Here is a 144,179-nt window from a genome sequence, read left to right as displayed (position 1 = left end):
GCCGCAGAAAGAGGTAGGTTACAATGGTGAGCCCAACTTCAGTACTGGACATAGGAATAAAAAAGTAAAGTCGAATGGCGTGGTTGGCTGGGAGACTCTGCAAGCCAGGTGAGCCGCCTAATTGGAGAGAGTTTCCTTTTCTTCTTGTACACCGGCACCTTTCCTTCACGAAGTGTGAAAGAGACGTGTGTTAAGTGTACCTGATACTTGTAAATGACTGTTATCTGTGTCTGTGTGTGTGTGGGGGGGGAGGGCGGGGGGGGGGGAGGGGGTACGTGGTGTGGTGTCATGTTTGCGTTGTATGATGACGATAGAACGGAGAGGTTGAAACCCGGTGCCGACAGTTAGCCTACTCCTCTCGAATAGCGACAACGGGTGCCCCAAGCGTAATTGCCCCCATGCGACGGACAAATCATCATCAACAGTGTCACATGCTCTCACTCCACGAGATAATATGGAGAGGTTTGGCATTTAATCCAGAACACTGGTGCATAGTCTGGTGTCCAGTATCTTCACACCACCGCCCGTCCTCCAGTTTGCAGTTTGCCGGAGAGGCAAACGGAAAAAAGGCAACAGCGTGGGGGGTTTCTGTCCGGCTGCTAATCCAAGTACCTATGACATCTGATGTTGCTTCACGGCTGTGATATGGGGAAACGTGGTGGATTCACCAGGGCAAGCTTACTGGCGACCCAGGAGTGAGACCACATCCCTTTTCCAATTGAGTCTCGGGTCTACGTACAATATCGTGATGGACGTATCCGTGTGTGGAAGCTCTGAGGAAGACGAGTTTGCCAGGTTGTACTCGTTATCGTCATGTGGACACAACATAAGCATCTCTGATTCGTATAGCTACTAATTTCTACGGAAGATGTTACATTTCTGACGAATTAAGCACGGTGCTGCGTGTTATCTTCGAGGTCTCCGCGTGTTATCTTTCAACAAGGTAACGCAAGACCACATGTTATCCATACTGTCCTAATCTGCCGCGATACAGAATGTGCTCGACTGTTGCTCTGGACGACACGTACCCCTGAGTTCTCACTCATTGAAAACATGTGGTCATGGGCTGACGAAAAACTTATAAACCACCACTCGCCATCCAATACGATTCATGAAGTCCGGCATTGAATGAAATATCTGTATATGTCACCGAAGCGCATTTCATCTTGATGCCCTGCTGCGTAGAAGCCATTGGTGCTGCCAGATGTGGCAGCTGCGTACAAAATTTTGCACCCACTATATCGCCAAATAACATATAAATTTAATTCTACACTACTGGCCATTAAAATTGCTACACCAAGAAGAACTACAGATGATAAACAGGTTTTCATTGGACAAATATATAATACTAGAAATGAATGTGATTACATTTTCACGCAATTTGGGTGCATACATCCTGAGAAATCAGTTCCCAGAACAACCACCTCTGGCCGTAATAACGGCCTTGATACGCCTGGGCATTGAGTCAAACAGAGCTTGGATCGCGTGTGCAGGTACAGCAACACATGCAGCTTCAACACGATACCACAGTTCATCAAGAGTACTGACTGGCGTATTGTGACGAGCCCGTTGCTCGGCCACCATTGACCAGACCGTTTCAATTGGTGAGGGATATGGAGAATGTTCTGGCCAGGGCAGCAGTCGAACATTTTCTGTATCCAGAAAGGCCCACACAGCACCTGCAACATGCGGTCGTGCATTATCCTGCTGAAATGTAGGGTTTCGCAGGAATAGAATGAAGGGTAGAGCCACGGGCCGTAACACATCTCAAATGTAACGTCCACTGTTCAAAGTGGCGTCAATGCGAACAAGAGGTGACCGAGACGTGTAACCAATGGCACCCCATACCATCAAACCGGGTGATACGCCAGTATGGCGATGACGAATATACGCTTCCAATGTACGTTCACCGCGATTTTGCCAAACACGGATGCGACCATCATGATGCTGTAAACAGAACCTGGTTTCATCCGAAAAAATGACGTTTTGGCATTCGTGCACCCACGTTCGTCGTTTAGTACACCATCGCAGGCGCTCCTGTCTGTGATGCAGCGTCAAGGGTAACCGTAGCCATGGTCTTCGAGCTGATAGTCCACGCTGCTGCAAACGTCGTCGAACTGTTCGTGCAGATGATTGTTGTCTGGCAAACGTCCCAATCTGTTGACTCAGGGATCGATACGTGGCTACACGATCCGTTACTGCCATGCGGTAAAGATGCCTGTCATCTCGACTGCTAGTGATACGAGGCCGTTGGGATCCAGCACGGCGTTCCGTATTACCCTCCTGAACCCCCTGATTCTATATTCTGCTAATAGTCATTGGATCTCGACCAACGCGAACAGCAATGTGGCGATAAGGTAAATCGCAATCGCGATAGGCTACAATCCGACCTTTATCAAAGTCAGAAACGTGATGGTACGCATTTCTCCTCCTTACACGAGGCATTACAACACCGTTTCACCAGGCAACGCCGGTCATCTGCTGCTTGTGTATGAGAAATCGGTTAGAAACTTTCCTCATGTCAGCACTTTGTAAGTGTCGCCACCGGCGCCAATCTTGTGTGAATGCTCTGAAAAGCTAATCATTTGCATATCACAGCATCTTCTTCCTGTCGGTTAAATTTCGCGTCTGTAGCACGTCATCTTCGTGGTGTAGGAATTTTAATGACCAGTAGTGTATATATAATATATAAACGTTCAATAAGTAAAATTTTGTATTTTCTATCCTTCCTGGCTTTGGAATTACGATGCTTTGGAATTGCTTGTAAGGGACGCCCCTCCATTCGAGCAGGAATTTGTATTTAAAATCTTATACCCAGACTATCTCACATTTTAACTATGTCTGAGACGGGATATGATCGTGTTACTCTTGGTTTACAAACAACAGCGCTTGCAGTCTTGGAGGAGAGGGGGTTTAACACCCCAGTCAATGAATTACCTCACCGAGTAGTTCAAGCGTTTAGTTTTTAATGTTAGGAACGTTTTAAATATTGTGGTATTCAAGTTAAGAAGGCATTTTGCAACGGAATACGTTTTAGGACATGTTGATGACACTTTTGCAATGATTTTGGTGGATTTACTTATTCAGAAACATGAATATAGATTTGACAGCTCAACTGGAGTTATATTCGATAGGATAGTGGATGAAGAAAACGACTGCATAGACGGTAACGTGATTAATAGTTCAAATGGCTTTAAGCACTATGGGACTTAACTTCTGAGATCATCAGTCCCCTAGACTGAGAACTACTTAAATCTGACTAACCTAAGGACATCACACGCATCCATGCCCGAGGCAGGATTCGAACCTGCGACCGTAGCAGCAGCACGGTTCCGGAATGAAGCGCCTAGCTCGGCCACAGCGGCCTGCTGATTAATAGTGTTCAAGATTGTAGCGTTAGTAACAGTGGCGCAAACAGTACTCCTCAAAGAGGAACTAAGAGTTCTGGTGGTAACCACGTACCTCCACCAAAACAGAAATCTAATACTGCTAGTATTTTTACAAAACTTTCAGAAGAACGTCTTGAACGTATTTATGATGAATATCGTGCACGTCCACGTAAAGTTATGATCTGCAGCTCGTCGTTGAAGAGGCATCCACCTATAAATACCACATCGAACATCAAAGTACTACTTGTCTATATGGAGAAAAAAAGATTAAATGAAAATCCATATCGAGGAAACAAGGAAATCAAGGAACTAGAAATAGAACAACACATTCTATACCAATTTGACATAGCAAGAAATGAAGGAAAATTTGTCCGTTACTGGCACCTGAAAGTTTGGGCAATGCAAAAAGCAAGACAAATGGGGGCACACAAAGTTTAAATGCTCTGCAGCTATCATAGCACATCTCTAGAAAGAATACAGAATATACCATAGAAACATCACTGATTTCATGACAGCCACGTACAGGAAGACCAAGATATTCACCAGTCTGGGACCCGTTTCGTCGAAGAAGTAAATCAGAAAACCGCAAGTTTCCAGATACAGCCAAACAGCACTTGGAACACTAATCAAAGAGAATTTAATTATGGACTAACTTCTGGTGCTACACTATCTACAAAAGGGAGAAGAATCAACAGTTCCTTTGGTCCAATCCGTACAGAATACAACTCATATTTATATAATTCATGTTGGACTTCCAATGAGTGAACACTTAACAAAGAAACTGTTTATTTGCCTACACACGTTGCTGAAATCAAGAATGTGATTCAATTGGTATTTGATTATGCAGCTGGAGAATGAAATTCTGAGGACTGTCTCTTCTATTCACACATTGTTTCATGCACTGTGTTGAAGAATCTCATGTACAGGGGAAATAATTTATTTAATTTCTATAATAATGAGTTAGATCACCCACAACTTTAATTTTTTTACAGTTGGCAACACCTTTAACCCACAATGACACAGATTCAGATTCATTTATTTTACGATGATTCCTGGTCCTAAGAACCAGGGGCATTGAAGACAGGTAATACGATTTACCCATATCTCTAGTACAGACCTCTCCGATCTGAAATGTCTGATAAGCAATGACGTCACGGCTGTTGAACGAATCCAGTCCTGCCACTTTATCGACTTTAGGTCCACGTACTAGACCAACGGTGACCCAGCCATTACCTTGCTGATTAGCATCGTTGTTGCTAAGGGTCAAGTTCAAAACTCCACCACAAAAGACTGGTGGACCATGAAGGATGACTTGTGCAACTACTACAAAGTTCTTGGTCTCAATAAGAATAATGTATGTTGCTTAATACACTGTAGGGCGCATACGCCATCTCCTTCGATAATAACGTGGCATCTTCTGTGTGAGCGGTCAAATGCTGTTGCGCGAGCGACTGCACGAAGACTGACGCCTTCTTAACAAAATCATTACTCATACAGACAAAACTGTTGCATCCTTGAGCCCCCGCTTCTCGACTGGCGCTAGCGATAGGAAATTTTCTACGTCCGACGTTTGGGTGTTATCCCCGAAATGTGCTGTAGTCGTTCTAACAGCACGCGCGTCAGGGCGCAATTTGGTTACAAGCCGCTTGCGAGGTACGGTGTCAAAAGCGTCTTGGAAAACCAAAAATATGCAATCAATTTGAAATCCGTTATCAACAGCACTCAGCACTTCGTGTGTGTAAAGAGCTAGTTGTGTTTCACAAGAACGATGTTTTCTAAATCCGTGTTGACTGTTTGTCAATAGACCTTTTCCTTCAAGGTAATTCATAATGTTCGAACATAATATATGCTCCAAAATCTTGATGCGTATCGTCGTTAGTAACATGGCCCTGAAATTTAATGGATTACTCTTCCTATCTTTCTTGAATATTGGTGTGACCTGTACAACGTTCCAGTCTTTTGGTAAGGATCTTTCGTCGAGCGAGCAGTTGTATAAGACTGTAAGTATGGATCCATTGCATCAGCATACAATGCAGGGAACCTAATTAATATACAGTCTGGACCGGAAGACTTCGTTTTATTAAGTTATTTAAGTTGCTGCACTACTTCGAGGATATGTACTTCTAAGTTACGCACGTTGGCAGCTGTTATTGATTCGAATTCTGAAATATTTAGACACTTTTGGTTCTCAGCGCCTCAAATGGAAGAGGTGTAATATCTGTTTGCGGAGTACATTTTCCAGTTTAGTGTGTGATCTATAAGTCTTTCTAAAAGTAGACCTACCTGGATTCCTCTAGAGTATTTATTAGTGACGTGAGAGTAGTGACAATTTATCCCGTCCGCTGCTCAAACCAGTGCAGGTGACCATTAAAAAATCAAGTGGCTCTAACCACTATGGGACTTAACATCTGAGGTCATCAGTCCCCTAGAACTTAGAACTACTTAAACCTAACTAACCTAAGGATATCACACACATCCATCCCCAAGGCAGGATTCGGAACCTGCAAACGTAGCAGCAGCGCGGTTCCAGACTGTAGCGCCTAGAACCGCTCGGCCACATTGGCCGGCGGTGACCATTATTCAGATTGATTTAACAGTTTAGCATTGCTCTTGATTATGGATGTTCCACCGATGAACGTTTCCGAGTAAATCTGTGGAGGAGTCCATCGCGTAATTTCTTTCGCGCGCTGCACGTCTAAAAGGGTGCCTGGATTCCACGCCGCAGTTGGCACTTTGGGCGAAGCCGTGGATCTTCCGAGGACGACACGCAAGTAACGGCTCACTGAGTGTGCGAGTTTCTGCAAGTAAATGCAGTTTCAGTTCCAAGCTATGTTTAGTCTTATACATCGAGTCGGATATCAATTAGTTCTTGCTACACTTTACGAACAATAATTGGTAGCATTCAGCACATTGTAATGTACTCCAACAAAGTGTAAAAACACCTTGTTAGAGTCTGACAAGGAGACGGCACGACCGTGGGGTCGGGGATTTGTCCGCAATTTTTTTTTGGTGAAAGAACACCCCTAACACCTCATGTGGTTAAAATATTAGGACGCACTACCCGGAAAATCCCGGGAAAAATGGATCCAAAGTTTCTTAGGCGCCTTATGAGTATAAAATGTTAGAAGACTGCCGACCCGCCGTCTGGCCTCGGTGTTCGGTGCTCGAATTCTTACGCCAGAGGTCTCGTGTTCGATTCTTCCTCTGGCACTTTTTTTTTCTTCTGTTTCATTTTCTTTGGTTATTCCACCAATTATTCAGGAAGTTCCCCAAACCTACATTACCTTTAACAAATTAGTTACATTATTGAATAAAAATTATTTTCTTTTTGTCCAACAACACAATTCATGGCGGTGGGTTTTCCATTTTTCATTGTAAAGTATATGAGGAGAAACATTGCCTTTTTAACAGAATCACAAAGTCGATTGGGAAACATTCAATTTTTATACATATAATAATTATATACAAGAATTGCAATGGTAATTATCGTAAAAACAAACAAAGCAATAATTTTTGCGACATCTTGCACAACATATAAAAGCGGATTGTTTACAATCACAGGGCGTTTGCAATAAATCTATACGAAAACATCTGTACAAAAACATGCCCCATTAACATTTACGAAAATGTTTCGAGTTTCTGGCAGTTTTGAGGCAAACCAGGAATATTAAATCATGTCTCGGAATATTGGTCACCATAATTGATGGTGAATTATAGAATGAATTTTTATACAATCTTCCCGCGAATTAATTTCACGATTCTCTTGTAACAATGCGCTGCAATTTTGCAAGCAACAGAAGAAAAAAAAAAAAAGGTGCCGGAGGAGGAATCGAACTCGAGACCTCTGTCGTAATGATCCGAGGGCTAACCATGTAGGCCACACGGCGGCACGACAACGGACTAACATTTTATGCACATAAGGCACCTAAGAAACTTTGGAGCGATTTTTCTCGGGATTTTCCGAGTAGTGCGTGCTAATATTTTAACCACGTGAGGTGTTAGGGGTCCTCTTTCAGCACACAAAATTGCGGACAAATCCCCGACCCCACGGTCGTGCCGTCTCCTTGTGAGTCGTATAAGTTGAGCATGGGCAGGCTGATGATGAGCGACTTCTCACACGAAACGTGTTGTTGTACTACAAGTACACCAGAAGTGTGGTCATACCGACCGTTCTATGTTTGTGGCCCTTTCAGGCTTTCCTGTACTTTTTATTTTCAGAATTACTGTCACGAAGACGTCATATTCAAGAGGACATAGTTTCCACAGCACATCAAAATACGGAGGGCATACGGCCACGCTCTACCACTAACATCACCAAATTCAGCTCAAGTGGCTACCCAGTGTAGACACAGGATAAAGTTGAAGAAAAAGAAGAAGAAGAGGGATTCACTCTCGTCTACGGTCGCTGGCGGTTAGGATCGTTTTACGATCACTCTTCTTGAGCCGTGTCAATGGCTGCGAATAGCACACTGTTCCTTGTAGACGCGTTGACCATTCTGCGTTGATATACCAACAAATAGGGCAACCTCATTCACGATGCGATCGTGGTCACTTCCAAACGCCGATAGCTTCTTTTTGTCATTCTGTTATGTCTCCACGTCGACCCAAATTACTATTCTGATTCAATACAACTGACTGGAACGTAATTGCGTTATTACTTCACTGTCATTACTTACAGGGGCTTGTAAGAGACATGGGAACACCGCGAGAAATACGTACTTGATCATAAATACAAATGCTAGCCAAATCTGCAGCCATTGCTGTTGTATTTGACCACAAGTGCAATGGTCTCAATACGTTGCAAGCGTCCGTCGTGGTCGGAACAGTGTTCTGTGTAGTTGTGAGTACATTATGTATGAGCTAAGTGTATTCGGAAGTGAGTAAATTGTCGGTGCTCGCATGGTGGGTCTTCCGTAACCAAAGTAGCTGAGGTGTTTGTTGTTTCAGGAGGCACCGTATCGAAGATTTATACCACATAGAGGGAAAGCGGAACAACATCATCCGCTAAGTCGCAATGAGGACGAAACTGTGTGTTCGGTTACTCTAACACACGGTCATTGATGAGGACTGTGCCAAAAAACAAGAGGGCGACAGCAGCTGCAAAAGTCAATGCAGACCTGAATGTCGCATTCGTGAGCCCTGGCATCATCAAAACAACACGAAGGTAGCTCCATAAATAGAGAATTGCAGAGCAAGCTGGAATTCCAAAACGACTTATCAGTGATGTAAATGCCAGTAACAGGAAAGCGTGTGGCCGAAGCGATGAAACTTGGCCTGCAAGGTCGCATACCCGCCAAGGTATATGTGTCCATTTTGGCTGATCAGTTCTATCCCAAGGTACAATGTTTGTTCTCCAATGGTGATGCTGAGTTCCAAGTCTACAGGACCCTTTCCCATACAGCTAGTATCGTCCAGGACTGGTTTGTTCAGCACGAGGATGAATTGTCACACCTGCCCTGGACACCACAGTCATCAGATCTGAGCGTTTGTGGTCAACTTTGGGGAGAAGGGTGCCTGATCGCTAGTTGCCTCTATCGTCTTTACCCGCACTTGCCACTATTTTGCAATAAGAACGGTGTAAGATAACATTCAAAACCTTACAATACCTGTATTTGACAATCCCGAGACGGCACGATACTGTTTTGAATGCCAGTGGTTTTCCTACGCCGTATTAGACATGGTAGTGTGCTGCACGTTGGAAGTTCCCATTTTTTTGTACACCCCTATAAGTCAGTGGTGGAGGATCGCATCACCAACTGGTTCCACTTCTAGACTTTCGATAGCGCTATAACGATAGGAGTGTGCTGTTTTAAGGGAGAGCTAATGTACCATGGTACATAAAATGTATTCGCAGATGCAAATACGAACAACCATCTACTCTATAAGGGAATGACGATAATGAAAATTTGTGCTGGACCAGAATTCGAACTCGCATTCGCCGTTTTAGGCGAACAGTTCCTTAACCACTTCGGCTATACGTGTACGCCTCATGGCTAGACCCAAAATTCCATATGAAGTCGTTCCTGCATAACAACCTACAGGAATACTCATATGCACATTATGTAATTCCTGTACAGGGGACGATATTTGAATTTAAAGTCGCTACATGGTATCAGCAGATAAATATGATATTGCAGTGCATGTGAGTAGTGTGGAAACAGGGGCATGAGCAGAATTTGTTAGTGTGGATTGCCTACATCGGGGGCAAGCAGACATTCAGGGCCAAACCTATTGTTCTCTTTCGTTGACAGGTCTTTAACCCACTGTTCTTCTAAGTGGATTGTAACTCCCTGGGGACATCTGTCCTACTGAGAAACCTCCCCCCACCCTTACTGCTCCCCCTCCTCCACCCAACCCTTCTCGAAGCCTCCAAAGCTTCCAACCCTCCCCCCTCCACCTCGCCCCATCATTCTCTATCAATTGATTGTCTAATTAATTAAGGAGACCAAACTGCATACTGATATTTAGACTTCGATATCTCCTACAACATTACAGTTATAAATTTAAAATTTGACACTATTGTGTAGTACATAATGAACTATAGTCTCTGCAGTTTTTGTTTGATCATGTTCATGGAATTTCATTTTATAAGGATTTGAGTTTTTAATTACCAATGTACATATAATGTACCTTTTCTCATAAACTATTCAAGCATTAAATCTGAAACTTTATAGTATACTTCTTCATTAAAGGCTATTAAAACGTGTGCAACAGATCTTTGTTTCAGCTCATAGTTACTTTCAAATTAATTTTTCAGTTTTGTGTTACCTGGAACTGCTCTATTTTTCTCAAATTTTAAAGGATAACTTTTCTCAGAGAAAAAATAACGGAAAATTGCTGCATAGCACTATTCAGTAAGTACTTCTTAACAACTCTGCCAAATTTCAGGATGTTAACTCTTATAGTTCCTGATAAGAGGTACATTAAATCTTAAAAAAATCACTTTATGGGAAATCTCATTTAAAGTTTTTATTTCAATTTTTAGGAATATTGCCATACTTCTACGTCCTAATGCTGTCCATATCCATAATCTTCATTCTCTTCCTTGTCTTGCTGGGGTATTCTCTCTCCCTGTTTCCTTTGCCTAGTCATCTTTTGGATATTTTCCTCTGCTGCCTGGGCTTTGCCAAGTCGCACTTCATCGATGCTTCGGAGTATCTTCAGTGAGAATGCACCGGGATGGAAGTCTAACCTCTGCAGGCACTTAATCCTGCCTACATTTTCACTGTTGAACATTAGACAGGCATCACATGCAGCTATCTTCACAACATTTGAGGACACAAACACTGTTTAGGACAACGCATCCATATAAGGTGATTGTAGCTCTCATTTGAATTTTGTGTTTTCCCATGTACACATTTTTTCAGCAGTTCAGGATTGGCTAGATACCTGAAAGTTGGCTTTATAAGATTTAAAACAGCAAGTGGCAAACCATGCTTATGTGTGTATGGCTTTCCACTGGCTTCTGCCTGAAGATATTTGCACCACAAATGTCACAGAGGTGGTGTTGAGGAGTATGATCTGTGGAAAGTTTGTGGAAGAATATTGCCCACACTGCTTGCTGCATTGTTTTCACACTGCGTACATTGTCCCTGATGGCTTTCCCATAATATATTTGTAATGTGTAAATTTTTTTGTTTGTCAATCTGTTAACACATCCCAGTGGCTTTCTATCTTCAAATTTTTTGCCCTTCATTTCTTTCTTCAGTCTGAGAAGTCTGCCACCCATTCTCTTTTGACCATGTCCCACATATTCAAGTTTTTCAATTTTAACTTGTGAACCATAAGGATTGCTCTCTAAAACTAGAATCTCCATCACCTAGGTACTTCACATACCTAACTCCATATTGTTCTACTGACCTTTGGAATGTTAGTTTCATCCCAGCTGCCTCCATCCCACCACTTGACCCCTGATAATTCTTACAGTAGCATTTCTTGTGTATCTCCTGCCACCTTCCTTCTTCACTGCTCTCATAATTCTTTTTGGTGTCACAATAAGAGCAATATTTGCTCATTACTTGGAAGTCCAAGATTTTTCCTGTGTCCACACTGATGACAGATGACACACCCTGAAGTGATGCATGGCCCCTTTTCATCCACGTTCCATCACAGGAGACACACAGATCTGTCTTCACGTCACGATTACCTTCTATCCCTTCACTGTTAACTTCTACAGCTTCCTCAACAGCCGCTTGCATATTTTCCTTGCACTCAACCTCAAGAGCTCTGAGGAGTGTTTTGTTGTACTCAGTGAATCTAGCCACTGGTGGAGGCACATTCATCATGTTGTATAGCTAGAGAAGGCCGAAATGCACGCGTTAAACTCAAGCAGGCTGGCGTGAGGTCTGAAACAGGATACGGAATTAATGCTATAAAGAAAAGTACGTAGCTGCTGGAATACTTAACTTTAATCCATCATTTGTATACATCGTTCTTGATGAGACATGCTTCATACGATAACTATCAATTGCTACGGCGCCTTGCTAGGTCGTAGCCATTGACTTACCTGAAGGCTATTCTAACTATCTTCTCTGCAAATGAGAGCGTAATTCTCAGTGAACCGTTCCTAGCAACGTCGGCTGTATAACTCGGGCGAGTGCTAGTAAGTATCTCGAGACCTGCCGTGTGGTGGCGCTCGGTCTACGATCACTGACAGTGGCAACACGCGGGTCCGACATGTACTAATGGACCGCGGCCGATTTAAAGCTACCACCTAGCAAGTGTGGTGTCTGGCGGTGACACCACATTCCTCCCCCACAAATCGGCGAACGGTCGTTTTATAAGGCTTCCGCCCGCCGTGGGGAGGACACCATGTTGGCGTATGCCATGAGGTGGGGAGCCTAACAACAGGCGAGGCTGTGCCACCCGCACCCGGCCATTCTGTCCGAGGGGAGCTAGGAAACGCCCGAAAACCTAGTCCAGGGTGCACGCCAACATGCGGTGTATGCGCCCTAAGATAGTCAGGAGGGACCGACGGGTCGACCTCCATCGAGTCGGGGTACCCGACGCTTGAAGACGCCATGTGGTCCGGAGCGGGCAAGAGTTCCACGTCGGAGGACAGCTGGTCACGGGAAGCGATCGGCGGCGCGCGACCCAGGGAGGCGCCCGGCGGTTGCAGCGACGCGTCCACTGCGGGTGGCAGCGGCGGCGGCGGCGGCGGCGCGTCGCCATGGGGCAAAATGGAAGGCAGCGTCGGTAACACCTGGGGATGAGGCGAGCCAGTAGATGGGTCCCCAGGGCGCTGACCGGACGGCACCGCCGCTGAAAGCAGACGAGGAGCGGCAGATCCCGTGCGACGACAGAGGCGCAGCTGATTGAGATGCCGACGAACCTCACCAGAGGCCCCCAAAACCAAATACATAGTGCGGCCGAGGCAGCAAAGAATGCGCCCTGCGAACCAACGCCGTGAACCTCGATAGTTGCGATAGAATACCCGGGCACAGTTTATCAAAAAGATCTTCCGGGCGGGGTAAAGGAAAAGTTTCAATCACTAGTTGTGGATTCACTGTTGCCTTGAAGTCCACACAAAGTCTCAGTTTTCCGGAAGGTTTTGGCAAAATTACTAAGGGTGGGCCCAGAGAGAAGCCTGCACACGTTCAATGACACCTTGTGATTCTAAATCGTTTAATGTTCTTGCGACCTCATCACGCAATGCGTGGGGAACATTGCGCGCTCTGAAAAATTTCGGTTGCGGGTTTACTTTCAGTTCCAAATGTGCTTCATAGTTCTTAGCGCAACCAAGGCCCAGTGCAAAAATGTCTGCAAATTCTTCACATAGACGAGAAACACTGGCTGAAGGCACAGTCTGGTTCACTGAGAGGACCTGATTTACTATAGACAAGTTAAACAACTGAAATAAATCTAAACCAAACAAGTTCACTGCAGAAGAAGAACGAAGAACGTAAAATGACACAAGTTTTGTTTGTCCCTTGTATGTCGCAAGAAGGCTGCACTGTCCTAACACAGGGATCTTGTGACCTGAATATGTAGTTAGCTTAACATTGGCGGCACGCAAGGGAGGTGTGCCCAGTTGTTTGTACGTGTCTTTATTGATGAGAGAAACTGCAGCTCCGGTATTGCCATTAATGTCCAAGTCTACAAAACGTTTATTGTCCTGCTGACGACAAGAGCGACTGTCTCGTGCAACGTGAACAGACACTGGTACAGACACACTCGCGACTTGACTAGATTTCCGTCGATGTCGACGCACGCTTTTTGTGGGACGAACACAGTCACTGTTAGAGAGAGTGGCACTGGGCGGAGTGGAATTAACTACATGAATGTCCATGGGCGAAGGTTCACGAGCCTGATTATTCTTGGTTCGATTACGGCGCGAAGCAAAGGGCCTGGAATGGTTGTGACTGTCCGATCGGAGCTTTTTCTGGCAAACACTTTGAATATGTCCTTTCTTATTACAGAAAAAGCAAATAGCTTGGCGTGACGGTCAATTCTCACGCGAATGTCTAGTAGCACACCGCGGGCATGACTTCACTGCATTTGCTTGCTTGCGCGGCACACGTGGCTGCGCGGACATGCGCGAGGGCTGTTTACCGTTCCGTGCAGCTCGCCCGGCGGGCCGGTTAATGTGACACACGGCTGGCGAAGTTGCAAATGATTCCTGAGCAAAGTCAAGTGTGTCTTGCCTATCCAATATGTCTATCACATGTTGAAGGGAGGGATTGACTAGTTTCAAAATTTGCTCCCGTATACGAACATCAGAAACGTTCTGTGCAATTGCATCACGTACCATAGTATCTGAATAAGGGAGTCCACATTCACACTCAAAAGCACAATCCCTCGTAAGGCCTTGCAAAGTTGCAACCCACTCCCGATTAGTTTGACCGGCCGTACGTTTTGTACGAAAGAACGTATACCGTTTTGCAACTACATTGATTCCTTGAAACAGGCATCTAAAGCAGACAAAATTTCTTCGTAGGACAGAGTTGCTACGTCGTGTCGGGGAAATAATTTCACTATCACACGGTACGTCTGCACCCCTACACACGCCAAAAAAAGAGGCTGCTGCTCGTTACCTTGCATTCTGTAGGCGGCGAGATGAAATCCAAATTGGCGTGACCACTCCGTCCATGTTTCCATTGCCGCATCGTATGGACGAAACTGGGGTGCAACAGCATGTTGTGGCTGCGGTAGCGGTGAAGCGGCGGCTGCCGCATCGTTTTGCATTGCATGTTGACCCTGGACGAGCTGTCCAAGGGCATCCAATAACGCCTGCGTCTGCTGATTCTGCAAGCGATAAAATTCGGACAGTACATCTGGAGATTGTGATGAAGCCATGACACAAGTAAATCAATCAAATAGAAAGAAGACTTTTTTCTTTAGCCTCGTCGCCACTTGTTGTATAGCTAGAGAAGGCCGAAATGCACGCGTTAAACTCAAGCAGGCTGGCGTGAGGTCTGAAACAGGATACGGAATGAATGCTATAAAGAAAAGTACGTAGCTGCTGGAATACATCATTTGTATACATCGTTCTTGATGAGACATGCTTCATACGATAACTATCAATTGCTATGGCGCCTTGCTAGGTCGTAGCCATTGACTTAGCTGAAGGCTATTCTATCTTCTCTGCAAATGAGAGCGCAATTCTCAGTGAACCGTTCCTAGCAACGTCGTCCGTACAACTGGGGCGAGTGCTAGTAAGTCTCTCGAGACCTGCCGTGTGGTGGCGCTCGGTCTGCGATCACTGACAGTGGCGACACGCGGGTCCGACATGTACTAATGGACCGCGGCCGATTTAAAGCTACCACCTAGCAAGTGTGGTGTCTGGCGGTGACACCACACATCACGCCACAAAACAAATTCGTGCCTTCTCTTCCTACACCCAAGCACCTCATGGCATAACACAATCTTGTATTAGCTTCATACGTTTTCCCATGGAGAGCAGAAGTCTTGAATAGAGCATCGTATTTGCAGATGTCACAGAAAAGATGTATATTACTTAAAATGCTAATTCTGGCATTGTTATCATACAGTCTGAGGCCCTTGGACACACAATTACCACATGTACATACAACATTAATCATATGGGCAAGAATTTCTAAGTCAATTAACCTAAATTCACTACAAAATTCGTCTTTAGCACTGTACACTGCATCATTAATTCCTTCACTGAGTTTCTTCTTCGATGAACTTGGCGATTTCATCGAAAACTGTTCTTCAGACATACAAGGAACATTTACAATATTCTTATTTAAACGTTCTGTGCTCCTTACACGTGAAATTCGACATTTTCTCACTCTTTTGAATACACGGCCACTGTTACGAACCATTTTAAGCAAAAAAAGCTAATAAATTGCCAAACAACAAACTGTAACACGCACTATTCAAAAACAAATCATGTTAATAACCATGGAGGTAAGAATAAGGGGAGATGGCGCTACGTATCCCAGCCGTACTACGTTTTGAAGCCATGGGGGCGTGGCTCGCTGCCATGACACTCTGACCAAAACATTGCCAGTGTGCTATAGCGCTGCGTGTATTACAGTCGCTAATTGCACCATATACGCATGTAACGTCATCAGATTGGTTGTTTCAAAGTTTTTGTTTAAAATAAAATCTCGTAAAGGCGAAATTCCGCGTTTCTTCTGATTAAAAATAGGTTTTAATGTAATATTACGAATAGCTAGCCTTCAACGTAAACGATACAATTTTGTTAATTCAGTAATAAACGTGTGTCAGAAACAAAATAATAGAAACTGAAAACTAAGTTAGCTATACCCTCCCTCCAAAGCCTCATAAACACATCTTGTTTGTAATACGTACTGGGACATTTCAGTTACGTTACACTACTGGGACACACTGTTCATTACCACCAATATTTACTGAAATACGGTACATAGAATGGCAAATCTACACAGTGCCCTGTTTAGACCTATACTTTACGCCAGTTAATGTAATGTTAGCTTTTAATTTGGTACATGATGAACACAAAGTGAGTTACTTAACACTTCGATTATCGACGATACGTACGTATTATACTGAAACGTGAACTTGAAAACTAAGAATTTAATTCCTTGAATTAACATACCTTTTGCAAATGTTTTGGGTGTATAGGGAAAACTGATGGTACAGCATTTTCTCGGAGCCCTACTGTTGAAAGGGAAGTTCGGTCTATGTCCTTTCTCGGAAATGCTGAGGACATATAGTGCTCCATTTAGACGCACGCCAATTCTTCCTCCTCACGGCATTCTCCCACAGAGCTTTCCGACTTTCATTTTTAGGAAATCTAAAATCATACAGGAGAAAAACACGCTATAGTACAAGTACCGGTGTAGCACACGTTCATTCACAATGAAGTTGTAAAATCACACTTAACGAGACAACTTACATATGAAATGTTATTCTCTTCGATTTCGCATCACAATCAGAACGATTCGTACATCCGAACACCACACAAGTCACCATAATAGCGCAAAATCCTTCCAAAAGCGAGCGACAAGCCTATGCACACAAGCTTACAGCAGCAATGTTTTGGTCGGATTGAGATGGCTACCCTCGGCCTCACATAGCTTCACAGCTGTGACGTCACGGCGTCTCCCTCTATTCTTACTTCCATGTTAATAACCAAAGGAACAGGCATGTATAATCTTTGTCACAGCCTTCTAAATACGTCTGCTGATCGTTTCGATTGTGTGACTGAAAAATAACACAAAAATATATTTAGTGTCAAGAAAGAGTGGAGCACAGCACAGATAAAGGAGACGTGGCAAGCGCAGACGGTAGAAGAAAAAATTTTTAAAAATAGTTCTAGGCAGATTTTGATTACGCAACTTTCAGATGTCATTCTTAAAACATCAACCTAATAAATTATGTAGTAAACAAAATTGAATTTTTTCACTATTTTGCCCTACGTCTGCCCTAATTAATTAACCCCTCCCCCTCTGGTAAATACCCCAGCCCTCCCTTCCCACCCCCACCTGGAAAGGGGGGGGGGGAAGGGACAGGAAATTCAATTCCACAGCAAAGGGTATATTGCTTAATTATGAAATTCACTTTACAGGGGTTGGGTCTCTCTTGCTCATCATTCTCGTTTTTATGGAGAGATGCAGGTCTTATAAAATACATCGAAAAGAATTAATAAAATCGATCGCTCTTTTATTCTGATCATGCAAGGAATACGTTCATAAAACACCCATCACACATAATGACATTGTTAAACATCTTTCGATAGTGAAGCACATGCTGTCTTCTGTCCACCAGGCTATGCCCTCTTGGGATCCTGTGACTGCAATCATGTTGGCTGCCTCACAGCCAAATGCCTCGTGCAGTGCACATACTGGGAGTTTCATTGTTCCCCTGTACAATAGCTTCAGGTGGCAGTAACCCTTTTGTATTTGATACATGAGAAATTCCTGTTGAAACACATGCTCTCTCTCTCTCTCTCTCTCTCTCTCTCTCTCTCTCTCTCTCTCTCTCTCTCTCCTACCTTCCAAACTTCGCAGAAGATTCGTAGAAGAGCTCTGTGAAATTTGGAAGGTAGGAGACGAGATACTGTCAGAATTGAAGCTGTGGGGACTGGTCGTGCCTCGTGCATGAGTATCTCAGTTGAAAGGCAAAGGTCTTGAGTTCGAGTCTCGGTATGGAACACTTTTAATCTTACAGTAAGTTTCATATCAGCGCACACTCCATCTCATTCTGAAAATTTATCCTCGTTATTTTGAACCATCCAGCAGAGAAAAATTATGAAAAAAGGTGCTCTGCTAACATCATCCGATAGAGAACTTGATAAGACACTACCACGTCCCGCTCTTCAGATGTATCAAAAACAAATACTGTCTGCATGTTGGCATCAAGCGTATGTCACGATCCTATTAGATATATAGGTATTGATCCATTGGAGCAGGTGGCCAGTGATCGAAGTCGCTTGCACAGACCAGTGTAAAGTTTCGCGGCCTGCACTGTAGGAGGACCATATCCAACTGACTATAAACTGCAAGCAAGGGTCTCTGTGTTGTTCTTTCATAAGCAGTGTACGAATACAGCTGTGTACACCGACATACATTTCGTGCTTCATGTTTTCGTGGCATAAAGACTGTTCCATAAAATTTTGGGCGTGCAGCCGCATAAATTCAGCTTCTTCTTGTAATATTTCGGCTGAATACCGTCCAGCCATCTTCAGAGTGTATCTTTGGCTGCATACGGTGTGGTTCAGTCCTCAGGTGTAAAAGGACGAAGCAGGGCTGGGGCGTTAGTCACCTTGGCTCACTCCGAAGATGGCTGGACGGTATTTAGCCGAAACATGAGAAGAAGAAGCTGAATTTATGTGCATGCATGCCCAAAATTTCATGGGACTTATATTTTGTGTCTGTGTCAGGTTGTAAATCGACATGAACACATTTCGATCCATTGGCTCCAACAGAAAGCTAGACATTGCGTTGTGTAAACTACGCTGCTCCCACAACACACATGATGATTGAAATAAAAGACAGAGGTGACGTTTCTTATTGATAAAAATGTGGAAGCCATCGCAACACAAGTAAACTGGAGGAGTCTGCAAATTGTGGGACATTTCCAAACAGCTGCCTGAAGGTGATGACCCCTAAATGTAATCTAATCTTTCACAGTAATAGGATAGCAGATGTCTAGGTGTTCCATTTTGAAGAGACCTAGAGCATTGATTCCTTATACAACATCCATGTACACGATCACTGTCTCGGTGTTGGCCACCCCCAGAAGGTGTTGCTCCCACCAAAACTCTCTTCATCTCAAACAAGTGGTGTCAGTTAATTATCATGTGGTAATCAACAGCGTACCTGTGGACGGATGGGAGGGAAATGACATGATCAATATACTGTAATAAGCATCACAGTTGATAGTGCGACCCATTTTAGCATTTTTACATGTTTTTCCATAATTTTAATGTCGACCAGTGACATGGCAACATGCTTCCCAGTTTCTGTATCATCACTAAACCACCCCTCCACTCTCCACTACCATATATTAGATTGCGAATGTAGAGAGACAACGATGCGGTACGTCCATTCATGTTTAATTCTCGAACATATACACCCAAGTATACCAGACAGCGTCCTATTCCGATGTGGTTGGGTTATCTACATATTTCTGGCACTCTGATCATAGTGCATAATGTATGATTATGATTGCCCATCTTTCCCTATGTGGATTTAAGTCATACACAATTCTCGCATTCTTAGGATAAGGTTGGAGATTCAAAGATCTTTGTTGAATACTTCCTACAACACTGTCGCCAATTTAATTTGCAGCTAACCACAAGTCAGAAGCTACATTCCATGTCTGATGAAGTTACAGAGTGACCCACGTCTTGGAGTTTCAGTAGGACGTAGTTTGAAACATTTTACATAAATTAGCTGCACTAAAAATTCTGTGGTATTGTTCTAGTGATCGATGTATATACCAAGAAGATATTAGAAAGAGAGAAATGATCGAGGAACAGAAATACATTCCATGGACTACAAGGGTCTGCACTTAAACACGCTACAATGCTAGAGCTGTACGGTGTCTGACCTATTAGTCGTGTGGAATGCAACGCTGTTAATATTCCGGTATAAGAAATATATTTCCAGCACATGACATACATTCTCCCTGCAAGTTTCCCTTCGATAAACTATGGTCACAAACTGTTAGGTGATAAGACAACTATCTTGCACACCAAAGAAAACATCGATTCTTTGTAACACAAACACCATACAGGTTTCCAGAGGTGTATGACAGTGACATCTTACAAGGAAATAAATACGACAGTCAATAGCCGGAAGAGATGTAATAGTCTTATCGTAGTTTACCGTCGCCCCTGGTAACCTTCCTGTTGCACACAGAAGTCATGGTCCGATGTTAGCTTGTATTGCTCATGTGTGAGATAATACTGACATTTCGCCTTGGCGCCACATCTCTAGAACGCCTCCTCTTTCCACTATTAAGGTGTGTTAATGCAGCATCGGTCTACTCTTCTCCTCCAGAACACACAGTTTTATTGATTTCGCCCAGTACTATTTTCACGGTATTTGTTTCTAATTTTATGTATTCTCAGTCAATTTCCGTAATTTTACTAGTTTTTCGTGATTTTACGTATTTTATTGTATTTCCCTTAATTTTTACTTATTTCACATCAATTCTTCGTGATTATGTCAGGTTTTCCGCGAATTTTATCGATTGTATGTCATTTTTCACATTTTTCCATAGTTTTCTATACGTATATGTTCATATCGCTGAAATACCCATGTGCTGTTTGATTTTCTATGAGAATATTTGCTCATCTTATACATCAACCTACTAAAAACTCCAAGACTTGGCGCTCTCCCCCAATGATCCACATGCATGCATTTTGGATAAGACGATCATGAAAGGGATAGTGACAGTCACTTCGTATCTATATGAAACTGAAGACTTGATTTATGTCCCAGATGTGATGGAGAAATGGAGTACTTCGCATACATCTTCGTTCGTCTAGAGGAGGGTGTTGAAGCAGGTTTTCCATCAATGAACACGATTCATCACGCATGCGTTGGAAACCCTCTGCTGACAGTGGTATGGAGACGTTTGTTGTTAACGATTGCAGGTAGATAGAGCTTTAAGTCACACAAAGAACACGCAGTTGCATACAAGTCGATCGCAAGTTTTACCACACAACAGATGCACCCTGAGACAGCAACGCAAAGAAATGGTTAAATGCATGATAAGTGACCTGCAGCAACACCTCTCTCTCTCTCTCTAGAATGCACCATCAGTCTACCATTAAATCATACCTCATTACAACCCTCTCAACCGATCACTCTATCGACTTTCTATCATCCTTTAATGCACATCCGTTTCAATTTAGAGGCAGACCACTTTCCCAGGAAAGCATCATAGACAGCAGTCAACTTGCATATATCACTTTTACCTCAACAGACATACAGCAGAATGTTGTTAAAAAACCATACAGCAAGTGTTCTGTAAGGTATTTGTTAGCTGACATCGCATGGTTCTGACTGGTGGAGAGTACAGAGAAGCGCACTGTAAATTCTGTTTGTTAGGGTTTAAAACACCTAAACAGTCTTGCACAGGGTCGAACATGCGATCCGTTCTGTATTTGTATATTGCAGACACCCCAGCTGGAATTCCAACGCTCTTTAGCTAAGAACACTTCATAAAAGTCTATAAGGCGGTTGCCAATAACAATTGGGGTCATACCTGGACTTGTGATCCGACATATACAAATTTATTGCCCCACATTTGGTGGTCATCCACATTAAACATTCTATTCCAACAGTCTTACTGCTATCGACAAAAATCACTGTTTCCCTGGATCCCAGTGCTTCCATGTCAACATTTTCTCGTTTTCCTCTTTCTGTCACATACTCATTTCCATTCCCACGTACAAGAATTTTCCTGCACCAAGCAGAAGACACGCAAGTTCTCTCTGATTGCCAGCCACAGTGGCCGAGCGGTTCTAGGCGCTTCGGTATGGAACCGCCCGACTGCTACTGTCGCAGGTTCGAATCCTGCCTTGGGCATGGATGTGTGTGGTGTTCTTAAGTTAGTTAGGTTTAAGTAGTTCTAAGTTCTAGCGGACTTATGACCTCAGATGTTAAGTCCCATAGTGCCCAGAGCCATTTGAACCATTTGAACTCTCTCAGTCCCCCATTCATCCGCATTTTAACGCATTTTCCCTCAATTTATGTGGAATAAAAACTGACCGATTTAATTAATTCTCTTTAATGTATTTTAGAAGACCTGAATCTTTCTAAACAGCAGAGAATGATGAGCAAGCGAGATCCAACCCCTGCAAATTGAATTTTGTAAATAAGGAATATACCCTTTGCTGAGTATTTGAATTTCCTACCGTGAGCTCCCTCCTTTCGAGCACAGATCCGCCAATTTCCAGCTGAGGGTGGGAGGGATGGCTGGGGGATTTACAAGAGGGGAAGGGTTTAATTAATGGATCACTTTAATTAATTTATCAATCAAATTGATGGAGTGGGAAGGGGCTATTCGAATAACTCAGGCCTGAAAGTGTTCTTGTATCGGCGTGGAGGAGGGAGGGTTGGCAATTTCCAGAGGAGTTGGGGGGGAGGGGGGAGTGGAGAGGGGAGGGGAGGTTTCTCAGGAGGACAGATTATTCCCAGGGGTACATAATCCACTTATCAGAACAATAGGTTAAGGACGTGTCAGTTAAAAGAGAACAATACGTTTGTCTCTGAATGTACGCTTGCCCATGATGTAGGCAACATGCACTAACAAATTGTACTCATGCTCCTCTTGCCCCACTACTTTTGTGTTGTTTGGAACAACGATGCAATGTTCCTTCAGATATGCATGCGCGTTCGAAGGAACGCTGTGTCATTCGTATTAACAACGCAGGCTTTGTCATAACATATCGAATGTACGGCGAGTTAATTACACCCTTGTCGGAAGATGAAACCCCCTATCAGTACAACAAGCCGTGGCACGCTAGCTGAGCTGAATGGTCTTTCTCCTCACACCATAAAAAAGCTGTTCGATCTAATCAATCAGGTGACTCCATGCTACCATTAGTTTCTTCAGCACAATTTATTTAATAAAGACTCACTTTTTAATAGAATGAAATCTCCTACCATCAACTTCCTATTGAACTTTTCGAGGATCTCTCTCGATTGCAAGTGCTTACTAATATCTTTCTAGCGTCTACCGCAGATTAGAGATTAGTAGCGCCCAGTGAACGTAGAATTGAAGCCTGAGACAGCGTTCCTCCTAGAGAATGTCACGCTTTGACCATTTATTCTTAAGAACAGGTCAACGACCTCTTATAAAGAGTGTCGGTTAATGAAACCGACAAAGTACAGGAACGGATTCCCGACTGGGGGAAAAAAGGTCCTATGAACATTTGTCTGGAAATTCACTGTTGCCACGGTAGATGACGAATGACAGTTCCTCTAACCACGTGCCGTGTGTTCGTTACGTGTTGCAGGCTGAGTGATTGACGCAGCGAACTGTAAGCAGCAGAATGGTGCGGTATTCATGCCGGGAACAAGCCGAGATGGTGACTGTGTACGGCCAAACGGATGGGAACGATAGAGAGGGGGCACGGCTGCACCATAACAAGTACCTTCACAGACACCAACAACATGTCACAACATTTCTAGCCCTTTTTGGGCGTTTGCGTGATCATGTGCCCTTTCAGACAGACGAAAGTTCAGGGAGCCGGCGGACTGTATGTACACCAGATTTGGAGCTATTACTGGGGTTCGTGTCAACGTCCCGTAGAAACTGCTCCTCCAGATCTGGTGTACTCACGGTCCGCCACCTCCCCGCACGTTTGTCTGTCTGGAAGGACCCATGAACACACAAACGCCCAAAAAGGGCTTGAAATGTTTCGAAATGTTGTTGGTGTCTGTGTAGGTACTTGTTATGCTGCAGCTGTGCCCCCTCTCGACCGTTTCCATCTGTTTGGCCGTAACAGTCACCATCTCGGATTGTTCCCCACATGAATACTGGACCATTCTGCTGTTTGCAGTACGTTGCGTCACTCGCATAGTCTGCAACACGCACTGATTACGCGCCACGTGGTCAGATGAACTGTCATTAGTTAGTGAACTGTCATTCGTTAGTGCTATCTACTGCAGACAACGGTGAATTTCCGGACACACGTTTATAGGACTTTTTTCCTCCAGTTCCAGTCAAGAATACGTCCCTGAACGGTGACTTTACTTTTCTTAAGAATTTATTTACTAGCGATTCATCAAGAACATTAACACATTTAATCACACTATGTGAGCGTGGAGGTAGTTGCCAGGGAGTAACTGATGAAATCAAAATGGAATTGCTTTTAACAAATGGGAATTTTATTCCTAAAAGCATTTTTTTAAGAAACAGATTTAAAATTATAAGCAGAAGCACCCTCTAAAAATCAAGTTACAATTTATTCAGAGGCAGAAAGAAACAAATTTTTGAGTGTATGAGCTTTCGGGCTGAGAACCTTGCCGCTCCCTTTTGACACGGCCGTAGTCTCGACCGCTCACAACAACCTCTGAAAGACTACACTGTTGCAAATCTGCAACACACCAGAGTACGTTAAAGTAAAAGTTTTGACAATTCACACAAGCACACATAGGAGGGATGGAAATAGTACAAAACACTAAAATTAAAAGGTTAACTTGCCACCGAAGGTGCAACTTGATTTTAACTTCTAAGAAAAGTCTTACGGTGGAAGGGTGGCAACTTTATATACTATAATGACCATTTAAATAAAAGCCCATGAAATGCAATCTTACATAAAATTATACAAGGTTGGCCAAACATGCTCTACAGTACAGATCTACCGTCTTTCAAGATGACAGGCAAGATAAAAACATATTTCAGGAATTAGGCCGTTACACTTCAAGCAATAAATTCGTTAACACACCGAATCCGACAAACATGAGAGAGGCAGCTATTAACGTACGGCAGATTGATAGGGCGATTACCGAACAACCCGAACCGTAGGTTGCTCTAACCCACCCCTACTCCACAAGGGAAAAACGGACCACCCAATTCATAAATAACCACCTTCCCGCGGGTGGGCAAACGGAGAAGAATGGTGGGAAGACTCCAAAACAAAGCGGCTGGTGACCTCACCAAGAAAACAAGTAGAATTTAACAATTACATGAAACAACATATCATCAATCAATTAATTTCTAATAAACTGCGATTTCTGGTGAAGACCTGGCGCAGCACCCCCAAAACGCTCTCCCGAACCGTCCGCTGGCCTGCCAGCCGCTTCAACGGACGCAGGAAGGCGCGCCGATCTCCCGTCTCACGGCGTCGCAGCTCGCGCCGGCCAGACCGATGTCGTGGATTGACTCCTGTTGCTCTCGTGTCGGCCGCGAAGCCACTACCCCTCGCTATACGCCTCGGCCCACTGGACTCACGAGGCGACCTCACATGCGCCGACGCTCAAGACGGACAAGTCATCTTGTGTCTCAGTGTGCGACCGACCAACCGGTCGATCCAACCGCCAATGACCGTTGGCTGAGCAACTCGAGCAGACTGGCGGCCTAACGCGCAGATGCAGGAACAAAGCCCCCAACCGGACGACCACTTGTTGAGTTCTCTCACTGCGCCACAAATTCGGACGACAGACAGACTAGCAAGCTGGGAGCGAGATACTGACCCCAGACTCACTCCAGACTCACCCAGACTGACCGACTGACCCTTGGCGAGCTCATAGCGCCCCTTAAATGCACGTTAACAGGCAACCTTTCCCCTTTCCTAACCCGAGGGAGACACCAAAGCTACGATTGCCACAGCGGCGCCACCGCCAGAAACGGAGGGGTACTGCTTCACACTACGCGCTGCGGCGCGCTCTTCAAAACAGGAATTTTTTCCATGGCTCTGTCCCTGCAGCTTGTCGGTTCTATTACCGCTCAACCTGTGTAGCTACTCTCGTACCGGTCGCCCCTCGCTACACAGGCAGTCCTCCATGCGCCATTCTCGCCCTAAAAAATGAACCAGTGATTCCCTCATACCGCATTCCTGTGGCATAATAATAGGTACGGCACGTCACAAACTGATGTAGAAATTTCGTTCTTTTGAATTTACAACCCATGAGATCCTACTGCATCAGAACACAGTCCTTCAGTACGAAACCGTCAATGACCTCGGTGTTATGCGCCTCACCAGAAATAAAAACAATTCATCCCGCATATTAGTTAAGATTACAATATTTGCAAGGTATTGGTTGCTTTTTCCTGTTTTCATTTTGAGTACTTTGAACTCATTCAAAATTAACTTACGGTATTAGCCCAGAATTGGCAACTGTAGTTGGTGTTCGCCTAACGACTTTAAATGTGTACAGCCTAATATAGTCAAAATTTCATATTTAATAAAAGTAAAAATACCTTTGTATAGTACAACAAATGGTACGTTTGCTGTATCTAGGAAGACGAGGATCGTGAGTTCTATAACCGACACCAGTCGCATATAAATAAAAACTAATACGTACGTTTGAAAGTAACTGCACATCATCCATCAGAATATGAATGTACGGATACAGGTAACAACATTAAGGTCTGTTCTAACTGTTCGCTTTTGCAGAAGGGATGCTTCACTGAATTGTTCTTCTCCTCCAAATTAGATTTTTCCCACACAGAAAGCGGGTTGCGCAAGGGCAGTTATTCGGAGAGAGCGATCAGGCAACGATTCAAGGGCAGCCTCGATATCTGTGAAAAATCCAAGGCTATTTGTAATCAAGTTCTTCCTCTTTTTTTTTTTTTTTTTTTTTTGCTACAGATCTTTTCGAATTTTGCAGCTAAATTATATGTTAATGAAGGCTTTAAGGTATTGCCACTAATTGCGCTTCAAATGCCGCTCAGACCTATCGTAATTACTATCTACGTGCAACGGAATGAGTCGCCTTTGGCGAAGAGAGGCCTACATTTTCAAAACAATTGAGCCATTCCGAGGCCGGTGTCGGGTGAAGAGGGCGATGGAAGCTAACCACGCATCTGTTGCATATGCAAAATTTGGTTGCGTGAAGAAACCATCTTAGCTGACACGTATGTATGGAAACTGTGATGCACATTTAGAATGTTTCATACTGTATAATAAGTTTTCTTTCGCGATAAAGGTGCCTATTATTGTTCCGTAACTGTCTAGCTTCCCAGACATCACAATACTTGCTTCGAAACTAGTAATGAAAAGAATCAGACGCAACTGTTCACAAAATCTTTCGTTTCCTGAACTGTATTGCAAATATAAGCCAATAAATGCCACTTGGTGAAGAATAAAATACACACTAAGCCACAAAGTAGCACAACAGTTACAACAAAATTGTTGAGGCTTTCGTGGACACTTGTTGACAAACTGCCTACTGGCTTCTGTCTCGGGTTCTTCGGCCGACGTTCATCTAATGATTTTTCCGACGTTTCGCCAGCACGAGTGGCTGGCATTGTCAAAGCTTCACCCTCCATTGCCGGTGGTGAACTGGAGCCGAGCTCGCGGGCGCAGACTATATGTACCTGGCGCGCCAACGTCCGAGGGCTTCTCCGCGGTCATTTCCGGTGCGGTTCTCCTCTTGCTACCTGCGACGGTCGTTCGCTGCAGTACGCTGCAGCACAAAGAAGCAACTAGCACCATAAGACAGCAACACTAAACGGTACTGATGGTCATACGTCAGTCAACAACAGGTGAGCAAGTAGAGCTCACTCTGAGCACCTGTTGTTTAACCAGGAAAGAGCAGTAAGCATAACTTAGGAAAATCCTCCGTATCTAGTGATAAGATCAGCTGTTAGTGTAATCTCAAAAGCTTTCTTAATAGCACTACTGGCCATTAAAATTGCTACATCACGAAGACGACGTGCTAGAAACGAAATTTAACCGACAGGAAGAAGATGCTGTGATATGCAAATGATTAGCTTTTCAGACCATTCACACAAGGTTGGCGCCGGTGGCGACACCTACAACGTCCTGACATGAGGAAAGTTTCCAACCGATTTTTCATACACAAACAACAGTTGACCGGCGTTGCCTGGTGAAACGTTGTTGTGATGCCTCGTGTAAGGAGGAGAAATTCGTATCATCACGTTTCCCACTTTGATAAAGGTCGGATTGTAGCCTATCGCGATTGCGGTTTATCGTATAGCGACAATACTGCTCGCGTTGGTCGAGATCCAGTGACTGTTAGCAGAATATGGAATCGATGGGTTCAGGAGGGTAATACGGAACGCCGTGCTGGATCCCAACGGCCTCGTATCACTAGCAGTCGAGATCACAGGCATCTTATCCGCATGGATGTAGCTGATCGTGCAGCCACGACTCGATCCCTGAGTCAACAGATGGGGACGTTTGCAAGACAACCACCATCTGCACGAACAGTTCGACGGCGTTTGCAGCAACATGGACTATCAGCTCGTAGACCATGCCTGTGGTTACCCTTGACACTGCATCACAGACAGGAGCGCCTGCGATGGTGTACTCAACGTCGAACCTGAGTGCACGGATGGCAAAACGTCATTTTTTCGGACGAATCCAGGTTCTGTTTACAGCATCATGATGGTCGCAACCGTGTTTGGCAACATTGTGGTGAACGCACATTGGAAGCGTGTATTCGTAATCGCCATACTGGCGTATCACCCGTTCTGATGGTATGGGGTGCCATTGGTTACACGTCTCGGTCACCTCTTGTTGGCATTGATGGCACTTTGAACAGTAGACATTACATTTCAGATGTGTTACGACCCGTGGCTCTATTCTTCATTCGATCCCTACGAAACCCTACATTTCAGCAGGATAATGCACGACCGCATGTTGCAGGTACTGTGCGGGCCTTTCTGGATACAGAAAATGTTCGACTGCTGCCCTGGCCAGCATATTCTCCAGATCTCTCACCAACTGAAAACTTCTGGTCAATGCTGGCCGAGCAACTGGCTCGTCACAATACGCCAGTCACTACTCTTGATGAACTGTGGTACAACACGGTTGAAGCTGCATGGGCAGCTGTACCTGTATACGCCATCCAAACTCTGTTTGACTCAATGCCCAGGCGTATCAAGGACGTTATTACGGCCAGAGGTGGTTGTTCTGGGTACTGTTTTCTCAGGATCTATGCACCCAAATTGCGTGAAAATGTAGTCACATGTCAGTTCTAGTATAATATATTATCCTATGAATACCCGTTTATCATCTGCATTTCTTCTTGGTCTAGCAATTTTAATGGACAGTAGTGTAACTCTATTTCATTATCAGGAAATGCAAGCCAGAAGCTGTGTGTTCTTATATTACGTAGAATGGTAGGTACCAAGGCGGTTTCTGCAGTAGCAGATTAGCGCAGATGTCGTAAACGTGTCCGAGCTTAAGCTCTGTTGAACAACAATCTTCCACAGTCGTAATGTTGTGACCGAAGTATGATGTGCCACAGATACAAGGGATACGGCGGACGCTGGCCTTACGCAAATCAAGATCATCCTTTACAGACACTAAAAGTGCCTTAATCTTAGATATTGGTCGATAAACGTACTTCAAACCGTCGTTACTCAGAATACGATCAATCCTGTTGGAAATATAATTGTTCGAATCACTGTGTGTTTTGTCTTGCACACACCGTCTTTAGTTTCCGCTTCTCTTCAGCCCATAGACCAAGAGCTTAAACTGCTACGTACTTTGTGTCTTCAGAATGGGGGGTGTTTATCGATTGGAACATCGGCGGTTACGGAACACTTTCCCGACTACGTTACTAAACAAGTACCAACCTTACATTCCAGTCACTACTAAAATTGCCGTAGAGATTTACATGGAGCGAAAATGAGCTGTGGGAACTAAAATCCGTCAGTTGAACCCGCATTTCAAGAATCGGTACTGGAGTGTTTACACAACCAAACTGAAGCCGAATTGGGAAATCGATTTGCGGAAAACCGGTTTTAGGAACCATTTCAGCTTAGTGATTTATATGCAGAGCATTTCATTCAAAGTTTCTGACTCTGAAGTTTTAGGTTGTAACTGTTGACAAACTGCCTACTGGCTTCTGTCTCGGGTTCTTCGGCCGACGTTCATCTAATGATTTTTCCGACGTTTCGCCAGCACGAGTGGCTGGCATTGTCAAAGCTTCACCCTCCATTGCCGGTGGTGAACTGGAGCCGCGCTCGCGGGCGCAGACTGTATGTACCTGGCGCGCCAACGTCCGAGGGCTTCTCCGCGGTCATTTCCGGTGCGGTTCTCATCTCGCTACCTGCGACGGTCGTTCGCTGCAGTACGGGAAGCCAGGATCCGTTTACCTTAAGGCTTTCCTCTTTCTTGTTCAAACTATTCGCGTGTTTTTGTATTTCCGCAGTTCCTTACTTACCAGAAAAAGAAATATCGGGTACGGCCTTTCTGCCCTACATTCCCAGAGTGACGGACAGAATCGGCCGTATATTGCGCAAACATGGCGTAAAGACGATTTTCAAACCGACAAGGAAGATCAAAGAGTGTCTTAGATCGGCGAAGGAGAAAAGAGCCCCACTTGCAATGTCGGGAATATACCGTATACCATGCACATGCGGAAAAGTTTATGTCGGAATGACTGGACGATCCATTAACACCAGAATCAAAGAGCATAAACGACATTGCAGGTTGGGGCAGGTGGAGAAATCGGCCGCGGCAGAGCACGCACTGAATGAGACCGACCACGTAATAAAATTCGCCGACACGGAAGTTCTGGCTGTAGAGAAGCACTATCACACGCGCTTGTTCAGAGAAGCTGTGGAAATACAAAAACACGCGAATAGTTTGAACAAGAAAGAGGAAAGCCTTAAGGTAAACGGATCCTAGCCAGGACATAAGCCTTAATTTGAGGAAGAAATTTCTGTAAATGTACTCTTGAAGCACTGCATTGTATAGTAGTGAATCACGGACCCTGGGAAAACTGGAACAGAAGAGAATCGAAGCGTTTGAGATATGATGCTACAGGAGAATGCTGAAATTAACTGGACTAATACGAAAGGGAATGAGGAGGTTCTCCGCAGAATCGATGAAGAAAGGAGCATACGGAAAACGCTCATAAGAAGAGGGAACATGACGATAGGACATTTGCAAAGACATCATAAAATAACCTCCATGGCACCAAAGGGAGCGGTAGACGGCAAAAACTGTAGGGGAAGATCGGAATACATTCGGCAAATAACTGAGGAGATGCTACTCTGAGATAAGAAGGTTGGCGCAGAGAGGAATTCGTGGCGGGCCGCATCAAAGCAGTCAGAAGACTGACGACCCCAAAAGAGGCGATTTTGACCTGACTCATGGAATACTGTTTCGGGAAAGTACATAATTACATAGAGTTGAAACCACTGTACACAGCAGAATCGGTTGTATTATTAGACTATATCATCCTTACCGGTTTTTGTACATTGAGTGCAGTCAGATATTCTTTTGATATTATCGTTTTTCTTGTTTCTCCAATAAAACATATTTGTCATTATTAATCTTCTGTTCTTCTTTATAAGTTGTATCTACTTTTTGTACTTATTATCAGTTCTTTTCGGTGTTATTATTGGTCATTTATACATGAAATAAAGACAGAAAATTTACAATAATGCAGTATCCTTCAATATACTCCCAATACCCTTACAGTTAATACATGATCCTGCCTGAAGGGAACCAGTGTGACATTTCTCATAAAAAGTGCGTGTAGTCAGAATAAGGATGGAATACTACATTGAATACTAATTGTGCTGAAATGGAAAAATCACAAGGCTGCAGCGGTAGTGAAGATGATTTTGTTTAGTTTCCAATTAAGATACAATTTGAACAAACTCCCGTTGTAGCTGATTCTGCATGTGTTACTAATATTCTTCCTGTTGTGATGAAACCAGCTACAAAGATCGTTGTAGAAGAGTGATAAGTTGGGTGATGGGTGACAGTGTTAAAATACAGTACAGTGTGATGACATATATCGCAGTGCACAGGACGAGTAATCTGATATCGTATAACAACCAGTTCAGACTGCAGGTTCTAAGAGAAACGATGCAAATATGCATATCGTAGCACACTGACCGTGCGTAATCGACACATCACTGAGCTTACGCTTCCCAGCTGAATTAGGTTCCTGAAGCATACGATAAACTTGCGCAGATAATAAGTAGTGATATTTAAGGTACAAATCAATAAACAGTAAGCCTATTTAACTCAGTACCAAGATTATTATTCATTGTAAACTTAGACATAAATATTGCGTTTTATATGGATGACACAAGAATGACTGGGAAATAAGAAATACTCTAACGAACTTCCTTTGCTTTATATACAAGAAGGACGAAATTAATCCATCTACTCCAATAAATGAGGGTTCTTAACAAAGGGGGCATTGTTCTTGAACCAGTCAGTTGCCCTAGCCCACGTTTATTTATGACTTAATTAATGGACAATTACTGTCATGATAATGGCATTTAATGTTCATTAACTGTCAAGATAATTACTGTAATTTATGGGCAAGATGGCGACCTTGTAGGGGATTTGGGTTCATGTTTACCCAGTTGTCCCAATGCTTCTAGCGTAAAGTGATAACTATCAGTTTAATGATGGTAATTTATGACCCAAAAATGGCGTCCCACCACTACTGCAGTGCCCTGATGCCTCTCCCCCCACGCCCCCACTATGCTCCTGTAGGAGTCAGAATGTCCAACTGGTACCCCTACTGTTTTCAGGATGTTTGTGACCGGTTCTTGGGCACATCAGCAGACGCAGTGACATAAAAATCAATTTTAAGACTGGTTTATTCAGTAATTTTACAATCCAGACGGCGTCATCCGTTGGCAGCTAAGGCCTGGGTGTGGAACCTCACGTCCATCTGCTGCTGTGGTCCTCTGACTGAAGCTCGGAGAGGATGCAGGAGGGCTCAGTCCCTCCAGTGCCTTCTCTCGCCTGACCACACAGTATTGTGAGGTTGTTGAATGCCGTGAAACCTGACGCTATTTCCCTACTGGACACTGCATGTTGCTGTGTTGTTGGTTGCCGTGATGATCGACGCTACTATACATCAGGTGACTGCACTGTCGCGTCATCATGCTGTTGGGCGAGCCTGACCCTCCCTTCGGCAAGCTCGTGGTGGGTAGGAGGTTGCTACATTAGAGCAGCTCATGTCCCAGCTTGGTGTCATGGCGAAAGCCTCCTTAGTGGCTCATAGGTGACAATTATCGTTTTGGTGTCAAACATAGCTCCTGACATCTCAGTGAGATGCAGTAACCCTCACCCAACAGTGCAGTGGAGATGTACAGAAGAACTGGAACAATCTTGTGCAAACTGTTACCAAATACACTACTGGCCATTAAAACTGCTACACCACGAAGATGACGTGCTACAGACGCGAAATTTATCAGACAGGAAGAAGATGCTGTGATATGCAAATCCTTAGCTTCTCAGAGCATTCACACAAGGTTGGCGCCGGTGGCGACACCTACAACGTGCTGACATGAGGAAAGTTTCCAACCGATTTCCCATACACAAACAGCAGTTGACCGGCGTTGCCTGGTGAAACGCTGTTGTGATGCCTCTTGTAAGGAGAAACGCGTACCATCAAGTTTCCGACTTTGATAAAGGTCGGATTGTAGCCTATTGCGATTGCGGTTTATCGTATCGCGACATTGCTGCTCGCGTTGGTCGAGATCCAATGACTATTAGCAGAATATGGAATCGGTAGGTTCAGGAGGGTAATACGGAACGCAGTGCTGGGTCCCAACGGCCTCGTATCACTAGCAGTCGAGATGACAGGCATCTTATCCGCATGGCTGTAACGGATCGTGCAGCCACGTCTCGATCCCTGATTCAACAGATGGGGACGTTTGCAAGACAACAACCATCTGCAAGAACAGTTCGGCGACGTTTGCAGCAGCACGGACTATCAACTCGGAGACCATGGTTGCGGTTACCCTTGACGCAGCATCACAGACAGGAGCGCCTGCGATGGTGTACTCAACGAGAAACCTGTGTGCACGAATGGCAAAACGTCATTTTTTCGGATGAATCCAGGTTCTGTTTACAGCATCATGATGGTCCCATCCGTGTTTGGCGGCATCGCGGTGAACGCACATCGGAAGCGCGTATTCGTCATTGACGGCACTTTGAAGAGTGGACGTTACATTTCAGATGTGTTACGACCCATGGCTCTACCCTTCATTCGATTCCTGAGAAACCATACATTTCAGCATGATTATGCACGACCGCATGTTGCAAGTCCTGTACGTTCCTTTCTTGATACAGAAAATGTTCGACTGCTGCCCTGGGCAGCACATTCTCCAGAACTCTCACCAATTGATAACGTCTGGTCAATGGTGGCCGAGCAACTGACTCGTCACAACACGCCAGTCACTACTCTTGATGAACTGTGGTATCGTGTTGAAGCTGCAAGGGCAGCTGTACCTGTACACGGCATCCAAGCTCTGTTTGGCTCAATGCCCAAGCGTATCAAGGCCGTTATTTCGACCAGAGGTGGTTGTTCTGAGTACTGATTTCTCAGGATCTATGCACCCAAATTGCGTGAAAATGTATTCATATGTCAGTACTATTATATTTGTCCAATGAATACCCGTTTATCATCTGCAGTTCTTCTTGGTGTAGCAATTTTAATGGCCAGTAGTGTAGTAATCAGAGAATCGACTGTAAATGATGTGAGTGAAATCGATCCTAGTCGTAGAGTGACTGCTAGCCTGTCCACTGGGGTATTTACTATGGAGGGGGAACAGGTTTTGCTATGAGATGCAATTCATAGCGAACAAACCCTCCTCTTTATTCCTAGTTTCATCAGTCTCTCCTTCCGCTACATTTGCTTAATGATTCTTTGTGGTATGTTATCCCTCTCGACAAACCTCCGCGAGTGAAACTGTGAAGTGGATCATCCTTCTTGTATAACTTTATGGAGGCGCACCGAGGCTCCCCATCTCTGCCTCTGTCGAACACCTCCTGCTAAATCACTCATAGTCACACATTGCCTTGCTGAACTTGCTGTTTCTGCTGGCCTGTTCGCCAAGGGTGTTCCACTTACGAAACAGGCTGCGACTTGTTGACACACTGACCCCGCTCCAGATGCAATGCTCAGTCAGTGAACTTACAAATTTTCTGTCTTCCTAAACTGAACTCTTCTACTATGGAGCACCCTCTACCCCTTTAGAAAACTTTTCCCAAATTTTGTTTATTTCTGTAGTCTATCATAACATCTAATTATAACAGTAGTTCTACTTACTTACCTCTAACTAGTATTTATACTATTTACACAGCTTACTCATTTCCTTTTTTATGTTAATCCATTATGCAGGAATCTCACGAGTCAGCCTTTCATTTGCATACCTGGTTCTTTCCGTAAGAATATAATACGTTGCATAAATAAATACTAGCAACACAGTAATACTAGTGGTTGATATACCAATCGTTATAATGTTCCATTTACGTCATCCACGTTGTAACATGCAACTCATTGACAGTTGTCCTCTTTCTGATTCGATCAGGCCATCAACTGATTTTAACAATGTGGAACCTAAAGTGCTGTTCAGATAGATAAGATTTCATGTAGGTACTATGTTGAAAAGTGTTTCCGGGCAAGATAATACTGGTCACATACACGTAATTATAGTGGTTTTGGTAATCGTGACATCTTGTACCGTTAATCAATTGCCCACTTCCCAACAACTCAAAGTTTTGTAGACCTGTAAAAGTTCCATTGCCATTGTTTATGGTGAAAACAAAGAATAGATCCAATTACTCCTTAATCTCTGAGAATGTGAGTCAGGTATTGATACCACACTTTTGCACTCTGTTGCTTGAACCTGACCCAAGAACAATTGAATCTTACATCATCACTAAGTACCACTTGTGCTGGACAAATACTGACTAATTCCCCTATACACTTGCTGAAATCTGATACTGACATGACAACGTGGGTATCCCTCTTCTCAGAAACAAACCATATATCATGAGTTCAAATTTAATCCATTTACTGCCACATTCCCACCAGACAGATATGGATGTACGGTACAACACTGGTACTGCATATTTAATCTGCTTGCGGGAAACTGCATATCTATCTACACTCTGGCTTGATCGCTATAAACCTTTACCCTAGAAACTTGATAAAAGATAGCTATGTTGCTACTTACTAATGCGACCATGTGTTGTAACTCTCTTCCCGGGTTCGATTCCCGGCGGGGTCAGGGATTTTCTCTGCCTCGTGATGACTGGGTGTTGTGTGATGTCCTTAGGTTAGTTAGGTTTAAGTAGTTCTAAGTTCTAGGGGACTCATGACCATAGATGTTAAGTCCCATAGTGCTCAGAGCCATTTGAACCATTTTGTTGTAACTCTACTGGAAAATCTTTTTATATCTGTAGCAGACCCTTCAAAAACTGTTGTGGTGTTAATAACATAATGCTTAATTGCCCATGGTCAATTGTTTCCTGCAGATCGCTAATCTCTAATTTATTATCCCCCATACCAGTAAATATTTCACACAGTAATTTGACCATTGTTAATTCCCCATCTAATGTATGTAAGTGTGGCTGTATTTATTTTAGATCCCGATTTAGCGAATATCTTGTTTGAAACTTGTAACCTCCCCACAAAAAATTGTAATTAAATAATTATTATTATGGATAGCGATTCTAATTTTTGTGTAACCTCAGAACAAAATTGGTTCCCATTTATAACCTCCCTACAGAAATTCATTCATATTTAACCTCCACACAAAATTTGTTTCCCATTTAATGTAAGCTCGAAACAGAAAAATTCCTAAACCTCGTAATAAAAAGTAAATTTAGTATCCCGGTAGAATTTGGACGACAGCAGCGCTGCGTCATGGCCCTGTAAGATCATTCTGAATAAAAAAGGAAAAAATTCTTACCTAAAAAAAAACGGCGAATATATCTGCTCTTATATAAAAATTTTCCGGGACAGCTCTGTGCAATGCTGGCCGATAGATTTGTCATTTATGAAAGGAAGCAACTGATTTTTCTTTTGCAACAATAGGAATGATCATGGATTGAAGAAATTAGTAAATTCTTTAAATTGAAATGAATGTTTGTTAGAAATTACTTTATATCACGAAGATTATTATTAGGACATTTTTAAAAGATTTACTTGGGATTTCACATAACATTACTAGATATGCTCGAGGCTGCTTTTTACCTTATACAATAATACTCAGGCTCCGGCATCGCTGCACCGCGACCGGCCCAACCAACATGATACATCAGACTGGACTGACAAGCGCAGACTAGCGACTGCTCGCTAGCAACAACTTACTGCTACACAGTTTGTACTGCAGTCAACACTGCTCTTTGGTCTCAGATTCTCTTATAGCTTACATATCGCAGGCAGCACATACCTCCTACAAACTTCCTACCAGATTAAAACTGCGTGCCGGACCGAGACTCGAACTCGGGACCTTTGCCTTTCGCGGGCAAGTGCTCTACCAGAGAGTTCTGGTAGAGCACTTGCCCGCGTAAGGCAGAGTTCCCAAGTTCGAGTCTCGGTCCGGCACACAGTTTTAATCTGCCAGGAAGTTTCATATCAGGGCACACTCTGGTGCAGAATGAAAATCTCATTCTGGAATGTCTTGTTTGCTTCACATAGACTTTCAAATCTGTTGTAATCCTCTGCAGTACCTTTGTTATGTTCAGTAACTCTTAACCCATATCCTTGATCTGTGTCAGTATAAATCTACTCGTTTTTCTGTGCGACTCGCCATTTCCTGTACGTTCCTTATGACGTTGTTTAAAATCGCGACATCTTCCCTGTCAGCAGTTCGAAACACAGTTTGAGTAATTTAACCTCTGCATTCAACTTTTCCCTTACCTGTTAACTTCCAGCAGTTATTGCAACTGAGCTCTTATCACTTACAAAATAATGCTAGCTGTTGATATTCACCTGTGTAATCCTATATATCTGCTAACATCTGATTTTTTATCACTTCACTCATCAAATTTAAAAACCCTTCTTACTTTGTTTCTTATCTCCCATATGCTGAGTATAAGCCTCAGTGACCACTTATGGCTCACAAGGAGCACATCTGGTTGCCTTGAGAACAAGACTCCAGTTTTCAGCGGTAGATTCTACGTTCCACAAGACCTATATTCCTGCAAGAGGATTATGCCCACCATAAACCAACTGAGCATCACCATTGGCACCACATAGGAGAAAGGAAATGTCAATGAATCCCCCTCCATCTCTCCGAACAACAAAGTAAATTAACACAACATTAATCAAGAGAATCTACATACATGCATCTATTGTATCTATTCCTAGATCTAAGCTTATATGGCATATTATGCCTTGATCTCCTTTATGCGGCAGGAGATGCTTGTATTAACGCACCAGTTGCACCAGTTGCACATTTAACAGGTTTTACATGACTGATGTGGACCACACAAGTCTTTTGCTGCCACCTGACATTCGCTGGTGATTTCAGTTGTACCATTTGGTATGGCATCTGAAATTTAGGAATTTCTTAGACCTACCTTTCAGATTATATGGATTCGCTAACAAAACCAGTAGCGTGCTTGTTCCTAACCTCTGCTCTCCTGACGTTCTAATGCTCTTTTATTGCCCATTTCACCTTCCACTAAACTTCCTTTAATGGTCTCGCGAACTGCTTCACATGCTCACCTACAGCACCTAACTTTAGCTGTATCACATCAAAAGATGACGGCATTTTCAGCCCATACACTTCCTCATACAGCGGTAGCCCTGTACGTGTGTGAACTTTAGAATGATAGTCAAATGTGACATAACTTAAAGGCACGTTCCCGTCCAAGTGTTGGCTGTTTAAATAGTAACTCAATATCCTTGCTATTATATGGTGGACTCGCATCATATGGCCACTTTCTTATGGATGAAACAGACCGATAAATAATTTCTTGACTCTTAACAAACGGCATAATTTTTCATCACATCAGACATAAAATTTGTGCTTTGATCTGTGATTATGGTCTCTGGATCTCCATATTTGAGCAACCAGTTATTGACCATAGCTTGCACCACTATACTTGCCTTTTGATCTGGTGTTACCCCCATTACCGAATATGTTCGATCATCATCAACACATATTTGTTCCCCGCTAAACTCCTGTTAAAGTGTCGTAAGACATCAGCCCCTACCATTTGAAATGGTTTGTCTGATTTGGGTTAACTCAGTTAAGCATGTTGCGTATGTGGAATAAAATTCCCTACATACTGCTTCACATCTTGTTGTAGTGTTCTCCACCAAAACTATTCTGCAGCTTCTTTGTCTATTGTTCACCTGCCTCCATGACCCAAAAGTACATGATCCTGTGCTTTTCACAAAACCTAAGTTTGAAACACAACAGTAATGACGATGCATGGACTGCACTTTGTTAATCCTGCCACATACACCGTACAAGATCAAACTGCATTCTTCCTACACTCCCCACACACCATGAGCTTATCGGTTCTTACTGCACTGGGAAATCCCATCGTCCATTGATGACCTACTGTTTGGAATGTCACACACTACTTATTAGCAAGTCGCAAATGACTGAAGGAGCACATAAGCATACTGTAAGCAAACATAACAATCTCGTACTTAGCAACATCCAGTTGAATGCCACAAACAAATGTCGGTGTGTAAACTTTTCAAAATACGATAAATCGCAAACGACTCCCACTAGAATCCTGCAACAAGCCCCTCCGATATTCTAATCTACCATACTTTTAGTTTGTCAATAGGCACTGTATGATTGTCCAAAAAATACACTCTAGAAGTGTTATTACAATCAGTTTATGGCAAACTATACGAGCCCCTGACTACCAATCAATTCTGTGAAAACCGCACATCAATAGCACTTTCCATTGCCTCAAATGTTGCAATTTTTAGGCGATTCGCTCTGTATATCATACATTAATAGGGCCAGAAATCTCATACACTGTCACCAGCAACATTAACGACAGTGAAGTACCTAGCAGTAAGCATCTGAAGCGATCTGAATCACAATTCATCAGTTGGATGCAGATTAATTTGCAGCAATTGTGAGGGGAGTAGCCCAAACACTAAGAACTACGCACAGACACATCAAAAAGAGTATTGCATCACTCCGGTACCCAAACTCTTGAAGATGGAGGTTGACTGTGGATATTGTATCACAGACATAGTCTCTTTGACTGTTCAGAGATGTCACTAAACCCGCCCAAGGATGTAAACAACCATGGATGAGCAGCACCTATTAGATGGAGGGAGTCCGACAGCCGATCAGTTCCAGTCATTCCACCAGGAAGGAGATACACGGTTTTGTGGACTGGCAAGACAGCCAATCCACGAGGACGGGAGGCCGAAGGGCACGCGTTTAAGCTCACGCAGGCTGGCGTGAGGTCTGGAACAGGTCAAGGTCTTATAGTAGCAAAAATAGTACGTAGCTTCTGGAATACTTAACTTTAATCCATAATTGGTGATCATCGGTCTGACGGTACATGCATCACAAGATAAATAGCAAATGATAATGGCGCCTTGCTAGGTCGTAGCAAATGACGTAGCTGGAGGCTATGCTAACTATCGTCTCGGCAAATGAGAGAGTAATTTGTCAGTGAACCATCGCTAGCAAAGTCGGCTGTACAACTAGGGCGAGTGCTAGTGAACCAAAGCGATGTTGTTCGGACATGGAGGGGATACAGAGAGAACAGGAACTTTCGATGACATGCCTCGCTCAGGCCGCCCAAGGGCTACTACTGCAGTGGATGATCGCTACCTACAGATTACGGCTCGGAAGAACCCTGACAGCAACGCCTCCATGTTGAATAATGCTTTTCGTGCAGCCACAGGACGTCGTGTTACGACTCAAACTGTGCGTAATAGGCTGCATGATGCGCAACTTCACTCCCGACATCCATGGCGAGGTCCATGTTTCCAACCACGACACCATGCAGCGGTACAGATGGACCCAGCAACATGCCGAATGGATCGCTCGGGTTTTGCAACGCGTTCTCTTCACTGATGAGTGTCGCATTTGCCTCCAACCAGAAAATCGTCGGAGACGTGTTTGGAGGCAACCCGGTCAGCCTGAACGCCTGAGACACACTGTCCAGCGAGTGCAGCAAGGTGCAGGTTCCCTGTTATTTTGGGGTGGCATTATGTGGGCTCCATGTACGCCGCTGGTGGTCATGGAAGTCGCCGTAACGGCTGTACTATACATGAATGCTATCCTCCGACCGATAATGCAACCATATCGGCAACTTACTGGCGAGGAATTCGTCTTCATGGACGACAGTTCGCGCCCCCATCGTGCAGATTTTGTGACTGACTTCCTTCAGGATAACGACATCGCTCGACTAGAGTGGCCAGCATGCCCTCCAGACATGAACCCTATCGAACACTCGTCGGATGGATTGAAAAGGGCTATTTATGGACGACGTGATCCACCAACACTATAAATTTCTCGCAAAACGCTGTGTATTAAAGACGCTGATGACATGCCATCGTATATCTAGCGTAGAGATCATAGGAATGCGATAAAGGAGGACACGTAGAGCAATATCTTTATAGACAGTCATTCGACATGGTTGAATAGCAGGTGTTATGGCTCTGAATTTGTTTGTGCAGTTCTTTTGTACTGATGATGCAGCAGCAAGGTTTCTTGACCGTTGCACAGTAGAATTATTCCCCTACATTCTACCCATTCTGCAACTGAGACCATAGAGGAGATAAGGGTATGTACAGAGAGAGGTACGTATTATAGATAATCTAGATAATCATTTTTACCAGATCATTACGCGTGTGAGTGGAATAGGAACGTAAAAATTGGTAATACTGCTACGACATAGCCCACCCAGAGCAGTGGTTGTGGAATGCATAGGCTCTTTTCTACGGCAGAGCTGCACCACCAGTAGGCTAAAGTGATATGCACAGGACCGACGACTGGTGGAGGTTGCAGATGAATGTAAATAAATGTAACGCTTGAATCTAAATAGCCAAAGAGGCTTGCTACTATCCTGTTACGCCACGGGCCACAAATCACTAGAAACCGTACCAGTCATAAAATACCTGGACATAAACATTCACAAGGTTGTGAATTTCTTCTTGAACATTAGTGTGCTTATTTTTTCTTGTTGTAACAGCTCTCCAGATAGACATCCTTCTAACTAATGGAACAGAACTGTCGCAACATTATGAGATTTCGAGTAAAGTTGCAATGATCTGTGATCTGTGACTTGGTTGGAACATCTAGAGCCACCCTTATTTGTCAAAATAAGGCAGATCCAAATTCCATAAATTGAAGAGAACGGGGGGGGGGGGGGGGTGTGGGGGGGGGGAAGGGGGGGACTCTAACAGAACAGGGGCAGTGAGACATGATCTCTGTACCACTTGTCCTAAGTATTGTCAGGAAACATATTACCACCTCCGCATATGTCTCAAAAGGACTCCAACGAGAAAATTTCTGCTAATACAAAAGTTTTAAACGAAAGACGATCATCAGCAGAAGTTCCGTCTTTTGTTCTCTCGATAAATATATTATGGTGAAACAGTAAAGAAAATGTATGATGAGATAAAAGAAATTATTCAGGTAGTGAAGGGAGACGAAAATTTAATAGTCATGGGTGACTGGAATTCGACAGTAGGAAAAGGGAGAGAAGGAAACATAGTAGGTGAATATGTATTGGGGCTAAGAAATGAAAGAGGAAGCCGTCTGTTAGAATTTTGCACAGAGCATAACTTAATCATAGCTAACACTTGGTTCAAGAATCATAAAAGAAGGTTGTAAACATGGAAGAAGCCTGGAGATACTAAAAGGTATCAGACAGATTATATAACCGTAAGACAGAGATTTAGGAAGCTGGTTTTAAATTGTAGGACATTTCCAGGGGCAGATGTGGACTCTGACCACAATCTATTGGTTATGAACTGTAGATTAAAACTGAAGAAATTGCAAAAAGGTGGGAATTTAAGGAGATGGGCCATGGATAAACTGACTAAACCAGAGGTTGTACAGAGTTTCAGGGACAGCAAAAGGGAACAATTGACAGGAATGGGGGAAAGAAATACAGTAGAAGACGAATGGGTAGCTCTGAGGGATGAAGTAGTGAAGGCAGTAGAGGATAAAGTAGGTAAAAAGACGAGGGCTATTAGAAATCCTTGGGTAACAGCAGAAATATTGAATTTAATTGATGAAAGGAGAAAATATAAAAATGCAGTAAATGAAGCAGGCAAAAAGGAATACAAACGTCTCAAAAATGAGATCGACAGGAAGTGCAAAATGGCTAAGCAGTAATGGCTAGAGGACAAATGTAAGGATGTAGAGGCTTATCTCACTAGGGGTAAGATAGATACAGCCTACAGGAAAATTAAAGAGACGTTTGGAGAAAAGAGAGCCATTTGTATGAATATCAAGGGCTCAGATGGAAACCCAGTTCTAAGCAAAGAGGGGAAAGCAGAAAGGTGGAAGGAGTATATAGAGGGTCTATACAAGGGCGATGTACTTGAGGACAATATTATGGAAATGGAAGAGGATGTAGATGAAGATGAAGTGGGAGATACTATACTGCGTGAAGAGTTTGACAGAGCACTGAAAGATCTGAGTCGAAACAAGGTCCCGGGAGTAGACAACATTCCATTAGAACTACTGATGGCCTTGGGAGAGCCAGTCCTGACAAAACTCTACCATCTGGTGAGCAAATTGTACGAGACAGGCGAAATACCCTCAGACTTCAAGAAGAATATAATAATTCCAATCCCAAAGAAAGCAGGTGTTGACAGATGTGAAAATTACCGAAATATCAGTTTAATAAGTCACGGCTGCAAAATACTAACGCGAATTCTTTACAGACGAATGGAAAAACTGGTCGAAGCCGACCTCGGGGAAGATCAGTTTGGATTCCGTAGAAATGTTGGAACACGTGAGGCAATACTGACCTTACGACTTATTTTAGAAGAAAGATTAAGGAAAGGCAAACCTACGTTTCTAGCATTTGTAGACTTAGAGAAAACTTTTGACAATGTTGACTGGAATACTCTCTTTCAAATTCTAAAGGTGGCAGGGGCAAAATACAGGGAGCGATAGGCTATTTACAATTTGTACAGAAAGCAGATGGCAGTTATAAGAGTCGAGGGACATGAAAGGGAATCAGTAGTTGGGAAGGGAGCGAGACAGGGTTGTAGCCTCTCCCAGATGTTATTCAATCTGTATATTGAGCAAGCAGTAAAGGAAACAAAAGAAAAATTTGGAGTAGGTATTAAAATCCAGGGAGAAGAAATAAAAACTTTGTGGTTCGCCGATGACATTGTAATTCTGTCAGAGACAGCAAGGGACTTGGAAGGGCAGTTGAACGGAATGCACAGTGTCTTGAAAGGAGGATATAAGATGAACATCAACAAAAGCAAAACGAGGGTAATGGAATGTAGTCGAATTAAGTCGGGTGATGCTGAGGGAATTAGATTAGGAAATGAGACACTTAAAGTAGTAAAGGAGTTTTGCTATTTAGGGAGTAAAATAACCGATGATGGTCGAAGTAGAGAGGATATAAAATGTAGACTAGCAATGGCAAGGAAAGCGTTTCTGAAGAAGAGAAATTTGTTAACATCGAGTATAGATTTAAGTGTCAGGAAGTCATTTCTGAAAGTATTTGTATGGAGTGTAGCCATGTATGGAAGTGAAACATGGACGATAACTAGTTTGGACAAGAAGAGAATAGAAGCTTTCGAAATGTGGTGCTACAGAAGAATGCTGAAGATAAGGTGGGTAGATCACGTAACTAATGAGGAGGTATTGAATAGGATTGGGGAGAAGTTTATGGCACAACTTGACTAGAAGAAGGGATCGGTTGGTAGGACATGTTTTGAGGCATGGAGGGATCACAAATTTAGCATTGGAGGGCACCGTGGAGGGTAAAAATCGTAGAGGAAGACCAAGAGATGAATACACTAAGCAGATTCAGAAGGTTGTAGGTTGCAGTAGGTACTGGGAGATAAAGAAGCTTGCACAGGATAGAGTAGCATGGAGAGCTGCATCAAACCAGTCTCAGGACTGAAGACCACAACAACAACAGTGTGTAATACACCGGAGAGCCAAAGAAACTGGTACACCTGCCTAATATCGTGTAAGGCCCCCGCGAGAACGCAGAAGTGCCGCAACACGATGTGGCATGGACTTGACAAATGTCTGAAGTAGTGCTAGAGAGAAATGACACCATGAATCCTGCAGGGCTGTCCATAAATCCGTAAGAGTACGAGGGGGTGGAGATCTCTTCTGAACAGCACGTTGGATGACATCCCAGATATGCTCAATAATGATCGTGTCTGAGGAGTTTGGTGGCCAGCGGGACTGTTTAAACTCAGAACAGCGTTCGTGAAGGAACTCTGTAGCAATTTTGGACGTGTGGGGTGTCGCACTGTCCTGCTGAAATTGCACAAGTCCGTCGGAATGCACAATAGACATGAATGCATGCAGCTCATCAGACAGGATACTTAGGTAAGTGTCACCTGTCAGAGTCGTGTCTAGCAGTATCAGGGGTCCCATAACACTCCACCTACACACGCCTCACGCCATGGTTCAAATGGCTCTGAGCACTATGGGACTTAACTTCTGAGGTCATCAGTCCCCTAGAACTTAGAACTACTTAAACCTAACTAACCTAAGGACATCACACACATCCATGGCCGAGGCAGGATTCGAACCTGTGACCGTAGCGGTCACGCGGATCCAGACTGTAGCGTCTAGAACCGCTCGGACACCCCAGCCGGCCAAGGTCCATGGTTTTGCGAGGTTTTCTCCGTGACCACACGTCCATCCGCTCTATACAACCTAAAACGAAACTCGTCCGACCATGCAACATGTTCTAGTCATCAACAGTCCAATGTCGATGTTGACGGACACAGGCGAGGCGTAAAGCTTTCTGTTGTGCAGTCATCAACGGTATACGAGTGGGCCTTCGACTCCGAAAGCCCACATCGATGATGTTTCGTCGAATTTTTCACACGGTGACACTTGTTGATGGTCCAGCTTTGAAATCTGCAGCAATTTGTGGAAGTGTTGCACTTCTGTCACGTTGAACGATTTTCTTCAGTCGCCGTTGGTTCCGTTCTTGCAGCATCTTTTTTCCGGCGGCAGCGATGTCGGAGATTTGATGTTTTACCGGTTTCCTGAGATTCACAGTACACTCGTGAAATAGTCTTACGGTAAAATCTCCGCTTCATCGCTATCTCGGAGATGCTGTGTCCCATCGCTCGTGGGCCGACTATAGCACCATGTTCAAACTCCCTTACATCTTGATAACCAGCCATTGTAGCAGCAGTAACCGATCTAACAAGTGTAGCAGACACTTTTTGTCTCATACAGGTATTGCCGACCGCAGCGCCTCTTTGTGCCTGTTTACACTCATGCCTATACAACTTTCTTTGGCGCTTCAGTGTATGTATATAAGCGAAGCGTTATCGGTGAGAGACAACCACTTCACCCAATCCGTCCCTTATTTTCTACTAGTGTATAATATCGCTATGTAACCAGCCACCAAATCTCTAAGTTCTTTTTATTATTTGAGACAGCTTTAGGAGGCTTAGCTCCATCATTAGAGGGCATTCCCTGTCTACAGTTCAGTTGCATTTCTGCTGGGAAACGGATGTTGTCGAAATAGCTCATCGCATCTTCGTTATACACTTGCCTCGAGATCACCGAAGTTGAATTTTACACATTCACTGTCAACAAACTTCAGTATCTCTGACCAAGTGCATTTGTTTCAGTGTTCGTTCTCCAGGAGCAATGCACGTGAACTTAACTCCGAAACTGCCATCTGATAATAAAGCAAAGTCTCCGAAGGTCGTCGTAAACTAAAACCGGCTGTAGTGAATGGATACGATGTGTTTTTTTATATATTTTAAACAGATAGCCAGAGCTAACAGCTTACCAAATATGTGTAATGTATGTGTGAAATGCGTAAGAGTTTCTGCGTTGCTGTAGAATGCAGTTCTCGCTGGCGACCCGCTACCGCTCAGGGGGGAAAACGGGACAAAATCAATACGGAAACAGGTTCCAGGGGAGTTGAGGCCCGCCGCCGAAGTTACGCAACGGCAGCTGACGTGAAGTGCCTGCGAGGAGACGGCGGGATTCGGCCACTTCCCCGTTCCGGTTCGGTTGCTTGCACTCCGGACCGGCTCTCTGAGGTTGCACAGCCCGCCCAATGCTATATGACACAACAACACAGTGCCAGGTGATTTTACAGTCAGTTGATTCCGTAATTTTAAACTAATTTCCTCTATATATACGTATTTTATCACCTAAGACGGTATTCACCATTTAAGCTTGTAATATGATTATGATAATACTACTGAAAAATACAGGGTGACAATACATGAAAAAAAGTAAATTAGTTACAAACTACGGCGCGCACACACTTTATTCAAGAACGTCGCTACAGATATTCAGATTTAGGTTGTGACGTGTTCGATATGCCTGCGATAATGTGGCGCAGACGAATAGTGAAATTCTGCATCACCCGCTGAAGTGCGAGGACATCGATGCTGTCGATGACCTCCTGAATGGCCGTTTTCAGCTTAGCAATGGTTTTGGTGCTATTGCTGTACACCTTGTCTTTAATATAGCCCCATAAAAAGGAGTCGCATGTTTTCAGATCCGGAGAATATGGCGGCCAATCCAGGCCCATGCCAGTGGCCTCTGGGTAGCCCAGAGCCAGAATGAGGTTCCGAAAGTGCTCCTCCAGGACGTCAAACACTGTCCTGGTCCGATGGAGTCGAGCTCCGTCTTGCATGAACCACATCTTGTAGAAGTCATGGTCACTTTGGATAATGTGGATGAAATCATCTCCTAGAACCTTCACGTATCGTTCGATAGTCTCCGTGCCATCAAGGAATATCGCACCGAGTATTCCGTGTCTGGACATTGCACTCCACACAGTCACCCATAGAGAGTGAAGAGACTTCTCGAACGCGAAATGTGGATTCTCAGTCCCCCAAATGCGCCAATTCTGCTTATTGACGAATCCGTCCAAACTAAAGTGAGCTTCGTCGCTAAATCAAACCACTATTATGCCCCACGGCCAACCGTGGAGTTTCAACGTCCTAACGTAAACCGTGCAGAAGTTATGACGATTTTATTTCACATAGTTCAATAGCTGTCACCCTTTACTACTTTGAAGTAGAATCGCTGGCTTATATATATATATATATATATATATATATATATATATATATATATATATATATATATATATATTCTTCTTAAGTTGCCAATCCTAAGATTGATTTGCAGCAGCTCTCCATTCAGTGCGATTGTCGGCCAGCCTCTTCAATTCCGTGAAACTTCCGCATCCTAGGTCCTGCATTATCTGGCTTATGTACTTTCTTCTAGGTCTGCCTCTTGCCCTTTTGCCCTCCACAAGGCCTTCCGTTATAATGTGGAGAAGACTTTCATGTCTCAGAATGTGTCCCATCCATATATCTCTCCTCTTCTTGACCGTCTTCCAAAGAACTGGAACTTCCTCCGCTCTCTGCAGGACTTCTTCATTTGTCATCCTGGCCGTCCATGGAATTTTTAACATCCTTCGCAGACACCACATTTCGAATCCTTCAATCCTTCTTCTTTCGTCCTCTCCAAGTGTCCAGGTTTCGCTGCCGTAGAGAAGCACCAACAAAGGTCTTTATTAACCGCTTCCTTAACGACAGACTTATCATATTTGATGTGAGGAGTCCTTTCCTTTTATAGAATGCAATCTTTGCCTGATTTATATATATATATATATATATATATATATATATATATATATATATATATATATATATATATATATATATAGATAGATAGATAGGAGAAATGGGTAATGTAGACAATTTTAAACCAATTTCTAGGCCATCAGTGTTTCCTAAAATGTATACAAGGCATTTCAAATCACATAATTTGCTGTCAAATGTACAGTTTGATTTTAGAAGTGGTTTAACAACTGAAAATGCTATATTCTCTTTTCTCTGTGAGACTATAGACTGATTAAATAAAAGGTTGCGAACGCCAGGCGTCTTCTTTGATATAATTAAGGCGTTTAATTGTGTCGATCTCTGATTTAATTAAGGCGTCTGATTGTGTCGATCACAAAATATTCGACCATTATGGAGTAAGGGAAGTAGCTCACAGTTGGTTCATCTCTTACTTTAAGAACAGACGGCAAATGCTAATTCTTCGCAATATTGAGAATGGCTACGATGTGCAGTACCATTGGGTCACAGTTAAATTGGGGTACCAAATGACATACCTTCTAGTACAGCAGATGATTCTAAAATATTTCTGTTTCCTGATGACACCAGCTTGGTAGAGAAGGATGTTGTGTGCAATACTGACACGTTATCAAATACTGCAGTTCAAGACATAGCCTAAGTTGGTGTGCTTAAAATGCCGCACACCTGTTCTGAAGGCAATATATACGCTACCTCCAATTCATTCTGACGTAAAAGTGCCAGCAAAGAGTTTTTATCACCGACATGCAAGACAGTGGTGGAGTTGGAAGTTTTTAGTTTTGATCGTATTTCTGAAGATATGTAAGTGTAATCCAGTCATCTTTCTGTTGATACCGCCGGAGAGATCCTTAAATAAAAATTCCAACGGCATAATATTTTGCAAAAAAATAAAAAGTTTCTTAAATTATCGTTTTCTTTTTCATCTGAGTTTACGAACTGATCCATGGAATAATTGCCGACCGAAGTGAACCCAATACTGCCTGTTGGCAATATTACGAGGTTTCATATCACAGTTCAAATGCTTACTTACACTCACTTTTTCAATTGTTAGGATTCGGTTTTACCTGACACTCATTCTCATAAAGTTTAATCGAACAGTAAGGCTTCTAATGTGCAGAAAGATATGGGGAAATGACAGACACAGTCCACTTAAAATCTTCGCTGTGTATTTCGTGCTGTCCGGAATGAAGGAACGAGAACGCTGAAAGTTCAGAAAACGTTTGCAATATCCTGACTATCTATTCGGGACTACATGATGAGAAGTAACGTTGGAGACAGAAAGTGTTAATTACTAAATGAGGGTCCCGGCGGAGGTTCGAGTCCTCCCTCGGGCATCGGTGTGTGTTTATCCTTAGGATATGGCTTGGTTCAAATGGCTCTGAGCACTATGGGACTTAACATCTGAGGTCATCAGTCCCCTAGAACTTAGAACTACTTAAACCTGCCCAGGCAGGATTCGAACCTGCGACCGTAGTGGTCACGCGGTTCCAGACTGAAGCACCTAGAACCGCACGTCCACACTGGTTGGCCTGTCCTTAGGATAATTTAGGTTAAGTAGTGTGTAAGCTTAGAGACTGATGACCTTAGCAGTTAAGTCCCATAAGATTCCACACACATTTGAACATTTTTTACTAAATCAGTTAATTACAAAAATTAGTTTTATGTTATTTGGAACGAGATAAAGCAGATGGCTTCCAACTAGGAACGATCCTTTCTGTCAATTCTCTACGGGAAACGACAGTTTCTAGTCCAACGGAGCTATCATCCTCATTTTTAAAGCAGAATCCAATGTCGTCAGTCTCAACTCCTCAGAGAGGTCAGCAACTAGAAGCAGTTAATTCCATACATTATCTGGGAGTAGGCATTAGGAGTGATTTAAAATGGAATGACCATATAAAATTAATCGTCGGTAAAGCAGATGCCAGACTGAGATTCATTGGGAGAATCCTAAGGAAATGCAATCCGAAAACAAAGGAAGTAGGTTACAGTACACTTGTTCGCCCACTGCTTGAATACTGCTCACCGCTGTGGGATACGTACCAGATAGGGTTGATAGAAGAGATAGAGAAGATCCAACAGAGGGCAGCGCGCTTCGTTACAGGATCATTTAGTAATCGCGAAAGCGTTACGGAGATAACAGATAAACTCCATTGGAAGTCTCTGCAGGAGACGCTCAGTAGCACGGTACGGGCTTTTGTTGAAGTTTCGATGACATATCTTCACCGAGGAGTCAAGCAGTATATTGCTCCCTCTTACGTAAATCTCGCGAAGAGAACATGAGGATAAAATCAGAGAGATTAGAGTCCACACAGAAGCATACCGACAATCTTTCTTTCTACGAACAATACGAGACTGGAATAGAAGGGAGGACCGTTAGAGGTACTCAAAGTACCCTCCGCCACACACCGTCAGGTGACTTGCGGAATATGGATGTAGATGTACATGTAGATGTAGACATTCAGTAAGTACTGCATCTCTTTCCAGTCAGTACAAACTTTAATTTTATCAATGTATTATATACCTAATATGTTTTAGAACAGTTAGTTTAATTCTGAAGACGATGCTCATAGTAGCGTCGAAACCTGGTCAATTTTTGCTTAATATTTGTGACCGAGGGCTTATTTGTTTCTAAGACATTCAGGAGCTTGGGTCTTGACTTCCACTGAACCAAATGCGCTGTTTTTCTTCTCCGATTTCTCTGAAAATCATGTCGGCTGTTCACAAGATATCACTAGCAGTAATGGCAGCGCTCAGGGCGAACGTATGCCCCCACCCTCCACCATCCTCTACTCTTACCCCATCATCATTTTCCCCCAAAAAATATGAACATAATGAAAGGATTTCCTCTTGGACCCAATGCAAGATTTTATGGACTAGGATGGATCCAGAGGAGTCTGTTCATAAGTGGATGAAGCATTTGGCTTCTCTTGTGAGACCTTTGCCGAGGATCTGTAAGAATATGGATCGGGATGTTAACTAGAGGTACTCAAAGCGGTCCTCTTCATCTGCCGTAATTAATCGCAACCCTCTAAAATAATGAATAAGGTAGTCGTTATGTGTTAAATTAATCAAGTAGCACAACACAGTTCATTAAAATGCAAGTGTACGATAAATCATCTGACAGAGATTGACAAATATAAACTAATACCTTGCTTAGTATGGTAAAGGTTGTGGGAGAAGCGTATACGTTTGCAACCGTGGCTGTGGTTGTAAGTGTGTTGATCGTAAAGTCCGCAAACCAGAATGAAGCTTGAAATTACTGAAACTGAGTAAAAATGATTTGATTGACCTTATAGTTCATCTCACTGTCGTGCCTAGGTCTCACCATATTAATCTGCAGGTGGAAGTTGAAGTTTGTGCGAATTCAGTCATTGGTTGCATACCAATAACTTGTATTTACGACTAGGTTCAACCCAGCCAGAAAATTTTCTAAGCCCCCTACGCCGGCCGGAGTGGCCGAGCGGTTCTATGCGCTACAGTCTGCAACCGCGTAACCGCTACGCTCGCGGGTTCGAATCCTGCCTCGGGCATGGATGTGTGTGATGTCCTTAGCTTAGTTAGGTTTAAGTAGTCTCTAGGGGACTGATGACCTCAGAAGTTAAGTCCCATAGTGCTCAGAGCCATTTGAACCATTTTTAAGCCCTCTACTCATTGGCTCAAAGAGTTGCCTGCCTGCAGAGACGCTCGGCTGATGAAGTGATGTACCTTCTGCTTTCTAAAAGGCAGACTTGTGTTTTCGCGTTTTTCGTTCGTCACATCACATACACTGAAGCGCCAAAGAAACTGGTATACCCATGCTTATTCAAATACAGAGATACCTAAAAACGCAGAATACGGCGCTACGGTCGGCAACGCCCATAAAAGACAAGTGTCAAATTGGTTCAAATGGCTCTGAGCACTATGGGACTTGACATCTATGGTCATCAGTCCCCTAGAACTTAGAACTACTTAAAGCTAACTAACCTAAGGACATCACACAACACCCAGTCATCACGAGGCAGAGAAAATCCCTGACCCCGCCGGGAACCGGACCCGGAAACCCGGGCGTGGGAAGCGAGAACGCTACCGCACGACCACGAGCTGCGGACAGACAAGTGTCTGGCACAGTTCGATCGGTTACTGCTGCTTCAATAGCAGGTTATCTGGACACATCATCCAACGACGCTACAGAGCGTCGACGTTAGAGACGCCAGCGCTTGCCTCCAGGACACCCCTCCAGCAGCAAACGAGACTTTGTGCGGTGACGGAGCGAAGGCGGAACGTCTCGGAGCGCTGTTTGTTGTTCAGCGATTGTGACTGATTGCCGCGATAGCCACTGGAGGAGATGGGACCAGCTGCCGCGTAGACAGGCCTTGTCTCCTACAAATGTGATGCTCTGTTGCCTTGGTGGACGACGTTTTTGACGCGGTTTTGCATCTCCAGTTTATTTTTCTCCTGTATAACGAAAAACACTGGAGGTTTAGAGGGCCTCAGGAGAAAAATAAACAGCCGATGGAAACCCGTGTCCAAAACTGTCATCCACCAAGGCAACAGAGCATCGCATTTGTAGGAGACGAGGCCTGTCTACAACGCAACCAGCTCTATCTTCTCCACTGCTGATCGCGCCAATCAATCGCAATCAGCAGTGGAGAAGATGGAGCTAGTTGCGTTGTAGACAGGCCTCGTCTCCTACAAATTCGGTGCTCTGTTGCCTTGGTGGACAACTTGCGAGACGTTCCGTCTTCGGTCCGTCAGTGTACAAAGTCACGTTTGCCGCTGTAGGGGTGGCCTAGTGTCAGCCGCCAGCAATCACAATTTCGACGCTCTGTAGCGTCGTTGCATGACATTTCCGGACGTGGTTTCTTATCCTCGAGTTGTCTCTCAGACACACTCTACAACCCCTCCAACTTTGACAGAACATTTCTGGTAAACCATGTAGACTACAAGAAAACTTTCAGTTGGGTAGTCTACCTATTCTATGATTATTTTTGAAAGGCAAGATACTCGATGCACTTAATACACTCCTGGAAATTGAAATAAGAACACCGTGAATTCATTGTCCCAGGAAGGGGAAACTTTATTGACACATTCCTGGGGTCACATGCATCACATGATCACACTGACAGAACCACAGGCACATAGACACAGGCAACAGAGCATGCACAATGTCGGCACTAGTACAGTGTATATCCACCTTTCGCAGCAATGCAGGCTGCTATTCTCCCATGGAGACGATCGTAGAGATGCTGGATGTAGTCCTGTGGAACGGCTTGCCATGCCATTTCCACCTGGCGCCTCAGTTGGACCAGCGTTCGTGCTGGACGCGCAGACCGCGTGAGACGACGCTTCATCCAGTTCCAAACATGCTCAATGGGGAACAGATCCGGAGATCTTGCTGGCCAGGGTAGTTGACTTACACCTTCTACAGCACGTTGGGTGGCACGGGATACATGCGGACGTGCATTGTCCTGTTGGAACAGCAAGTTCCCTTGCCGGTCTAGGAATGGTAGAACGATGGGTTCGATGACGGTTTGGATGTACCGTGCACTATTCAGTGTCCCCTCGACGATCACCAGTGGTGTACGGCCAGTGTAGGAGATCGCTCCCCACACCATGATGCCGGGTGTTGGCCCTGTGTGCCTCGGTCGTATGCCGTCCTGATTGTGGCGCTCACCTGCACGGCGCCAAACACGCATACGGCCATCATTGGCACCAAGGCAGAAGCGACTCTCATCGCTGAAGACGACACGTCTCCATTCGTCCCTCCATTCACGCCTGTCGCGACACCACTGGAGGCGGGCTGCACGATGTTGGGGCGTGAGCGGAAGACGGCCTAACGGTGTGCGGGACCGTAGCCCAGCTTCATGGAGACGGTTGCGAATGGTCCTCGCCGATACCCCAGGAGCAACAGTGTCCCTAATTTGCTGGGAAGTGGCGGTGCGGTCCCCTACGGCACTGCGTAGGATCCTACGGTCTTGGCGTGCATCCGTGCGTCGCTGCGGTCCGGTCCCTGGTCGACGGGCACGTGCACCTTCCGCCGACCACTGGCGACAACATCGATGTGCTGTGGAGACCTCACGCCCCACGTGTTGAGCAATTCGGCGGTACGTCCACCCGGCCTCCCGCATGCCCACTATACGCCCTCGCTCAAAGTCCGTCAACTGCACATACGGTTCACGTCCACGCTGTCGCGGCATGCTACCAGTGTTAAAGACTGCGATGGAGCTCCGTATGCCACGGCAAACTGGCTGACACTGACGGCGGCGGTGCACAAATGCTGCGCAGCTAGCGCCATTCGACGGCCAACACCGCAGTTCCTGGTGTGTCCGCTGTGCCGTGCGTGTGATCATTGCTTGTACAGCCCTCTCGCAGTGTCCGGAGCAAGTATGGTGGGTCTGACACACCGGTGTCAATGTGTTCTTTTTTCCATTTCCAGGAGTGTACAACCAAATAACTTTGCAAGAAAAGTGAGGATGATCTTTGTAGTGATCTTCAAGCGATCTCGACGGGTTAAATGCAAACCTACCTTTGAGGGGTTGAGATGTGCAGTAGACGAAAGGGCTGTTCTTGGGTGTAATGGGGACACATTTCGGGCAGGTATACTGCATCAACTTTTTTTTTTTTTTTTTTTTGCATGGTGCTGGGACTGCCCATTCTGCATCTCGCTATGCAAGGAAGTGACAAAGAGGAGACAGGATTCCCTATATTCTGTAATGGTTCACATCTCGCAAGACTGTAAAACGATGCCATAACTCCTGCCACGAAAGGAAAACGGAATAATTTCCCGTGAACGACCTGAAAACCACAAAATCAAGTGTTTACTAAAGCCACGGCGTACCACACAAACTTCAGTTGGTAAAGCTACGTCTGCAGTTGAGTAGAATCAGAAAGCAGCTTTTCTAGAAATAAGCGAGAATTCTGAAATCAATAAAAATTCCACCAGAAATTCCAGGAGGAGGAAAGGTAGGTACGAGTTTGCTTTTTCCATAGATCCTCTGAACGATTCTTTTATCGAAGTCATGTTGAACTAATTAGTTTACCGGATACGTATACAAGATTAGTGTTACCATTAGCGAAAATAATATCTTTTAATCCTACTCATGCAACTACTCCTAAAAACTAGCAGTTCTACGGTCTACAAGTTTTTAAATAAAAATTCGTCCCTGGAGTACGAGTTGCCCAGGAGAAACGATTTTATGTTATTTTGAAATTTGATTTCCTACCTGTCAGAGATTTTGTGTCAAAAATTTTTTTCCTTTCTGAGCCACTGAGAACTTCAGTAATGGGTAATACATGTCATTTTTCCCTCTAGTGTTGTAGATATGGACATTACTATTCTTCTAATATTATGATGGATTATTTATGACGATTTTCATTTGCGAATATACACTCCTGGAAATGGAAAAAAGAACACATTGACACTGGTGTGTCAGACCCACCATACTTGCTCCGGACACTGCGAGAGGGCTGTACAAGCAATGATCACACGCACGGCACAGCGGACACACCAGGAACCGCGGTGTTGGCCGTCGAATGGCGCTAGCTGCGCAGCATTTGTGCACCGCCGCCGTCAGTGACAGCCAGTTTGCCGTGGCATACGGAGCTCCATCGCAGTCTTTAACACTGGTAGCATGCCGCGACAGCGTGGACGTGAACCGTATGTGCAGTTGACGGACTTTGAGCGAGGGCGTATAGTGGGCATGCGAGAGGCCGGGTGGACGTACCGCCGAATTGCTCAACACGTGGGGCGTGAGGTCTCCACAGTACATCGATGTTGTCGCCAGTGGTCGGCGGAAGGTGCACGTGCCCGTCGACCTGGGACCGGACCGCAGCGACGCACGGATGCGCGCCAAGACCGTAGGATCCTACGCAGTGCCGTAGGGGACCGCACCGCCACTTCCCAGCAAATTAGGGACACTGTTGCTCCTGGGGTATCGGCGAGGACCATTCGCAACCGTCTCCATGAAGCTGGGCTACGGTCCCGCACACCGTTAGGCCATCTTCCGCTCACGCCCCAACATCGTGCAGCCCGCCTCCAGTGGTGTCGCGACAGGCGTGAATGGAGGGACGAATGGAGACGTATCGTCTACAGCGATGAGAGTCGCTTCTGCCTTGGTGCCAATGATGGTCGTATGCGTGTTTGGCGCCGTGCAGGTGAGCGCCACAATCAGGACTGCATACGACCGAGGCACACAGGGCCAACACCCGGCATCATGGTGTGGGGAGCGATCTCCTACACTGGCCGTACACCACTGGTGATCGTCGAGGGGACACTGAATAGTGCACGGTACATCCAAACCGTCATCGAACCCATCGTTCTACCATTCCTAGACCGGCAAGGGAACTTGCTGTTCCAACAGGACAATGCACGTCCGCATGTATCCCGTGCCACCCAACGTGCTCTAGAAGGTGTAAGTCAACTACCCTGGCCAGCAAGATCTCCGGATCTGTCCCCCATTGAGCATGTTTGGGACTGGATGAACCGTCGTCTCACGCGGTCTGCACGTCCAGCACGAACGCTGGTCCAACTGAGGCGCCAGGTGGAAATGGCATGGCAAGCCGTTCCACAGGACTACATCCAGCATCTCTACGATCGTCTCCATGGGAGAATAGCAGCCTGCATTGCTGCGAAAGGTGGATATACACTGTACTAGTGCCGACATTGTGCATGCTCTGTTGCCTGTGTCTATGTGCCTGTGGTTCTGTCAGTGTGATCATGTGATGTATCTGACCCCAGGAATGTGTCAATAAAGTTTCCCCTTCCTGGGACAATGAATTCACGGTGTTCTTATTTCAATTTCCAGGAGTGTATGTTGTGTGACGGTGCAGTTAAAATACCTAACTACATGAAGAGATGCGTATATGACGAACGCGGATGATCATCAAATGTTATTATTTCTGCTCGCTTTTGTACAATCAAGATTGACTTTCTAAGAGACGAGTTAGCCCAGAAAATTATTCCCTAAGACGTTATTGAGTAGAAATATGGAAAACATATCAGTGGTTGGAGTCGTTTTTTTTTTTCAAGCAGTTATAACAAGAGTTGTAACTGTAGTAGAGAGAACCACTTCCCTCTACTAGGATTTATTGTGAAACTAGTATCATTGCAAAAGCACCAGTCTGCTTGATGAATCTTGAGTGACGTGGTTGACATGTACAGAGTGGTTGAGCTGCCCCTACCGCTGTCGCTATATGCAACCAGCAATGTTATAGCTGCCCTCCATAAACCACTCGTGAGATTTTCATACTCTCTCGCTCTTTACACGCGAACTATTAGACCAACAGAGAAATGAACAGGATCTTTTTGTAGGAAATTTTAGGTAGTTATATTTTGTTCTGGGGTAGGTTTTCGCTAGAGGTCGTAGTTTTCGAGTTATTGAAGAAGAACATGCAAAAGTGACTTTCAAAGGTACCCGCACCCTGCCGCTAAAGATTTCTAGTGTGATGTCCATGGCACTCCCTCCTACCACTGAATACATATTTGCGACTGCACGAAATATTTCCCACATTCGAACATTTTTGGTCTTCATTGACTGGCCTTATTACGCCACCGGCTTAGTCTGGCACTTACAATTGTAAAATTGGCATTTGCGTAAATTTTAAATAACAGTTTCATTAACGTTAACAGCATAAAGTAAACAATTACATCGTTTTGTTCGTCAGGCGTCCTGACTGCGAAACTGCTGTGCTTGTAGGGCTAACTTGGGATCAAAGTGTTAAAGTAATAAGTTTCAGCATAAGACAGAAGTCGTGTTTTCTTCCATTGCTCTCACGTGCATGCTTAAATTAATAATGTTAACTAATTAGCCCAGTCAACTGGTACCAAAAAAAGATCGAATATCGGGGCTACCTGGTGTAGTCGTAAATTTTTGTACAGTGGCAGGACGTGCCACGAACAACATACCCGAAATCGTAACTGACTGGAGATGAGTGTGTGGTGGAAGTGCACTTAAAGTTAACTTTTGCACGTTTTTCTCGAAAACAGTGGCCTCCACGTGACATGTATACCAATACAGAAATTAACTACTTTAAATTTCCTACAAAAAGATGGTGCTCATTTTATTCTGTAAGGCCACTAGCTTGTGCGTAGGGAGCAAGAGAATATGGAAATGTCACGCGTAGATTATGTAGCGCTTCTATAACATTGTGGGTTGTATAAAACAACAGTGCTAGAGGGAGCTGAATCACCCTGTATAAGGAATAATATTGGACCCAAAATTGAAGCTTGTGGAACTCCATTGTTGATTTCTCCCCAGTCCTTAAAATTTTTCATCCTTCTAAGATTGTTTGAATTATACAGAACAGCTTCCTTTCATTCTTTTTGTTGAGTATGATTCAAACTAGTTATGCATAAAGCCATCAATTCAATAAAACTTAAGATTTAAAAAAAAAAAGGAGTGCCGGTGGTGATCCGTTGAACACTCGCTCGTTTTCACCTTGCATCTAGCTTACCCACCAGTGCCCCCGCTTGCCCACCACCCTTGCGGCCGCCTATGTTCAGTATACTGCTTTGTCCTAGGTGTACGACGACTTCGCGGAGGCACCGTTCAAAGTGATAATGATGATGTATGCTAATGGAAGTGGCGAAATAATGTTGTCTGCTACTGGCTGGCCCACCAGGCGAAGCGAGAGGCAGCTGTCGATTTGCACACAGGGCAGCCAGTAGACGCGGGCAGCTGGGCGGAAGGCAGGGGCGCCACCCTGGCGGCGCGGGCGGCGCCACAGGCTGGCAGGGAGGGGAGTGCGCCCTCGACGCAGGCCGCCGATTGGCCAGGGGGCGTGGCCCGAGGTCGCGGGGATGTCCCCGCGCGCGCAGGCAGCGCGCAGTAGCGAGCGACGCGCAGAGCGGGGCAGTTGACGCGGCGGAGACACGGCGGCGGCACTGCGTGCGTGCGTGCGAGACAGAGTGCGTGAGCTGCGAGCGGCAGAGTGCGTGCGTGAGGAGGAGGAGCAGCAGCAGCAGGGGGAGCCGCGAGCGACGCCGACGCGCCGCGCCGCCGGGACCGACGCGTACACACAGCGGGCTCCACCTCAGCTGCGATGGTCATCCTGTGAGTACCGACCGGCGCGCGCTTTCACTTTCCACTTAACCTGCCCGCCAGTGCCGACGTAAACACTCCGTCCCGATCGGTAGCATTCCTCGCGCCGCTGTTGCCACAAACCAACACGATGACTGATGCTTATCAAAAGCCGACACCAATCGAGGGATGTGACGTCAGTGGGTGGCGTGTACTGTGCCGTAAACAAAAACCGAACGATAATTGCCTTATCGGTGTTCGAGGAACATGACGCGATCGATACAGACATAAGCGCTCCCTTCAACTCCTACAAGGGTAGGGTGTCTATAAAAAGTGACGGAATGTATTTTCGTAAATTATGCCACTTTTTGCCCTGTAGCTGATAACAACACTACAGCGGAAGAAATTATTCCAGAGAAAAGTAGTTACAACAGCAGCTTGAGGTTCGAGCGTTCAACGTGACCGACACCCAAAATGAGTCACATTTCGTACCAGATTGATGTGGCGGCGGTCATAAGTGCGGCAGTATTGCGCAGTTGGAGAAACTGAGAAGAAACTTTGGCCAACTGTCACGTACCATCACAGCTGTATATTTGTTGTGAAATGTTAGTGGAGACTTATACAGTACAGTTCCGTCTTACAGCACATCCAAGTTGCCAAGTTTTCGTAGCTGTTACGGACTTTCCCGTTCAGGACGAGCAAGCGAGCTATGAAATAGGATCAACTATAGAGAATACATTGTAGACTAACCCGCTTTAAGAAAGTGTAATTACTTTTACAACGTACTTAACCGTGACTTACACAGTATCTGCAACCAACACGTTATATGTTTCGTACTCTTCTTGCGCTACTTGTCAATTTTTGGTCTGATATTTATCTGACCTATCCCACTGTGGCGTTCTGGAATTTGTCTGAGGTGCTATTTTCTATCTATAATGTTGTCTCGATGGCAAATTCGTCTTCTTCCAAGAAGCATTGTAAGAATTAATACTGTCACCGATACTGTTGTGCCTTAATCTTTGCCTGCCAGCGAATAGCTTACCTTTCAGAGTATGTCGACGAAATTGGTGCTTTACAAGTTTCAGAGTTACCAACGGATTTGATGCTGTCATTTTCCTTCCACGTGTGTTTCCCCGCTAATTTTCTTTATTCACATCGGAAAAGATACCAATGTTGCCTCTCTGTATACTCGTAGATAAGTGGCTGTTAATACTGATAAGGTTTTTTTTTCTTTTTTGAGGATTGCGTCAATTTTTGATTGGTCTTAAATTTTTTGTGAGACTATTTTTTTTTAATTGTTTGACGGCGTGTGGCGTGTTCCGTTGACGGTTTTGGTTGGAGTCTCGCCACCGATAAAGGCAACTGGGGCAATTGTGCAGATATTGTGCAAGGAAATGACAACAATAGCTCGTGTGTAAACACAGTTAGTTGGAAATTGTGGTAAAACGTATCAAATGTCATAACAATGCCCAGAGACCGTGTGTTTCATAGTTACAGTACTTATTCAAAAATGTCGCAATAGTGAGTGCCCAGCTGCAACATCAAGAAACTGAAGACAACGTAATGAAAACGTATGAAAATATTGCATGAAATGTCTTCTTGTGAATCTCTTGTGCGTCTTCTTGTGAATCTCACCCACCGTTCGCAATATTACCAGCAAAAGGGGAAGTGACAGGTGGTTCACAAAATACTGTCCGTCATACACAATGAGGTGTCTCGCTGACTGTAGATGCACATGTATTCACTTTATGCGTGGTCGCGACAGACTGCCTATAGCGAGTGAGATTTCAGACTTGGTGTTTGGGGGTCGGGTGCAGCGGGTGCAGTGCCTCTGGCGGACCCTGGCAGTGAAGGGGCGTTGCTGGCTCGCGTTTAAAAGCCCGCAGCCGGCCTCGAGGCTGGCAGACCGGAGTGCCTTGAAGGCGGGCTACGCGGGACTGGGTCGGTCCTCTCCTCTCCTGTCGTCCCGGCTGGCGAGCACGGCCCGGTTGGTCCCCCAAGAAACATCGCCGTGTGTTTACATCCCGCGTCTCTGGAGAACGCGTCTGTCGCAGCAGCAGCTCGGAGACGTGCCGCAGCTACGTAGTTCCTACCTGACAGTGATTTTTGGGAGGTTTTCGTAGAAGGTCGTCTATAACAGACCAGTAACACGTGTTAGTGTACACAGTTCATTGTCAGTGGCGTAAACCTGCTGGCTGCCAGCTGTACAAAAATCCCCGTATTCAACACGTTTTACTCCAAAATTCCTTGTCAAATAAAAAAAAATGTTGCTGAGGTGTCTACTTCTTTCATTAATAAAGTTCTGAAAACACGATGGTTACTACAAACCCCTTTAACGAGTCCAAAGTTATTTGAACAGGAGTCGTCCCTTACCACGCGACGCCCAGGTTCAACGGAAAGTGTCGATTTGTTTCCCGCTAGAAACGAAACAGTTTTTCATGCGCAATTTTACGAGGCTATTCGACAGAAATGTCCCAAATTAATCTAGTGCAATACACGGTTTAGAGACATGTGTTAACAGCGACAGTAAAAACCCTTGTTCTATATGTCTATGTTGCACGACTCACCCTCCTCTTGCGTGCGACCCTGGCCGGCGCTGCGTGCTACAGCCATGCAGCAGCGCTGCACAGTCTGTTCTGGAGTACTGGTAATTCCTCGTCTCTTACTGTCCCTGTTAATAACGTATCTCCAAAACAAATATGGCATTAGACTGATCTGGCATTACTCTATCGGATGCGCAAGTAAAATTCTGCTTAAAAGAATGATTTTGTTTCTAAATGGAAGCAAATCGACTCTTTTAGTTCACACTCGACGTCGCGTGAAACATGTGACGAGTAATATTTGTCTGGGCTGACTCCAGCTACACGTTGCAAAAACGAAGCTGCTAATATCTGCCGAAACATCAGAGAAAATACGCGTGGCGACTCCCAGGTGGGGCACCCAGAATGTGTGGTGGCCATCCACAGATGGGTGTTATGTGACACAGATTTCTAAACCGTATTTATGAATGAAGTGAGTTCGACGTTTATAAACACAATCTTCACAGTAAAATGATTATTATTCTGCAGAAAATCCTGAAACTAAATCACTTGTGCCCCTTGAATTTACAATATTTGCCTTCTTCTGAAGCTAAGAACCGTGGTTTCCTAGCAAATTTGTTTACACCAGTTGAGCCTGTCGCAGTCTATCTTTTTCTTATTGATTTTTCTTATTTTTTCCTAAAAAGTATACACGTAAATCACGCCAAGGGAGCCCAGTTACACAAATTATTAACAGTTCTGTATGTGACAGAGACACTCCCCCCCCCCCTTAAAAACCACAAAAATTCTGCGACCGAGTGATACCGCTATTGAAATGATAACAAACATGAACAGGTAAGTCCTTACGTTGTCGGAATGAATGACACCATCTTCCATTCTCATTGCTATCTTAAATCGCTTTATCGACTACAGAGATATTATTTTCGACTAGGACATTTCTCAATTCCTTCTCGTCATACTGTCTCAATAGTAACATAGCTATCGATACACTAACATAAAAATATTCCACGTGGGCATTTGTAACGCATGGTTCAAATTATTCAAATGGCTCTGAGCACTATGGGACTTAGTATCTGAGGTCATTAGTCCCCTAGACCTTAGAACTATTTAAACCTAACTAACCTAAGGACAGCACACACATCGATGCCCGAGGCAGCGTTCGAACCTGCGACCGTAGCGGTCGAGCGGTTCCAGACTGAAGCGCCTACAAACGCTTGGCCACATCGGCCGGCCTGTAATGCATGCTGAATGACATTTGCTTAGAGAAAAATCGAGCAGGTGTGTGGGACCGGCTCAGCATTCTCCTCCGTCATTAAAAATAGTATAAATGTGTAAGCTGTGCACATCACGAGACGTAAAAATGTTCTATCCGAAAGTACTAGAGAATTTTTTACTTTTGGAGTCAGACATGTCCCAAAAATGTCTGACGACAACAATATGTGATGGTGCTGAGGGGAACGGTCAAGTCTATATCGAAGTCTTGGTAGAATAACGGGAAACTGCTGTTCTGTTTCCAACATATGTGCGATCGTTTAGAAGATACTTGCGCAATCCTTACTGAAGTATTTCTCAACTGTGTGATTTCCTATCCCTTTGGAGATATTAATGAAACCATATCAAAATGCATGCAGTAGTTCCTTAGATTTGCCACAACGTACATAAAGAAAAACAGGACAGCGACTTTATTTTACGTGTATATATGTCGTACGCTGAAACGACTCGTGCGTCACCTATTGTAGAATGGGTGTACTAACTGAGAAACATTGAAGGGCGTGGGCACAACAGTTCAGCAAACTTACATCGTTGTTGGTTGCAAGTTACAGGATCACATACAAGACAAACTAAGAAACAGTCATATATAGGGTGTTAAGGATAAAGTGAAGATATTTTTATTGGTGATTGAGGACAGTGTATTGGAAAACATTACGTCAGAATTTACTTTATTTTCAGATTAATAATTATAGTTATTAGTAGTAATAGATGCACTTAGCGGTGCAGTTACGACCTTGGAGAAAACATCAGATAGTGAATGATGTGATGTGTTTGCGGGAAGATTGTTAGACACAGAGAAGAAACAATTTACGCACTGCAGGGGGTCCATATTAAGATACCAATGATCACAACAACTGCACTTATACCCCTAGCGCAGTGTAAGGTCTATATATTAATAAAAATGGTTCAAATGGCTCTGAGCACTATGGGACTTAAAATCTGAGGTCATCAGTCCCCTAGAACTTAGAACTACTTAAACCTAACTAACCTAAGGACATCACACACATCCATGCCCGAGGCAGGATTCGAACCTGCGTAGTGGTCGCGCGGTTCCAGACTGAAGCGCCTAGAATCGCTCGGCCACGCTGGCCGACTATATATTAATAAACTTGTACAATTGAAAAAGCACTACGCCAAACATTTAAGTACGAGTTGCAGAGCAATTACGCAGATGTCTGCTAACAGGGGACAGGGAGAGTTTAGAGATAGGACGAAGCAAAAGGCCGCAGATTTTTATGACGCGAAGGAATCTAATGGAAGACCTTGCAGAAACCTGCTTACTAGATACCAAACACCGGCTTTGGGGATGGTGTCTGCGAATACACCTCATCTCCACACATATCATTTACACAGAGGTTGTGAAGCTGTAGCTAGACTAATAACAGCGCGGGTGGACGTCAAGATGTACGGTGCGAAAAACTACCCACTACCACACACTCTGCAGGAGGTACAGACGTGGATACGGAGCTTAGGACGTTGGGGACTGGTCGCAGTGCTGGTAGCGCCGCGACAAGTGTGCGCTCCGCCAGGCTACACGCGAGAGCCGCGGGAGTCGCGTGCCGGCAGGGACTGGTTATCCTTGCTGTGAGTCACCGCGCCGCAGACGGACGAGCCGACGCGCAGGGCTTAACGGCGCTGGCGCCTCGCCGTCACTGCCGCCTCACCACTGCTCTGCGGGCAACTGGCCCGGCACCGCGGGGCTGCTGCAAGAGCCTGGCCGTCCACTGTGCGGCTCCCGTGTCACAAGGTGTGGGCACCAGCAGCGCCGTCCCTCAGGGCTCAATGCTTGGCCCAGCATTCTCGACAAGATACACAAACCGTGCAAATATCTGGAAGCTGGTTCAGCATAGCGAGAATTCTCCTAGAGACAGAACACCATGTCGCAAGGGAAGGGAATCAGCTGTGATGTCCCTTAGAGCACAATGCTTGGCCAAACGTTCTCCGGACCGATTGCCTTTGTAGTCTGGTCCCTTCAACCCCCACAAACCAACCAACCAGCGTTCTCCACAACCGTAAAACATCTGGAATCTGGTCAAGCATAGTGAGGCTACTACAACATAGAGATCGTTTATCATGTAGCTCCCATCTCACAAAACGAGGGCATCAGCTTCGGCTCATGTAGGGCTCAATTCATAGCCCAGCATGCTCTCCTCAACATACGTAAACTGTATAAGTACCTGGAATCTAATTCATCACAGCGGGGCATCTTCAAGTGACAGGCCACCCATTATGTAGCTCCCATGTGGCAAGTGGTGGGCGTCATCTGCAGTGTTCCTCAGGGCTCAGTATCTAGTCCAGCATTATCTACAACGTACACAAATCATACAGATACCTGAAAGCTGGTCCAGTATAGCGAAGCTGCTCCAAGAGACAGGCCCTCCGGTGTGTACCTTTTGTGTCACAGAAGGTGGGTCTCAGCAGTTGCGTGCCTCAGGGATCAATAACTGGCCCAGAATGCTACCCAACATACAAAAATCATACAAATACCTGGAAGCTGCTCCAGCATACGGAAGCTGCTCTAAGAGAGAAGCCACCCAGCATGTACCTCCCATGTCACAAAAGGTGGGCGTCAGCTGTGGCGTCCCTCATGGATCAATAACTGGCCCAAAATGCTCCACAACATACGCAAACTGTACAGTTACCTGGAAGCCGAGCCAGCACAGCGAGGCTGCTGCGAGAGAGAAGCCATCCAATATGCGGCTCCCACGTCGCAAGAGGTGGGCGTCAATTGCGGTGTCGCTCAGGGCTCAATGCTTGACCCACCGTTCTCCACAGCATACATAAACCTTACAAATATTTGGATTTATCAGTTTGCAAGGGTATGAAATGGAGTCATCATACATCCCAGTGGTAGGAAAAGCAAGTGCTAGACTTCAGTTAGGCGACTGGAAAATGCACTCTAGAAAAGAGAGTGGCTACCAGACTCTCATGTGATCCATCCTCGAATATTGCTCAATAGTGTAGGACCCATACAAAATAGGACTGACAACGGTATTGAATGTATACGAAGAAAGGCAGAACGAATGGTCACAAGTCTGTTTCACTCTTGGGAGAGGAGAGTATCACAAACACGCATCACGCTGTGATTTGCCTTTAAAATCCTGTGAGAATACTTTCCTAGAAGAGTCAACCAATATATTGTTCCCGACTACATATTTCTCTCTAAAAGAGCGCAGAGGTAGAATCAGAGAGATTAGAGCTCACATGGAAGCTTTCCAACTAGCGTTCTTCTCTTTCACCATTCGCGAGTGGAAGAGGAAATTGGGAGAAGGTGATAAGCGAGAGTAGCACAGAAAATACCCTCCACCACACACTTTAAGGTGGCTTACGGAGGATGTATATGCTGAAAAACATGACAGCCGTCGACCGTACTGCAGATGCCTGCCTATAAAGCTCCAACAATTTGAGCAACCACCTAGATATCAGTCCCGTAAAGACCGCAGTGACAATATGAGACTAATTACAAAGGGCACAGAGCCATTAACCAGCCCTTCTTCCCGCTCCCCATACGCAAATAGGATGGAAAGCAACTCTAATAGGAGGTACAATGGGAAGTACAGTGATCTCTCAGATCTTCTCAGCCTGGTTGATTAATGCTGTGCTTTAGAGTGTTCAGTCTAGTGAAGTGAGGCAGCTCGAATTTCCTGACTATATATTGTGGGCAAAACAGAATCAACAGCTCGGCTAAACACCCGAAAGTGTAACATCAATAGGAAGTACCCTCTGCCATGCACTTCGCAGTAGTTTGCAGAGTGTAAATGTAGGTACTTATAGCTTACATCAAAGACGTTAAGTAGCCTTCTACAGAAAGGCATATCTGATAATTACACGATTACTGTGTTTTGTTTCCCTTCGTTGTTGTTTGCTGTCAGCATACGGACGTCCATCATATCTTACACACTGTTAATTTTTAATTCCAAAGCAAGAATTTACTTAAAAAGTAAAGTAAATCTCTCGTCAACCAGGAAGCTAGTTTGAAAACTGCAGCGCTTTTCTAGGCATAGTCCTATTGCAATTGATATGCCCTTCCCTTCCTCGGGATTTTGGACTGACTTACTCACTAGTTTAAAGTTGATTGCGACCCACAGTGCAAGTTGTCATTTTTCACTTATAAAAGTTATTTGTTGTTGATGCATTTATTACTGAATTTTTAAAGCCGTTCCTTTGCAGTCAAAAACTAGTTACGTTCTATGCAATATATTCGAAAAACGTACATCACAGAAATAGTTCCATTATTTCAACCAATTTACTGTTAACAGTACAAAAAATCCTTATAATACTAAGTACTGACAAAGCACAATCATAATTAAAAAACAAAAAAGTCGAATTTAATAACACAAAATTAGCTTACTACGAATAGAAGACAAGAGAATAAGAAGGTTACCTTCAGACTCCACTCTCGAGCCCGCTGGTTACGTGGGTGCCCTGGAAACGACTTGAGGTCTGCTCGCAGGCCAGCAGCTATCTCCTCTCAGTGTTAGTAGCAGTGATTAGACTACTGTGCGACTATATCCACTGCCACCTGTATATTCTCCAACACTTGTGGAAATCCGGAAGAGTTCGTAAGGTGAACTAAGGGTCACACACTCACTGCTGCCTATATATTACGAAACCACTGTTAACACGGTGTTACTACACTAAAAAGTACTACTGCTTAAGCGCTGATTGATATTAGTTAAACTTCGAGCTGGCCTCATTGGGAGAGGTAAAAGAACCGATATGTGAGAGGAAAAAATTCCACCACCGCCTAACAATCGAGCCCAGAGCTTTGCGTTTGTCATAACCGAGTCAGAAGTCACACATGCCTGATACCTCTAAAATAGAAATCAACGAAGTATTTGTATCATACACAAACAAAAGGAAACGTGCCTGAAAAATATTTCATGCGCCTTAAGATATGCAACAGAACGTACATCATCCACAATCTGCAGTACATGATGTAGGTTGGGTTGCCCCCGTAAGGCGCATGAAATATTTTCTGGGTCAGTTTTATTTTACTCATTCTGTAGATGTAAAACACAAACACAAACGAAATATATTTTCACTGCGAACCACTGTCTGTCCAGTCACATACAACTACCTATTTACGCTTCGCATTTAATACGTGTCCTTCCTCGTGCAGGACTGCACTCGATTTTGGAAGGGACATATTTCCACTAACCAGTGCTCAGACAAACGTGCACTTTTCACCAAGTGCACGAGACAACAGGTAATTCGTGTTTACAGCTGCACTGCACAAATAACGCATTGGTTGAGCCTTCAGATTTTGTTTCCAGTAGACTGGTTCGAAATTTTCTGCGATTTAACCGTATGCGCGGAATCGTCGTTGTGCTCTGCTGGCGTCTTTTCCCAGTGGAAAACCACTGATACGACGACACCTATGCTTGCTTCTTCCCGTCATATGCTTCTTTCATATCAGGTGAAACTCAATAAATATGATTACTTCTCGGGGGAACAGCTGGACATCTCTCCACTTCACTTTGCGTCTCTTCGTGGGGTCAGTAATACGTCGTTGCAACAACTCTTTACGCTGCCCCTATGGGGCAGGGCTGGTAGTGCATATATTCTGTATTTCTGAGTCAACGTTAACAGAATGATGGTACATGTGTGTTCTAGTAATAAAGTATTATACGCACATGAAAAAAAGTTTTGCATCACTTCCGTTCCGAGAGTTCCGGAAACTGTACAACAAATTGGGATCGACATGAACATAAACTCCATTTCCGCCCTTTTTATTGCTCATGAAAACCATACATAGCATGTTGTACCACCATACAGCGAGACCTTCAGACGTAGTGGTCCAGACTGCTGTACACAACGGTACCTCTAATACCCGGTAGCACGTTCTCTTGCATTGATGCCTGCATATATTCGTCGTGGCATACTATCCACAAGTTCATCAAGGCACTGTTGGTCCAGATTGTCCCACTCCTCAACGGCGATTCGGCGTAGATCTCTCAAAGTGGTTGGTGGGTCACATGGTCCATAAACACCCCTCTTCAATCTGTCCCAGGCACGTTCGATAGGATTCATGTCTGGAGAACATACTGGGCACTCTAGTCGAGCGATGTCATTATCCTGAAGGAAGTCATTCACAAGATGTGCACGATGGGGGCAAAAATTGTCGTTTATGAAGACGAATGCCTCGCCGATATGCTGCTGATATGGTTGCACTATCGGTCGGAGGATGTCATTCACTTATCGTACAGCCGTTACCGGTTCCTTCCGTGACCACCAGCGGCGTACGTCGGCCCTACATAATGCCACCCCAAACCAGCAGGAATCGTCCACCTTGCCGCACTCGCTCGACAGTGTGTTTGAGACGTTCAGTCTCACCAGGTTGCCTCCAAACAGGTCTCCGATGATTGTCTGGTTGAAGGCATATGCGACCCTCATCGGTGATGCCAATCCTGAGCGGTCCATTCGGCATGTTTTTGGGCCCATCTGTACCGCGCTGCATGGTGTCGTGGTTGCAAAGATGGACCTCGCCATGTAAGTCGGGAGTGAAGTTGCGCATCAAGCAGCCTATTGCGCACAGTTTGAGTCATAACACGACGTCCTGCGGCTGCACGAAAAGCATTATTCGACATGATGGCGTTGCTGTCAGTGTTCCTCCTAGCGAAAATCCGTAGGTAGCGGTCATCCACTGCAGTAGTAGCCGTTGGACGGCCTAAGCGAGGCATGTCATCGACAGTTCCTATGTCTCTGTATCTCCTCCATGTTCGAACAACATCGCTTTGGTTCACTCCGAGACGCCTGGACACCTCCCTTGTTGACAGCCTTTCGTGGCACAAACTAACAATGCGGACGCGATCGAACCGCGGTATTCACCGTCTACGCACGGCTGAACTACAGACAACACGAGCCGTGTACCTCCTTCCTGGTGGAATGCCTGCAGCTGATCGGCTGTCAGATCCACTCCGTGTAATGGGCGCTGCTCATGCATGGTTGTTTAGATCTTTGAGCGGGTTTAGTGACGTCTCTGAAAAGTCAAAGGGACTGTGTCTGTGATACAATATCCACAGTGAACGTCGATCTTCAGGATTTCTGGGAACGGCGGTGATACAAAACTTTTTTTGATGTGTGTGTGTACATCATTCATCTATAACACATTTTTATCCATAATCGGTGACCGATTTCGACCCGATGTGGATCATCTTCGGACCATTCTCCAGTAATGAAATGTGAGGACGATGGCATAAACCAGGAACTGCGAATACCACCCACTGATGTCGACATCAAATCCTTCGGACCTTCTTTAAAATTACGAAGTTAGTAGTTCTCCAAATTATTGTCTATTCCTCCGTACCATTGTCACAAGCAGTATTTTCACAATAACCCCACTTGTTCACGTCTTTTTTCTTCCTTTCGGATGCGGGCTGAATCTCGACCATTCGCGAGAGGGAAGATCCTACCCTGGAATTTACGTCGTTCGTTTTTTAACTACCTGGGCAATCTGGGGCGTACGTTTATACCAGAGTTGTTTCCACGTCTCCGTGATATCGTGATATCGGTGATCAGTAGCTCAACCAAAGGTGATTCTGTGACTTTAGGCGCGCTGCTGGTGGATTCTAGAAAGCGCTGCTCAGAAGCGAGCTGTGAGGAAACTATGCACCCTTGTAAATTTGTCTTTTATCACCTTCTTTATGGTCCAGAGCGGCAACATTGGAAGTAACAGGCAATCACTGAACTGGTGTCAGTATGACAATACCAGTAATGGTCTTCATGATCCCATTCAGGCCTACATCTATTCTGCACAATATTCAGTGCTGCATACTTAAGTCAAATTGCAGCATCAGTTAGCTTACCTGCATTTCCTCTCCAGCTCTTTCTGACTGCTTTATGAAAAAGATTTACTCTTTGAGCGAAGCTTCTTTGACAGATGTGACAGATATTTTAGCTAAATAGCTACGGGAAACTTCGATCCCATCAAATAGCACATGTAACTTGCTGTATGCTCCTTTATTATAGAGATGTAACGCTGTGGTGGAAGGCTGTGACCTCTGTTTACCAAAAAATAGCAAAGTAAAAAGTTAAACAGCAAGTAATTCTGTTACAAAACGGAGCTTACAATATGAGAAGAAATTTTTTTCCCTAACACCGGAAGATTTTAAACGGATGCTTGCGGTCACGGTAACTGACTACAAAGGGCAGGATTCAGCCATTCTAGAAATAATGAGTGGAAAAAAAAAACATACAAACTTTGGAAAAGAGACACATCAGAATCAGTAGGGATCGCGAAAAAAAAAAGAATAATATGACGTAAAATGATAATGAGGTCTTTGACGATTTCCGTCTGTAAGACCCGTCGTTTGTAGGCTGAATAACACATTTCATGTGGTCTGCGTCAACATTGCCCGGCGTATTTGGGAGAACTCGGTGCGAAAAATGAGAAAATGCAGAACTGAAACCCGAGTATTTTGTGTCAGGTACGATCTATCATACATACTGCCAACTTCTTAGCTGTGGGAAAGTGTCTGGGTCAAGCCGACTACGTTACGAATGTTATCAGAGAATAATGGAGACTCGTATACTTAAAGAGGGTAAACAGATAACAGCAGCTAGTAATCTCGCGCAGCTAGGAATTTAGGAATTTCATCAAAAGTAATGCACTAAGGCAAGTGTGAGAGTATGATATTTGTCGACGAGTGGGGACATACTAGCATGAATCACTTTACTGCTTTATGGAACTGCAACCAAGCGAAAAATGCGGTTTCATCATTAGACGCACTTTACTGGAATCACATAGTTATTCTGCGACTGCACACGAATCAGCTTGCATTCTCTCTAACAAACAAATCATAAGGTTGAATCAAGGCAGATCTACTCCGAATGTATTTCAAACAGAAATCGCGGCCGAAACACTGAAAATTTATAAATTATCTTTTCTGTTGCATTACATGCTGTAGACGAGTTTTCGTTACTCTTGTTTTCAATTTAGTTTGTATCTGACAATTAGTGCAATCGAAGAGATTATAAATTGAGAAATAAATCCATTAATTCAACGTCTATGACAATTAACCACTAACGAGGCAGGAAATGTGTCAATAAGCTAACTAGGCGTCTTTTTTTAGTTACTTTTGCCTATGTTGTGCTGTACATAAGACGATTTTCATAATTTGTTTCCTTCAGCACATATCTTGAGTTTTCCGCTTGTGGCAATTTTTTTCTTAAATACATAGAAATAAAACACTGCGGTTCCAGTAATAATTGCAGTGTTGTGCATGAGTCAGCTGTCCGCCTGGAACAGTTCTTGGTTGTCATAAAACATGTTGTGCCGAGTTCTATTAATAGTACTGGAGATTCTTTCACAGCACAGATAGTACAACAGCAAAACGAAGTAACAGTGAGTATCGACGGAGCCACTGCTTCAAAGTACGAAGTGAAGAAAACGGACTGTCACTTTAAAGATAAAGATCTCTTTTAAGTGTGTTGCGTTCTTTAATGCGCGCTACACAAGAACAAATTACTTACTTAACCACAAGGATAATGCGCGAAAGGCTTTACCGACGCTCGAAATTACTTGTTTCGATAGTACTACTTTAATCAGTGTATTGGCGTCCAGTTTAATGACGCTATTCATTCGATAACCACCGTTATTATGTGGCATTAGTCTTCTCATATCCAGCAATTAACACTCTGAATGGTCACGGACATCCCTGGTGTTCGCTTTCGGCATCAAACAAAAACGATGACTACCTGCCGCTCCCGGCGAGTCTGTAGTGACGTGTTCATCGTGAGGCGAGAGGCTGGCTGTAGCACAGAGTGGTGGCTCTCCCACTGTGGAAGCGACACAAAATAAAAGACCACGCTTTCCGATGATACACAGCGAATAGTGAATGCTTCGAGCAGACAAGTGATGGACCAATTGTGAAGTTAGCCTCAGCTGACAGAGACAGTCGAGGCATCGGACTGGAGAAGGAGCAGCGTTCGAATCCCGAGCGACCATTCCGATTTAAATTTCCCGCAGTTGAGTAAATCATTTTTAAGAAAAGAGGGGATTTTTTTTCTTTAACACGAACTCCTTTCTTCTCCGGTGTTATTCAGTAGAGTTCTGGAATTACGGTCTGCGTTACCGAAATGAATTTTTGTCCTTTGTTCGCCTGAACATGTTGAATTCGCCCACTACACTAAGTGAGGTGGATTCCGGTACAAATGCCTCTAGCCCTCCATGTTTAGCTTTCCCGTGGTTTCCGTAAAATGCTGAGATGATTCCCTTAAAAGGGACAGGTCTGCTTTCATTCCCCACACTCACCAATTCGAGTTTGTTCTTCATCTCTATTTACTTCAAAAATTATAATAATTTTAATAATTTAATGGTAATAAACTGGTGGTATTAGAATTAAAAATTATTGTATCAAAGTTTCAATGCATCTAATGACAACGTGAATAACAGTGCATACAAAGAACTAATACCATTGATGCTAGCGGTGCTATAGCAGCTGCTGTTGCTGATAGTAATAGCGATAGTAGCAGATACAAAATGAATTTATACGTGACATTTTCTGACATAATGAGTGCTGAGGCAGAGAAATTTAGGTAGACTCCATCAGCTACGGACTTCGAGAATGAGAAAGGTCTTCGTCGGAAAAAAGGAATGTTAGTTGTAATGGGGTAGGTGTACGCACAGAACAAAGACAGAACTTATTGTTCCACGATATGAGAAGGGGCAGCATCACTCGTAAATTTTTAATCTGTTTATTGCAAATCGTTTTCGGCTACCGTGTAGCTATCGTCAGTGCATTATATCCAAGTCATGATGATTTATCGTAAATACAACACCACATTAAAGAAAACGGACATCAGTTTCACTGATGTTCGTTATCTCTCCTCGTCCTTAACGCTCTCGTCTGGACAACAGAACAGAAACACTCACTCCCATCCGAGCATAAACCTTTTCTCGTCACACTCCATAGGCAGTAGTTCAATTGATGTTGGTTATCTGTAATCTCAAGTGGTACCGTATGGTATTTTATTTACGAAAATACACTGAAGATATCTTCACAGTAACTCAAATAGATCTGCAGAAAACAGATTAAAATTTGTGACCGATGCTGCCATTCCTCCTATCGTGGATCTCATTAATACAGTCGTGGAGCACGCTGCTCCTGATGGAAACAAACATAAAGACATTATTGTGTCCGCCCCCGGTTGCTGAGTGGTCGGCGCGACTGACTGTCAATCCTAAGGGCCCGGGTTCGATTCCCGGCTGGGTCGAAGATTTTGTCAGGGACTGGGTGTTATGTTGTCCTAATCACCATCATTTCATCCCCATCGACGCGCAAGTCGCCGAAGTGGCGTCAAATCGGCGAAAGGTCTACTCGACGGGAGGCCCTAGTCACACGACATTTACATTATCGTTGTCTTACTAGATATATCATCAACGGTCTTTGGGAACTGGAGTTGTTACCTGGTTATCTGATATAGTAAGGGGGATCATTCCGTTGTTGGGTTCCTGTTGCTGATGGTGTGTGACAGAACGGTGTTTGCTCTGATGGGAACGACTGTATCTGGTTTGTTGTCCAGACGAGAGTTTTAAGGCAGAGGAGAGATACAAGGGACAGTGTATGTTAATAATAGAGGAGACAGGGTGTATGGAAATCTCTCTGCTTGGCTGCATCTAGCCGCGGTAGCGCTACGTGGAAATGTGATCAAAAAGTCCATTGTCACAGATATCTCTTAAGCAGGCACTGATCACCAGTTAGAAGTGCCGAGAGGACTTCTGAGAAATACCTAGCACGACAACATCAGTGTAAGCAATAATTGAACCGGCCGGAGTGGCCGAGCCGTTAAAGGTGCTACAGTCTGGAACCGTACGACCGCTACGGTCGCAGGTTCGAATCCTGCCTCGGGCATGGATGTGTGTGATGTCCTTAGGTTACTTAGGTTTAAGTAGTTCTAAGTTCTAGGGGACTGTAGACCTCAGATGTTAAGTCCCATAGTGCTCAGAGCCATTTGAACCATTTTTTGAATAATTGAAAATACAAACGTTCGTACAAGTGCCTTTCGTACTTCTAAAGACACCGTAATCGTTCCTTTCTTCCACCTCTTGGTTATTAAACTATCGAATTACGTTAAGAGTAAATTGTGGCTATGTGGCATACCTGTGTTCGATTACAGCACTTCATTTGCAATATACGCGTGCACCTTCCAACTGCTGTTCATATTTTTTGTAAGCTTTTCCCCGTATACTTTTCTACGAAGACCGTAATATTCGTCTTTAGTTAGTGTATGAGAGAACTTTACTAGTACTTATAACTTCTGCTGTTTTATTGTTGTTATTGTACTCTTGTGTCCGATGACTGATTTGATGCCGGCCTGCTCATTAGTCTATCCTGAGAATGTCTGTTCATATCTGTACAGTTCCGCAGTCTGCTTACACCTGAACCTGTTAGGTGCAGTCGGGCGTTGATCTCCGTCTACAATTTTTACCTCCCACTCGTCACTCCATTAGCAAATTAATTGTTCCTTGATGCCTCGGTATGTGTACTGTTAACCGATTCGATCTTTTAGTCAGCCTATAAAGCTCTTGTCTCCTCGATTCAATTCACTACTTCATTATTTATCGAATATACCTATTAAATCTTCAGCCTTCTTCTGTAGCACCACACGTCAAGAGCTTCTCCTGTCTTCTTGTCTGTACTTCCAGAGCCCGCGTTCCACTGCCGTATGAGGAACATTTCAGACAAATCTATTATCAAAAAAGTTTCCTAACACTTTAAATTACTTGTAAAAAATTATATCATTTAGAAAAGCTATCTTGCCATTGCAATTCTGCATTTTCTGTCGTCTCTACTTCTACCATCGTCATTTATTTTGTTGTTCAAATAGTAAAACTCATGTACTACCACAAGCGTCTCATTTACTAATCTAATTGCCTCAGCAATGTCCTATTTAATTCCACTGAATTCGATTACCCTTGTTTTACTTTTGTGGACGTGCATCCTGTAATCACTTTTCAACACGCTGTTCATTCTGTTCAGTTGCTCTTCCAAGTCCTTTGTAGTCTCTGATTGAATCATAATGTCATCGCAAGTTTTTTTTTCCTCTCCAAATTTCTCGTTGGTTTCCTTCACAGTTTGCTCATTGTGTCGAGTGAATAACATCTGGGATGAGCTACAAACCTGCTTCACTCCATTCGCAACTACAGTTTCCCTTCCCCATCATTGCAGTCTTATAACGGCAGTTTTTATTTGTGTTCAAGTTGTAAATAAACTTTCGATCCCATAGATATCTTAAAAGTACAATCAACTAATAATCGTACGGACAGGTGCGTATATGCAGTCATTCTTCCCAAGCTGCATTCATGAACTGACCTGAAAGGAACGTATAGTTTTCCTCGACGGCGAGTGTTCATCAGAGACAAGGGTATAGTCAGGAGTGCCCCAGGAAAGTGTGATAGGATCGCTGTTGTGTTCTGTATACTCGTACATAAATGACCTGGCGGACAGAGAGGGCAGCAGTCTGCATTTGTTTGCTGGTGATGCTGTGGTGTTCGGGAATGTGTTCAAGTTCATTGACTGTAGAGGGATACAAGATGGCTTATACGAAATTTCTGGTTGGTGTGATGAATGACAGCTAGCTCTAAATGTATAAAAATGTAAGTTAATGCTGATGAGCACAAAAAACGAACCAATAACATTAGTAGTACCCTGCTTGACACAGTCACGTCGTTTAAAAATCTGGGCGTAACATTGCAAAGCGATATGGAATGGAACAAGTATGTCTCCATTGGGGTAGGGTCGACTTCGGTTTATTGGGAGAATTTTGATGAAGTGTGGTTCATCTGTGAAGGAGACCGCATGTAAGAGGCTAGTGCGACCTATTCTTGAGTACAGCTCGAGTGCTTACGATCCGCACCAGTTCGGATTAAAGGAAGACATCGAAACAGTTCTGAAGCGTGCTTTTGTATTTGATAGCGGTAGGTTCTAACAACACATAAGTATTAGAGAGATGCTTCGGAAACTCAAATAGGAATTGCTGGAGTGAAGGCGACGTTCTTTTCGCGGAAACCTATTGAGAAAATTTAGAGAAACGGCTTTTGAAGCTGACTGCAGAATAGGTCTGCCACCAACATACATTTCACGTAAGGACCACGAAGTAAAGACAAATTAGGTCATATAGACGGTCGCGTTTTCCTCGCTGTATTTGCGAGTGGAACAGGAAGGGAAATGACTGGTAGTGGTACACAGTACCTTCTACCAGGCACCGTAGAGTGGCATTAGAAGTGTGTACGTGTCTATGTGGATGCAGAAAACATCCCCCTTGTCACGGACGATGTACTGGTTCGCAGACTCTACAATATAGAATTGTGGTGGAGATAAACGCCAAATATCGGATAACCACTGCAGGTGTGAACGCATGGCGCGGGTGACAATGAGAAGCAGCGTTCTCGCTGTCGGAGTCGTGCGAGGGGTGGAAAGAGTAATAGGGCAGCCATTTCACGCGAAGCCGCTTTCGACACCCGATAGAAGATCGGCGGCTGGAAAAAGCGCCCTGGGGAAACGAAGGGGCCGGCTATCCCTTCCACGCGCTTCCGCTTCAACCCCCTTCTCCGGCGGGCCGCCGCCGCGATTGGCTTCGCCGGACCCACCCTTCCGGCGGCGTCGCCCAATAGCGTGCCGCCGAACACTTGGCCGCGTTTTGCCATTGGCGAGCTCCAGATTCGGCCGCGGAAGTGGCGCGGGCGCGCGCCGCCGCCGCCGCCGCCGCCGCCGCCGCCGCCGCGCTGCGGGGCATATGCGGGCACGCAGTAACGCACGCGGCAGCGAGCGCGCCGGTGACCGCCCGGTCGCCACGGACTCGTCCCACTCCTGAAGACGCGTTGGCCAGCGGGTGCCGAAACGACGCCGAGAGGAAGGGACAGGAGTGGCCTTTGATGCATGCACCTGCAGCTGCTGGATGCGGACCCCAGGTACGGTGCCCGCAGCCGTCTGCACCGGTGATCAACAGTGCCACACCCCTGTCCCTCTCATGCTGCACAGTGGAATACAGTGATCAACTTTTTATACGAAAACACTTAAGGCGAAAATTCGTTTACCACGAGATTATCCTGGGTTCCGACAAAACACCACAAGCTTATCGAACGGTTTACGAATTTTCCATACAAAGCCCGGATATTATTAAAAAAAAAATAGCCTGAAGTGTTCTGTTTAATTAGAACGAACTATTAAAAATACGCCCACAATTCTTTAAAGAATCGAATCCTATGTGTAAAACGACGTCAAAGAACTACTACATTCCAAATGAGTTAATATGTTAAACTTTTGACATTAAACTAGTAAAACCTATATCGCTGATGATGCAAAACCCTGATTATCTTCGTTTTATTAGTTTCGGATTATTCACCCACAGACACGTCAAAACCGAGGTTACAAATTATATTTAATGTCTGTTGCACGTCGCAAGTGCTCTAATTATCAAACGCTGGATGAGTAGAGTCAGTTTTAAGAAAAGCTGGTTTTTCACGCAGCCCAAATTTTATGACGCCATATCTCCTAAGCTACATGTGTTATAGTGCTATAATTTGGCAGGTACACGCTTGTGGCATGTGTAGATAACGTTCGCAAAATGTGTTGCTAATAGAGTTAGCAGCAAAGGAGTAATAAACTCAAACATAATTCCTGATGCTGAAGTTTTACTGCATGAACAGCGAAAATGTAAAAGATAAACCTTTTCTAATTTTAATACTTGAGATTTTCTGATAATCCCTTAACGTACTATAATACAGCGTGTTTATGATTAAACTTTCGCTTCTTGAGCCAGTATACATGGAAAACTATTGACTGTATGGGTACCATACTTTATAGTAACTATATTCAGATTGTGTGCTGCAAGGTTTGCGTTAGACGCCGAAACTCGTTATGGCGATGCAGGATTGCAACACAAGCATCAGTGTGCATTACAGTTGCAGATAGTCAACATAGGTCTGGACAAGATGAGCAACGCGTTATCCGTAAAGCTGATTTATCAAAATAATAGTAATAGTGCTGGTGCACTTCGCGAATATTGATGCATTAAAGGAATGCAGAGAGGTCCTCTTTCGGCACCGGTGTTGAAGAACAGGATTCGAAAAGTCGAACTGACCGGCGATTTGGAAATTGCTCCTGGACGACCGATGGTCCACTTCGCCCAAAAATTGTTGAGGGAGTTGCTGTCGCCATGGCTGAGAATTGTGGCCGCAATGTGCGATCTTCAAACAGTCCACGAGTTGTGTCACGACAGCTGAACATTTCATAGTCCAACGTTGTTTCAGACAGCAGTAGAGCAATCTCTAGAGTGATTCCAGTCTGTCATGGATACAGGTCGTCATCACGTTGATCAATGTTTGTAACGTAAACATGGTACGCAATTAACAAACGTCACCCTGCCACTCGGAACTGAAAATGTGCATATCCTTACATATGTTACCACAATATTTCCTTGTCGTACGATCACTCGTTTGTCGTGGGGGTCCACTCAAGTATCAAAGGTTTAACTGTAACGATCCTGCACCTATTAATGAGTAGATACAACAGCATTTGAAATTTTTGTTGCCCATGGAAGCCGTCAGATGGAGAGCCTGTAACTGGGATCGAGTGACGACGTGACGTTTTAACACTTTGTAGTACAGGCTAGGTATTTTCGTTTAGAATAAGCTATTACGCATGTGACTGGAAGACGATGCGGGCGGCAATCCCGATCCCTGAAATACTTTTACGTTGTTAATTTCGGGTAAACGTGGGGACTCTCCAAATGGTTCAAATGGCTCTGAGCACTACGGGACTTAACAGGTGAGGTCATCAGTCCCCTAGAACTTAGAACTACTGAAACTACTAACCTAAGGACATCACACACATCCATGCCCGAGGCAGGATTCGAACCTGCGACAGTAGCGGTCACGCGGTTACGGACTGAAGCGCCTAGAACCGCTCGGCCACCGCGGCCGGCGGGGCTCTACACTTGTAACAGGTCCACGGCCGATTTCGTATCTATATGTTTGTTTAGTCCTTTCCCAACTCATTGCAAGCGGATAGCAAAGAAAATGATTTGACTTTTCTTCCTGAAATGTTTCCCTTAGTAATTCTTGCTCGGTGGTCATACGAAATGAAAGCAGACTATGAAACACTGCCAGGAGTAATGCATTGTTCATGATACTTTTCCAGTAATCGGTAGATCTCAATAACGCCGCAGCTTCTAAACTGGATGATTGACAATGAATGTTAACCTACACCACGTTGCTTGTTGAGACTGAAGCTGCAGGCAGTTGGCATGTGCTAGAAAGACGAGAGACAAACGCAAACGTGTTGTTCTGAAGATTGGAAACCGGAAGTTGTGGAAAAATTAGATAAAGGCAGATCTCCAGCAAATATTTCCCGAGATTAGGGGATAGCAATACAAACAGTGAGAGACATAAAAAGAAAAAAAAAGAAAACCGCTAAATTTTACAACCAGAGCTGACAACCAAGATCGGATGATCACGCGAAATTAGATGAAGCACTGCATTTGTAGTACCGGCAGAAAAGAGGAGAAAGAGTGCCCGTAAGAGGTCACACGTTAATAGAGAAAGAAAGGGAGTTCTGTATAACTCTGACGACTGAAGGAAACATTTAACGCTTCTTCAGGTCGGCTGACTCAATTTAAACATCGCAACGGGATTCGAGAAACTGCTATTCGGGTTCAGAAACACAGTCGTAACAAAGTCGCGGATGATGCTTTTTTTAGTGTATTCTTTAGTTACATCGAACAGAACAATTTTCTCCCAGGACAGATTTAATGCTGATGAAACTGCCTCATGCTGGAAGGACATGCTCACACGAACTTCAGCCAATCCGACCGAAGCACATACTAATTTTCCGTTATCTGTGCGGACTCGCGTCCGCACTAACCCTTATAATCGGTAGCTTGTTATACTAAGAGAAGTGCGGTCAGTAGTGCGCATCGTCTAAGTGTGTTCACTTTAAGTTTCTCTATCTTCGCCGCATTTGGGGGGGGAATTGTAACTGGCTAATCATTACCGTAGAGAGTGGTGTAGTAAACACCAGATGTTTGCTGTTGCTCCTCTTTTCTTTCGTGGTATTCGGATAAGAAAGCATTTATGTTATACTCAAAATCATTAGCTGTGAAGTCAACATGCAACCGCTTCCGTGTCGACTTCACAGCAGATATCTGTCATGCGGTAAGATCCAACGATGCGTTTGTCAACTAATGCGCTTTGGGCAGGGGTACTCAGAACTGCGGTGGTTCATTCAGAAATGCCTACCGTCGGATAGCAACGGACAGGGAAGGCATCAAAAGCATTTGCAGTAACGAGAATATGCCCATACATTCCTAACGTTTATTCGGCAGAGGATGTTGCTCCTTCCCGTGTAATGGCAGGAGATAGAACTACAGTTCGCATCATCGAGTATAATAACACGACAGGAGGAGATAGTAGCCCGGCGAAGGAAACCCAGCCAGGAACTTCTGCAGGGATGCTAGCGTTAGTGCGTGGCAAAGAACGTGGTGAGCACAAAAATACAGTGAAAAACATTTAACACCGACGGCACCGAAATATCTTTTCGGGTAAAGGAACTTTATGTTGAAAAAGCATGCTTACAAAGAACTGTATTCTTGATTTGGTCAAATCTTATAACATTACAGTAATTCGAATTCCTGTCAAAATTTACTCTTATAGCAACATACTGTACGAAGCCTATATACAGAATATTATGGTTTTTAGGGAAAACATGTGTACTTTTTTATGGTGTCTTTTGTAGCGTCAAATTTCCGACAAATTTTTCACTATCGTTCACCGTTTCATTTATTTCGCGACTCGAATGCGCATCTGAACACCACACACTTTTCGCCATGTTCCACAGTTCTGATTAGTGTGAATGCTATCAAAAATGCTGGCAAACTCGTCGTCCACGTCGACGCGAACTTCCCAGCTTTGAACGATCTGTAAAACGTCCTCGTCTGCGATAATCGGCGCTGGAAAGACGTAAGTGACTGCAAGCAAAGTTTTTGGTGGTACTGTAGGAGAATGTAATAACGAAGAAACTTTCCCGATTTCTCTGACATTTCGCGTAATAAGTGAATTTCCAGTTCCAGTATTTAAAAAAAATCGAAAAAACGAAAACTACTTTGACACAAAATTGATTGAGCAAGACACACATTTCACCGATTTCAGTATTCATTGCTGAATTCGTAATCCGACTAAAGTGTTTCTTGATATTGGGAGTACCCAGGGACGAATGTTGCCATAACAACAGTAACGACCTGTATTTACTTTGTGAGATGTAACGAAAAAAAAAAAACAATAAACTTGAGTGATATCGCGACTGCAGAAAACAGGCATATTTTTTTGGCGATGAAGCGAAATATTTTCATGTTAGACAAGTATTGTTTCGTGGAAAAAGGAGAAAAACTATGTAATTAGGTAAACGGTTTTCTGGTAAGTATACGCAGTTACGGAGAAACTACTAACATCTACTGAACCCTTTACTGTACTCTAATTATTTATTTAGCAATCTCTCATTTAAGCTCCTACACATTAATCACTATAAAACTGAATGCACGGTTACTCTTAAGACAGACACAATAAGAGCGAAAATGCATAAGCGTTAACTGTGTACTTTTACTCTCACTGGTGGATAAGAACACTCGTTCAGTCGGGCAAGAGTTGACACATGAAATCTTTCAGCAACAGCCCCAGAGATAACATCCTAGATTTTCATACTTCGTCCAGTCCTCACGTCACCATTCTTTACATTTATCACACTGTATACAGTCACCATCAAAATCACATACATGCCCTAGGAAAATGCATTTATTTCTCGAATAAGTTTTCTGAGGAGCTAAGAGCAAATTTCCTTTTTGCAGAACGAGGTTTATTCTGCTCTACAACGCACTGTTTTATTTTTCTCTCTTACATTCGCGTATGATTGTCCTCCTTATTCGTTTGTTTCTGTTCAGGTATATTCTACATGATGAGATGATTTACAGCTTTTCGGTCTTCCGCTCCCTTCTGTCAACTGTCAATTTTTGGAAATGGGCATTTTAGAAATGGCCGTGTGCGCTTTCACGCCTGTGGAAGCCATATTTCGCGTCCCTTTCTCTGCTGAGAAGAAAGGATTTTATACCGCGTCGTGACGTGTGGATCGTGGCAGATAAGCCTGTGTTACCTAATCAGCTGCCGCTCAGAATCGAGACTTGCATTTTGACGATATCGCCGTCAGCGTACACGGGAATAGTGAGGGTGGTATGGAGACTATACACAGCACGTAAAACTGCCGGGTTGCTTTGGAGCTTCCTTATAATGTTCAAAATATGAACGAATTCCGTAATCGACAGTAATTTAAAATATTACAGCGAAGGGGATCTCCCTTTCGCATCCCAGAAAACAGACGCCATGACCTTCCCGTATTGCCTTTGCTTTCTTTGGTGGTGTGGGGATCAGCATGTTTCCAGTGATTTGCCGGTTGTTTTGTCTCTGAGGTATATTAGTGGACCCAAGTTTCGCCTTAGGTCACAAAGAGGCGCAAAATATCTTATTGGTTGCTCTGCAAACGGGTGAAACATTGTTCGGACATTTCCAGTCTAAAGCGTTTCTACTCCTACGTTAAGCGCCGCGACACCCGTCTAGCAGATAATTTTATCATATCCAGTACCACGGTTAAAATATGATACGCCCTTTCCCATGACAACCCTATAGCTTCAACAGTTCCTCGTACTTTCAGAAGGTGATCCTTCACGACCATTTCATGCACTTTTGCAATAATTCCTGAGGTAGTAGTAGCACATCTTGGCCGATCAGGAAGTAGATCAACATCAAAGCTGTCCCCATCACATTTAAATTCGTCTGTCCATTTGCAAACAGCTGAATACGAGGGAGAGGAGTCGCAGTGCGTTGTTTTCATACCTTTCTCTACAAAGTACTTAATCACTGCTCGAATCTCGAGTTTTCCATCTACATAAATCACTACACGGGAATGACAACAGAGAGACGCCCGCACCACAGATCTCTACGCAGAGCACTAACAAATCACGTGTTTACTTATAAAGGACGACGTGTTATCAGACGGGAACCTCATTGTGCTAGTGCTGACATCTGGTGGTCATTCCGTGAACTTTTCAAACTTACTATGTGGTTCCTGTGCATCGAGGGAGGAAAATACGAGACCGTTCCCGTGAATCGAAGCTGGGACCTAAACGCCAGCCGCCAGTGGGGCTAATAACGAGACGAGCCCTGTATGGTCCAGTCGTTTTACGCTTGAAGGGCTATGACGGTATCCTTGGTACTGTAGCAGTAATTCGTTAGGTTTTAAAAAAAAAAAAAAAAAAGATCATTAATTTCCAATTACGGTTCCCTTCGATCTTGTACGGCACGAGGCTTAATCTAATTTCGTGGCAGATTAGCATATTTCGCAAGCGACCAATTTTTGTGCCTTTCGCTGCTCCACCTGTCCTTGTCGCCGAAAACATGTTTGGAAAGTGATGGTGGTCGGTGGCCAGCGAAGCAAAACAAGCAAAAACAAAACCCTACATCTGATCTTAAAAAGCCGATCACGTACCGTAGCACCGACATTGCGCCGTTAACACACAAACCGAGAGCTTAGCGCGAGTTTTGCGTTAGGGCCTTAGGAGACGCGAAAGCTAGACCGATTAGGAGGAAGCCAGTGTAGAGAACACGCGGCCAAGCGGAATGTGTTATTCCGGAATATTATGCCACACGCCACTGATGAAGAGAATGTGGAATACGTGACGGTTTACGGGCTATTTTAAAGCCGAAAATCGCAGCGGCAATATCAAAATCTTCAAAAGTCACCAAGTTTGGTACGACGCCGCCAAGCAATAACTCAAATTATATTACTATTGCCCCTCACACAGTGTCCTGGCTTAGGAGACGGGTGTGATCTGATTATTTTACATAAAAATGCAAAAAAAAAAGCCGTCAGAGAGATTGGAAGCAGGAAGCAGTTGGGTATTACATTTACTAAGGGAAGTATCCAGTCTCTGACAGCTGACAACCGCATAAAAACAATTTCAAAATACTTAATTAACGAAACTTAAATCTTTACATATGTACAGCTCGCCAAAGGAACAAAACCAATTACGACCAGCAGATTCACAAAGATCGTAAATGAGTCATTATTTCGCAAAAAGCTAAACATTTTCTTCAAGCACTGCTAGCATATGTTGACACACGCAATACTTACAGAATTATATTTCCCAAAGTAGAACTTGCTTCGTTGTCATACGTACCTCTCTTGTTCCTCATAGCGGTTCAAATGGCTCTGAGCACTATGGGACTTAACATCTGAGGTCATCAGTCCCCTAGAACTTAGAACTACTTAAACCTAACTAACCTAAGTACATCACACACACATCCATGCCCGAGGCAGGATTCGAACCTGCGACCGTAGCAGTCGCGAGGTTCCGGACTGAAACGCCTAGAACCGCTTGGCCATCCTCGTAGCGGTGCAAAAGTGAAATTTCTCTGAAGTCATTAAAACACAGCAAAAATGGAAAAGCGCGCACACTTGACAGGGACGACACATGGACATGCTACATCAGTTTCGCAGCCTCTCCGCCGCAGTAGTTCAGTAACAAATAAACATAATGATCACATCATCCAGATCTTTTCCACGAGCTGTTCCATTAGCTTGCGTTATAATCAGTTCATTGAAATTTCCCGTTCTATGTCGTGTAAGGGAGGAGCGTACCACAACACAGTAACTTCAATTTTTGGGGACCATGTCTCTGTAAGTACTACTACTGTTAACATACGCTCGTAGTGTTTCAAACGTATGTTTAACTGTTTGCTAAATAGCACATAGATTATGGCTTTCGTGAATCTGGTGGTCATAATTGTGTTGTTTCTTCAACGCCATCTTCTCTTAACTCTCAGACATAAACTGTACACATATGCAGAGTTTCCCAGGTAAATGACGATGATGTTTGTTATAACACACTGGTCTCCGTACTTAAAAATAATGTTTATTCGGTTTTAGCCGTTCTAGCTGGAGATGCTTCCCCTGTTAGACTAATTACAAATGAGGGGACCCTATCGACTATTTTCGAGGTAAGAGGTAGTCCTATCTCTCCTCAGGGAATACCCATAGTAATACCTCCCTGGCAGCATGTCATTCTCAATGGCTATAAGTCTTCAGACGTAAAAGGAAATGTTACACGACCATTATTTTTTCACTGTGTATATATGGTCACCCATCCAATTGCTATCCCAGCCCGACAGCGCTTAACTTCGGTGATCTGACGTGAACCGGTGTTACCACTGCGGCAAGGCCGTTGACGTATAGAGTAGACAACATCGGAAGTTCCATGTACTTTTTCGCGGATGATGCTGTAGTATACAGACAAGAGGTAACGCTAGAATATTTTACTGAAATGCAGGAACACCTGCAGAGGATAGATGTTTGGTGGAGTGAATGGGAGTTGACACTCATCACAAACCAATGTAACTTATTGCGTCTACGTAGACAGAAAGACCCATTACTGCGTCCATAACAGTCACTGGAAGCAAATATTTCTATTAAATATCTTGGAGTATGCGTGCGGGGCGATTTAAAGTGCAATTACCACATAAAACTAACCGCAGAAAAGGCTGATGCCAGACTGAGATTCACTGGAGGAATCCTCAGAAAATTTAGTCGATCAAAAAACGAGGTAGCTTACAAAACCCTCGTTAGACCAGTACTTGGATACTGCTTGTCAGTATGAGATCCGCAGTGAATGGGATCGATAGAGGAAACAGAGAAGGTCCAGAGAAGAGCAGCGCGTTTTGTTACAGGTTCTTTTAGTAAGCACAAAAGCGTCACAGAGACGATCAAGCAGCTCCAGTGGAAGACGCTGCAAGAGAGGTGATCTCCATCGAAAAATGGTCTACTGTTACGGTTCCGAGAGAGTAAGTTTCTTGAAACGTGAACAAACGCAATGCTTCCCCCTACGTGTATCTAGCAGAATGACCACGAAGATAAAATTAGTGACATTCGAATCCACACGAAGAGTTGCCGCCAATCCTTCTTCCCGCGAGCCGTCGAGACTGAAACGTAAAAGGGGAGAAATGACAGTGGTACACGAAATACCCTCAGCCACGCACCGCAAGGTAGCTTGTGGAGTATAAATGTGAATGTAAACTACAACAAGGCGAGGTGAGAAATTTGACAGCGCTCTTTGTCAAATACCAGCTGAGTCTACTAAAATGCCGTGTCTAAGTAAGAAGTTTAAGTGGAATCGCCGTTGCTTCTACTAAACGTGCGTGCGACGCAGTATAGTAAACATGAATGTAGTTTCGTCGCGTTGAAGATTCAGAGAACGGAATGTCATCTGGTCTGCATTAACAATGTCGATTTCAAGGGCGTGCCTCTTGCTGCCAGAACGCGACGACGGGGGGAACAATGGCGTTGCAAAACTCCTCGAAATACGGCCCCGAATCTCTAAGAAGCGGAGCCAGTTGATCCAGGCGCTGATATCCAGAAGGGCGACACGGAGTTTGCTCGCAGGCGCGCGAACCGAACCAATACGGCATAGGACTACCTTTCGCTCCACTGCCGGCGTCCCATTCCTAGTGCAGTGCACCCATGAAGCTAATCCTAAACGAGGAGAGAGTTCTACGAGATTCCGAGTAACCGCATGGTACTTATTAATACGTTTCGGTAAACAAGCGCTAGCTTTCCGAAATGCAATGTTTTATGCGACTCGACAGTTTCGTTATCTCGCTTCTTTGATCTTTGCTACCCGTCTCTACCCCCGCCTGTCTATTCTTGCCATGGGCGACCCTCGCCGTCGAACATGGAGAGTGCTTGTAGCTAGTGCCGCCGGAACGCCACCGTCTTCGTATAATAAAGCTACTTCCACTCAGTTTGCTGTTGAGCTGTATGCTGCTATTATAGCTTCAAAGTGTAGGAGCATGTAGAGGGTCTATACAAGTGAGATGAAATCGCAGACAGTTTTATAGACATGGAAGACGTCGTAGATTAATATCAAGTGGGAGACATGGTACTGCGAGGACAATTTGACGGAGCACTGAAAGATTCAAGTCGAAACAAGGCCCAGGAGTAGATGACATTCCGTCACACCTGCTTATAGTATTGGGAGAGCCAGCCATGACAAACTCTTCCATCTGGTGAGCAAGATTTATAAGGCAGGCGAAATACCTTCAGATTTCAAGAAGAATATAATAATTCCAATTCCCAAGAAAGCTGGTGCTGACAGGTGTGAATATTACCGAAATACCATTTTAATAAGTTATGGTTGCGAAATACTAAAAATACTAAAAAATTTACAGAAGAGTGGAAAAATACTAAAAAAATTTACAGAAGAGTGGAAAAACTGGTAGAAAGCGACCTCGGAAAAGACCGGTATGGATTCGGGAGAAACGTAGGAACACCTGAGGCTACACCGACCCAACGACTTACCTTAGAAGATAGGTTAAGGAAAGGCAAACCTACGCTTATACCATTTGTAGACTTGGAGAAAGCTTTCGACATTTTCGACTGGAATACTCTCTTTCAAAATCTGAAGGTAGCAGCGGTAAAGTACAGGGAACAGAAGTCATACCGCAGTTATAAGAGTCGAGGGTCATGAAAAGGAAGCAATAATTGAGAAGGGAGTGAGACAGGGTTGTATCCTATCCCCAATTATTATTCAATTTGTACATTGAGCAAGCAGCGAAGAAAACAAAAATTCAGAGAAGGAATTAAAACTCAGAGAGAAGAAATAAAAACATTGAGATTTGCCGAAGACGTTGTGATTCTGTCAGAGACAGCAAAGGACTTGGTAGAGCAGACCACCACCTCTGAAGGTCTCGCTGTATGGTGGTACAACATGCAATGTGTGGTTTTCATAAGCAATAAAAAGGGTGGAAATGATGTTTATGTTGACCTCTATTCAAATTTTATGTACAGGTTCCGGAACTCTCGGGACCGAGGTGATGCAAAACTTTCTTTGATGTATTTTTATATGTAGGCTTACTGACTTTTAAAAAAAGTGTTCGGTTGGATAATATAACAACAGTGGATGGTAGATCATAGCGTAGATTACATACTGAACTGCACGAGCAGAAACAGCATCAACAAGAAAACGCAGCTGCTAACATTGAAGTATATCAATTTAAAGGCCGGGAAACAGCATGTAAAAACTTTTTTTTAACGTTGCACTCTATGGCTCGGTGACGTAAACGGTAGCTGAAGCAGACCGGAAACGACTGCAGGATTTTTATCATGGGGTTGGAGAAGAGTCCTACAGATTTTAGGACAGAGAGAACGACCAGCAAAATCAAGGCAGAAGAAATATTTTCAAGGAACGGAGGTACGTACCTATGGGTTGCTCATGTGTGCATACCTATGCGTTATCCCCTTGAGTTGTGAAATTAATAGAAGGAAAAATTCCTGGAAAGAATGTAAGATGAAGCCCAAGATTTTAGTTCATCGGGCACATAAAACACTACCATAAATTGGCAACGTATTGGGAGCTGAAAAGAACTACGGAAGATAGGTAACTGCTGACAACCAGCCTACGGATTGAATACAAAAGAAGAAGGCATTTTCTCATACATTCACAGCAGTAATAGTCTACATGCAGCGCTGTCACTACACAATGAGAAGCACACAACACGCCGTCCTACTTTATACTTCTGGCAGCTGAAATTGGTTTTGTTCGCAGTATGTGATACAGCGGTTTTCACCAGCAGGGATTTCCAGCTCAAGGGAAATGCGCTGGAGGTGATGGTGCTAGGCCCGAAGCTAGAGACACGATTCCGCTGTCGACAGCGCATGTGGACTTACGTGCGGTCTGACACCAAAACGAGTCGACTGCTTGGTCACCTTGACAGTGGGGACTGGTTTTCTGGAGTAAACTGTATTAAATTGGTTTTTGCAGTCGTGACGTTATAAAAAATATTGTTGACCGATGCGGGAGCAGGGAACTGTCTGTAATTATGGATCAGCCTTAACGGTGAGGGCATTTACGTTCCAAACCGGGCGTCCGTGCGCGCAAGGTCTGCTCGCGGACGGCCCTGGCTTTGCTGTGCGAATTTCCTGCCGAGCAGCGTACGGCTGAGGAAGACACGCGGATCGTTACTCTGAGCACATTTTTCCGTGCCAAAGGCCAAACGCGTCACGCGTAAAACTCATTCGTAGCCAAAGTGAGCTGTAATTATTACATTCTGCAAATAATGATGGAACATTACCGCATCACCCGTGTGCGCAGGTCATTAGAGAAATATGTACAACGTTGGGCGCCCTCCAAAGGATCGTTATAGAATCACTCATATTCACAAGGAACTCATTTGGCCTTTCCAAGCGAGCGGCACTGACATGCTATTGGCTGATGCATAGCTACTCAAGAACGTTTGCAAAACGAGAGACTGTGCACCTCTGATGCGTCTAAAGGCGAAGTAATGAGTCTTGTTACAGACTAAGAAAAACTACAATTTTTATTTGCAGAATAAGCAGTCAGCTCGTGAATTTAGCCACGCCAATTAGATAAAAAGAAACTGTGCAAGGCGATTCAGCGCGCAATAGATACATCAAATCCGCAGAAAAAGCAACATGTGGCTGTTTGTGGAGAGATTTTGATGCATGCTACAGATCAGAAGGCACCTATCCTGCTAAACGAGTCGTAAGTCAAAAAAAAATAGGACATACCGGTCAGCTGCAATATATTTTAGCGCCTGCACCGTTCCATGTACTTGGTATTTCGCTACCTGACAATCGCTAAGGTATTTATAATAAAACCGAGGATGACTTTAACTACTGCTTTAACTGCTGACCAGCTACAGAAAAGTTTAACATTTACAAGCCTAAATAATACGGAACAAATAAATATTTCTCATGATGAGGAAAGGTGTTACCTAAAACCCCAAAATGATCAATTCAGTTCCGCAAGAAGCAGGGAAGCCTAAAATGCGTAAATTTTCGCTGTTAAGGGACGTACCACAACTCCAAAGATAAACACCAGATGGAAAAGATTTTAAAATGCGGTGATTTATTTGTTATGTCACCAACCACTGCCATTCATCTGTGAAACTCTGCGTTTATGTATAACCGATGTTTGAATTTTTACGACTCTAAAGACTCTATAGAAACGCAAGTCAGTCAAGAGATAACGTCGTGTAACAAACAACTGTCACCAACAGATCTGTCCGGTGACAGAGTGGTTAGCGCGACGGAATATCATAGCTAACGGCCCGGGTTCGATTCCCGGCTGGGTCGGAGATTTTCTCCGCTCAGGGACTGGGTGTTGTGTTGTCCTTATCATCATCATTTCATCCCCATCGACACCCAAATCGCCGTAGTGGTGTCAACTCGAAAGGTGTACCCGATGGGAGGCCCTAGCCACACGACATTTCCATTTTACCAACAGATCTGCAAGTCATAAATGAGGTATTATTTGACGAACAGCTAAACATTTGCTTGAAACAATACATATTAACACTTGCCTACAAGAGATATTCCCTGTGTTGTATGATCTTCCGTAGTTGCTCCTCGAAGTGTAAAGGTGGAGTTTCAGTGATGTCATTAAAACGCAGCGGAATGGGAAAAATCGTGACAAAGGTCTGGATAATGTGATCCCCGTCCTTTTTGGTAATGTATTACTGCAGTGCCGATACATCGAAAATGTATTAGCATGTCCACAAGTAGTCTTGTAAAGTTTACATACTGTTCCATTCCGCTCTCTCTTTATCACTTTACGGAAACAGGTAAAACTATCTAACAGACGAAAGAAGCTCAATGTAGGAAAGAAAACAACGATCGAATCAAGTTATCGACTCGCCTGTCTCATGGCCGTGTCAGCAGAAGGAACAGAGGTAGACCGTAGAAAGCGAAGGCCTCTGGACAGTGGATGACTGGAAACGCGTGATTTCGGTTGCTCCACCACGGTATACCCTGAGGCAATCCGATGGAAGAGTACGAGTTCAGCTAATGCCTGAAGAACGTTACCTGCCGTCACTGGTGGTGCCAACAGTGAAGCATGGAGAAGCTGGTTTTACGGTATGGGGGTGTGTTTCGAGATTACAGTGTGATCCTCGTATTGTGCTTAAGAAAACGGTAAATGCGGAAGGATACGAACATACACTCCTCGAAATGGAAAAAAGAACACATTGACACCGGTGTGTCAGACCCACCATACTTGCTCCGGACACTGCGAGAGGGCTGTACAAGCAATGATCACACGCACGGCACAGCGGACACACCAGGAACCGCGGTGTTGGCCGTCGAATGGCGCTAGCTGCGCAGCATTTGTGCACCGCTGCCGTCAGTGTCAGCCAGTTTGCCGTGGCATACGGAGCTCCATCGCAGTCTTTAACACTGGTAGCGTGCCGCGACAGCGTGGACGTGAACCGTATGTGCACTTGACGGACTTTGAGCGAGGGCGTATAGTGGGCATGCGGGAGGCCGGGTGGACGTACCGCCGAATTGCTCAACACGTGGGGCGTGAGGTCTCCACAGTACATCGATGTTGTCGCCAGTGGTCGGCGGAACGTGCACGTGCCCGTCGACCTGGGACCGGACCGCAGCGACGCACGGATGCACGCCAAGACCGTAGGATCCTACGCAGTGCCGTAGGGGACCGCACCGCCACTTCCCAGCAAATTAGGGACACTGTTGCTCCTGGGGTATGGGCGAGGACCATTCCCAACCGTCTCCATGAAGCTGGGCTACGGTCCCGCACACCGTTAGGCCGTCTTCCGCTCACGCCCTAACATCGTGCAGCCCGCCTCCAGTGGTGTCGCGACAGGCGTGAATGGAGGGACGAATGGAGACGTGTCGTCTTCAGCGATGAGAGTCGCTTCTGCCTTGGTGCCAATGATGGTCGTATGCGTGTTTGGCGCCGTGCAGGTGAGCGCCACAATCAGGACTGCATACGACCGAGGCACACAGGGCCAACACCCGGCGTCATGGTGTGGGGAGCGATCTCCTACACTGGCCGTACACCACTGGTGATCGTCGAGGGGACACTGAACAGTGCACGGTACATCCAAACCGTCATCGAACCCATCGTTCTACCATTCCTAGACCGGCAAGGGAACTTGCTGTTCCAACAGGACAATGCACGTCCGCATGTATCCCGTGCCACCCAACGTGCTCTACAAGGTGTAAGTCAACTACCCTGGCCAGCAAGATCTCCGGATCTGTCCCCTATTGAGCATGTTTGGGACTGGATGAAGCGTCGTCTCACGCGGTCTGCACGTCCAGCACCAACGCTGGTCCAACTGAGGCGCCAGGTGGAAATGGCATGGCAAGCCGTTCCACAGGACTACATCCAGCATCTCTACGATCGTCTCCATGGGAGAATAGCAGCCTGCATTGCTGCGAAAGGTGGATATACACTGTACTAGTGCCGACATTGTGCATGCTCTGTTGCCTGTGTCTATGTGCCTGTGGTTCTGTCAGTGTGATCATGTGATGTATCTGACCCCAGGAATGTGTCAATAAAGTTTCCCCTTCCTGGGACAATGAATTCACGGTGTTCTTATTTCAATTTCCAGGAGTGTATTTGACAGCATTGTGTATTGCGTACAGTGGAGAAATGGATTACGATGATTGTATCAGCACTATCGAGCACCCTGTATAAAGCAGCGTCTATGAGGTAATGGTTTAGGTACAATAACATTCGTGAAATGGACTACCCTGCCCACGGTCTTCACCTGAACCCAGTGGATGAGTCAGAACGTCGACTTCACTCCAAACCCCAGCGTCCAACTTCACTACCCTCTCTGGTCTCGGCCCTTGAGAAAGAATGATCTGTCATTCCTCCAGAGGTTTTCCGACACCTTTTTGAAAATGTCCCAAGCGGAGTTCAGTCGTCATAAAGGTGAAGGGTGGACACATCCCATATTAATGATCAGTAATAGGTGTCTGGATGCTTTTGATCAGGCCGGCCGTTGTGGCTGAGCGGTTCTATGCGCTGCAGTCTGGAATCGCGCGACCGCTACGGTCGCATGTTCGAATCCTGCCTCGGGCATGGATGTGTGTGATGTCCTTAGGTTAGTTACATTTAAGTAGTTCTAAGTTCTAGGGGACTGATGACCTCAGATGTTAGGTCCCATAGTGCTCAGAGCCACTCTTTATCAGATAGTGTGTAACTCGCGAAAAGACCATGAGCGTTAGAAAAGAAAAAAAAAAATACGCATGCGGAGGCTTATCATTAGTCATTCTACCAGCGCCCCGTTCGCGACTGGAACTGGAAAGAGCGGAAGTGGCAGCGATGCAGGAAGTTGCCTGCACCACACGTTGTAGGAGGGTTTGCAAGTATAGATTGCGAACTTTCGCCCTGAAGCAGAAGTCATTGCGTATGAGAGTACGTAAGCGTATAATGTGCGGCATGTAATCGCCCGAGCGGCGAGAAAAGAAAACAAGCGCCGGCAGAGAGAAGTGTACTGGATGCGCGGGCCAGCAGGCGCAGCGCGGCGTCCTTGGCGACGGAAAGAGAACCGCCGCGCCGCGGCGCGCTGGACTCCAGCCGCTGCCGCTGGAAGGAGGAGGAGGAGAAGAGGAAGAGAGGAGCAGCCAGCGGGAAGTGTGCCAGCCGGCCGCAGCGCGTGCCCGGCGGGCGGCGAGTGGCGCGCGCCGCGTTGCGTAACGCTGCCATAGTAACTGTTCATTCAGCAGCTCCTGGACCGGTTCCAGCCCAGCCGTCAATGGAGGCTGAGCGCCGCGTCTGCAGGCGCCCCTCGAGGTGGGCACCGCGCAGCACGCGCCGCAACGCTTGGTTGCCTGCCGTGCAGGCGCAGCAGTTTACGATACACCTTCCCTGGGATACACGTATCGCGACAGGTATCGGATGGACGCTCTAAATCTTACTCCGTCCTCTGCCTCTTCCTCAGTGTTGTTGCGGTCTTCAGTGAAAAGACTGGTTTGATCCAGTTCTCCACGCTAGACTATTTTTAACCCACGATGCACACAGAGGGGTGTTATAATTTCAACGTTTGTATTTGTGGCAATGTAGCTCCCAAACGAAAGATCAGATTTTAACACAGTTCGTTTTTATTTGAAAGCTGGTTTAATCGGGACGGTTATTAGCTGTGTTCCATGAAAGCCTGTTCCGCCATACAAATTTCATCAACTAAATTATGTAAAAATGTTTTCTGCTGCGCGCTATCTTGATATAAGCCTACGTAATACATAAGAGCTACATCAAGTTACCTAGTACTTGTCTGTGGCGATATAATAAAAGTCCTAGAGAACATATGTGCATCTTTTACGGTCGACCATCAATGATAATTTTTTACTTCAGAAGTCGCCTGTTCCAGCACCTTCAAAGCAGAAAAAGGCTGGTCGTGACTCAACTGTAAAAGAGTAACTTATGCTTTCGCAGACTTCTTTGTAGTTATTGGCTCTGAACACTATGGGACTTAACATCTGAGGTCATCAGTCCGCTAGAACTTGGAACTACTTAAACCTAAGGACATCACACACATCCATGCCCGAGGCAGGATTCGAACCTGCGACCGTAGCGGTCGCGCGGTTCCAGACTGTAGCCCCTAGAACCACTCGGCCACTTCGGCCAGCTAGTTATTTTTGAGGTCTACAATTGACTACTAAATCAAATGATTTTGCCCCAGTAGTTAGGCAGCCAATTGCAAGAGAGCCAATGGCAGCCCATTTTCTTCCGACCTGGTTTAGAACTATCGCCACTGCTCATTGCTTATTTTACCTACATTAGCTAAATATATACTAAAACATAGTCAATTAATATATCTGTGAGTTAAAAAAGGAAACACGTAAATCGCATAAGTGAAAGAGATCTTGCTTCTCAATCTCGTGTTCCGCCCCTAGAAGTATTTGTGTGGATGTAATAGTAAAATATGAAGTTTAAAAGCATCAAATGCACTTGAATTAAAATTTTAAAAAGAACGACACAAAAAAATTCTAGAAAGTAAAAAAATAATACGTATTTCCCGTTGAAGTTTAATATAAGTAGTAATATACTGATCCAAGCGTAGTCGCGTCGGCGGACCGATAAGTAAATAAAACAAAAACAATATACCTACAAATAGGAAAACATATGTAGTTTAAACACATGTCAGCTACCTAGGCAATCCACGTCAATATCAAAGCAATAGTATCAAATTCTTGAGCCTAAGTCTTAATTAATTTGTTTGGAAAAATTCGCATTACAGACATGACCGTCAACGTCGCCTGCCCTCACACTACTGCACGTTGCGGTCGCCGCATCTGGCCATTTCACGGCCCGCGCGCCGCATACCGCGCTCCGCGCGACTCGCGCTCGCTATATAATGAAGCGTGAGTCAGCACGCTATCAACGTCGTTTTTTATTTTACTACACCTGTGTACGGCTCCATGTTTTTTATTCAAGTGTCTACTGTTTTTTATGTTTTGTTTTTCTGTCTTCGTTGTGTCTATTTGTACTGTCTGTGGCCGAAGAGCGGCGTAATATTGCCGCTGCCGGCCCACCTTTTGTAGAGGTGTTCAAATAACAATAAAGAAAAAAAAGCCAGTACGCTATCATCAACCCACTGCAGGACGTAGGTGTGGTGAGACAGATTAATGCATTAAGCTAACTTCGTACGTAATTATGTAAAATATGATACAAAATAAATAGGTAACTCTCTTCTTTAACAATGTTAGGTTGATCAAGGACAGACTGCTTTTCATATTTTTATTTTCTAAGTAATTATAACTTCACTAGCTATTTTGAGGTGTCGATGTAGGCCGCCCAGGCCTGGAAGAGATGACGGCAAACAGACTTATAGCCAGCAGTAATGAAAGTATGCTGTTCTAAGAATGATATCTGGTGTAAACATACTTTCATTTACTTAGCAGCCCCCCGCTGCTTATACGAAACTTAAACGGGCAACACTTCAACACTTCTTTTTCTTACTTTTTAAAGGCTTTTTTCTGTCAGGTGCTTCTTTTCTTCAATTTTTAATTTAAGTTTGTGTACAAGACTCTTCTCTGCATAGTTACTACAACCTGGATCCACTACACTACAACCCGCGGAATTACTTAGAACGCGATACTGCGCCAACAGACCGATCATGCTATGAACATAATGGAGATAAGAACTTTAAAGAAACGGTCAAGTGTTGATATCATTAATGGCCCGAAATCACCAGCAGAACAAGCTAACGAGACCTCCGTGGGAACAGGAAATTTGGGTGCCAGGAATGTTCTTGTAACTAGTGCCTTTAGACACGTTAAAAACTTGAAAATTTTAGGCCGTAGCGGAAAAATAGAAGTTTCGAACAGGCACGTAAATTAACAGTGGAATGCACACTCTACCCGTCTATACATATACATATTATGTGACGACTAAGCTCAGGAACTGTAGAGATTTTGATATGGTGTTCAGTGATACATAGACTGATTCACGAGAAAGCTTTGCGTCCAGAATTTTTCAGCGCTGCGCAGCACAAGTCCTCCAGCCGTGGAGTGGATACACGCTGCTGCCGGTGCAGGTCGCTAGTGTATGTTTCAAAATAAGATTCTCATGACACTTTCGATATCTTCGACAATTCCAAACTACCGCGTTCCAGCTAACGCTAGACCTCAGGCTATGCTAAGTTCAGGCTGTCACTGCAACTCAAAACATAGTTCCCCCCACTCGCATCTCCACTATACATATACAGGTCTAGTGAACAACTTCATCTAACCTACACCCCACAAGAAATACACGACATAGTATTATCAAAACATGCACCCGAAATTTAGAATTAAAACAACCAAACGAAATATCCCAGACGTCACATGCTTACCATATGACGCCACACTTCGAAGAATACACCCATAGCCTGCGCTGTTCATTAGACGTGAATTAGCTTACTGTAGTCAAGCATTGGTCTAGTCCCGCTACTTGTTTTACCCCACACCTCCCCATCACCACACACACACTTGTGTCCCAGCAACATATCACTTCTGCTATTCAAGCTGTGACATAGATTTATTTTCTTTGTAATTCGATTTGGCACTAGTTATCCGATCTACACGTCTTCAGTATTCGTCTGTGGTTCCATATTTCATAAGCTTCTACTCTTTCCTTGTCCGAACTGTTTTTAGTCCACATTTCTGACCCATGCATGTTCAAGACCACACTCCAGGAAATTTCTTCAGAAAAGACTTCCTGACACTTACATAGTTGTTCTATGTTACATTTTTCTCCAGACACACTTTTCTTGCTATTACCCTCTGCATTTCCTAATCTAATTCCCTCACAATAAACAGATTTTTTCTCATGATAATGTCTTCCTCAGTACTTTCGACCGGCAGATGTATGTATGTACGTATGTATTAAACCGGGGACCTAGAAAGGACGTACAGGCTTGGTCCCGCCGTAACCCTCAGTGGTTCACAACCCCAGAACAGGCCACAGCAGTCCACCCCACCGCCGCCCCACACCGAACGCAGGGTTATTGAGGGGTTCGGCCCCCAGCGGACACCACCAGGAACGTCTCATACGAGAAGAGTGTAACCCCAAATGTTTGCGTGGTTGAGTAATTATGATGCACGCGTACGTGGAGACAGTGTTTGAGCAGCAATCGCCGTCAGAGTGTAACTGAGACGGAGTAAGGGGAACCAGCACGCATATGTCGAGGTAAATGGAAAACCTCCTTAAAAACCATCCACAGGGTGGCCGGCACGCCGGACCTCGACACTAATCCGCCGGGAGGATTCATACCGGGTCCCGGCACGCTTTCCCGTCCGGGAAGCAGCGCGTTAGACCGAGCGGGTAGCCGGGCGGGCCGACCAGCAGATCCTAAAAGGCGGTCTGTTCCATCTCCGTAATACTTTTCGCAAGAGGATTCCACCTTCATTAAACCAATCAGTAGAGCCCCACATCCTCGGGAAATATAACAGGTGTAGTTTCGCCTCGCCTTCAACCGTTCGCAGTATCAACATAGTCAGGCCTTGTTAGCTAAGGTTACAAGGCAGATCAGCCAGTCATCCAGACTGATGCCCCTACAACTACTGAAAAAGCTGCTGACCCCTTTCAGGAACCATATGCTGCTCGGACCTCTCTACAGATAACCCTCCGATATGGCTATTTCTTTTTCCCCACAAAAGTTGGTGTAAAATGTTTCGCTGACCCTTGAGTAGCAGCAAGTGGTTGACTTCGTGGCACACACATTTGCCATCTGCAGCGCAAAGAAGCTAACCAGTGGTTGAGCGACGGACGACAGCTTCCCACCACGGTACGAGTAGATGCGCAGCCGAGCGGAACCCGATCCAGAGCGGCCCTCTGGACGCGACGGCGGTCACGTACTGCTACGCGCTCGTCCTTTGTTTCGCCACATCGCCGCCTGTCGAGGCGTCAGTGCCAAAGGGTGTTGGGTGTCGGGCCGCTACAAAAGATGGCCGGGACACTCGAGAAACCATGTTAGAACACAAAGGGCAGCCGAGAGGAGGGAGCAAGCACCCACTTCCCGTATCATGTGAGCGACGTTCTCCTCCAGCGGTTCCCTCGAGACCAGCCCGTTTAACAGATGCCAATCAGTTTAAAACTTACCGCGTATCACCGTGAGATGCAGTGATAGAGCTGCTCCCGAGCGGAACCGACACTGCCGTATGCTGTGCTATCCAGGGTGTCCCAGAAGGAGTGGTCAAATTCAGCGATATGGCAGGAACGATCATTTGAAGCAAAAAAACTTCAAATCAACATATATCTGTGAAACACGTCGAATGTACATTCTCATTTATTTACTGTATAATGCAATGCATTGCCAGGTTTACATATGTACAACAGCTAGTAAACATTACAACACGCCTTTTACAAAGTATGAATTGTAAAATAAGTATTTTTAACACATTCACACTACAGCTGTTATGCGGTTCGCAATAAATGTTCGAATATTCCACGGTCAAATTCAGTGCGTTTGTCCACTCTTGGGAGAGCATGTTCCTATACGTTCAGATGAAAAATGGGAACTTGGAAGAACGTGCTGAAAACTTCGTTAAGTACTCTACGATGGGGGATACGACATGTCGGAAAGCGCCAACGATATTCTTCGGTAGCAGGAGCACTACCATCGCAGAAGCCCTAAACATACACCATTCCTGAACAATCGTCATTAGCGTAGATGTACGGCATTTTATCCAGTGCGTGTGCAAACGCAGTTAACAAACGCTTCTCTCTGATACACTCTCAGTCTCTCACACTATTTGGCTCCCAACACACCGAGGACAACTGTGCGTTCAACGGGCTAGTTTCGTGGCCGAGCAAAGGGGCTGAAAGCAGCACGGAAGGTTGGGCAAGAAAAGAACGTCAAAGAGGTTGGCTGGGTAACACGCATACGTCCGCTCCACTAGCCCAAAAACAAATGTACATTAAATATTTTAAAATGAACTTCAACAGTCTCGACCGCAAGAATCTCTATTATTGTGGTTACCGGTTTCGGTCAGTTACAGACCATCTTCAAACATCATATCATGTTCGTAGGCTTGGTGGCGAACGGAGCAGGTGTTACGAACTCCACGAACGTCAACTACAGTCCGTAACGCCTGCTCCAGCAACACCGTTGATGTTCATTTTAAAGTCCTAAGAAAATGTTCTCAAAAACTACTTATACATCAAATATGTTCTGCCGACCGCGGTGGCCATGCGGTTCTAGTCGCTCAGTCCGGAACCGCGCGACTGCTACGGTCGCAGGTTCGAATCCTGCCTCGGGCATGGATGTGTGTGATGTTCTTAGGTTAGTTAGGTTTAAGTAGTTCTAAGTTCTAGAGGACTGATGACCACAGATGTTAAGTCCCATAGTGCTCAGAGCCATTTGAACCATTTTTTAAATATGTTCTATCTCGGAAATCATTTGGAATAGGGCACATGTCCACATGAAGTTTTTTGCTTCAAATGAGCGTTTCTGTCATATACCTGAATATTGATCATTTTTCCTGGGATACCCTGCACATATTCACTCAGAATTAACTGCAATCTGCCCTGCAATCAGACGAGAGAATCGATTTGTTACATCAGAAACACAGGTGGCTATTCCCATTCCCGGATGCTTATTACCAACCTACCTCTTGCTTCTTATTGTTAAAAGGAATTAAATTAAATTAGTTCTTCAGCAATAGTAGTTATTTCAACTTTTTGAGCAACATTATGGACCTTAAACAATCGTACTCCTTTCAACAATCACAGTCTCCGTTTAGTCACATACATCGACTTATTACATAAAAGTTCGAATTATGAAATTTATAAATTGCTTTTACTCACAAGAAATTGGGTAGGAGAAGAGATCTTCTTTGATCAGCAGTCGCATTTTCGAAAGCTGCTTATTGATGTCAGTAAACATTCAGAGGGTCCACATATATGATTTAAATTACACACATTATTACAAAAGTAATATGTATTAATTATTGCAGAATTGACGTGTGCTAGTTACAAACTCTATAAAACAGCTGCGATACTTCTTCGACATATGAAATAGCTCCCTGAACTGAATCTAGTTCTTCTACAGAAGAAATATCATCCTGAACAGTTTCGGAAACATTTTTCGCACTCTGATGTTATTACTTCAAAAATATGGTTCTGGAAGCATTCAACAGCTTCTCTAGGTGATGGAAATCGTTTGGCAAAAGGAAACAAATCAGGTGAATATTGGCAATCAGACGTTAACTCCATGGTTTGACGAGCTGTATAACAAATGGCATTGTCGTCATGAAGAATGTTGCGACGTCGTCTCCTGTTTTTCCGGATTTAATGAATGATGTGGGACAAACACATTGTTTCCAGAATGAGATTTTCGCTCTGCAGCGGAGTGTGCGCTGATATGAAATTTCCTGGCAGATTAAAACTGTGTGCCGGACCGAGACTCGAACTCGGGACCTTTGCCTTTCACGGGCAAGTGCTCTACCAACTGAGCTACCCAAGCATGGCTCACGCCCCGTCCTCACAACTTTACTTCTGCCAGTATCTCGTCTCCTACCTTCCAAACTTTACAGAAGCTCTCCTGTGAACCATGCAGAACTAACACTCCTGAAAGAAAGGATATTGCGGAGACATGGCTTAGCCACAGCCTGAGGGATGTTTCCAGAATGAGATTTTCACTCTGCAGCGGAATGTGCGCTGATATGAAACTTCCCTGCAGATTAAAACTGTGTGCCGGACCGAGACTCGAATTCGGGACCTTTGGTTTGGAAGGTAGGAGACGAGATACTGGCAGAAGTAAAGTTGTGAGGAGGCGCCGTGATTCGTGCTCGGGTAGCTCAGTTGGTAGAGCACTTGCCCGCCAAAGACAAAGGTCCCGAGTTCGAGTCTCGGTCCGGCACACAGTTTTAATCTGCCAGGATGTTTCAAACAAATTGTTGTATATCGTTGAGCAATAGCTGTTCTTCGATCTTCTATTGTAACCATCGCGAAATGTCAAATGGGCTGATTTTGATTTCGGTTCATCTGGGAACACCCATACAGTTGACTTCTGTTCAGTTTCCGGCTCATTCGAATGTAATGAGGTTCATTTCCCTTTTAAGACGTTGTATACAGATTTTACGTTTTCTCGGTTCACTTTTTTCTGCATTTCTTCACACTTAGTAAGCTCGTGTCCGAGCTTCGGTCAAGTTGTGTGCAATCTATAGTGAGCAGACAGATCGTTTTCGCAGATGGAAGTTCATGCAAACCCTACAGTGCCGTAGTCTTCAGTAAGCCTAAGGACGACACTGTCTCATCACAAGTAAGTCAGGCGCTGATCCACTTCAATCACAGCATGGACGACTTTCTCTCTCTCTCTCTCTTTATTTTGTTATTTTTTTTTTTATTTTTTTTTTTTTACGACGATCGATTTTGATTGAATTCCTGCAGACGATTGGTGCTTGGTGCAGCATTTGACCGTTGACCCGGAATGTAAACAGATTTAACTTACTGCGTATTAACAGGCAGAGAGACTCACTTTTGTATGATCACACTATTACAGAACACTCACTGGAAACGGTCGCATCCACAAAATATCTAGAAGTATGAGTACGGAGCGATGTAAAGTTGAAGTGCCACATAAAATTTATCGCAGGTGAGGCAGATTCTACACTGAGATTCATCGGAAGAATCTTCGGGAAATGTGGTTCAGTCACAAAAGAGGCAGCTTATAAAGCCCTAGTTCGACTAACGCTATAGTATTGCTCGTTATTTTGGAATTAGTACCATAGAGGATTGATAGAGAAGATCCAAAGAAGAGCAGCACCTTTTGTTACAGGCTCAATCAGTAGGTGCGAAAGTGTCACGGAGGTGCTCAACCAACTTCTGTAGCAGACGCTGCAAGAGGGGCATTCTCCATCACGTTATACCCTGCAGCTAAAATTCGGAGTGCGTAGGTTCCTAGAAGAGTCAACCAATATGTAACTTCCTCCTAAGTTATATCTCATAAAAAGACCATCAAACTAATATTAGAGAGATTCTAGCCGAGAGGGGGGCTTACCAACAACCGTTATTCCCGCGTTCCATTCGCTGCTGTATCAGTAAAAAGGTGGAGTGATCCGATACACAAAGTGCCCTCCGCTACACATCCTAAGGTAGTTTGCGGTTTATGGGTGTAGGTGTAGATTGGTCGTTGATGGAAGCGTGACCACGACTAAATTCTGTAAACCAATTACAAACAGCACTTTCTGGAGTTGATTGGTTGCCAGAACTTGGACAAATGTTGAGTTCTCTCTTTTTCAATTCAATTTCCTGGTCCGCTGCATTAACTCAATGTGCCACTATCGATTTGCTCGGTAACTGAATGTTTGCCAAAAGCTAGATATCACACACGTTCGAAATATTTCTTTAACACCTTTCATAAATTAAAGTCAGGGCACCTTAATACTATTGTTGTTAGGGGTTGGTGACTAACTTTCTCGTTTACCGTCGATGTAAATGTATCAGATAATTTTATTCGAACACGCCAGTGATATTACTGGATCTAACGGCAACAATACTTCAGTTGGCAGCGCTCTTGTTATTAAAATACCACGCCAGCGATTCTCATCTGACTTTATTTTTCAGCACGTAACAATTTTTTAAAATGCAAACGCCTCGGCCTGAAAATGCACCTTGTTGATATTTTTTCAGAGAACTTGATACGGATATTCAACCGAAAGTTATTCTGCTGTTACAACGCATAATAAGTTTGGAGGTTCTCTACCAGAGATCAATTTTTTTGGATCATATGTTGCATTTAATTAACGTACATTTTATATTTGGAAAATTTAGTTCAGTGTTTTAATAATTAATGTTACAAAGGGTCATATTGAAATTATCTTTTTATTGCATATCAAACTATCAGACTGAGCTAGAAAGATAACTAACATTTCACATTGCTTAAGAAATACGGGACAAAAATGTTCGTTATTGCCATATGCAAGGTCTTGTAGTTTTCAACATCCGATTGGTCGCGAAATGGAAACCACAGTGAGAATCAAAAAACGTTTTATTTGTAACAATTAGCCATAACTTCCTGCTACCTCTCTTCATACTCGCCGCTTCAACTTAGACATGACGTCTGTGATTTCAGCCAATATTTCCTACGCTGGTCTGCAGCTCGTTGTGTAAGCCGAAATACCGTCCGCATAGCCAGTGGTTCATGTGAGCGAAGAGATGGAAATCAGAGGGATTCAAATCTGGACTGCGTGTTGGGTGGTGGAATACTTCCCGCCGAAAACACTGCAGAAGCATCTTCGTTGCACACGCAGTGTGCTGCCAAGAATTGTTATGGAGAAGGGAACACGTCACAGTTATGCGGGCTGCGTGAAGTCAGGCAAAACCCCTCAACAGGCACTTCACACTTGCCAGGAGACACTGTTTTACGGGCACCTTTACGTGCTCACTAAGCGCTCAGAACTGAAAAGTGCGCCAAGGACACTACCCAAAACATCTGCCATAAGCTTCACTGGATTTTCAATATGGTTTGAACTTTGCGACTGATTGGAAGTTGAAAAAAACATACTAATTATATCTACTGGAAATACAGCTTTTCTGCTTCAAATGAAATGTGTATTTATTACTTGATTCACCCACTGTAGATGTAGATGTAAACAAATAACTAGGCCAATTTCTGAGCTGTCATTGTTTTAAGAATAACAAATGATGAACTGTAAAGCAATAGTAACATCACATCTGAATAACCTCATCTAATGGTCGTTCAGAAAAACTTGAAAAGAGATAGTCGTATTAGATGTGTACACTTTTCCATAGTCGCAATATTTCCACCGCCCAACGCAGCAGAGCATTAAAGTTAATCTCTTCTTCCCTTGTACACTCAGTGATGGAAGATACCAGCTCCGCGACGAGTATAAATCTCTTACCGGACCAAGAATGCCGAGGCAGAATGTTGTTGAGACGCTGTTGCAGTTGCCAACTGGAATACGGCGCAAGTGGCTCTAAGCCGCCGTTTACCTGTTCCGCCAGCCCCTAATTACGCGGATGGTTTCTTGCTGCAGCTCCCGTTACGCCGTTTAAGGCACCCGCCGCTTAGCTCGGCGATATTTATAACCCGCGCAGCACTCTGTTACTTGTGTTTTCCATCGTACAGCACAGGAAGAATTGCTAATGTCCGTGGTCAGCACTCCGCGGAGTTGAATTTACTCGGTCTCTGTGTGTAATGTGACTCTGATGGCTTGTCCACGACACAGAGGTACACAGAATGCCGCGCCAAGGCAGGTTCTCTTCCAATGACACTCAACATGCCCCGCACGTGGGAGCTCCATTACTGCAGAAACAGCAAAAGGTATCTCCACTGAGCAAATAATGTGCAGTAAACAGTAGCAGTCATTAACATATTTGCTGTGGACGTCTCCATTTTAACACGAGATACGAGAATACGAAAACTGACACGAATCGACTGTTAAATTACTGGAACATTTAAGCAGCGCGACATTGCTAGCTAATAAATAGAACAAAACACAGCACGTGTGTTGCATCGTAATGTTGAAAGAGCCAGGATACCGAATGGTGAAACACGGTGACTTAAACTGCCACACGACCAACTTACGCCCTCGCGTTTGCACAATAATTTGTCCGCATTTCTACTCTGTTGTTGCTACAGGTAATATAACCTCCCTTTCGTTAACTACTACTTTTCATCCCATTTGGCGTCGCAGCCTACCATCCCCTCTTGAAATAATAAATCCCACTCAATTTGCGTATTCCGGTACCAACTCTCACTAATAAATTTTATCATACAATACAGACGAAATGTATTCTACCTTGCCTAGCTCCACTTTATTCTTATTTTACCCATCCCTATAGCTTTTTACGTCTTTCTCTGCCACAGAAATTCTCACTCTTCTACGAGTCACACATCCCGTATTACTCCGGCGTCTCTTCTAACTGTCGTTGTTTCGTCTCAGCCTCTGTTCTCATCGTTACGTTACGTATTTATCCGTAGTTGTCAAATCCTTGAACAGGAGCGAGTGACTGAGGAAAATGTGTACATACTCGTCTCGAAATACCAGATCATTGAAAACTTTGTATCTCATCTCTGTCGATCTCTTTCCTACACATTGGAACACTTTTAGCAAGCAGTACAGACTTCAGGCTTCATAGTATTGGCTAGACATGATTTTTTGGCTACTTCTTCTTCTGTTCTAAATCCCTGCACTCTTTCGGGCGTGGCTGACCTTTTCGTCAGTAACTAACTGAGTACTGTTTTCGTTCGATTTTTTTTTTTTTTTTTGCGTTTAAGTCTCGTACCTCTCGTCCTTAGAATCCTAATCTCTTCTCTCTCTTCGATAGATAACTTTGTTATATTTGCCTCCTCTAGACTATCATGAATGTCTTTGAACTAATTCTCTTTAAAGTGTCATATTTCAAAACCCTGAAGAGCTGCTGATGAAATGAACATTTATTAACTGTTAGCTTCGATGAATGTATCATACAATTATTTACTTTAGCTTGTCTCGTAACGTTTTACTGTGGCGTCGAAACCAAAAAGAAGGTTTTTTTAGCTCCACAAAAACTGTCGTCAGTAACAAAACGCAGTGATATATTTAAACATTGTTCACACTGTCAAAATCATCCTCCAATGTGGAGCAAACTCTGCACACTCCGTAACATAATTTTATAGCTCTTATGACGATCGGTGGACTGAAGCAGGTAGCTGATCAAGGTTTATTTAGGATTTAAAAAGTAATCAAACTGCTTTTTGGTCTACTAATATTCGTTTAGTCGTAAAGGTTTCGGCTTATCGAGTCCAGAGTCAGGAAAGAACTGGTTGGCGTCCACAGGAGACATTAGTGTACAGGAAACGGAATGCTAGAAACAAAGATACTATCAACACACACAGAATCTTTAATCATGCGATTAGTTGAGAAATGTATAATCTTGCGTCATCACTAGAGTTATGCACCAACGTTGTTAAATCACAGTGTTAAATTACGATTTACGACCTGGATTGTGCCAAAGACATTACGTAATGAAAACACACAATATTAAAATATATAAGTGGTAATGAAAAACTAAGTAGGGTGTAATGACGATTCTACAGATTTGTGGGATGTATGTGATCATTGGGACTGAAATCTGGGAGCGTATGGCTGGTTTGATGGATCAAGTTAAGCGTGAAATTGTGATCAGCTGTAACTGATCATTTAGAACCAAGTGGGGATTTGAATTAAGTCCTTGCTCATCTCTAGTGCTTCTAATAGGTTAAATTTTCTTCTGTTTGTTGACTATTTGCAGCACTTCTGTGCTGATGTTGTATCTGTGACCTTCGTCCTGCACATGTTCAACAAAAGTACTGTTCAGCCAGTCTCCTTGCTGTAGGTTGTTCCATCAGCAGTTCTTGGTGTACTTGAAATGTGATTCTTTTCAAATATTTACTAGCTCTGGGGCACCACCAGCTCAAAACCATGGGTCTTGGTTTTGTCTTTCCGAAAGTCGCTGAGCTGTTGTTTCAATACCCGCGGTTTCTATCAATCTCGATATGAGACAGAGAAAGGCATTTCTCCTTCTGCGCATTGTATCTACTCTTCATTCATTTTATTAGATATCAATCTCCGTCAACTGAAAATAAAAGCTGCTGTATCCAGCCATGTTTATTATTGCATTGTGTATCGTGTGTATTGAACCCGGGGACCTACAAACGACGGAGAAGCTTCGTCCCGACGTAGCCCTCAGTGGCTCGCAACCTCACAACAGGCCACAGCAGTCCACCCACCCACCCCACCGCCGCCCCACACCGAACACAGGGTTATTGTGCGGTTCGGCCCCCAGTGGACACCCCCCCAAATGTTTGCGTGGTAGAGTAATTATGGCGTACGCGTACGTGAGGACAGTGTTTGCGCAGCAATCGCCGACATAGTGTAACTGAGGCGGAATGAGGGGAACCAGCCCGCATTCGCCGAGGCAGATGGAAAACCACTTTAAAAACTATCCACAGGCTGGCCGGTACACCGGACCCCGACACTAATCCGCCGGGCGGACTCGTGCCGGGGACCGGCACGCCTTCCCGCTCGGGAAGCAGCGCGTTAGACTGCACGGCTAGCCGGGCGGTCATGTTTATTATACTCTCCGCTACATCTTTCGATTCGAAGGATGAAACCCAGGTCTGTCTCACCCCCTCCCTTCCCCTCACACCATCTCAGACATCAGTTGCCTTTGCGCGGACTCATAGTAAGACCTGTAAAAATTTTCGCTTGGCGCTCAAGTGGCCATTTATTTGCTTTTGCCTTGAACCTGTCCCTACTTCACCTCCATTAGGTGGATTTGTGTCAGTAGCGCATGGCTGTATTGTATGTACGACTTTCGTGCAACCTGTGGTACTGTCTCCTCTTGCAGTCGTGTTTACGTCACATACGCACTCTGCGTACTGAGTTAAACAAAGGTGTTTGCAATGCAGTTTGTGTGTAGTCCAGAGACGGTTTCTCCATGTGGCACATGCCGCAGGCCCCGTGCGCTGGAGAGTTTCGCAGTCGCGCTGTCCAGTTTTGTGCAGTAAAATTAATCTCTAGCAGTTTTGGACTGAAAATATTAATACTGTTTAGAATCATAAACGCATGCTTGTACAGCACAGGCAATAAAAAATCATTGAAGCAACATTTTATATATGAGGAGCGGTCAAATGAAAACTAGACAAAGGGCAAAAAAGTAAGTTAACAGTTCATTATTTCAAAAGTAATCGCCATTACTGTTAATGAATTTATCCCATTGTGAGACAGGATGGTCAATGCTTTGATGGAAAAATGTTTGGGGTTCCCTAGTGAACAATGATTCCACCGAGGCGTGCTCCTCTCCGTTCGAAGAAATTCAAAGGAGACGAATGTTTTTCTTCGGGGCTCCAAAAGTACGAAAATGTCATGGGGAGAGATTGGGACTGTATGGAGGATTTGTAAGGACTTCCCATTGAAACTTCTGCAGCGTACTCGAAAAACCTTGGCAACATGTGGCAGGGCGCACATATCCGTGAAGGACTTGTGACCGTCTTGTGTCACAGTGGGACAAATTTATTAACATTTATGGCGATTACTTTTGAAATAACCAACTGTTTACTTACTTTTCTCCCCCTCTGTCTCGACTGCACGGGCCTCGTTTGCATTTGAGTGTTCCTTATATTTTCGAACATTTGAGAACTGGCTCAATAGTTCACATAACTTGTGCCGCAATATTTGCTCAAAAAATCATTTGCTGATAATACGGTACCCTCTCCCTGAATGACTTTGGTCGCCAAGCCATGCAGTCGGACAACCAGAATTCGTTTTAATTAAGATTTCAAATTCATAGAACATAGTAGGTACTCCCATGAGTTTCTAACACATCATCTGTTTCTCACTCTTGGCTTTTATTTCTTCTTATTGTTATTTTATTGCTATTTGGTAGAGTATTTGTAACTGTCCCATAGGCTTCGTTAAATTTTACGATCTTGCTACCGATTTCATGCTCGAAATTGCGTCCTGTGTAACAGCTAAGATTCTGAAAGTAGGTTGCTCCTTCCAGTATTACATTATTTATTGTAATTTTAGATCTCATATGGCATTTTCCTTGGAAAATCCTAATGGAATATCCTAATGGAAAAACTGATAGAAGCCGACGTCGGGGAACACCAGTTTGGATTCCGTAGAAATGCTGGAACACGTGAGGCAATACTGACCCTACGACTTATCTTAGAAGAAAGATTAAGGAAAGGCAAGCCTACGTTTCTAGCATTTGTAGACTTAGAGAAAGCTATTGACAATGTTGACTGGAATACTCTCTTCCAAATTCTGAAGGTGACAGGGGTAAAATACAGGGAGCGAAAGGCTATTTACAGTTTGTACAGAAAGCAGATGGCAGTTATAAGAGTCGAGGGACACGAAAGGGAAGCAGTGGTTGGGAAGGGGGTGAGACAGGGCTGTAGTGCCTCCCCGATGCTATTCAATCTGTATATTGAGCAAGCAGTAAAGGAAACAAAAGAAAAGTTCGGAGTAGGTATTAAAATCCATGGAGAAGAAATAAAAACTTTGAGGTTCGCCGATGACATTGTAATTCTGTCAGAGACAGCAAAGGACTTGGAAGAGCAGTTGAATGGAATGCATAGTGTTTTGAAAGGAGGATATAAGATGAACATCAACAAAAGTAAAACGAGGATAATGAAATGTAGTCGAATTAAGTCGGGTGATGCTGCGGGAATTAGATTAGGAGATGAGACTCTTAAAGTAGTAAATGAGTTTTGCTATTTGGGGAGCAAAATAACTGATGATGGTCGAAGTAGAGAGGATATAAAATGTAGACTGGCAATGGCAAGGAAAGCGTTTCTGAAGAAGAGAAATTTGTTAACACCAAGTATTGATTTAAGTGTCAGGAAGTCGTTACTGAAAGTATTTGTATAGAGTGTAGCCATGTATGGAAGTGAAACATGGACGATAAATAGTTTAGACAAGAAGAGAATAGAAGCTTTCGAAATGTGGTGCTACAGAAGAATGGTGAAGATTAGATGGGTAGATCACATAACTAATGAGGAGGTATTGAACAGAATTGGAGAGAAGAGGAGTTTGTGGCACAACTTGACTAGAAGAAGGGATCGGTTGGTTGGACATGTTCTGAGGTATCAAGGAATCACCAATTTAGTACTGGAGTGCAACATGGAGGGTAAAAATCGTAGAGGGAGACCAAGAGATGAATACACTAAGCAAAGGATGTAAGCTGCAGTAGGTACTGGGAGTGAAGAGGCTTGCCCAGGATAGAGTAGCATGGGGAGCTGCATCAAACCAGTCTCTGGACTGAAGACCGCAACAACAACATCCTAATCTTTGTTTTATTAGTGGAAATGTTCATCTTACAATCAAAAGCCAGTAAACTAAGATGATAAACGGTTCTTTGAAAATTATCTTCATTCTTTTGAATTATTGCTTGGTCATCTGCGCATAGTAGAGTATAAAAACATTTCTCTTTGTTGGTATGTATGCCGTAGGTGATAATTTGTCCCCGAGCCCTGACTAGGTCATCTGTGTTAATGTTGAAGAGAGTTCGAAAAAGTCCACATCCTTATCTAATTCCCTGCGTTACTGTTATTTGTTTTGAGAAGTTTTATCCATCTTCGATAATAGTTTTGTCTCTTTGTAAATAGCTTTTACAGAATTTCTTCGATAATCTGGTACACTAGGTGTCTATTGACTTCTTAACAACACGGTTTTCCTTAATGGGAGTGCCGCGACCCTTTTGTAGCCTGTTACGACGTTGTCAGGTGAGCCGTTGTGGTGACCCTGCCTGCCGCTGTGTTTCAGGAGCCGCCGGGCGGGCGGTTCCCCGCCGGCCATGAGCGTGCCCGGCGCCGGGCACTGCCGCCTGACGACGCAGACGTCGACGCCGTCGCGCCATCACGCCGACTGGGACATCAACGACACCAGCATCCCCAGGGTGCGTACCTTGACTCTCCTCTACTGCTTTGCTCACGCTGACCGGCCGGCAGACGTTAACCTTTCTGGGTTCACGTTTGGCCTAACAGAGTGAAGTTCGATGAGTCTCTTTGAAATCGGGTCCACAGTTACCTAGCATTTCTAAAACGGCTCCGTGCCTCCTACAACAGTTGGATTTTCTTACCTTTACGCATCACTTCACAGTTCAGGCCTTAGACCGTTTTCAAGCACCGTTCGTTAGTTGTTTGGTCATCAAAAATCTCCGATGGCAAATATTGACATAATGGTCAATTGTCCATCCAGTCCATGTTGTACAGGCTGAGCAAAATAAACATGGTCTGGAAAATACTAGTATTTCCTCGACTGTAATATAGGCTACCCAACTTACATCATCTGCTCCAGTTCCGCAAAATGTAAGTTTGGCTGCCTATCTTGAGGTGCAAGAAATATTTACTAAGCTAATTTTATTTTGCCCAGTCTGTATATAAAGTGCGCCTCGTAGCCTAATACTTATCAGTGCAGATCCCACACATATAATTAAAACGCCAATGGTATGCTGACACGTCATGACATTAAAATCATATATAATAGCAAAACACATTATCATACTCGACGTACAGGGCGTGGCCCTCGCCTCGCACGGATGGGGCTGAGCCGTTGGCGGTACAAAGCTTCCCACTCTTCAGGTTAATCGTTTTAAAATACGTGTACCGATATAACATGATTAAAAACATGAAATATTTACGCAAGCTTTTAGAATAACTGAAAAACGTCGTATTGTTGATGATATATTAAATAATAACTACTGACTGTTTATCGTCCTTTGAAACGATACTAAAAAGTAAAATAAAAAGATGTCACTAGTAGGGGGACGATGGCGAGAAGAAGCACTATACATTCATTGTGAAGGACCTGGACAGCGAAAGGAGACCTGTGGGAGAGTTAGGAGTGTAAAGGGTAGGTATGATCATAAACAAAGGCGTCTTCTGGGTTGTAAGAAGTGGAGATCATTGTAGCTTGGGTAGTAGTGAGGGGGGGGGGGCGGTATAGACGTAGGAACAGAAGTGGAGTAGGGAACCCCAGCGTCAGGCAGGCTATGCTATGAAGAGGAAAATAAACTTGGAAACGTAGAAAATAAGGTCGGCGTGATATAGGCTAGGGAAGGAGAAGAATATCACAGATCGTAGGATGGATAAAATACGAAGTTTTGTTAAAAGAGGGAGTTGATACGGAGCGTGTTGTAGATGCAGATTTGCAGTACATTTTTTGTTTGTTGCAGTTCCTTTACAAGGTAGAGCGGCGTGCCAGCTGATAAAACCGCTCGTCAGTGAAATATTTCACATATCTAACAGTTTTCGTTACATAAAAATATGAATTAATTCTGTTGTAAAATATACGTTTCTGAAGATTTTTTTTTTTTAATTTGGATGAATTTACGCAACAGTCAGAACATAATCAAAGATCAGGATGGTGATGTTACTACGACATAATGACTATGCTGGTGGTGCAGAAAAATGATAATGTTCATGATGGAGATCGAAAGGCGAGCACTACAATAGGGCTCTGTAGAACTGCAGCAAGCAACTAACAGCTTTTGAGGGAGAGGGCCGGTGGAGGAGGGTCAAAACCGAAGGACGGGACGAGATGGAGCGTTGTTGACAGGGATGCAACGAAGGGTGCATCACGGCATAGATTTCATAGTGTGTTGTGGGAGGGACTGAAGTTATGGAAGGTGAAGATGGAAAACGGGATAAGGTTGTAGAGGCACAACGGGGTACCTCGAATGGTGGTTAGTGTGATTAGTGGATAGGACTGTTTCTGTGACAAATACATTGTGTCGGAAGTTGGTCCGAAAAGGGAAGAACGTGTGGGAAACCTACGATTGGGTGTACGATTCTGGAAGATAGGTGGGCGCAAAGGGGCGAGGCATCTTTCTAGGATTTCAAGGGATTCATAGAATTTAGGATAGGTGAAGATCGAAGCATCAAGTTGGAATGTTGCAAGAGGTGTTAGTAAATAGCGATAATGGCAGAAGAAGGTAGACTCGAGGTGCGGCCTTTTAGTAGTTTCAGTTGGTTTTAGGTTTGTGTCGAATGGTAAGTACCTGTGAACTCCACAAAAATTTCCTGTCAGGAGTTAGCCCTAAATACCTTACTGTGTCAGTGAGAGAAATGAATTGGTTGAAGATAGACAGGGTTAGCATTATCTAAGGTGACAAAAGTCGTGGGATATCTCCTACTATTGTGTCGAAACTTCTGCAGTACCATGTTGAGAACTTTGGTCCAACTTTGGTCTGCGCCACACTCGAACCCTGCCATCATCTCTTACCAACTGCAATCGGAACTGATCTGACCAGATCACGGGATTCCAGTCGTCTAGGATCCAACCGATTTGGTCACGAGCCCAGGAGATGTGCTGCAGACGACGTCATGCTTGTAGGAAAGGCACTCGGGTTGGTCGTCTGCTGCCACAAACCATTAACGCCGAATTTTGCCGCAGAGTCTTAACTGATACGTTGGTCGTACGTCCCACATTGATTTCTGTGGTCATTTCACGCAGTGTTGCTTGTCTGTTAGCACTGACAACTTCATGCAAACGTCGCTGCTGTCGGTCGGTAAGGCCGTAGCCACGGCGTTGTCCGTGGTGAGACGTAATGCCTGGAAAGCTGTACTCTCCGCATACTCTTGAAACTGTTATTCTCGGAATACTGGATTCCCTAACGATTTCCGAAGTAGAAATGGCGCGTTCAAAGTCTCTTAACTCACGTCGTGCGGCCATAATCACGTCACATGATCCGTCTGAGTAAAAATGACAGTCCGCCAATGCACTATCTTTTTATACCTGCTGTAAGCGATACTACCGCCGTCTGTACACACGCATGTCGCTATCCAATGACTTTTGTCACCTCAGTGTATACCTTTCTTTATGTACTCTACTGGATATTAAAATTGCTACACCACGAAGATGACGTGCTACAGACGCGAAATTTAACCGACAGGAATGATATGCAAATGATTAGCTTTTCAGAGCATTCACACAAGGTTGGCGCCTGTGGCGACACCTACAACGTGCTGACATGAGGAAAGTTTCCAACCGATTTCTCATACACAAACAGCAGTTAACTGGCGTTGCCTGGAGAAACGTTGTTGTGATGCCTCGTGTAAGGGGAAGAAATGCGTACTATCACGTTTCCGACTTTGATAAAGGTCGGATTGTAACCTATCGCGATTGCGGTTTATCGTATCGCGACATTGCTGCTCGCTTTGGTCGAGATCCAATGACTGTTAGCAGAATATGGAATCGGTGGGTTCAGGAGGGTAATACGGAACGCCGTGCTGGATCCCAACGGCCTCGTATCACTGGCAGTCGAGATGACAGGCATCTCATCCGCATGGCTGTAACGGATCGTGCAGCCACGTCTCGATCCCTGAGTCAACAGATGGGGACGTTTGCAAGACAACAACCATCTGCTCGAACAGTTCGACGACGTTTGCAGCAGCATGGACTATAAGATCGGAGACTGTGGCTGCGGTTACTCTTGACGTTGCATCACAGACAGGAGCGCCTGCGACGGTGTACTCAACGACGAACCTGGGTGCACGAATGGCAGCCGGCCGCGGTGGTCGTGCGGTTCTAGGCGCTCCAGTCCGGAGCCGCGCTGCTGCTACTGTCGCAGGTTCGAATCCTGCCTCGGTTGTGGATGTGTGTGATGTCCTTAGGTTAGTTAGGTTTAATTAGATCTAAGTTCTAGGGGACTGATGACCACAGCAGTTGAGTCCCATAGTGCTCAGAGCCATTTGAACCATTTTTTTGCACGAATGGCAAAACGTCATTTTTTCGGATGAATCCAGGTTCTGTTTACAGCATCACGACGGTCGCATCCGTGTTTGGCGACATCGCGGTGAACGAATATTGGAAGCGTGTATTCGTCATCGCCATACTGGCGTATCACCCGGCGTGATGGTATGGGGTGCCATTGGGCACACGTCTCGGTCACCTCTTGTTCGTATTGACGGCACTTTGAACAGTGGACGTTGCATTTCAGATGTGTTACGACCCGTGGCTCTACCATTCGTTCGATCCCTGTGAAACCGTACATTTCAGCAGGATAATGCACGACCGCATGTTGCAGTTCCTGTACGGGCCTTTCTGGATACAGAAAATGTTCGACTGCTGCCCTGGCCAGCAATTGAAAACGTCTGGTCAATGGTGGCCGAGCAACTGGCTCGTCACAATACGCCAGTCACTACTCTTGGTGAACTGTGGTATCGTGTTGAAGCTGCTTGGGCAGCTGTACCTGTACACGCCGTCCAAGCTCCGTTTGACTCAATGTCCAGGCGTATCAAGGCCAGAGGTGGTTGTTCTGGGTACTGATTTCTCAGGATCTGTGCACCCAAATTGCGTGAAAATGTAGTCACATGTCAGTTCTAGTATAATATATTTGTCCAATGGATACCCGTTTATCATCTGCATTTCTTCTTGGTGTAGCAATTTTAATGGCCAGTAGTGTATATCATTCGTCGGAATGCTAGCTGGGAAGAGACAGTGTAAGGTGAACCACGCTGCGCAGAAAATGAGGATAAGTATTGGATTTTTGTGCTCGAGAAGTGAGGCTGGACTGTGCTGTGTGCCCGGCAGGTGAGCGAGTTCGACCGGTGGCAGGAGTGGGCGGACGGCCACTGCCGGCTGGTGTACCCGGCGTCCAGCGAGGAGGCCAAGCGGCACGCGTCCGGCTGGGCCATGCGCAACACCAACAACCACAACGTGCACATCCTCAAGAAGTCCTGCCTGGGCGTGCTCGTCTGCTCGCTGCGCTGCGTGCTGCCGCACGGCGACAAGGTGCACCTGCGGCCCGCCATCTGCGACAAGGCGCGCAAGAAGCAGCAAGGTAGGCGACAGCGCACTGTGGAGGCAGCGCTGGCGCGTACACAAGCGCTTCTCTTGGAACACCACTATAGGTCTAGACTAAGAAAATAGGGTTAACATTGCTTGGAAGTTATACGTAGCAACTTCAAGTTTTACTCGGAAATGTTCCTAATTTATTTGTTTATACAGTCATTTGAACTACAGATTAAGGGCCTTCAGGGCCTTTCCTGCATCTAACCAGACATCGTCAATGGTTCAACGTTATTATAAGCAGAATACAGGGGGGTGGACAAAGATACGGGAACACCAAAAACACAGCGCATTACCAAGCCTAATACGGTGTAGGAAAAGCGTTGACATCCAAAACAGCATCTAGTAGACTCGGAATGGGTAGATACAGATCCTGTACCGTTTTCAAGCGAGATCTTATACCACTCGTCTTGCAAAATAGTGGCAAGTTCAGCTGACGATGATGGAGGTGGTTAGTGATCGAGCACCCTTCTCTTCAAATTAGACCACAGAAGCTCAATAATACTTAGATATTGTGATTGTGCTGGCCAGGGAAGATCGACAGTTCATCCTAATGCTCACAAAACCAGTCCTTCAATTATTCAAAAACAGTCTGTATCGCATTTATTATTATTATACCGCCAACAGGTTTCAACCCGACGTAGGGGTCATTTTCTGGGCGTTTACACCATTGGTCGAATGCTGGTGGTGTCACTCCTAGTTTCCTGCCGTTATGTAGACAGGAGTGACACCACCAGCACTCGACCAATGGTGTAAACGCCCAGAAGATGACCCCTACGTCGGGTTGAAACCGGTTGGCGGTATAGTAACAACAAATGCGTTTAAGCATGTTTTTGAATAATTGATTAATCATACTAGTCGCTGCTTCATCTCCACAACCATGTTGTCCAAAAACCAGTCCTTGGCTATGCGAACTGTGTGAGAAGGGTTCCTGTTGTCTTGGATCACAGTATCGCCATTGAAGAACAAACACTGTACTATGGGATGGACCTCATCAGCCAAAATCGTCACAAAATCCTTGGCGGTAGTGTCACCTCGCAGAGTAGCCATAGCTGTCCAAATCATCGCCGAACCCACTCCACATTTCACTCTTGAGGCGTAAACTCGGCCGGCCGGTGTGGCTGAGCGGTTCTAGGCGACCGCTACGGTCGCAGGTTCGAATCCTGCCTCGGTCATGGACCTAAGATTAGTTAGGTTAAAGTAGTTCTTAGTTCTGGGGGACTGATGACCACAGAAGTTAAGTCCCATAGTGCTCAGAGCCATTTGAACCATTTGAAGACAAACTCGGCCAGAAGTTGGAAACAAGACTCATTCGACCAAATCAGAATATTTCATTGCTCCAACTTTCACGTTTTATGACTTTGGCACAACGCTCTCCTGTTACGGGTATTTGCACCCCCCTGTGCGGCCTTGGAATACCAGCTCGCCCTGCACGTCCCCGCTTATGGAGCTCCCGCCGTTCTGTTTTGGTGCTGACAGAGTTCACGAGTGCGACATTTGGTTTTTTACTGACTTTTGCAACTGTTGTCCTCTTATTTTTCCTCACAATCTTTCTCAATGACAATCAGTCACGATCACTCCACACACACTGTCATCCGCGTTCTAACTTACAGGATGATGTCTTTCGCCTTCACTGTATGAGGTATAAATCTTCCACACGGTGCTTCTTCGCTCTGAGCACTATGGGACATAACATCTATGGTCATCAGTCCCCTAGAACTTAGAACTACTTAAACCTAACTAACCTAAGGACAGCACACAACACCCAGCCATCACGAGGCAGAGAAAATCCCTGACCCCGCCGGGAATCGAACCCGGGAACCCGGGCGTGGGAAGCGAGAACGCTACCGCACGACCACGAGATGCGGGCACGGTGCTTCTTGAAACACGGAAAAGCTCAGCTACCAGCATCAACAATATGCTCACTTTCGAAGTCACTGAGCTCCAATATAATGTACTCACAACTACACAGAAAACTGTCTGACCACTACTGACACTTCAAATGTGTTGGAGACACTGCATAGATGCTACTCGTGGTCGGAATACAACACTGCAACCTGAAAGCTTGACATTTATCTTCGAGCACGGACTTCTCGCAGTAATTCCATACTTTTGTCCACCTCCTGTATAATACAATAACATGAATAACACGTAAGTAATCGTAATAATATGTGTAGTACATGATGAGTATATAATCACAATTGTGCACATGTACTAAATATACTCTAGTGATTACTACATCTGTTGTTATTACTTATATACTGCTGACGTAGATTTAAGAATCTCTGGAAATTTGTCAGTAATATAAAAACTGCATCAACATTTTTACACACGATATTGGTCAAGTACAAAAGGCCAAAACGTTGAAGAATCTAGGAAAGGTAATGAATTAGAAAAATTTGCTGTAGTTCAAAGGAACACAAAATGGAAAGGGAGTCATGAATAACTAAAAATACATAAAATAAAGAGTGCATATCAAGAAGTGCCAGAGTATTGCATTACAATATGGCAGTGAAACTAGAATGCCTCTAAGCAAGTGAATGCCTACCACTGAATTGTAAATTAGACAGACTAAGAATATTAGAGAGAACATATTTGGTCCCATAAGACGCAAACGAATCTGGCAGTTAAAAGGTATTGATGAGGAATATCATAATACATATTTATGACACTTACACAGGATGAATGACAATACGCTGACGAAACACATCTACGAGTATCTGACGGAACAGAAACCAAGACGGACCAAAGTAACTAGGAAAAATTTTCATGAACAAAACATAGAAGTAGGACACACATACACACATATGTGAAAAAAAAGCTGAGAAAAATACTGGACGAAATGTAAAGAGTCTGCGAGAAGGAAATGAGATAGTCGCGTAGCCGCTAGTCGGCCGAAGTGGAAGGAATTTTTTCGATTACATGTACAAAACAGAATTCTGTAAATTTCAGTCTTATTCAAATTTTGTTTAGCGATTTCTTCATTACTTGCTTGCTGAATGTGTATATTGACATCGAACGAAATGTGTGGCAGCAGCACAAAAGGATTCAAATGTAGAGAAGGACTTGACTGGCTACAGGAAGAACGAGAAGTAATAAGTTAAGGTTGGCGGATGAGCTACAAGAAGACAACAGAAACAGATGTGCATTGTTTACGGTGTGACAGTGATACTGGTTCACTGATGGACTGAAGGAAACCGGCAGCGATATGGCGAGAGGTAAAATATATATTGATATTAGTAGATAAAATTTCAGTCTCTTTTTGAATGCAGAGTGGTTTTGTGTGAGACAGAGGTTACTGGTTAGTTGATTCCAGGATCATATTGCTAAAATAGAAAAGGAGCTAAGGAAGACGACACGTTGAGGTCCTGTCGACGGGTAGGTCATTAGAGGCGGAAGAAAAAGACAGGTATCTTGGCACACTTGTTGCATAATCAGTGTGTTCTTAGTTTATTGATACATGTATTACAGTTATTTTCGTCAGGAGAATCAAACAGTACTTTTTGATTTACTTATCTCGTATGCTCAGTTTTGCAAATAATAGTTAATAATAGTCAATAGTGAATAATGTAGTCATGAGTTATATTATTTAGCATTTCTGATATTCCAAATAAAGACACACATGCATGAAATATGTTCGTATACTCCATTTATTTACATTTAAACGTTTTCGGTTGAATTTACATAAAAACTTTTACATACACTTACTGGCACAGTCCTATGGTGTGCCATGATCTGAACTTGCACTGTTTAACTGGTGACGTGGTCCGGTTTGGCGGGCGCAGCAGCCGATGTACACATAAGTTCTAACAATAAGAACTAGGTCACCTATTACTGACCAGAGTATTTTAACTAAATTATAATTGCAGAAATTGATTATAGAAATACTGAAAGGCGCCATGGCGTACTTAATGAAACGTAAACACAGAATTTATAGTCAGTATTGGGTAGTTTACATTCTTTTAGCCATATATTTACATCGTAAGAAGTTTTAACCATCAAAGATTATTTTAATGAAACATGTTATTACTTTGCCAGACATGTTACTATTATTTGTGCCAGAACATTTGATCGTATAGAGTGATGTCGCGAGCCGGCCGCGGTGGCTGAGCAGTTCTAGGCCCTTCAGTCCGGAACCGCGCGACTGCTACGATCGCAGGTTCGAATCCTGCTTCGGGCATGGATGTCTGTGATGTCCTTAGGTTAGTTAGGTTTAAGTAGTTCTAAGTTCTAGGGGACTGCTCACCTCAGATTCCCATAGTGCTCAGGGCCATTTGAACCATTTGAACCAAATGGTCGAACTGAAAGATCGCCGCTTCATCACTACCTCGGAGATGCTGTGTCCCATCGCTCGTGCGCCGACTATAACGCCACGTTCAAACTCACTAAGATCTCGATAACCTGCCATTGTAGCAGCAGTAACCGATGCAATAATTGCGCCGAACATTTGTTGTCGCGGGATTAGCCGAGCGGTCTTAGGCGCTGCAGTCATGGACTGTGCGGCTGGTCCCGGCGGAGGTTTGAGTCCTCCCTCGGGCACGGGTGTGTGTCTTTGTCCTTAGGATTATTTAGGTTAAGTAGTGTGTAAGCGTAGGAACTGATGACCTTAGCAGTTAAGTGCCATAAGATTTCACACACACTTGTTGTCTTATATAGGCCTTGCGGACTGCAGTGACGTATTCTGGCTGTTTACATATATATGTATTTGAATACACATGTCTGTACCAGTTTCTTTAGCGCTTCAATGTTGTAAAAGGGTGTATCGTATTCTGCAATTATTTCGTCCCGCTGTGTTATATTACAGCAAGCAGGCAGAACGCAGTCCTCCGTAAACAGGGCTTTTGCCTGAGCATCAGAACACCGAAGGGCGGTGACGAGGCGGACCGTTTTGTTGTGCGCAGGCAAGCCGTGCCCGAACCGGCAGTGCTCGGGGCGGCTGGAGATCCTGGCGTGCCGCGGCCACTGCGGCTACCCCGTGACGCACTTCTGGCGACACACGGAGCACGCCATCTTCTTCCAGGCCAAGGGCGTGCACGACCACCCGCGGCCCGAGGCCAAGTCCGCGTCGGAGGCGCGCCGCAGCCTGGGCGCCGGGCGCCGCGTGCGCGGGCTCGCCGTGCTCCTGGCCAGGGACGCCGCTCTGGGCTCCAAGGTGCGTGCAGCCGCGCTGCTACCTGCCGCCCAGTCTGAGCACTGGGCTGGTGCAGCTCTCCATGCTACTCTAGCCTGTGAACACCTACTGCAACCTACAACCCGCTGAATCTGCTTACTGTATTCACCTCTTGGTGTCCCACTACGATTTTTACACCCCCCCCCCCCTCCCTCCAAACTATTCCCTTCAATACGAAAGTGGTGATCCTCTGATGTCTCAGAATATGTGCTACCAACCGATCCCTTCTTTTAGCCAGGTTGTGCAACAAATTTCTCCACCCCCCCCTCCCCCTCCCCAATTCTATTCAGTACCTCCTCATCATTTTTGTAATCTACCCACCTAATTTTCAGTATTCTTCTGTGGCACCATATTTCAAAACCTTCTATTCTCTTTTTGCCTAAATTTTTTATCGTCCATATTTTACTTCTATACATAGATACACTCCATACATATATATATATATATATATATATATATATATATATATATATATTCTCAGCGATCACAGGCCCTGTAGACCACGCACTGCATCAAGAACCTGCTTCCACCGCCTTCTATCTCTCACAGCCTCTCTCCACCCTGCGGAAATTCCTAACGCTGCGGTGTCCTTCTCTATGTCATCTTTCCACCTTGTACGAGGTCGGCCCAATGGTCTTGTTGCCTGAGTTCCTTCAAATGCTTTCTTGGTGATTCAGTTGTTTTCCATTCTGGCCACATGTCCAGCCCATTGCAGTCTCCTACTTTTAAGTTTCTGGATGATAGTGGGTTGCTTCATTAACTGATAAATTTCATTTTTCTTTCGAATTCTCCGTGCGCCATTCTCCAACACAGGTCCCCAGATTTTTCTCATTACTTTTCTTTCGAAAATATTCAGTTTTTCTCTTTCATTCTGTGTTAGCGTCCAGCTTTCTGACCCGCATAGTATATAGGATGATACAACTGTGCATGGATGGCTCCCAGGCAGCAGTGAAGTTCAGAGGATCCTATATACCTTTAGAAAAGGATTTCTAAGACTTAGCCGCTAGGGGTAGCCGCGTGGTCTTAGGTGCCTTGACACGGTTCGCGAGGTTTGCCCGTCGGAGATTCGACTCCTCCCTCGGGCATGGGAGTGTGTGTTGTCCTTAGCGTAAGTTAGTTTAAGTTAGATTAAGTAGTGTGTAAGCCTAGGGGCCGATGACCTCTGCAGATTGGTCCCATTGGAACTTACCACAAATTTCCAAGTTTCTGACACTTAGATCTATATTCGATGCATTTGAAAAAAATATGAAAGACGAAGTAGCAGAAATGAGAATGCCAAAAATCTTAACAACAGAACTAGGGATCACAAAATACACAAAGTTAAGGAATTCAGCAACCTAGGCGGTAAAATAGCCCTTGATAGGCAGAGCAAGGAAGACATAAAAAATAGACTAGCACTGGCAAAAAGGGCATTCCTGGGCAAGAGAAACCTACTAGTATCAATACCTGGTGCTAATTTGAGGCAGACATTTCTGAGAATGTACGTTTGGATCACAACATTGTATGGTAGTGAAACATGGACTGTGGGAAAACCGGAACAGAAGAGAATCGAAGCACTTGAGATGCGGTGCTACAGAATAATGTTGAAAAATATGTAGACTTATAAGATATGGAATGAAGAGATACTTCAGAGAATTTGCAAGGAAAGGAATATGTGTAAAACACTGACAAGAAGAAAGGGCAAGATTATAGGACATGTGTGTAAAGACATCAGGGAATCTTTTCTTCAGAAACGTTTTTCTTGTCATTGCCAGTCTACTTTTATATTCTCCCAACTTCGACCATCATCAGTTACTTTGCTCCCCAAATAACAAGAGTCATCTACTACTTCAAGTGCCTCCTTTCGTAATTTATTCCCTCAGCATCACCTGATTTAATTTAATTTCATCCCATCATCCTTGTTTCACTTTTGTTGTTTTCATCTTATGTCCACCATTCAGGACACTGTCCATTCCGTTCAACTACTCTTCCAAGTCCATTACTTTCTCTGAGAGAATTATAATGTCATCGGCAAACTTCAAAGTTTTTTTTTCTTCTCCCTGACATTTATTTCTTTCTCCAAATTTTTCTTTGGTTTCATTTACTGCTTGCTCAATGTACAGATCGAATAACATTAGAGAGGCTATAACCCTGTCTGTCTTCTCAATCACTGCTTCCTTTTCATGCCTCTCGACTCTTACAGCTGCCGTCTGCTTTGCGCACAAGTTGTAAATAACCTTCCGCTCTCTGTATTTTACCCCTTCTACCTTCAGAATTTCAGAGTAGCCTCGTCAACTTTGTGAAAAGCTTTCTCCAAGTCTACAAATTCTATAAACGTAGGTTTGCCTTTCTTAACCTATCTTCTAAGATAAATCGTGTGTTCGTACATTTCACCCGAATCCAAACTGATCTAGCACGAGGTCGACTTCCACCAATTTTTCCTTTCTTTTGTGAGGAATTCGTGTTAGTATTTTGCAGCCATGACCTATTAAACTGACAGTTCGAAAATATTCACACCTGTCAACACCTGCTTTTTTCTAAAATTGGAATTATTACATTCTTCTTGAATTCTGAGGATATTTCACCTGTCTCATGTATCTTGCAGACTAGATGGAAGATTTTTGTCATGACTGGCTCTCCTAAGGCTATCAGTAGCTCTGAATGAATGTCGCCAACTCTGAAATCTTATTTCAATCAATAGTTGCAAATACATTTTTGTGATGCTTTACTGGATGCGACAAATTAATTTGTCATCTTCAGAATGTTACAAAATTACGGATATTGAATTCTTTAAACCTTGGCTATAAATTTGTGTGCAGTATAAAAAGTATATTACAGAAACTTACTTAGTATTAATTTAGCAGATGTCAGTACTTTCTTCATAGAAGCATAACGCCATGGTATGTCCAGAAATGTACATATCGCATGTGTTTATTTTAAACACTCGTTGACAGTTTACAGTAACAGAATCACATCTATGTATCTGCTGTGTTAGCAGCAAGGAATATATATAAAAGCGTATGTAAACATATAACTAAGGTATATAAACAAGTTATATATAACACCTTTGAGAAAACATGACACATACTTCTAACATATAAAACGAATGGGCTAATTTTCACATTTTATAACAGATGATATACAATCACAATAGTGTCTGTTTTTAATGCAAGTTGATCATTCAACAAATCTTTTGAATTTAGGTGGGCATGTTTATATATTTAAAATTCTTCTAAAACCTTTATTTTGTAGCCCATGTCAGCATTACGTAAAATTTCCATGTTAAACAAGGGTGAAGGAGGAAGTATGTGTTTCGTTGTTTTGAGATGTTCTGCAAAAGTTGACATAGATGAAATCTCGCCGTTTTATACGTCACATTACTGTATAGCCAAGGTCTGATTTATTATATCCCTAGTTTTGTAGGCTTCTGAAGATGACAAATTAACTTGTCGAAACCGGTAAAACGTAATAAAAATTTATCAACAGCTCACAACGTAATAAATTGTTTTCGGTGATCAATAAGTTTGCAAATTAAGGTTATCCAGATCTCTTATATACTCAAACGACATGATACTAGTGCGGTTTTAGCTTAAAATAAACCACCTCAGCATTAACGTCATTAGATTCAAAAGACCCGGTTTTGCCCCACCAACGGGGTAAAATGAGATACCCACTTAAATAAATGGAGGAACTTGAAAACAAGAAAAAAATATATGAAAACATATACGAGGGACGTTCACTAAGTAATGCAACACATTTTTTTCTGGAAGTAGATTGGTTTTATCCAGTATGCCAATACTCCATATTATTTCCTCTTTTGGCTACAAAACCCTATTTTCCTACGTAGTCTCCGTTCAATGCGACGGCCTTGCACCCCCTTACTTGGAGGTCCTGTATGTCCGCATGGTACCACCCTACTGGTCGACATCGGAGCCAACATCTTGTTACATCGATAACCTCCCCATCATTCACGCACTGCTTTCCGCGGGGTGCATCCCTCATTGGGCGAATCAGATGGAAGTCGGAAGGTGCGAAATCCAAGTTGTAGGGTGGATGAGGAAGAGCAGTCCAGTGAAATTTTGTGAGCTCTTCTTGGATACCCAGACTTATATGAGGCCCTGTGGTGTCATGGAGAAGTTCGTTTGCGTTTTTGTGGCGACGAACATACTAAAAGCCGTTTTTCAATGTCCTTGGAATATGTGGAGCGGGCGGCACAGGGGAGGTCTGACAGGTTTTTGCTACTTTATAAAGGTGAAAGACACCTTGGTCAACGACTCACCGTGCTTTAGTTCACTCTCAGATCTCCACGGACGTTACGCAGTCGCTTCTGAAAATCTGTGATGCATTTTGAAGGCTACATACACCGGCGCCACCTGTCGGAGCTTCATGAAACTATAAAGGCTGAAGCAGGAATATTCCATTATGTCCCATAATAAATTCTGCATTGTTTTCAACATCAAATGGCCTACAAAAGAAATATGTTGCATTACTTACACAGTGCCTCTCCTATAAATCCTTATAAACACTACCAAAAGCCTCATAAATGTATTTTAAGTAACAAATCTAGTTTCTACAGGAAACTTCAAATTTTCGAAATATTACACTAATATAGACAAGGTTCTCAATATCTGGTCGTAGTAAAGAACAGAAACACACGTTATTAAAAACAGAAATCGCAGACGAAGTAGCTTTCTTCCTCAGCATCGGAATATTGTTCACGAGGCCAGCCACGATGAGACAGACAATGGTTCCAGCCATTCTTCGACAGTGAGTCTGAATGTAGCCGTATGTGTTTTTCGACTGCGTCTTCTTCACCTGATGAAGTCAAAGTAACTTTTCTTTCAATTTTTTTGAGCCAGTCCAGTCTTTATAAATATCATTTTCTGCTTCTTCGACTCCTTTACGGCTGGGACCTTTTGATTCTTCGCCATAAAGAGTTTTCTTTTTGAATTTTTCTTTTCGACTTTTTCTTTCCAGGATTTGTCTTTAGCTTACAAATGATATCTGCTTGGAGAGGAAGTCAGTATTACTCTTTTGTCACTTTTCCTGTTGGTTAATTTTTTCCACTATCTACCAAGTCAACATTTTGAGGAGACCTTAGAACCTTTGGTACACAGAAAGGACGATCACGCACTTCCAGCAACTGTTACTAATCTGTCCGATGTCATTTCTGAGGTCCCAGGAACAGCTATCAATTCATCTTGTGGTTCAGGAAAGTTTTCGGTTGTACAAGATTCAGAAAATTAGAGCCGGAGCACATCGACTTGACTTGCGTCATCTTAAAATATTTCAACTGCTGATGCTTCCTCGTCTTGTGGTACTTTGCATTGTGGTTCTATTCTTTTCTTTTAAATCCGGGGCTGGCTCGGTTTTGCCTTACCTCGTCTACCCAGTTTTGCCCTCCCCTACGCCCCACGCCCCCTCCCCTAGTGACAAACTGAACAAATGTGACATGTGACTTTGGAAAGTTAACATTCACATTACGTTCATCACATAGACATTGAAATATACTTAAAGTCGTGTTTAATCGAATTCATTATGTAGCTATTTCTTATCAGGTAATGTTTCTCTTTAAACTATTGCTCCAACAACGGAGAAACTTTGAGGAGAAACATTAAACCAGACTAGAAGGGAAAGTACAAGGAATCCGCTGATGATGATTACCAACAACTCCCCGAAATGGATGAAGCTGGGGTTCTGAGCGTTATCAGACAGGTGCCCTGTTTTACCCAGCTCTTCACTAATTTAGAGGTATGCGCGAACGCGGATGTATCCTCCACGAGAGAGCTGTCACGCTGTACAGACGGTTAAGAAAAGCAAATACATCACACTACTGGTATTTTTTGTGTCATCAGTCATCTGGCCGGTTATATGCGGTCAGTCACCACTTTCTCTCCTGTGCCAATCTGTTAATCTCAGAACAGCGCCTACACCCAACTTCTTCAGTTGTATGTTGGATATACTCCAGTCTTTGTCTTCCCGTACAGGTTTTACCCTGTACAGTTCCCTCTAGTGCCATCGAAGTTATTCCCTGATGTATCAACACATGTCTCACCTTCTTTTCCCTACCTCTAATCGGTGGTCTCCGTACGTTTCTTTCCTAGCCGATTCTGCGGAGAACCTCCTCATTGCTTCCTTACCAGTCCAACCAATTTTCAACATCATTCTGTAGAACCACGTCCCAGACGCTTCGAGTCTCTTCTTTTCCGGTTTCCTCGCAGTTCCGGTTTCATTTCTGTACATCCCGTGTTCCAGACGAACATTCTCAGAAATTTCTTCCTCATATTAAGGCGCTTATTTGATACTAGTAGACGTATTTCGGCCAGAAGATCCCTCTTTGTATGTGACAGCCTCTTTCTGCGTCCTCTTTGCTTCGTCCGTCATACATTATTTTGTTTCAAAGATAGCATCATTTCTTCACGTCATTGACTTTATAGTCCCCGATTCTCACTGATCTCATTTCTGCAACTCCTGATCACTTTCGTCTACTTCTGTGCTCAGTAGACTGTTCACTTTACTCAGGATGTCCTGTAATTCTTCCTAGCTTCCACTGAGTACAACAATGTCTTTTCTTTCAAGCTGAATTTTAATCCCACTCCTCAAATATTGGATTCTCTCATTTTCAGAGTCTTGAATGGCGATCTGTTTTAATTGGTAAAAACTTCAAAAGCCAAGATCGTATAAAATATTTCTTTATTTAAGACAACTTGTTTCAACTGTCGTTGCTGTCACCTTCAGGTCTTAAACATTTTTTTGTTGAGAGATATGTATATGGACGTAGCCTTTTGGACAAGATGTTTCATGTTTTTTGAACATTTTTGTGATGACAAACGTTTGTAATGGGTCGAGTTTTGTGCACTTGACATTAATTGCGTGAGGTTCAGCGTGAAATAGATGTTTAAAACCTGAAGATGACGGCAAAGACAGTTGAAACCGGTTGTCTTAAATAAATAAATATTTTATGCGATCTTGGCTTTTGAATGGTTTTTAACTCCTCAAATACTCTTTTATTTTCGTCGTTCCTGATTAGATGTACAGATTGAACAGTAGGGGATATGAATTGCATCCCTTTCTTGCACACGTTGTTAATGCGACCACTTCGTACTCTAGTCTTCTTCCCTAATCGTTTCTCCTTTCGTGTTAAGTTACCCACCTTTGTACATAACTTAGACCTATTCTTCTGAGAATTTCGAACATTCTGCACAATTTTACACTCTCGAATACTTTATGTAATTACACACATCCTGTGAAGGTCTCTTGATTTTTTTAAAGTCTTGCTTTCACTATTATTAAACGCAGCGCCAAAACTAGCTGTCTGATGCCGTCACCTTTACTAAAACCAAACTGATGGTCTCACGAAAATGTTCAGGTTAAATATCAATTTTTCGCAACACTGTTTCGTTAAAAGCTAACTGTAAAAAAATTACTCGACTAGTTTCTGAGTTCTCATTGTTTTAACAATAACCACCGACAAATTTTAAAGCAAAAGAAATGTCAACACATCAGTAGCGTCCTCTGTTGGTGTTCTGTGAAGAGATAAAGGGCGAGCCTCGTATCTTCAAGGTCACGCCACCTGATAGCTGCCGCTTTGTGCATTTCCGTTTATCGCCGGTTCACTGTCTAGCTTGGCAGGAAGTCATGGCGTCATAACCGCTGACGTCACGCTAGTCTGTTCCGAGTAAGATGGCACTGTGCTTATACAGTCACGACATATTCCGTAGGAGCAGTCTTCAAGTCGATGCTAATGTACGTTCCCACGGTTTCGCACAGTTTCCTGGTAGCACAGGACGATTCTCCAGACAAGTCCACGATCGGTTTCCTCGCTCTCGTTCTACCAGGTGTTTCCGTAAGAGCGTGCAAAAATGTAACAGAACACAGAGAATGCTCCAGTGAACAATTTGAGTTAGGGAACCTAGGGTCGGAGAAGCCAGCTTGGAAGTAAACTTGTCTGCCACTTTGTGTAGCATTACCATTTTACAACTAACATGCGTAAAAGTTTACACGTACTGTGACGTTTATTTACGTGTACATACTTTATTTCCTGCAAGGAAACAAGGAGGACGAGCCTGATTACTAGAAAGTCACGATGCAGGTTTTGTTTACTTTGCTTGTCCATAAGCTGGCTCTGTTTTATTGTATTTACATTGTCCCATGACAGAACGTGCTATGAATCAACGACACACCCTTTCATTACTCAGTGCTATTCAGGGACGTACAGTGCAGTAAAATATATGACAGTGGTGAATGGCCTGAGGACTTTTTGACAACAGTAATGATTCCATTACCGAAAAAACAAGGAACCAAGAAATGCAGCGAGCACAGGACAATCAGCCTCATTTCACATGCAACCAAAGTGATGTTAAGAATAATTAATAAAAGACTTGAGAAAGTAATAGAGGACAATCTCGGCGAGGAGCAGTTTGCCTTTAGTCGGAATACGGGCACCAGAGATGCAATAGGGCTCCTACGAATCTTGGGAGAAAGGTTTATTGGAAAAGGAAGAGACCTATATATGTGCTTCATCGATTTAGAAAAGGCATTTGACAATGTGGTTTGGAACAAGCTGGTGACTATTATGAGGGAAAAGAGAGTGGACTGGAAAACCAGAAGACTTATAAACTCATTGTACCTTAATCAAAAAGTTTCAGTTAAAGTGAGAGGAGAAAGTACAAACTGGATCAGACTAGGGAAAGGAGTAAGACAAGGATGCTGTTTATCACCTACTCTTTTCAACCTGTACTTGGAAAATATGATTGACCAATGCTCAATAGATGACAAAGGAGTAGAAATTGGAGGAAGAAGAGTAGGGTGCTTGAGATTTGCTGATGACATGGTCCTTCTAGCCACAGGGGAAAAAGAATTACAGGATTTGGTTGACGCCATTGCAACTAACGGAAAAAAATATGGAATGAAAATTAACACAAATAAAACAAAAGTATTGGCAATAGGAGGAAATAAGGAAATAAAAATTGTGCTGAATGGAGAAACACTAGAACAGGTGCAAAATTTGAAGTATCTTGGAAGCAGGATAGACACCGACTGGAAGTGCACCACAGAAATTAAAACAAGGATAGCAATGGCAAAAGAGGCGTTTTGTAAGAAAAGGAGAATCTTCTTCAGCGGTCTGGACAGAGAACTCAGAAAGAGACTCATAAAATGTCTTGTATGGAGTGTTCTTCTATATGGCGCTGAAACATGGACTATGAGGAAAAAAGACAGAGAAAGGCTGGAGGCTTTTGAGATCTGGACATGGCGGAAGATGGAAAGAATAAGTTGGATGGACAGAGTAAAAAATGAAGAGGTACTGAGAAGAGTAGGAGAGAAAAGACAGTTACTAGATATAATAATGAGAAGAAAAAGAAATTGGATTGGGCATATATTAAGAAAGAATGACGGACTGATAAAAACAGTTCTAGAAGGTTATGTACAAGGGAAAAGGAAGCGAGGAAGGAAGAGATTCCAGATACTGGATGACATGATGGACGGCACAACATACAGCAGCCTTAAGAAGGAAGCAATGGATCGCAGAAAATGGAGAGGCAAAGGAGCTGCTAATATAGCAGATAACTGATGATGATGACAGTGCAGTACGATGGATCAGTACCGGTACAGTTTCGCAAAACTCACTAACGTACACCTTGTATATGGGGAAGTACGTTGCAATGCTCTCGCTGCTGAAAGGCTGTACAGGGAACGATTTCCTAACAGGCTTCATCAGTCACGATGAATGACGAATGCGGGAGACTGGTTCATTGGAAAGAAGAAGCGAGGAACCTGGCAACACGAGGACCACACCTGGGATATTTGTCATGGTGCGTCGGGATCTTGTTCGCGGATTCATGCATGCATTGAGGTTGATAGCTGTCAGTCTCAGCACGTTTTGTAAGATACAGTACTAATAGTACGATAATTGTGCCAATGATGGTATTTCCACTTAATTGTAAGTAATGGAAATAAGAAATACACAGTAATGTGGTTTTATTCGTGTTATCTCCTCAAGCTGGCTGCTCCGATTCCAGGTTCCCTGCATCAAATTGTTCAATGGAGCATCCTCTATGTCCTGTTAAATTTTTGCGCGCTTTTACCGAAACGCCTTGTGTAAATGAGCTTGACTCGTTTCATTGTAAAAAATAATATCACTGTAGGAACGTCGTTTTCTAAATCCGCTTTCATGTTCTCGGAAGAATGTGTCTGCTCTAAGTGTTGTTTGAGATGTCGTAGTAAAATTTGTATGCAGCATTCAGCAAGCTGTTGCCTCTGCAGTTTCCGCATTCGTACCTATTCCTTTCTTTTGAACAGAGAGATAACTTCCGATGTGTTCCACGAGTTGCAAATCTCGCACCTTTTCCAGCTTACGTTGATCAGATTACAATGAAATATAAATGAACATACAGCTAGATACACAGGAGACTAAACATGTACGGGTACGACCTTAACTAACCAAAGCTATTAAAAACTGCCGGCCGCGGTGGTCTAGCGGTTCTAGGCGCTCAGTCCGGAACCACGTGACTGTTACGGTCGCAGGTTCGAATGCTGCCTCGGCCATGGATGTGTGTGATGTCCTTAGGTTAGTTAGGTTTAAGTAGTTCTAGGGCACTGATGACCACAGATGTTAAGTCCCATAGTGCTCAGAGCCATTTGAACCATTTATTAAAAACTAACGTATTTATTTAGGGTAGTTTACGGTATCCTACGGTAGTTTTACAACTCTGTCTGCACTTACTGCGGATGAGCCTGCCTGCCCTGCTGGAAGACGTGCCTTCAGTGGTACGAAATGTGACGTGCTACTGCGTGACGGTTCTGATCTCTTGAGTGTGTAACTGAAACACCAGTTCAGAGAGATGACTCGCACTTGCTTGGGATTGATCTCAAGTGTGCTTTGAGTCATTGAAACCAACACTGTCAAAGATCTTTTATCTCCAAGTTGACGTACCTCCCTTAGAAGGCACTTCCGGTCATATGTCCATATGACCTTATTTCCTCCTTATGCTGTCGTGTCTCAGGTATCGTTTCCTGCAGTTTGTCACAATGTGGCATAATTATCTTGTATAAATGACACACAGAAAGAGAGAGACTAAACATTAGTGGTGACCGTGGCTTTCCTTCCGCAGCTGCTGTCCCTGCGTGAGAACAAGAGGCCGGCAGACGGTAGCTGCGACAGCAGCCCCCGGAACAGCCTGTGCGCGTTGGAGCCGCCCCCGCCGCTCATCTCGGACACCGAGAAAGGTACGTCCGGCCACTGCAACAGCTCGCCACTTCTTTTCAGTTTCAGCTCATATTCTTATCTGTACGACGGTAATCTTTTAACACTCTGAAAAAATAAAGTTCCTTTAATTACCATTCAAAAACAATCGTACGTTGCTGAACGTTCTTTCTTAAGTTAAGAACGACACGTTTCGCCCGGAAAGGGCATTATCAGATTATGTCATGCAGACGAGGACAGGCGTAGAGCGGGACGTCGCGCGCAAACCGTAAACAGCTGTACACTACATCAACCCCAGAGGCGCTTTCGCGCGGGCGAGGTCCTGTTGTGCGCTGCTATGCCTGTCCTCGTCTGCATGAAATAACCTGGTGATGCCCTATACGGGCGAAACGTGTTCCTCTTAAGTTAATAAAGAATATTCTGCAACGCACGACTGTTTTTTAAATAGTAGCAATTGAAGTTTTCTGGAATGGAATAATTTTTAAAATGGAATGGTATAATGCTTCTTTAATTAATTTTTGTTTGTTTTCATGCATATTTCTGTAGAATAAGTACGCACTGAAATCCCCGCGCCACAGTACATCTACATCTACATGACTACTCTGCAGTTCACTGTTAGGTACCTGTCGAAGGGTTCTTCAGACTATTTGTCTACCGATCCACTAACAGCGCGTGTAAAAAATGAACACTTAAATCTCTCTTTACTAGCTCTGATTTCTGTTATTTTATTACGACGATCTTTTCTCATTATGTAGGTTGGCGGCAGTAAAATATCTAAACAGTCAGAGGAGAAAGATGGTGACTGGACTTTGGTGAAGAGATCCGGCCACAACGAATGAATGCCACCTCAACTCGCTTATCATGTCCGTCACACTCCTTCCCCTATCGCACGATGGAACAAAATGAGCTGTCGTTCTTTGAACACTTTTGATGTATGCCGTCCATCCTATGTGCCAAGGGCCCCACAGCGCACAGGAATATACTCTAACAGAGCACCGAGAAGCGTGAAGCGTGGTGTAAGCGCCTCAGCTCAACATTATCTCGTCGTCGTTACAATTTAAGCTGTTCGTAATTGTAATCACTACTTATTTAGTAGTCATGGACCGTGCGGCTGGTTCCGGCGGAGGTTCGAGGCCTCCCTCGGGCATGGGTGTGTGTTTTTGTCCTTAGGATAATTTAGGTTAAGTAATGTGTAAACTTAGGGACTGATGACCTTACCAGTTAAGTTCCATAAGATTTCACACACATTTGAACATTTGAACTTATTTAGTTGAACTGATTTAACTGACGGCCTTTAGATTTATGTGATTTATCGTGTAACCGAAATTTAACGGCCTTCTTTTAGTACTCATGCGGATGAACTCACACCTTTCCTTATACAGAAACAATTGACAATTTCCACACCATACAGATATCGTGTCTAAGTGGTTTTGCAGTTCGTTTTGATCTCCTGATGACTTTACTACACGGCAGATGGCAGTGCCATCTGAAAACAGTCTTTCAGGACTGCTCAGATGGTCTCCTAAATCGTTTATACAGATTAGGAACAGCAGAGGGCCTATAACATTTACTTGGGGAACGCCTGATATCACTTCTCTTTTACTCGATGATAAACGCTAGATTACTCACGTACTATGAGCTTGATGAAAGGAAAACACGAATCCGGTCACACAACTGAAACGACACTACACAGGCTTGCAATCTGATTAGAAGTTCCCTTGTGAGGAACGGTGTCAAAAGCATTTTTATTTATCATTTACAAGTGGCAAGGGCCTTATCGACCGTACGCCTGCTCTAAATGCCTCTTCCACTTTCTTCTGTTGAGTGCGCTCTTTATCCATTCACTGTTCGTGTTCATCCTGGTTGTGTTCTCCCGGATGTTATCTCTCCACCTACTTATTGGTCTCCCTCTTCCTCTCGTTGCCCCTACTATTTCAGGTAGTCTGTTTTCTGTCATTCTTCCTAAGTGGTCCTCCCAGTTGAACCTTCTCTTCTTTACCACAACTACGGTGTACAGCTCCCTTAATTCTTCATTTTTTCTTATTCTCCATTCGATGTTATCTTCATCATATATTGGACCAGAAATTTTTCTCAGTATTTTTCTTTCAAATATTAACAGTTTTTTTTTTCATCTTTCTTTCTAAATATCAATACTTCACATCCGAATAATGTTACTGGTATAATGGTCGACTGATACAAACCTAATTTGAAGTTAGTACTAAGTGATCTTTTCTGTAAGGGTTTGATAAAACTAAGGAGTGTTTTGTTCGCTGTTGCTAGACGGGCATCTACTTCTATCTCAATTTCATTATTGTTACTAAATAGACTCCCTAAGGACTTGAAGCGATCAACTGTTTTGAAAGTGAATCCATCTGCAGACAAAGGTGCATCACTTCGGTTTTTCTTACTTATGACCAGATATTCTGTATTTTCTTCATTAACATATAATCCCGCTTTCTCAGCAATTTCGTAATAATTTTGCATCATTTTGGTTAATTCTGTATGGGAGCTACTTATTAATGTTACATCATCTGCGTAGGCAAGTCTAGTAATTTTCATCCCCTGCATTTGGATCCCTTTAGTTTTACTAAATTCTCTATCGATCTTCTCTAAGACGAGGTTAAATAAGATAGATGAAATGGCGTCTCTTTCTCTCAGTCCAGTGAACACCTTAACGTTTTCTGTTTCTCCTACAGGTGTTTCGATCGACATAAAGTTTCATCTGTACATATTTTAATTAATCTGATAAGCTTTGATGGTATTTCAAATACCCTCAATACATTTAGTAGTGTCTCTCGGTGTATGCTATCGTAGGCCATTTTGAAAAGCCTTTTGGAAATCTAAACATGTGGAATCAATTTGACATCGCCTGTCGGTAGTTATTACTTCGTGCGAATAACGACCTAGTTGTGTTTCACAAGGACGATGTTTTCTGAATTCATGCTGACTTTGTGTCAACCATCCTACTGTATATAGATGTTAGTGGTATGGGTCTGCAATTCAGCGGAGCACATAGCTAGATCAGACAAAACAAAATGGCGCGGCCGATCCTCCTTATCAATGGAATGCGCCACCTTTTTGTGGCCACTCCTAATAGCTATGATCATTAGTCAGCAAAGGAGTAAATACTGATGTAATGTTGTACAGTACACTGTTCTCAGTCAACAATAAAAATATCTGCAATTATGCACATCGCACCCTGTATGCCAGGACTGCCGGCCGCTGTGACCGAGCGGTTCTAAGCGCTTCAGTCCGGAACCGCGCTGCTGCTACGGTCGCATGTTCGAATGCTACCTCGGGCATAGATGTGTGCGATGTCCTTAGGTTAGTTAGGTTTAAGTAGTTCTAAGTTCTAGGGGACTGATGACCTTAGATGTTGAGTCTCATAGTGCTCAGAGCCATTTGAACCATTTATAACCTGAAAATAAACAGGACATTAGTTACGTAACTTCGTTTTTCGAGGTGATAATACTGCCCAACAATTATTTTTTTCACTTTGCAACTCAAAGTTTAGTCGTTTTGGATTGATAAAGCGGCTATGACAAAGAAGAATGTTAATTAGCTGCAGTTTCTGTGATATACAATAGGTCTAAGTACTTTATATCAATGGATTAAGAGAAAACGATACATTTTAATTAGGAATGCCAACAACAATGAAAGTACATTTTACAGTTTCTTAATGACGATTTCTGTTGTGTCGGCTACCATGGGAGACATCGCCGACACAAACAAGGAAGGGAAGAAGTTGTGATGGCAGGTGGCAGGAATCCAAAGTGATCTGTATATAATACTTTAAAAAAGTAGAACATTTTATTTCTAAAAGGAAAGAACCATGTTGTTGTTGTGGTCTTCAGTCCTGAGACTGGTATGATGCAGCTCTCCATGCTACTCTATCCTGTGCAAGCTTCTTCATCTCCCAGTACCTACTGCAGCCTACATCCTTCTGAATCTGCTTAGTGTATTCATCTCTTGGTCTCCCTCTACGATTTTTACCCTCCACGCTGCCCTCCAATACTAAATTGGTCATCCCTCGATGTCTCAGAACATGTCCTACCAACCGATCGCTTCTTCTAGTCAAGTTGTGCCACAAGCTCCTCTTCTCCCCAATTCTATTCATTACCTCCTCATTAGTTATGTGATCTACCCATCTAATCTTCAGCATTCTTCTGTAGCACCACATTTCGAAAGCTTCTATTCTCTTCTTGTCTATACTATTTATCGTCCATGTTTCACTTCCATACATGGCTACACTCCATACAAATACTTTCAGAAACGACTTCCTGACACTTAAATCTACACTCGATGTTAACAAATTTTTCTTCTTCAGAAACGCTTTCCTTGCCATTGCCAGTCTACTTTTTATATCCTCTCAACTTCGACCATCGTCAGTTATTTTGCTCCCCAAATAGCAAAACTCCTTTACTACTTTAAGTGTCTCATTTCCTAATCTAATTCCCTCAGCATCAGCCGACTCAAGATACTGCCCATTCCGTTCAACTGCTCTTCCAAGTCCTTTGCTGTCTCTGACAGAATTACAATGTCATCGGCGAACCTCAAAGTTTTTATTTCTTATCCATGGATTTTAATTCCTACTCCGAACTTTTCTTTTGTTTTCTTTACTGCTTGCTCAATATACAGATTGAATAGCATCGGGGAGGCACTACAGCCCTGTCTCACCCCCTTCCCAACCACTGCTTCCCTTTCGTGTCCCTCGAAATTGTAAATAGCCTTTCGCTCTCTGTATTTTACCCCTGCCACCTTCAGAATTTGAAAGAGAGTATTCCAATCAACATTGTCAAAAGCTTTCTCTAAGTCTACAAATGCTAGAAACGTAGGTTTGCCTTTCCTTAATCTTTCTTCTAAGATAAGTCGTAGGGTCAGTATTGCCTCACGTGTTCCAACATTTCTACGGAATCCAAACTGATCTTCCCCAAGGTCGGCTTCTATCAGTTTTTCCATTCGTCTGTAAATAATTCGCGTTAGTATTTTGCAGCTGTGACTTATTAAACTGATAGTTCGTTAATTTTCACATCTGTCAAAACCTGCTTTCTTTGGGATTGGAATAATTATATTCTTCTTGAAGTCTGCGGGTATTTCGCCTGTCTAATACATCTTGCTCACCAGATGGTAGAGTGATGTCAGGACTGGCTCTCCCAAGGCTGTCAATATTTCTAATGGAATGTTGTCTACTCCCGGGGCCTTGTTCCTGACTCTGGTCTTTCAGTGCTCTGTCAAACTCTTCACGCAGTATCGTATCTCCCATTTCATCTTCATCTACATCCTCTTCCATTTCCATAATATTGTCGTCAAGTACATTGCCCTTGTATAGACCCTCTATATATTCCTTCCACCTTTCTGCATTCCCTTCTTTGCTTAGAACTGGGTTTCCATCAAAGCTCTTCATATTCATGCAAGTGGTTCTCCTTTCTCCAAACGTCTCTTTAATTTTCCTATACGCAGTATCTATCTTACCCCTAGTGAGATAAGCCTCTACATCCTTACATTTGTCCTCTAGCCATGCCTGCATAGCCATTTTGCACTTCCTGTCGATCTCATTTTTGAGACGTTTGTATTCCTTTTTGCCTGCTTCATTTACTGCATTTTTATATTTTCTCCTTTCATCAATTAAATTCAATATTTCTTCTGTTACTCAAGGGTTTCTACTAGCCCTCGTCTTTTTACCTATTTGGTCCTCTGCTGCCTTCACTATTTCATCCCTCAAAGTTACCCATTCTTCTTCTACCGTATTTCTTTCCCCCATTCCTGTCAGTTGTTCCCTTATGCTCTCCCTGAAACTCTGTACAACCTCTGGTTCTTTCAGTTCATCCAGGTCCCATCTCCTTAAATTACCACCTTTTTGCAGTTTCTTCAGTTTTAATCTACAGTTCATTACCAATACAATTTAAAACCTGGTTCCTAAATCTCTGTCTTACCATTATATAATCTATCTGAAACCTGTCAGTATCTTCAGGCTTCTTCCATGTATACAACCTTCTTTCATGATTCTTAAACCAAGTGTTAGCTACGATTAAGTTACGCTCTGTGCAAAATTCTACCAGACGGCTTCCTCTTTCATTTGTTAGCCCCAATCCATATTCACCTACTATGTTTCCTTCTCTCCCTTTTCCTACGCAGCCGGCCGATGTGGTCGAGCGGTTCTAGGCGCTTCAGTCCGGAACCACGTGGCTGCTACGGTCGCAGGTTCGAATCCTGCCTCGGGCATGGATGTGTGTGATGTCCTTAGGTTAGATAAGTTTAAGTAGTTCTAAGTCTAGCTGACTGATGACCTCAGATGTTAAGTCCCATAGTGCTCAGAGCCATTTTCCTACGCTTGAATTCCAGTCACCCATGACTATTAAATTTTCGTCTCCCTTCACTATTTGAATAATTTCTTTTATCTCCTCATACATTTCATCAATTTCTTCATCATCTGCAGAGCTAGTTGGCATATAAACTTGTACTACTGTAGTAGGCGTGGGCATCGTGTCTATCTTGGCCACAATAATGTGTTCACTATGCTGTTTCTAGTAGCTTACTCGTACTCCTATTTTTTTATTCATTATTAAACCTACTCCTTCATTGCCCCCATTTGATTTTGTATTTATAACCCTGTATTCACCTGACCAAAAGTCTTGTTCCTCCTGCCACCGAACTTCACTAGTTCCCACTATATCTAACTTTAACCTATCCATTTCCCTTTTTAAATTTTCTAACCTACCTGCCCGATTAAGGGATCTGTCATTCCACGCTCCGATCCGTAGAACGCCAGTTTTCTTTCTCCTGATTACGACGTCCTCTTGAGTAGTCGCCGCCCGGAGATCCGAATGGGGGACTATTTTACCTCCGGAATATTTTACCCAAGAGGACGCCATCATCAGATAAACATACAGTAAAGCTGCATTCCCTCGGGAAAAATTACGGCTGTAGTGTCCCCTTGCTTTCAGCCGTAAGTAGTACCAGCACAGCAAGGTAGTTTTGGTTAGTGTTAAAAGGCCAGATCAGTCAATCATCCAGACTGTTGCCCCTGCAACTACTGAAAAGGCTGCTGCCCCTCTTCAGGAACCACACGTTTGTCTGGCCTCTCAACAGATACCCCTCCGTTGTGGTTGCACCTACGGTACGGCTATCTGTATCGTTGAGGCACGCAAGCCTCCCCACCAACGGCAAGTTCCGTGGTTCATGGGGGGGGGGAGGGGGGGGGGGGGGGGGGAAGAAGCATTACTTCACGTTATGATTGGCGTGATGATCTCCCTGTGTCTCTTACATGCAATTACGTTTACATTCTATTACTACTCGCAGAACACAGGCTAAGTATCATCTTCCTATTATCAGTACTGAACCTTTCGAAGTCCGCGACCGAATTGGGCCCGACCAGCGATCGGCGGCTGGTTAAGTCAGCGTTGACAGGGGGCGCTGAATTCTGTTTTCCTGGAGGTGTGGCGCTGCCTGCTCTTTCCACTGGCCCGCTCGTCAGCGCCTTGCTGATTCCTCGGTGCTGTGCTGGTCAGTGTGCAGTCGATGCTTGAGGACTGCACAGTTACAATTTAAGAAACTGATGCAAGAATTCCTGGCAGTGGGTTGGGTCTGAAGTGACAGTAGGGTTATGAGATTGTTGCCTTTTGGTTTGCCTTGGTCCGAGTGATTTATCATCTTTTTCTCCAAAATCAGACTCATGGCTTGTGGAAGCTTGTCGAGCTCTTCTACTTCCACACTGTTTTCATTTTGTACTTGAAGCTCATAAATTTAGGGTGAAGTAGGAGCCGGTCGATTATCAGACTGTGGAATATGGCGAATAACAGATGGAATGTTAGGGTATTGAACGGTTCCTCTTTTCTTTATTGACAGTCGTGCCTTTATAGGTGGAGTTAAGCAGAAATAGCAGTCATCTGTATGATCTGTAGACTCCCACCAAACCACAGGTACAAAAAAGCCATAGATCTCTTCATTTTTCAGTCATTCCCGTACTAAGTTAACAACAGCTGCACAACTTATGCGGGGCCCATGACTAAATCCTGGTTCCCTAGGTTCATCCCATTATAGTGCTGATAGGCAGTCTTCACAACAGGTATCAGATTGTGTTTCTCTGGTGAAAATGTCATTTCACCACTAATACAATAAAATTATCCACTGAATTTAAACATTTTCGTGGAATTTTAGTTTAACAAATGGTACAGTTCAAAAGCGCAAGTAAACCAGAAATTCTGCACTAAGTGCAACTTAGTAATATAAAACTCATAGTCACAGTAACAGTAAAAATGTTCTTAACCTATGTACAGCTCGTGAACGTGGTGTGATAACTCCAAAACAAAGTTACACCACACTGACAATGCAGACCAATGACCTGTCGTTGTTTCTCCAAAACAAGAGCTAATCGGTCATTTTATGATGATTTTGTCATTAAGCTGGTGAAAACATGTAAGAATAAGCAGTGTTTGAGCCCACAAGATTTTCATTGTTGGGCAGTGTAATTAAAACTTTCTGTGTATCCCTGGGACTGTAAGAATTAAGCGGTATTTTTAGGTAGCAATGTTTTCCTCATGTCCATTGTCGACAAAACAGCAATACGTTAACACTGTCTCATTGCTCGCAGGTTTTTCCTGTTCCTGTCCTCCGTTTGAGTGCGTGTGCACACGGCAGACAGCGGGCCCGCAGGGCAGCTTCTACACTGGCTCCCAGTACCAAGGCACTGTGGCACACACGGACTGGCTGCAGGAGCACCTGCACCAGATGGGGGCTCTGCCAGTGCACGAAGAACCACCCCCAGTGCCGCCCTCCTTCTTCGGCCTGCCGGCCGAGGACAGCAGCGGTGCCATCCAGTCGCACCACCAGCAGCCTCAGTACGACTTCACTGCCGCCGCCGGGGACCTCTTCCAGCCGGACGAGATCTTCCAGTTGGACCAGCCCTTGCGGACTCCAGACTACGGCGCCCTGTTGCACCAGCAGCAGCAACCGCCACACCCCCACCACCAGCACCACAGCCACGAAGACCTGCTGGAGCAGGGCCGGAGTGGCAGCGAGGCAGCACACTCGCCCCCCATGTTGCTGGACTTGGGAAGTGGCGTCGTCAAGTCTGAGCCAGCACCAGAGCCCTACTGGCTGGTGACGCAGCCGCAGCCGGCGCAGCACCACATCACCGCCGCCGATGAGAGTGACAGCTGCTCCAGCAGGTTCGCCGCCTGCTCCCCAGACAGTGGTGCGCCCATCACCACCGGCGTGGACGACTCGGTGGGCAATGACGGCCTCGGCTTCGGCGACCCCTCCTTGCGGATGCAGTGTGCTGAGGGTTTGCAGAGCGTCCCCTGCACCACGCCAGACTTGCAACCGGATTTGGCAGCCTCAAATAAGAACGACGTCGACTGCGTGCCAGTGCTCCCCTATGGTCTCGAAGACGGCAGGGATAAGATGCAGGTGGCAAACGGACAGTCCAGTTCTGTGCACAACGTCCAGGGCATGGTCTACTATGACGCGAGGGACGCTTTCCAGCACCACGATGAGGGCCTACACGAGTTCCATTCCTACAGTTCGAGCAGCGAACACCTGTACAAAGGACGCCCCCAAGACCAGTCTGACCGAGTCACGTGTGATGCGAGTAATGACCTCCTCAAGAACTACCGGTATCCCACTGGTGACTCCACGTTCGACCCACGACTGCAGACCAGGGATCTGATTACCCCGGGTTTCGCCACAAACTGTTCCTCTGGTGTAGCCATGGGTGACGAGAACGTTCACTGCCCAATCGTCGATTACCCACTCAACAGTGTTGTCGGGATGTATTGCACAGATGGAGACATTGAAATGCAGGACAGGAGAAACACTGCGAGTGGTGATAGCCTGAGAATGATGTGTGTGAACGCTTCTGATGACCCCATGCACGAGTTCCGAATAAACTGCTCCTTACCCAGTGACGGCTTCCACTCACCTCCACACTTCCACGGCAGTCCTCACTTCCAGCACGTAGCAAACCACTGATGTCCAGAGCGAACGTTTGCACGTGGCGTTTTACTGAGTGGCTCGCTTTTGTTTTATAAAGTTGCTGTTACAGATTACTTCTGAAGCTTCATGTTTGTACATAGAATAAATGCTATATTAGCAATTCTATTATTGAAAACTTTTTTAACTTTTTTACTTTATATGCACGAAATCCCACAGTGTTATTCTTATGGTTGAACATAAACCTGTACCATATTTTACCTTCGTGTATTACGCAATGAACTGCATGAACAACCTGGTGAGTTAGTTTTTCGTAATAGAAGGGCTTTGTTCCAAACAATCCAGTAAATCTGATTGTATTAGTACAGATCGTCTACCAGGTTACTGTTCAGTCAAAAGCGAAATGCCATCTGATTTGTGGAGACCACCAAATTACCCGTATCAATAAGTATGCGATTATATGCGATAAATACCATATATTACACTCTCTTCTGCTTCACAAGAGCACTGATAAAAAGATGGTCTGTATTTTATCAACGCCCTTACTTACTGACTCATGTTACCTACAGTTTCACAAATGTCTTGATCGTTTCCAAGTAAATCTGACTAAAACTTAAACTAACGTTTGTCTGATGAAATATTCCAAGCATTTAGAATATGTAATACTTGTAACACAGACACAACAGTCATCGATATAACTCGCAACAAATAAACCAACAGCCGTACTTTCATCTCTAATTTATTCCAGAGGCAACCGGTTTCGGTATTCCATTAAGTCAACATCAGTCCCTTTATGGCAACATAGTGGCTAAACCTGTACTGTCAGATAAAATATAAAGCAAAAGCGAACCAGTATCCGCACCGGCGTATGTATCACAGCTGTACACTCGTAAACGATCTGAGCGTTCAGATTGTTTACGACTGTACAGCCATGGTAT

The 144,179-nt window shown here is 44.1% G+C and overlaps 1 protein-coding gene and 1 non-coding gene across 3 annotated transcripts; one reads left to right on the top strand and one right to left on the bottom strand.

Moving 5' to 3' along the window:
* Positions 1-59,413: 59,413 nt before the first annotated feature.
* On the top strand, positions 59,414-143,419 carry LOC126483825 (uncharacterized). 2 transcript variants are annotated; one of them, XM_050107025.1, is made up of 6 exons: positions 59,414-59,544; positions 111,932-112,064; positions 116,702-116,951; positions 121,861-122,111; positions 133,220-133,334; positions 141,902-143,419. In XM_050107025.1, the coding sequence occupies exons 1-6, from the start codon at positions 59,534-59,536 to the stop codon at positions 143,278-143,280; spliced, it is 2,139 nt and encodes a 712-aa protein (XP_049962982.1). In that variant the 5' UTR covers positions 59,414-59,533; the 3' UTR covers positions 143,281-143,419. The 2 variants fall into 2 exon arrangements, with proteins under 2 accessions (XP_049962982.1, XP_049962981.1); XM_050107024.1 differs by lacking the exon at positions 59,414-59,544 and adding an exon at positions 78,106-78,237.
* Positions 102,065-102,139, bottom strand: Trnas-uga (transfer RNA serine (anticodon UGA)). The gene has a single exon. It is a non-coding gene; the product is annotated as a tRNA-Ser (tRNA).
* Positions 143,420-144,179: the final 760 nt, after the last annotated feature.

Source organism: Schistocerca serialis, chromosome 6, assembly GCF_023864345.2.
Source record: "Schistocerca serialis cubense isolate TAMUIC-IGC-003099 chromosome 6, iqSchSeri2.2, whole genome shotgun sequence".
NCBI lineage: Eukaryota > Metazoa > Arthropoda > Insecta > Orthoptera > Acrididae > Schistocerca > Schistocerca serialis.
This window is presented reverse-complemented; position numbering and strand designations above follow the sequence as displayed.

Bases quoted from the DNA above. Each gene is read 5' to 3' on its own strand.
- LOC126483825 (XM_050107024.1), top strand. From the start codon at position 78,206: ATGCACCTGCAGCTGCTGGATGCGGACCCCAG. The intron at 112,065-116,701 runs GTGCGTACCTTG...TGTGCCCGGCAG, and splicing joins ACGACACCAGCATCCCCAGG to GTGAGCGAGTTCGACCGGTG. The intron at 122,112-133,219 runs GTGCGTGCAGCC...TTCCTTCCGCAG, and splicing joins ACGCCGCTCTGGGCTCCAAG to CTGCTGTCCCTGCGTGAGAA.